The sequence below is a fragment of the Anguilla rostrata genome, chromosome 12 (genome assembly GCF_018555375.3).
Source record: "Anguilla rostrata isolate EN2019 chromosome 12, ASM1855537v3, whole genome shotgun sequence".
In the NCBI taxonomy this organism is placed as follows: domain Eukaryota; kingdom Metazoa; phylum Chordata; class Actinopteri; order Anguilliformes; family Anguillidae; genus Anguilla; species Anguilla rostrata.
The window spans coordinates 41,313,389-41,455,554 of record NC_057944.1 but is presented as its reverse complement, the minus strand read 5'-3'; the positions used below and the strand labels follow the sequence as shown (position 1 = coordinate 41,455,554).

Sequence of the window (142,166 nt, the reverse complement as noted above, 5' to 3'; positions counted from 1 at the left end):
GAGCACACACACTGTCTTTATACCCTGTGCTCAACTGTGATTTACACTGATACATCTGTACTGTAGTGCTGGTGTCTCATCTGTACTGTAGTGCTGGTGTCTCATCTGTACTGTAGTGCTGCTGTTTCAAATAAGCTAGCAATATTATAATATATATATCTCTGTTCTGTCTCACAGTGGTTACTCTGTATGCCACTCTGGGAGGCCCAGCGATTGCTCACGGACTCAACCAGACTGAAGTCACTCACATCGTCACCAGTAGAGACCTGCTGCAGACCAGACTCAAGGTAGGCTGCCCCATACCAAGCCGTGCAGGGCCGTACCAAGTCATGCTGGACCATACCGGGCCACGCTGGACCATACCGAGCCACGCTGGGCCATACTGGACCATACTGGGCTGACTGCACATTATTATGCAGGGTAGGGGGGGGCAGCTCATGTAACCCCTGAAGCAGCATTCCCAGTGAGCGCACACACCCCATCCACGCCCCAGCAGCATTCCCAGTGAGCACACACACCCCATCCACGCCCCAGCAGCATTCCCAGTGAGCGCACACACCCCATCCACGCCCCAGCAGCATTCCCAGTGAGCGCACACACCCCATCCACTGCCCCAGCAGCATTCCCATGAGCGCACACACCCCATCCACGCCCCAGCAGCATTCCCAGTGAGCGCACACACCCCATCCACGCCCAGCAGCATTCCCAGTGAGCGCACACACCCCCATCCACGCCCCAGCAGCATTCCACTGAGCGCACACACCCCATCCCGCCCAGCAGCATTCCCACGGAGCGCACACACCCCATCCACGCCCCAGCAGCATTCCCAGTGAGCGCACACACCCCATCCACGCCCCAGCAGCATTCCCAGTGAGCGCACACACCCCATCCACGCCCCAGCAGCATTCCCAGTGAGCGCCACACCCCATCCACGCCCAGCAGCATTCCAGGACGCAACACCCCATCCACCCCCAGCAGCATTCCCAGTGAGCGCACACACCCCATCCACGCCCCAGCAGCATTCCCAGTGAGCGCACACACCCCATCCACGCCCCAGCAGCATTCCCAGTGAGCGCACACACCCCATCCACGCCCCAGCAGCATTCCCAGTGAGCGCACACACCCCATCCACGCCCCAGCAGCATTCCCAGTGAGCGCACACACCCCATCCACGCCCCAGCAGCATTCCCACGGAGCGCACACACCCCATCCACGCCCCAGCAGCATTCCCACGGAGCGCACACACCCCATCCACGCCCCAGCAGCATTCCCAGTGAGCGCACACACCCCATCCACGCCCCAGCAGCATTCCCAGTGAGCGCACACACCCCATCCACGCCCCAGCAGCATTCCCACGGAGCGCACACACCCCATCCACGCCCCAGCAGCATTCCAGGAGCGCACACACCCCATCCACGCCCCAGCAGCATTCCCACGTGAGCGCACACACACCCATCCACGCCCCAGCAGCATTCCCAGTGAGCGCACACACCCTCCACGCTCACAGATCCCATGAGCGCACACCCATCCAGCCAGCAGCATTCCCAGTGAGCGCAACACCCATCCAGCCCCATTCCACGGAGCGCACCTCACGCCCCAGCAGCATTCCCACGTGAGCGCACACACCCATCCCCCAGCATCCCACGGCACCCCATCACGCCAGCAGCATTCCCAGTGAGCGACACACCAGCCCCCGCCCCGATGCCACCCCACACAGCAGCATTCCCAGTGAGCGCACACACCCCATCCACCCAGCGCATTCCAGTGAGGCACCACCAGCCCACCATTCCCAGTGAGCGCACACACCCCATCCACGCCCCAGCAGCATTCCCAGTGAGCGCAACACCCATCCAGCCCAGCAGCATTCCAGTGAGACCACCCATCCAGCCCCAGCAGCATTCCCAGTGAGCGCACAACCCACACGCACGATCCCAGTGCCACACCCATCAGCCAGGCATTCCCAGTGAGCGCAACACACCCATCACCCCCAGGGCCCACCAAAGCATTCCCAGTGAGCGCACACACATCCCCCCCGACATTCCAGTGCGCACACCCTCCACGCAGCACATTCCCAGTGAGCGCACACACCCCATCCACGCCCCAGCAGCATTCCCAGTGAGCGCACACCACCACGCCCGCATGCCACCACACGCCCCAGCAGCATTCCCACGGAGCGCACACACCCCATCACCCAGCAGCATCCGAGCACATGCACATTCCAGTGAGCGCACACACCCCATCCACGCCCCAGCAGCATTCCCACGGAGCGCACACACCCCATCCACGCCCCAGCAGCATTCCCAGTGAGCGCACACACCCCATCCACGCCCCAGCAGCATTCCCACGGAGCGCACACACCCCATCCACGCCCCAGCAGCATTCCCACGGAGGCACACACCCCATCCAGCCCCAGCAGCATTCCCACGGAGCGCACACACCCCATCCACGCCCCAGCAGCATTCCACGGAGCGCACACCCCATCCACGCCCAGCAGCATTCCAGTGAGCGCACACACCCCATCCACGCCCCAGCAGCATTCCCAGTGAGCGCACACACCCCATCCACGCCCCAGCAGCATTCCCACGGGAGACCCAGGAAGAGGAACGTTCTCTTTCACATGTCCGCTGCTGGAGCAGGACGAGGCCCTAGGCGGGGGTCAGGGGGGGCGGGGGGGTTATGGTGTTCCCTGGAGGAGTGGGAATGACATTCTCCCATTTCCTCAGCTGCTAGGATAAAGCTGCCCCCCCTCGCATAACCTATGGGAAACACACATCAGAAGCGCTGAGGGGGGTGTGGAGAGGACAGCACATATGGATCTGTATTAAGAGGACACTACATATGGATCTGTATTAAGAGGACACTACATATTGATCTGTATTAAGAGGACAGCACATATGGATCTGTATTAAGAGGACACTACATATGGATCTGTATTAAGAGGACACTACATATGGATATGTATTAAGAGGACACTACATATGGATCTGTATTAAGAGGACACTACATATGGATCTGTATTTAGAGGACAGCACATATGGATCTGTATTAAGAGGACACTACATATGGATCTGTATTAAGAGGACAGCACATATGGATCTGTATTAAGAGGACACTACATATGGATCTGTATTAAGAGGACACTACATATTGATCTGTATTAAGAGGACACTACATATTGATCTGTATTAAGAGGACACTACATATGGATCTGTATTAAGAGGACACTACATATGGATCTGTATTAAGAGGACACTACATATTGATCTGTATTAAGAGGACACTACATATGGATCTGTATTAAGAGGACACTACATATGGATCTGTATTAAGAGGACAGCACATATGGATCTGTATTAAGAGGACAGCACATATGGATCTGTATTAAGAGGACAGCACATATGGATCTGTATTAAGAGGACAGCACATATGGATCTGTATTAAGAGGACACTACATATGGATCTGTATTAAGAGGACAGCACATATGGATCTGTATTAAGAGGACAGCACATGTACTGCTCTCTCTCACTCTCTCTACCCCCCTCCCTCTCTTTCTCGCCCTCTCTCTCTCCCTCAGGACATCCTGTTGGAGGTGCCCACACTGCAGCACATCATTGTTGTGGATGGCAAACCCAGCACATGGGAGGGGTTCCCCAGAGGCATCCACATGCACAACATGGCAACCGTACAAGAGCTGGGCACCAAGCCTGAGAACCGTAAGCACACGCCTCACGTTCAGTCTATCAGATCCCCCTTTACGCGGAGTCTGTCTATCGGATCCCCCTTTACGCGGAGTCTGTCTATCAGATCCCCCCTTTACGCGGAGTCTGTCTATCGGATCCCCCTTTACGCGGAGTCTGTCTATCGGATCCCCCTTTACGCGGAGTCTGTCTATCGGATCCCCCTTTACGCGGAGTCTGTCTATCGGATCCCCCTTTACGCGGAGTCTGTCTATCGGATCCCCCTTTACGCGGAGTCTGTCTATCGGATCCCCCTTTACGCGGAGTCTGTCTATCGGATCCCCCTTTACGCGGAGTCTGTCTATCAGATCCCCCTTTTATGCGGAGTCTGTCTATCAGATCCCCTCAGCACAGAGCCCAGTCTGAGTGTGGGGTTGCCATGTTGTTAGACGTGTGAAAGAGGACAGGCAGCTGCCTGGGTTCTGGCGCTCAGCGGAGTCTGTATCTGCATGTTTATGGTGACAGAGATAATGTGGATGAGACAGCCCAGATCTGCACTTGTTTCCTCTCTCTCTCGCTCTCTTCCCCTCTTTCTTTAGCCCCATATCTCTCCATCTCGCTCTACCCCCCCATCTCTCCCCCCCTTTCTCTACCCCTCTGCCTCTTTCTCTAACCCCATATCTCTCTCTCTCTCTCTCCCCCTCTTTATCTTCCCCTCCCCCCTTCCTCAATTTCTCCAGGGCAGGGTGGGGTCATGTGAATGAGGAAATAGTGAGTAGACACATCTGTGGCAGATTAGGGTCTGGGGTGAGAGAGGGAGGGGGGATGAGAGAAGGAGGGGGGTGAGAGAGGGAGGGGAGTTAAGGAACTTTGCTTTCTTTTCCTCCTTTTCTCTCCATCTCTCCGTCCTCACAGCTGCTCCTGAGTGTATTAGTGGAGGGGGGGGGTGGGGCGGTTTGTATACAAACAGTCCTGCAAGTATTCACATGACTTGCCCCCCCCCCCCTCCAGACCCACTCACCCGCTAACCTCCCCCATGCTGTCTTCAGTTTTACAGAAGCGTGAGTCTGTCTGTCTGTCTGTCTGTCTGTCTGCTCATGGTTTCTTTTCTGTTTTTCTTAGCTGTGGCCTGTTCAACATCTCAGTGTTTATTTTACAGCAACAGCTGTAATTCACAAGACATTCACACATTCACAAAATACCTCATTTCCCAGAGAAAATCACGTAGAAGCTCTGTGGTAATGATTACATCACATTACAGGCATTTAGCAGACACTCTCATCCAGAGTGACTTACACAACTTTTACACAGCATTTACACTGCATCCATTTATACAGCTGCATATATACTGAAGCAATGCCGGTTACTGCAGTAATGATGTGGACACTGTGGTAATGATGTGGACACTGTGGTAATGATGTGGATGCTCTGTGTAATGAAGTGGTAATGATGTGGACACTCTGTGGTAATGTTCCATCAGTTGCTTCTTGGTGTTGAGAGCTGGCTGGTATAGATGTGATAGGAGAGATATGGGCAATTGGATAAAAGATTTTAATCTTTGTATCCAGAGAAACCACCATGATGAGCATGCAATCCTAAATGGACAGACATGTCCTTCCTAATGCTTTTGCCTGAAACTAAGAATTTTGTGAGAACACATGGCTCGGGGGAAATTAACTCAATCTGCTCTGCATTATGAAGTTTGCTGAGTACTGTAACCAGGCCTGCCCAGGGACTCACTGCCTCCAGTACATTTTGCTCCTAATCTGCTGAAAGATGCAGCCAAGAGATAAATTGTGTGTTAGAGGCTTTTTAAACATGACTTCCTGTCTCATGTTATTTCCCTGTTACCATCCTACTCTGATCTGATGCTAACCTCTCTTTGCCCCTCCCCCCAGTGACATCGCCCCATTCCCAGCCCCGCCCCTCTGACATCGCTGTCATCATGTACACCAGCGGCTCCACAGGCGTGCCCAAGGGTGTGATGATCTCCCACGGCAACATCATTGCTGGGATCACCGGCATGGCAGAGAGGATCCCTAACCTGGGGTACGAACCCGAGGCCATTACACTGCACACCGCCCACTACACTGCACACCGCCTGTTACACTGCACACCGCACATTACACTGCACACCGCCTGTTACACTGCACACTGCTCTTACACTGCACACCGCCTGTTACACTGCACACTGCTCTTACACTGCACACTGCCCATTACACTGCACACCGCCCATTACACTGCACACCGCCAATTACACTGCACACCGCCTGTTACACTGCACACCGCCCATTACACTGCACACTGCCCTTACACTGCACACCGCCCATTACACTGCACACCGCCCATTACACTGCACACCGCCTGTTACACTGCACACCGCCCATTACACTGCACACTGCCCTTACACTGCACACCGCCCATTACACTGCACACCGCCCACTACACTGCACACTGGTCTTACACTGCACACTGCCCATTACACTGCACACTGCCTTTACACTGCACACCGGCTGTTACACTGCACACTGCTCTTACACTGCACACCGCCTGTTACACTGCACACTGCCCATTACACTGCACACCGCCCATTACACTGCACACCGCCCATTACACTGCACACCGCCCATTACACTGCACACCGCCCACTACACTGCACACCGCCCATTACACTGCACACCGCCCACTACACTGCACACCGCCCATTACACTGCACACTGCTCTTACACTGCACACCGCCTGTTACACTGCACACCGCCCACTACACTGCACACCGCCTGTTACACTGCACACTGCTCTTACACTGCACACAGCTCGTCACTCTGCACACCGCGCATTACACTGCACACTGCCCATTACACTGCACACCGCCCGTTACACTGCACATCGCCCGTTACACTGGACACAGCTCGTCACACTGCACACCGCCCATTACACTGCACACAGCTCGTCACACTGCACACCACGCACTACACTGCACGCCGCCCATTACACTGCCCACTGCTCTTACACTGCACACCACCTGTTACACTGCACACCGCCCATTACACTGCACACCGCCCACTACACTGCACATCGCCCATTACACTGCACACTGCTCTTACACTGCACACTGCTCTTACACTGCACACCGCCCGTTACACTGGACACCGCCTGTTACACTGCACACCGCCCATTACACTGCACACTGCTCTTACACTGCACACCATCTGTTACACTGCACACCGCCCGTTACACTGCACACTGCTCTTACACTGCACACTGCCCATTACACTGCACACTGCCCATTACACTGCACACTGCTCTTACACTGCACACTGCCCATTACACTGCACACTGCTCTTACACTGCACACCGCCCATTACACTGCACACTGCCCATTACACTGCACACTGCTCTTACACTGCACACTGCCCATTACACTGCACACTGCTCTTACACTGCACACCGCCTGTTACACTGCACACTGCTCTTACACTGCACACCGCCTGTTACACTGCACACTGCCCATTACACTGCACACCGCCCATTACACTGCTCACCGCCCATTACACTGCACACTGCTCATTACACTGCACACCGCCCACTACACTGCACACCGCCCATTACACTGCACACCGCCCACTACACTGCACACCGCCCATTACACTGCACACTGCTCTTACACTGCACACCGCCTGTTACACTGCACACCGCCCACTACACTGCACACCGCCTGTTACACTGCACACTGCTCTTACACTGCACACAGCTCGTCACTCTGCACACCGCGCATTACACTGCACACTGCCCATTACACTGCACACCGCCCGTTACACTGCACATCGCCCATTACACTGCACACAGCTCGTCACACTGCACACCACGCACTACACTGCACGCCGCCCATTACACTGCACACTGCTCTTACACTGCACACCACCTGTTACACTGCACGCCGCCCATTACACTGCACACTGCTCTTACACTGCACACCACCTGTTACACTGCACACCGCCCATTACACTGCATACCGCCTGTTACACTGCACACTGCTCTTACACTGCACACCGCCTGTTACACTGCACACCGCCCATTACACTGCACACTGCTCTTACACTGCACACTGCTCTTACATTGCACACTGCTCTTACACTGCACACCGCCTGTTACACTGCACACTGCTCTTACACTGCACACCGCCTGTTACACTGCACACTGCTCTTACACTGCACACTGCTCTTACATTGCACACTGCTCTTACACTGCACACTGCTCTTACACTGCACACCGCCCACAGCACTGCACACTGCTCTTACACTGCACACCGCCCGCCCTTGTGTGTGTGTAATGATGGCTGTTTTCTTGCGGGCAGTGAGAATGACACCTACATCGGGTACCTGCCGCTGGCCCACGTGCTGGAGCTCAGCGCCGAGCTGGTGTGCGTCTCACACGGCTGCCGCATCGGCTACTCCTCCCCGCACACGCTGGCCGACCAGGTGAGCCCAACCGCCAAGCACACTCACCTGCGCCTCAAACACCCAATCACACACTCACCTGTGCCTCAAACACCCAATCACACACTCACCTGCATCTGAACCACACAATCACTCACTTAGCAGTAATTTTTTAAGTAAGTTTTATCTTGGCCAGACGACCAATAAATATTTATGTTTCTCCGTTGAAAACCGCGCTAAACCAAAGACCAGCATCAGCTTGTTCATTTTTCGTTACAGCCAAATGAAATATTTTGTAAAGTTCAAACGTGCTGCTGACGTGGCTTTATCTGGTTGTTCGACAGTCGACTAAGATCAAGAAGGGCAGCCAGGGAGACGCCAGCATTCTGCGGCCCACCCTGATGGCTGCCGTCCCGGTAAGGCCAGTCCTGCCCTGTACCCCGAGCGTGCCAAACCTGTCCCCCTCCAGCGCCCTCCCTCTCCCCTGCCCTGTACCCCGAGCGTGCCAAACCCGTCCCCTTCCAGCGCCCTCCCTCTCCCCTGCCCTGTACCCCCAGCATGCCAAACCCGTCCCCTTCCAGCGCCCTCCCTCTCCCCTGCCCTGTACCCCCAGCATGCCAAACCCGTCCCCTTCCAGCGCCCTCCCTCTCCCCTGCCCTGTACCCCCAGCGTGCCAAACCTGTCCCCTTCCAGCGCCCTCCCTCTCCCCTGCCCTGTACCCCCAGCGTCAGGGGACTCCCTGCTACAGTCTGCCCCCCCCCGCCCTACTGCAGGACGCCTGGCTCCCCCAACCCCCCGGCTCCTGCATCCTGCTCTGTTCTACATTTCTGTGCCTTGCATGCAAACTTTGGCTTAGGAAAGGGATGTGTCCCTGGTTAGGTCCCCATAGGTCTGAAATTCTCCCTCTCAGAAATAAAGCTGATAGACACAGTCCCCACATTCACTGCACAACCATCTTTTACACAAACACAGTCCCCACACGCACTGCACAACCATCTTTTACACAAACACAGTCCCCACACACACTGCACAACCATCTTTTACACAAACACAGTCCCCACATTCACTGCACAACCATCTTTTACACAAACACAGTCCCCACACACACTGCACAACCATCTTTTACACAAACACAGTCCCCACATTCACTGCACAACCATCTTTTACACAAACACAGTGCCCACACATGCTGCACAACCATCTTTTACACAAACACAGTCCCCACACACACTGCACAACCATCTTTCACACAAACACAGTCCCCACACACACTGCACAACCATCTTTTACACAAACACAGTCCCCACATTCACTGCACAACCATCTTTTACACAAACACAGTCCCCACATTCACTGCACAACCATCTTTCACACAAACACAGTCCCCACACACACTGCACAACCATCTTTCACACAAACACAGTCCCCAAACACACTGCACAACCATCTTTCACACAAACACAGTCCCCACACACACTGCACAACCATCTTTCACACAAACACAGTCCCCACACACTGCATTGGGCTGCGCTGGGTTTTGGATGCTGGCTCAGGAATGGGATTGTGGGAATGTGGAGGTCTTTAACGGAAACGGAGTCACTGTTTCCATGCCGACGGTCTCCAGGGGCTTGTGTTTGTGTCCAGCGTAGTTACAGCATCGCGGCTGCATCACATGCACTGCTGGCCTGCAGGGCAGAGGTCCCACACCACTGCACTGCTGGGGCCCCAGTAAGGGCCTCACACACTCACACACACACATACACACGTACATACACACACACACACACACACACATACATACATACACACACACACACACACACACGGTATCCCTTTTTTTCCACAGGACTGTGTGTGTGTGTGTGTGTGTGTGATTCTGCAGGAGATCATGGGGTGGGTGGGTGTGTGTGTGTGTGTGTGTGTGTGTGATTCTGCAGGAGATCATGGGGTGGGTGGGTGGGTGGGTGGGTGTGTGTGTGTGTGTGTGATTCTGCAGGAGATCATGGGGTGGGTGGGTGTGTGTGTGTGTGTGTGTGTGTGTGTGATTCTGCAGTAGATCATGGGGTGTGTGTGTGTTTGTGTAGGAGATGGTGTGTGTGTGTGTGTGATTCTGCAGGAGATCATGTGGTGTGTGTTTGTGTGTGCAGGAGATCATGGACCGTATCTATAAGAATGTGATGCTGAAGGTGGAGGAGATGAGCAGGGTGCAGAGGACCATGTTCACTTTGGCCTACAACTACAAGATGGAGCAGCTCTGCCTGGGCAACAGCACTCCACTGTGTGATGGGTACAAACACACCAGCGCACACACACACACTCACACACACACACCATACACACTCACACTCTCACACACACCATACACGCACACACACACACTATACACACACGCGCACGCGCGCACACACACACACCATACACACTCACACACACCATAAACACTCACACTCTCACACACACCATACACGCACACACACACACACACACACACACTATACACACACGCGCACGCGCGCACACACACCATACACACTCTCACACGCGCGCGCACACACACACACACACACACACACACACACACACACACACACACACACACACACTCACACACACACACACACCATACACACTCACACTCTCACACACACCATACACGCACACACACACACACACTATACACACACGCGCACGCGCTCACACACACACACACCATACACGCACACACACACGCACACACACTATACACACTCTCACACACACCATACACACTCTCACACACACACCAGCACGCACACACTCACACACACCATACACGCACACACACACTATACACACTCTCACACACACCATACACACACACACACACGCACACAGGCTGTACTAAAACTAATGCACACAAACATGCTCATACACAATAATACTACACACTCCTCATTTTCCTCGTCACACAGGTGTGATACCTGCCTGTCCATGTGTGCTGCAGGCTGGTGTTCCGGAAGGTGCGCTCCCTGCTGGGGGGGCAGACGCGGGTGCTCTTGTCGGGTGGGGCACCCCTCTCTGCAGCCACACAGCGCTTCATGAACATCTGCTTCTGCTGCCCCGTGGGCCAGGGGTACGGCCTGACCGAAACCTGCGGAGCGGGGACCATCAGCCAGAGTGAGCGGGGCGGGGTGGGGCGAGGCCGTCAGCCAGAGTGACGGCGGGGGGGACATCACGAGTGAGCGGGCGGGCGGGGCGGGCGGGACCATCAGCCAGAGTGAGCGGGGCGGGGCGGCGGGGCGGGACCATCAGCCAGAGTGAGCGGGGCGGGGCGGGGCGGGACCATCAGCCAGAGTGAGCGGCGGCGGGGCGGGACCATCAGCCAGAGTGAGCGGGGCGGGGGGGACCATCAGCCAGAGTGAGCGGGGCGGGGCGGGCAGGGGGACCATCAGCCAGAGTGAGCAGGGCGGGGTGGGGCGAGGCCGTCAGCCAGAGTGAGCGGGGCGGGCGCCATGCCAGAGTGAGGGCGGGCGGGCGACATCAGCCAGAGTCGGGCGAGGCGGGGCGGGCAGGGCGGGACCATCAGCCAGAGTGAGCGGGGCGGGGTGGGGCGAGGCCGTCAGCCAGAGTGAGCGGGGCGGGGTGGGAACATCATCCAGAGTGAGCTGATTTAATATCTGAGCAGTGCTGATTTAGTCTCTGCGCAGTGCTGATTTAGTCTGTGCGCAGTGCTGATTTAGTCTGTGCACAGTGCTGATTTAGTCTCTGAGTGCATGTGCTGATTTAGTCTGTGCAGCAGTGCTGATTTAGTCTGTTGCGCATGCTGAAGTTGCCGTGCTGATTTAGTCTCTGCGCAGTGCTGATTTAGTCTCTGCGCAGTGCTGATTTAGTCTCTGCGCAGTGCTGATTTAGTCTCTGCGCAGTGCTGATTTAGTCTCTGCGCAGTGCTGATTTAGTCTGTGCGCAGTGCTGATTTAGTCTCTGCGCAGTGCTGATTTAGTCTCTGCGCAGTGCTGATTTAGTCTCTGCACAGCGCAGGCCTTGGCGTGATGCGTTGGGTCCCTCGCGGGGCTTCTGGTCCTGGCGGCTCCAGTACATTTCCACTGCATTTGGCAGAACTGGCCCCAGACCCGGCTTTGCCCCTGGGAGCCCAACCACAAAGCCTTGCGAGCGGAGCTGGGTTACCATGGTGACGCAGTGGCGCAGTGATGTCACACGCTCTGGGTTTGTGTTTCAGTGTGGGACTACAGCACGGGGCGTGTGGGCGCTCCTCTGGTCTGCTCCGAAATCGCCCTGAGGGACTGGGAGGAGGGTGAGTGGCACGCAGCTGTCCTCTGCGCACCATGGCCAAAAGTATGTGGACACCTGACATCCAACATCTCATCCAGAATTACAGGCATTAATATGGAGCTGGCTCTCCCTTTGCTGCTATAACAACCTCCACTCTTCTGGGAAGGCTTTAGACTATATGTTGGAATATTGCTGCAGGGATTTGCTTCCATTCAGCCTGGTAATCCTGCCCTGACACAGTGCAGCTGTGCTCCGGGTAAATATTTAGCAACTCCTGTCAAGTCCCTGCTACACAGACACACACTCTCTCTTATACACACAAACACACACACACAGCCATAGGGCAGGATTAATCCTACTTACCTGCTAATTTATCACACAGATGTATCTCTCCCTTTACAGTGGCTAATTTTAAGAGATAATACACATGCACACGTATACACACGTTCGTAATACCCCCCCCCCCCCCCCACAGGCGGCTATCTCAGCACAGACAGACCGCACCCCCGGGGGGAGATCCTGATTGGAGGACCCAATGTCTCCATGGGCTACTATAAGGACCCGGCCCGGAACCAGCAGGACTTCTTTGTGGACGGGAACGGGCAGCGTTGGTTCTGCACGGGGGACATCGGTGAGGTGCTCCCGGACGGCTGCTTAAAGATCATCGGTGAGAACCAGACCTCGCACTCGCACTTCCTCACCACCTGTCCTGATTCACCAGCCCCAGGCCCAGCGAACCAGGAGGACCTCCTATCCCATAATCCCTTTCTGGCCAAATCCTCACCCTTAGCTTGGCATGTTGTAATGGACACTGCCCTGGTATTGGTGCGTGAGGCCCATCTCCCAGCATGCTGTGCGTCTCCACAGATCGGAAGAAGGACCTGGTGAAGCTGCAGGCGGGGGAGTATGTGTCCCTGGGGAAGGTGGAGGCCGCGCTCAAGAACTGCCCTCTGGTGGACAACATCTGTGCGTACGCCAACAGGTGCGTCACTCTGCTCTGAACTGCACGGGCATGCGTTCTGAACACTCTCCCCCTCCCCTCCCCCTCCCGCCCCCCCCCCCCCCTGCAGACCGGTCCAGCCCCCGCCCCCTTCTCCCTGCAGACCAGTCCAGTAAAGTTACAATTCATCTCGATGAAGCATAAGGATGTATAGTTATATTCTGAGTATTTTTAAGGTTGTGTTGTTCCGCTCTCTGCAGTGACCAGTTGTGTGTGATTAGCTTTCTGCAGTGACCAGTCGGTTGTGATTGGCTCTTTGCAGTGACCAGTCGTGCGCAATTGGCTCTCTGCAATGACCAGTCGTAGGTGATTGGCTCTCTGCAATGACCAGTCGTACGTGATTGGCTCTCTGCAGTGACCAGTTGTGTGTGATTGGCTCTCTGCAGAGACCAGTCGTGTGATTGGCTCTCTGCATTAACCAGTCATGTGTGACTGGCTCTACATTACATTACATTACATTCATTTGGCAGACACTTTTATCCAAAGCGACGTACAAAAAGTGCATTTCATGGTCGTAGACAACTGCTGAACACGGGTTCAGTAAGGTACAATACTTATTTTGTACAGCTATTTCTAGCCGAGAACAATGAACACTATTCTGGTCTAACATCTGCAAAGCCAACTAGGCAGAAGAATAAGCTACAGTATTAGGACAAATACAAATTACCAAGAAGTGCAGGGATGGGGCAACATGTAACAAGTGACAAAAAAAAAAAAACCCTTTTTCCTATTATACAGCGTGGTGGTGGTTAGTCTAGGTATAGTCTGAAGAGATGAGTCTTCAGGCCACGGCGGAAGATGGATAGTGAGGGGGAGGTTCGGAGAGGGACGGGGAGTTCGTTCCACCACTGGGGAGCTAGGGTGGAGAAGCTCTGTGATCCCTTTGGGCGGGTGGGAGGGGTTACAAGGCGCCCTGCTGCCGCAGAGCGGAGTGGTCGAGCAGGCACATAGAATTGAGTCATGTCCTGCAAGTAGATGGGGGCTGTCCTGTTGGCAGCAGTGTAGGCAAGGGTCAGGGCTTTGAACCGGATCCTGGCAGCGACCGGTAGCCAGTGAAGTGATCGCAGCAGAGGAGTGACGTGGGAGAATTTGGGGAGGTTGTAGATGAGTTGGGCAGCGGCATTCTGAATCATCTGTAGTGGCTGTATGGCACAAGCTGGCAGGCTTGCAAGGAGAGAGTTGCAGTAATCAAGGCGAGAGGTCACCGTAGCCTGGACGAGCAGCTGGGTGGAGTGCGTCGTCAGGTATGGTCGAATCCTCCTGATGTTGTACAGGAGGAATCTGCAGGACCGTGATGTTGCCTTGATGTGCTCCTTGAGGTCCAGTTGGTCATCCAGGACCACCCCCAAGCTCTTGGCAGAGTGAGAGGCAGTCACTGTGGTGCCATCAACCGTGATTGAGAGTTCACGAAGCAAGGAGGTCTTGCACGGGAAGAAGAGCAGCTCAGTTTTGTTGAGGTTGAGCTTCAGATGGTGGCTGGCCATCCAGGTGGAGATGTCAGCCAGGCAGGAAGAGATCTTATCATTGACCTGTGTGGCCGAGGGGGGGAAGAAAAGAAGAGTTGTGTGTCATCTGCATAACAATGATAGGAAAAGCCATGTGAATTAATGACTGAACCAAGAGATCTGGTGTATAAGGAGAACAGCAGAGGACCCAGTACAGATCCCTGCGGCACTCCCGTAACAAGTGGATGAGAAGCAGAGGCAGACCCCTTCCAGGTGACCTGGTAGGTCCTATCTGCAAGATAGGAAGCGAACCAAGACAGGGCAGTCCCGGCAATTCCCATCCCAGCCAAGGTGGAGAGGAGTATTTTATGGTTGACCGTGTCAAAAGCTGCAGACAGGTCAAGAAGGATCAGGACAGAGGAGAGGCGTGAGGCTCTTGCAGTGGCAAGTGCCTCCGTCACAGCTAGGAGCGCAGTCTCTGTTGAGTGCCCAGATCGGAAGCCAGACTGGTGAGGGTCTAGCAGGTTGTTCTGATGGAGAAAAGAGGTTAATTGTTTAAGAACTGCTCTTTCAAGGGTTTTGGACAGAAAGGGTAGAAGCGATACGGGTCGATAATTTGTTACATCGGAGGGGTCTAAGGTGGGTTTTTTGAGAAGTGGGGTAACACGAGCCATCTTAAAATCAGAGGGAACATGACCAGAGGAGAGAGAGGAATTAACAATGGAGGACAGATAGGGAAGGAGCTCGCTGGAAATGGATTGGAACAGTGACCAGTCGTACGTGATTGGCTCTCTGCAGTGACCAGTCGTGTGTGATTGGCTCTCTGCAGTGACCAGTCCTATGTAATTGGCTCTCTGCAGTGACCAGTCATACGTGATTGGCTTCGTGGTGCCCAATCAGAAGCAGCTTCTGGCCCTGGCAGAGCAGAGGAGGGTCAGAGGGTCGTGGGAGGAGCTCTGTAGCAGCGCTGAGATGGAGGCAGAGGTGCTGCAGCTCATCACTGAGACGGCCATCGCAGGTACGAGAGCTCAGGACCCAACCCCGCGCCACAGAGCACACCAGAGACCCAGCTGTGTGAGATCCAGCTGTGCTTGAGTGAGACCCAACTGCGTGAGACCCAGCTGTGCTTGAGTGAGACCCAACTGCGTGAGACCCAGCTGTGCTTGAGTGAGACCCAACTGCGTGAGACCCAGCTGTGCTTGAGTGAGACCCAACTGCGTGAGACCCAGCTGTGCTTGAGTGAGACCCAACTGCGTGAGACCCAGCTGTGCTTGAGTGAGACCCAACTGCGTGAGACCCAGCTGTGCTTGAGTGAGACCCAACTGTGTGAGACCCAGCTGTGCTTGAGTGAGACCCAACTGTGTGAGACCCAGCTGTGCTTGAGTGAGACCCAACTGTGTGAGACCCAGCTGTGCTTGAGTGGTGAGCTGTGCCTCTCTGAGATCGAGCTGTGCTTGTCTGGTGGTGAGATGTGGCTTTCTGTCAACACATTGATGAGACATGTTTAGCGCTATTCTGCACGTTACACCATCTAAACCTGCCTGATGCATTTCCTGTCCAGAGAGCGATTCACTTCCTGTAATGCCTGTGATGCATTTCCTGTCTGTGCAGCCAAGCTGGAGCGGTTCGAGATCCCGCGGAAGATCCGTTTGAGTGCCGAGCCCTGGACACCGGAGACCGGCCTGGTAACCGATGCCTTCAAACTGAAACGCAAGGAGCTGAAGACCCACTACCTGCAGGACATAGAGAGACTGTACGGGGGGAAGTAGGCACACCTGCCCCTCCTCCTGCCCCCTCCCGCCCCCGCCTCCACAAGCTCATTAGACTCACCCCACCCCAACACCACAAGCTCATTAAACTCACCCCACCCCAACACCACAAGCTCATTAGACTCACCCCACCCCAACACCACAAGCTCATTAGACTCACCCCACCCCAACACCACAAGCTTATTAGACTCACCCCACCCCAACACCACAAGCTCATTAGACTCACCCCATCCCGTTACTATAAGCTCATTAAACTCACCCCACCCCAACACCACAAGCTCATTAGACACACCCCACCCCAACACCACAAGCTCATTAGACTCACCCCACCCCAACACCACAAGCTCATTAGACTCACCCTGCTCCGCCCCGTCCCGTTACCATAAGCTTGTTAAACGGGGCAGCACTTGAATCTCCACAAAATAAGAGCCAGAATGTGGCACACGATGGCCACCGACAGCTGAATATTTATATACTTTAGGTCTGTATCTTTATGATGTCTTCTCTAAGGCCAGGCAGCAAACCGGCCCTTACCTGGGGGGTCAGGTGAGTCGGGGGGAGGGGCAGGCGAGTCTCGGCCCCCCTGTCCCTCAGGGGAAGCCTTGGGTCTGGCTGAGGTATGAGATGTGAGGTGGACCTGCCCGAGCCCTGGGGTTATTATAAACTCAACTGAGAGGACTTTTCCCTGATTTTTCTGTTGTTCCAATCAATGAATATCTTGTGTCTGAAGATCAAGAAGTCATGAGAGATCAAATGCAAATATTTTATTTTTCATTTAGTTTATTATCATTCTTTGTGATTTAATTTTTTTCTTCTCAGTGTGTTTTTTTTCCTTTACTTATCTGGTGTTTGCTATCTATCATCATGTTCTACGGGTCGTCTCCAGGGGTAATTGTTTACAAATTTGCGAGACAAGTGTGACTCTGTTTTATCAAACAAACGGACTAACACGCCTGCTTTAAACTGAGCATGAAAAACGCAGTTTCAGAAAAACAAAAAGACCTGAATCTGCTTTATGAATTTCTACAACACTTACCTCAAATCACAAGATTTTCAGGGGGTTTCTGTCTCATATTTAAATCCAGGTTTCTCATTGGCTGATTATGATCATCTCATTAGATCCAGGTTTTAAATTGGCTGATTATTATTTATTATCGTTTATCGTTTACTGTCGTTTCTGTGAGCTGCCAGTCAGGAGCCCAGTGGCAGTGGTTTTCTCTCAGATCATTAGATGCGTGTAGAAATGGCCGCTCCCATTAAACAGAGTTATATAACCTGCTTTTAATACAGTTACTCTGCTTACTGTTAGCTTTAGCCATGCTGCTCTTCTAAAAAGCACAGGGTACAGAAGAATGAATGTTACCTCATGTACTGATGTCTGTGTTTCTGATAAAATGAGACTATTTGAAGGCACTGTTTGTGCAGCTAATATTGTGCAATGGTAGGGTGCTGCATTATACTTATCTTGTGGTTACTGTTGTGATTGCTACGGTTGCTGATTATGTCATGTACCTTTTCTGATCCAATAAGGAAAAACTTGAATGTGCAATATACTCAAACTTCCCAACACTAAAATGACCAGGCACAGGCTGCCCCTGTAATGCATGAATAATAATTAACATACAACAAAAATAATACTCACAGGATACGGAACTGTTCCAACTCTTTTTTTGTGATAATACTCTATGTACTGTATATGTACGTGCAAGTATCCATGCATACAGACATGTGTTTGCAGAGGTGTGCAATTTCTTATTCTTATTTTGATAAGGACTCGGACATGTTGGATGACTTAACACAATAAATACATTTGAAATAGTATTCCAATACTCTTCAAATAGAACTCTTATACTCTTCCAACAGAACTCCAATACTCTTCCAATAGCACTCCAATACTCTTCCAACAGAACTCCGATACTCTTCCAATAGAACTCCAATATAGCTCAGGAGGTAAGAGCAGTTGTCTGGCAGTCAGATGGTTGCACTTCCAACAGAACTTCAATACTCTTCCAATAGAACTCTTATACTCTTCCAACAGAACTCTGATAATCTTCCAATAGAACTCTTATACTCTTCCAACAGAACTCTGATAATCTTCCAATAGAACTCTGATACTCTTCCAACAGAACTCTGATAATCTTCCAATAAAACTCTTATACTCTTCCAACAGAACTCTGTTACTCTTCCAGTAGAACTCCAGTACTCTTCCAACAGAACTCCAATACTCTTCCAATAGCACTCCAATACTCTTCCAACAGAACTCTGATACTCTTCCAATAGAACTCTTATACTCTTCAAACAGAACTCTGATACTCTTCCAATTGAACTCTGATACTCTTCCAATAGAACTCCAGTACTCTTCCAACAGAACTCTGATACTCTTCCAATAGAACTCCAGTATTCTTCCAACATAACTCTGATACTCTTCCAGTAGAACTCCAGTACTCTTCCAATAGAACTTCCAATACTCTTCCAGTAGATCTCCCAATACTCTTCCAATAGAACTCCAATTCTTTTCCAACAGAGAATGGTTGTCTGGCAGTCGGAGGGTTGCCAGTTTGATCCCCCGCTCTGGGCGTGTCGAAGTGACCCAGAACAAGACACCCAACCCCTAATTGCTCCCAACGAGCTGATTGGTACCTTGCCTTTCACTGTTGGTGTGTTGTGAGTGTGTTGAATGGGTGAATGAGAGGCATCAATTGTAAAGCACTTTGGATAAAAAAGAACTTACAATACTCCAATAGAATTCCAATAGAACTCCAATATTGTAGGAACTATAGAGAATCTATCATTTGCTTTTACGGCACTTGCTTGATTTGAGCAGTGTACATGTTTCTGCATGTGTGTGAGTGTGTGCGTGTGTGTGTGTATGCGCATATAGCAGGAAAAGCTATGGGAGGGAATGCTATAGGAGGAGGCTCTATAGGTGGGGATGCTATAGGAGACAGTATAGCAGGAGATGCTATAGATGGGGATGCTTTAGGAGGAGGTGCTGAAGGAAGAGATTCTATAGGAGGAGATGCTATAGTGTAATATATAGTAGGAAATGCTATATGAGGAAGCGCTATAGTGGATGCTTTATGGCATGGTATAGGAAATTATATAGGAGGAGATGCTATAGGAGATGCTATGGGATGAAACGCTATAGGAGATGCTATAGGACACGGTATAGGAGGAAACGCTATAGGAGATTATATAGTAGGAGATACTATAGGAGACGGTATAGGAGGAAACTATATATGAGATTATAGGAGCAGTACTCTTCGGGTAAGAATGGTTTTGCTTCTGCACACTTATACTCTCGGGGACAGCTATCAAGATGCAGTACAGATACCAGATGTATGAAATCTATTTTAATTTATATAATCGCTGTTATACCAACCAGACTGAAGTCCATGATTACCGTGGAAATTTCCATGTACCATGGATTACTGTGTGTGTGTCACACTTCTATTTTTTGGTAATTTACCTTGTAAATGATTTCATGGCAGGTAAATAAAAGTTTGTTTGGTCTAAAAGGTTCATTACCATGTGTTTCATTTGGAAAAGTTCTTAAAAAGATTTTTTCAAAGCCACTTTCCTGGATTCACCTACAGTTTTCTTGCATGTGAGCTATCTGGTAGAGAGAGAGACGCTGATATAGCTTATGTGCTACTGTCTGCTAAACACAGAACTCTCACACTGTGCTTATGTGCTACTGTCCCCTAAACACAGAACTCTCACACTGTGCTTGTGCTACTGTCTGCTAAAAACACAGAACTCACACTCTGTGCTTATGTGCTACTGTCTGCTAAACACAGAACTCTCACACTGTGCTTATGTGCGACTGTCTGCTAAACACAGAACTCACACACTGCTTATGTGCTACTGTCCCCTAAACACAGAACTCACACCTGTGCTTATGTGCGACTGTCTGCTAAACACAGAACTCTCACACTGTGCTTATGTGCTACTGGCCCCTAAACAAGAGAACTCACACACTGTATGGATCTGAATGGATTTTCTGAGGATTACATTCTAAGGCAATTAAATGTTATTCCCACATCACACATCAAACGTTCTTACAAGCTACAGAGAACACATCTGCCAATCTGAAGAGACAGTTTTCTGAGAATAGTGTGACTGGACTGAAACAGTGAATTGTTATCAAAGCATGATTATTAAATATAACTCTATTCTTACAGCTGTTCTATAAACATGTGCTGTAAGTGCAATCCATCACGTATTTGCTTGATAAAATGTGGACAAATTCCTTATTTCATAACAGCTGTGTCATGAAGGCCAGCCTGAGGACACATGGGCTTCGCAGATCCAACCCTCTAGGTTGATGTAAGAATTTCTGTCCCTGCTCAGGGTTCAAAATGTCATAATATAACTTTTGGCTATGGAGAGTACTCTTTTCTTTCCAGAGATAGCCTACAAAAGAATACTGTACAGTGCTTGAGTAAATATGAGCAACAGATTTGCAGCTGCAAAAAGGTCGGTGGACATAGTCTGTAAAATGTTTCTTTATGCAGTTTACATGCGTTTGCTGTAATCACAGAGAACAGTTGGGTGGCCGCGTGCGCAGCCCGTGGCCTCAATCCCAGAACATCGATCTTTTGCCATATTCATCATAGAGGTCAGACGTACTGTTGTAAAACTTCACAAAAAAAAGAAAATAAGATGGCTGAAACCTGTATGAACTCGCACTGGGGACACCCTTTATTTGAGAAGTTAGCTGTCACAGATTTCACAGGCGCCATTCTCTCCCTAGATTGGAAATTGGCCAGAAGCACGAGTTTCCAGAATAACCCCCCCGCCCCCCGGTCCGTCACCCTCCGCAGTTCCGGACCTATTTAAGCAGTTTACAGCCGGCAGTTTACGCAGATGTGGGGAAACTTGCACGTACCCAAAGTTCGAAATCAAACTCGGGCAATACCTGATATTTTACAGTTCAGCGCAGATTCAGTGATCTGAAATAACCATCGGTAAGTGGCAATTATCTATAATACATTCTTTATCTTTACTATCCGTAGTAGTAGTAATCTATATTTATAAATGTATTAATTGAAACATCCATATCTCATTTGATAGATTTTTTCTTCATAGTGTTATTTTAACTAATATTTATTTTGCATTGAGCGATACAAATTTAATGTTAAAACATTCCCATAACTCCGTAGTACGAAATAGAACAGAATATTAATGGGTGCGCTCTCCCGTGAACTTATCTTCTTTGAGTTGACAATATTATGAGCACATGTAAATTGAGGATTAAATGTCAAAGCCACTTCCCAGCAAGTTCGGCTGCACGCGGGAAAGCACAGAGACCGTTTCAATATTGGCAAATTTATTCCATTAATGTATTATTTTTAGGAAACCATTGAGACTCGCGTCAGATGACTAGGATGGAGACCGCAAATAACGACACATCGCCAAACCCTCTCCATCTGCAGATGGGTGGCGACTCCGGCGCCCAACCTGGCAGCGGCGATGGCAATGCGTATCTGTACATTTTAATAGTCATGTCTTTTTACGGGGTGTTTCTGTGCGGGATCATGCTGGGTTATATCCGGTCCAAGAGGCGAGAGAAGAAGCCGAACGTGTTCACGCATTTAATCTATGAGGAGGAGAAGCGCGAGTGGGGGGCCGTTCAGAAGAAGCACAGCCTGACCCTTCCCATTAGCGCGGGTCTCAGGTCCGTCCAAGTGTCGCTCCCTTTTGGTGGGACCCTGTACAACGGCAAGCTTCCGGCGCCGCTCTCGTGCGCCCTGTGTTCCGTGGAGCAGAGCAGCGCGAGCTCCCTCTGCTCCTCCGCCGACGTGCACTTCGCCATAGAGGAGGAGTCGGACAGCGGCACTGCCGAGGTTGCGGAGGAGGCACTCAGGGGATGTCCGGACAACTGCGACGATTCCGCGGATGTTCTCAAAGAACGCTGGTGACAGAGGGAATCCTGAAAAAGTGCGGGAGAGGAAGTACGCGTAAACTGCGTCTCTCTCCAAATGAAGGTTTATTTTGGACTATTTATTGGAGGGCATAAGAACTCTGGCCTGTGTATTTTCAGAACTGAAATTCACCTGGGAACCACTTGAAACTTGATATGCTTTTTCGAGATTAAAAAAATAAAATGAGCAATGCTGCGTAGATGTTCATCGCCTTCTTACTATACATTTTATCCCGTTTTCAAATGTATATATTACAAAACCATTTGTATATATTGTTCCCTGATTTCTTCAGTGATTTCATGCAATTATTTAAACTACAACTTAGTCACTTTTCATAGTGAAATAAAGTTTGTTTTTCGTTTACAAAAACGGTTTTAAGTTTTCATTGAACGCAGGCAAGCAGTCCGCTTTGTGCACTTTTCCTCCGGAAGAGGGCGGGTTTGTGCCAGTTTTGCCAACCGAAGCCCGTTGCTCCCGTCACTTTGAGCCTCACCAATGTACGTACTTCGGCTGAAAAAAATAATTTAAAAAGTATAATATCTGAACTTTGAACAATATGTATATATTATTTTTCTATGATTCACTGCATGTATGATTAAAGAGAGAAATGCCCATTATTATCTTGCACGTCTCTGGAGCCAAACATCTATTAATACTAACGTATAGGTTTCCCAAAAAAAGGTCCTATACCATATTCTAACATTAGAATGGCCTTTAAAGTAGAATATATGCTCTGGCTAGAGTGTGACCACAAAGCCAAGAGATTTTAACTGACTGTAATTTTCTGATGCAGCCAGGTGAGGTTGTAATTAAGGGAATCGTGGAATGAAACACTCCACACTGAGAGAAGAACTACACACACTCTGTTTAACCACCAGCCAATCAGCTCAGTCTGTCTGGGCCCTGACAGAGTCCTCCATCTCAAAGTATTATAAATATAAACCTTTATTTGACTGGGAAGTCACATTGAAATCAAAACCTCTCTTACAAGTAAGACCTAGCCATGACAGGGCCAAAGCAGTATAAAACAGCATACAAAACAACAACAAGGACAACAGTAGCACACAGAATAAAACAACCAACATGATAAAATACATAAACTAAAACAGTGTTAAATAAGTTCAGGGTTTAAAACAAGAACAGGTCACAGATAAAATATCAATTATCTCTTTTAAAATCTGGTAACGAGATGAGATAATCAAGTTTGAGTTTAGCCTGCAGCTCGTTCCAGGCCCATGAGCCTTGATAGAGCAAGCTCATCTTGCCCGCCTCAGTTCGGACAGCAGGTACCATACAGTGCAACCACTTTTGAGATCTTAGGTTGTGACTACCTTGCAGGAATAAAGTTTATGTACCTGGGCAGTTTACAAAGGATAGCTTTATAGATAAAAATATACCAGTGCTGCATCCTACGCATTGCAACGGATGGCCAGTCAACTAGGTTGTACAAGATGGGTCCTATAATTAGAATTTGTAATGTATCTCAAGGCTGAATGATACAGGGTGTTACGGCCGGCTCGACTGGCCGCAACAAAGCAAGTCCAGATGCACCAAAAACAGACAGAAACTGATCTAAAAACAAACCCAGACATTTATTAATCTAAATTACAAACTAAGGCACAAACGAAAACACAAAGTTCACAGAACCAAATATCTCCACACAAACTACAAGACCCAATAGAAAAACTCCCCTGCCTCATACTACTGGGCTTATCTTGGGCCACAGGCAGGTGGAGGCAATCAGGCAATTAGGTAATTAAGCAACTACCTCCACCTGCACTACCCAGGCAAGCAGAGGCAGGGGACGTAACACAGGGGGTCGAGCTTAGCCAAAGTAGAGGGACAGGCAAAACAGTATCACCATAATCAAGCTGTGGCAGAAAAAGCCTGGCAACTAAAGTTTTCCTTGAAGACATCGAGAAGCAAGACTTCAACCTGTGCACGAAGCTGAGTGTGAATTTCAGCTTCATAGCTAGACATTCAATGTGATGTTTAAAATTTAGTTTTTTGTCCAACCAGATTCCTAAATATTTATAGCTGTCGACAAATTCAATGGAAATGCCGTTTAGAGTACTAATGGAAAGGATTGGGCCTTTGTGCCTCCAGAGGAGAAGGCCATGTCCTTCGTTTTGTTAGCGTTCAACAATAGTTTGAGGTTTGCTAGTGCATGTTGCAAAGAGTTAAAATGCTGAGTGAACTGTCCTCCAGGTTTGGAAATCATCTGGCCATCGCATTTCTCCACTTCGTTACTGCCACTGACTACTCATGGAGAAATACACAGAGCTAGCGAAGACAGCTTGCACTGAACCGCTGCAGATATACACAGAGCTAGCGCAGACAGCTAGCACTGAACCGTTGCAGATATACACAGAGCTAGCGCAGACACCTAGCACTGAACCGCTGCAGATATACACAGAGCTAGCGCAGACAGCTAGCACTGAACCGTTGCAGATATACACAGAGCTAGCGCAGACAGCTAGCACTGAACCGCTGCAGATATACACAGAGGTAGCGCAGATAGCTAGCACTGAACAGCTGCAGATTTTAACAGAGTTAGCACAGATAGCTAGCACTGAACCGCTGCGGATATACACAGAGGTAGCGCAGATAGCTAGCACTGAACCGCTGCGGATATACACATGGCCGCTCCGTCTGATCCCAGGCTAGCTGGGAGGTGGCCTTTTTTTTTTTTTTTTTTTTAAGAAAAGCCTGCAGTGAACCCGCTGTGGCCCCAGAGAACCTGTATGCTTTCAAGTCTCCTCAAACTGACCCGTTTTTCACTCATCCCAAAAGCATCAGAGCTTATTAGCGGCATTTAACGGCCATTTTAAGGACTGAGCAGCCAGGACTTATTTCCTGTAATTTCCTTCTTTGTTTCTAGTTTGTCCGGATATGTTGATCATGTGCTGCTTTATTAACTCTGCAGTTTTCATTAGGCTATAAGCTGTGCGCTGAGTAAAGTTTTTTAAATAAATTAAAGCACAAAACATCTCTTATTTGTCCCCCTTTCCTCCTTTGACAATGGTAAGGTGCTTAAACCTTTTCTTCAAACCTCAGTAATACTTAATACATTATGAATAATTTTTCCTGTACCAAACAGCTGTACAGCATAATTTATTTGTACAACAATTTGAGAGGAATTTGTGTATTATACAGAAGGAAGTTCAAGATTTTTTGTGCTTTTTTCTCTTTTCTGTTGTCGCAAATGAGCTGTTCCAATAATAATATGCCTCAAGGTGAATTATCAGGGAAGCTGGAGTTTCAGACATAAAGACACCAGAAAGTGAGCACCAAGCACAGAAAGCAGCATTCCACACGTACACAGCCACAGATTTCATTAGCAATCAGCACTGATATACGCATACGCGCACACAGACACACACACACTCGCACGCAGACACACGCACGCACTCAAGCACACACACACGCACTCACTCACACACACACACACACGCACACTCGCACGCACACACAGCACGCACACTTCAGCACCACACACACGCACACGACTCAAGCACACACACACGCACACTCGCACACACACACTCACACACACACACACACACACACCAAGCACACACACACCACACTCGCACCACACGCACTCAAGCACACACACACACACACTTTCACACACACACACACACACGCACTCAAGCACACACACACACGCACACTCAAGCACACACACACGCACACTCGCACGCACACACACACACTCAGGGACACAGTTTATTTGTCAATGCATTGTAGGAGGTACACAATGTTCGTTTCTAAGCAACAGCCATTAGAAGTCCCGTTTATTTCATCCTTTATTTCCTAATGAGTGTTTCTATGGCTACAGAAGCTAAAGGAGCTGAATGTTTCTGTCAGAATCTGAAAGAGTGACAGGAGTCAGGGACATCCCTCAACACACCCCCCCTCCCCAACACACACACACCCTCCCCAAACACACCCCTCCCCTCGCCAACACACACACCCCCTCCCCTCCCCTAACACACCACCCGCCCTCTCAATACACACACACCTCCTCCCCAACACAACCACCCCCCCTCCCCAACACACACACCCTCCCCAAACACACCACCCCCTCCCCCAATACACACACCCCTCCCCAAACACACCACCCGCCCCCAATACACCGACACCCTCCCCAAACACACTCTCTCTCCCCCAAACACACCCCCTCCCCAACACACACACCCTCCCCAAACACACCACCCCCTCCCCCAATACACACAACCCTCCCCAAACACACCACCCGCCCCCAATACACCGACACCCTCCCCAAACACACTCTCTCTCCCCCAAACACACCCCCTCCCCAACACACCCCCTCCCCAAACACACACACACCCTTCCCAAACACACACACAGAAACTGTGCTACAGCAGCTCAAACTGGGCTACAGCAGCGCAAACTGTGCTACAGCAGCTCAAACTGTGTGCTACAGCAGCTCAAACTGTGTGCTACAGCAGCTCAAACTGTGTGCTACAGCAGCTCAAACTGTGCTACAGCAGCTCAAACTGTGTGCTACAGCAGCTCAAACTGTGTGCTACAGCAGCTCAAACTGTGCTACAGCAGCTCAAACACACCACTGAAGCCAGTCATCGGTTTACGAGACGTCAATCAATCGTTCTGCCAGGCTTCCAGCAGTAGGTCAGGTGCGTAACCAGGAAACAGGCCCGCACATATGAGACAAGCGCGTGACCATGCTAACTCAGACCATAACACCACCGAACTCACATACTGGACTGCCCGCAAAGAAGCGAACCACAGATAAGGACTGCGTGCCTTTGCTGAGCAGAGAGCACAGACACGTTAAAGGGCTGCTGTCTGTACTGGAGCGCATCACGGCAGGACGAGTCGGACGCTAACGATCACAGAGGCTGTCACGGATTATGCCAACTTCTGTGAGGCTCTGATCCCCAGGAAACGGTTAGGACTTTCCCAAATAATAAATCATACATCAAGAAGTAAAATAATACACCACGAGAAAGAAACTAGCATTCAAGCTAAAGTATAAACCAGAATTAAGAGCAACACAAGCAGATCTCAAACTGAGAGAAGCAAGGATATGGCATAAGACATGATTGAGGAAAGCACCCAATGACTATGAATTCAAAAAATACATAATGGGACTCTATGGAAACCATGACAAGTATGAACTCTAGTCATAAGCCACTATTTGCCACTAATAAGCTAGACAAAGCAAACAAGCCTAAGATTTTACTGCAGAATCAGCAGGTTTTTCTGCAGGATGTATAAATATTCTGTCTAAGGTCCCTGCTGGTGAGAATGACAGGTTGGATATTACATCAGCAGAAGACGTTAATCTGCCACAGCTTTGTAGCAAGGCTACAGGGCCTGATGGTGCCTCCGCTGTCCTCTTAAGAAGCTTCACAGTTGAATGGACACCAATCCTGTGCCCACTTTTATCAGAAGTCACTCCATAGTTACACTCTACCTCTCCTGTGGGGAAAAAAGCCCAAATCATCCCGGAACCAAAAATCCCATCCCAAAGTCAACAATGACTACCTTCCAGAGGCACTAACATGAGTTGTTTTGAAAGTTCTGGAAAGAATCATCATCAGTAGGGAGGTGAAGGGTTCTCTTGACCCCTGTACCAGTTTGCCCACAGACATGGCAACAGTACCGAGGACACCTGAGTGTGTCCTCACCTTGAGAGCCCAAAAACATAACAGCATATGCTATTCCTGGATTTCAGTTTGACATTCAACACGGTCCAACCGTACGTCCTGTTCGGCAAGCTAAACCAGCTCAGTGTAACCCCATTAATGACTGAGTAGTGCAGCTCATTTCCATCAAAATGTGCCCCGTTCCTGAGATGCAGGTTTTGTTTCCTCCTGTTACCTAGGCAAAATAAGCTGACTGGTTGTACACATCAATACTGGCTCACTCTTAGATTAGACCACATTAAAATTCTTCATATAATGACACAAGAACAGTCTTCAGCTGTCAGTTTTGTGCTCGTCAAAAAATGTAGCTAAAATGTCAGATGGCATAAATGTTAACCTAACATAATGACAAGAACGGGTCATTCAGCCCAATAATGCTCACCATTTTCCTACCACCACACGGTACCTAGTGCTCACCATTTACAGAAAAACTAGATATAATCCAGCACTATATCAAGCCTGGTCTTGAAAATCCCCAGTTTCTGACTCTGCAACTTGACCAGACTAGCTATTCTGCACAATGACTACAATCTCTGTGAAAAAATACTTTCTAACATCTGTGCAGAATTTACCTTTGGATAATTCTTATTTATGCCCCCTACTGACAGAATTCAACCTGAAGAATCTCTTTTAGTTTACCTTGTTAGTCCTTTTTTAAATTTATGTCTGGGATGGTTTTTTTTTTTTTCCAAGAAATAATTCCAATTTGTCTCTAATGAGAGATTTCAGTTAATTACCTGTGATGCCAGTTAAACTGACAGGCCTGTAGTTTCCTGGATCGGTACGGTCCCCTCTCTTGTATATTGGTATTATATTACCTTGCTTCAAGTTTTCTGGTTTTGCTCCTGTTTCTCAAGACTGTCTATACCTGCCTGGTAGATGATCTCATCAGAGCACTCTTGGGTATACTCCACCAGGGCCTGCTGTCTGATCTGTCTTCAGGTTATTAAATTTATATCGTACTTCTTTATCCCCTCTCAGTATCTGTTATGATACTCGGAGTACTGAATACGCCTGTGGGCCAATTAGAAACCTCCTCTCTGGTAAAACTCTCAAAGTGACAAAGAAAATCAGAAACAGATATGCCACTTGATCTGCAACAGCAGTCACCCAAACTGCCACATCATAACATGCTCGGATGACACAGTGAGCACAGGCCTGCCGAATGATAAGCTCTCAAACACCACGTCCTATATTTCAGAGATTTAAACATTTCTTCACTGGTACGACGAACACTATCCGCAACCAAATGTGAAAATCAAGATATCACTCACCTGTCGAAATTCACGACGAGGTCGTTGACATAGTTAAATCCTTTAAGTTCTTGTGAGTTCACATGGACGACAGTTTGGCTTGGCTTTGTTGGAAAGCGTGTGCAAGTCTTCGGCGTGGAAGAACACACTATATTATACTCTGCTGCGCGATGGTATCACGGCGTGTATGGGCTCCTCACTGACCTCAACAATCAAGCGTCTTCTGAAAACCATATGAAAATAACTGCCACATCATTCCAATTTCAACAAATGACATTTTCGAACACACTTTGATCAAACGATTACTACCGACCTTGAGTACTAACTCCGAATTCAGATTAATGAAAGCAGGAAGACGCCACAGACTCCACAAGTGCGAACTTAATTGCTTCGAGCATTCGTTCGTTCATCTGTCTGATAATATGCGAAACTATGGAGTTACATTTGTGTCTTTATTATACAAGCAAACCTTTTCACACTTAATATTGAAAGCAAAATGTATTTTAAACGTTTTGATAGCGGATATGAACTCATGGATAGCAAAAATATTCGCACTGCAAACAAAAATAACTTTTTTTGTTGGCTTGTTGAAATTTTGGTGGCATGATCGACGCGGAACCGTAGGTGATGCGTCTCTATTGGCCAGTCTACTTTGGAGTGACAGTTTGCCTATACCAACTGGTCGTTCCTACTCGGGACTGTAAAAATGAAACGTTCAGTGAAACATGCAAAAATAGTACATATGTGGTTTATCAAGGCACATGAATGATAATCTTCGTTAAAAACGTTGAAGACAATTATGAAAAAAAGGTTTTCGTGGAAAAGCAGCAAAAATACGCGAGATAATATAATAATAATAATACATTTATTTTATATAGCGCTTTTCATGAACTCAAAGACACTTTACAATAAGTGGTACATACATACATATATACATACATAGAAACACAATTCAGAGAAGGGAGAAAAAAAGGGGGGGGAAGACAAACATCAAGGGAAAGCTGGGGAAAAGAGGTGGGTTTTAAGGCGTGATTTGAAGGAGTTGAGTGAGTGAGGTACGGATGTCAGGGGGGAGGGCATTCCAGAGTTTGGGGGCGGCAACTGAGAAGGCGCGGTCGCCAAAAGAACGGCGCTGAGAGGGGATGATGGTGAGGAGGCCGGCAGTGGATGAAGTAGCTGTCTGGGTGGCTGGTAGGGGAGCAGTAGATCAGAGAGGTAAGTGGGTGCGAGGCCATTTAGGGATTTGTAAACTAGGAGGAGGAGTTTGAATGTGATGCGTGATGTGATTGGGAGCCAGTGTAAATCTTTCAAGATAGAGGTGATGTGAGACCGGGAGGATGTGCGGGACAGTATTCTTGCGGCCGAGTTCTGAACCAATTACAATATAACAACAACCACTATGAAATACATGGATGAAACTTCTAAATGTGTAATTTTTCACTCAGATCAATAGGAAATCATCTTTCTTCAAAAGTCAAGGTGAAATAAATTGATAAAAATGTGTCTGAGGACATTTATGATGAAAAAATCTATTATGGAGGAAAAGCAGCAAAATATGTAAAGGCTATACTTTTGTTTCCAAAACTGAGTGAAGAAATGATATCAACTGAAACCACTGCATAGTGATTTGAATCCTTGTTCAAATGGGCTAAAAAATCACTGGAAAAAATCATCCCAGGCAAAACAGACCTTACTGAGCTAAGACATCAGTTTATGAAGGGGTTGTTATAATTTGATTAAATCACATATCCCCTCCCACCCCCATCCCTCCCTCTCCCTCTCTCCCAATCTCTCTCCCTCTCCCTTTTCCTTTTCCTCTCTCTCTCCATCTCCCTCTCTCCTCCACACACGCACGCACACAGTTCTGACCTATGAGTCATTGTTGCAGCTCTGTGTGGCTCGTCTTCAGGATGCTCCAGATTAATGCTTCATAGAGCAGCAGCGCACTCTGCTCAGATTAATGCTTCATAGAGCAGCAGCTCCAGCGCACTCTGCTCAGATTAATGCTTCATAGAGCAGCAGCTCCAGCGCACTCTGCTCAGATTAATGCTTCATAGAGCAGCAGCGCACTCTGCTCAGATTAATGCTTCATAGAGCAGCAGCGCACTCTGCTCAGATTAATGCTTCATAGAGCAACAGCGCACTCTGCTCAGATTAATGCTTCATAGAGCAGCAGCTCCAGCGCACTCTGCTCAGATTAATGCTTCATAGAGCAGCAGCGCACTCTGCTCAGATTAATGCTTCATAGAGCAACAGCGCACTCTGCCCAGATTAATGCTTCATAGAGCAGCAGCACACTCTGCTCAGATTAATGCTTCATAGAGCAGCAGCGCACTCTGCTCAGATTAATGCTTCATAGAGCAGCAGCGCCAGCGCACTCTGCTCAGATTAATTCTTCATAGAGCAGCAGCGCCAGCGCACTCTGCTCAGATTAATTCTTCATAGAGCAGCAGCGCACTCTGCTCAGATTAATGCTTCATAGAGCAGCAGCTCCAGCGCACTCTGCTCAGATTAATGCTTCATAGAGCAGCAGCGCACTCTGCTCAGATTAATGCTTCATAGAGCAGCAGCACACTCTGCTCAGATTAATGCTTCATAGAGCAGCAGCGCACTCTGCTCAGATTAATGCTTCATAGAGCAGCAGCGCACTCTGCTCAGATTAATGCTTCATAGAGCAGCAGCGCCAGCGCACTCTGCTCAGATTAATTCTTCATAGAGCAGCAGCGCCAGCGCACTCTGCTCAGATTAATTCTTCATAGAGCAGCAGCGCACTCTGCTCAGATTAATGCTTCATAGAGCAGCAGCTCCAGCGCACTCTGCTCAGATTAATGCTTCATAGAGCAGCAGCTCCAGCGCACTCTGCTCAGATTAATGCTTCATAGAGCAGCAGCGCACTCTGCTCAGATTAATGCTTCATAGAGCAGCAGCGCACTCTGCTCAGATTAATGCTTCATAGAGCAGCAGCTCCAGCGCACTCTGCTCAGATTAATGCTTCATAGAGCAGCAGCGCACTCTGCTCAGATTAATGCTTCATAGAGCAGCAGCTCCAGCGCACTCTGCCCAGATTAATGCTTCATAGAACAGCAGCACACTCTGCCCAGATTAATGCTTCATAGAGCAGCAGCACACTCTGCTCAGATTAATGCTTCATAGAGCAGCAGCGCACTCTGCCCAGATTAATGCTTCATAGAGCAGCAGCACACTCTGCCCAGATTAATGCTTCATAGAGCAGCAGCACACTCTGCTCAGATTAATGCTTCATAGAGCAGCAGCGCACTCTGCCCAGATTAATGCTTCATAGAGCAGCAGCGCACTCTGCTCAGATTAATGCTTCATAGAGCAGCAGCACACTCTGCTCAGATTAATGCTTCATAGAGCAGCAGCGCACTCTGCTCAGATTAATCCTTCATAGAGCAGCAGCACACTCTGCCCAGATTAATGCTTCATAGAGCAGCAGCGCACTCTGCTCAGATTAATGCTTCATAGAGCAGCAGCACACTCTGCTCAGATTAATGCTTCATAGAGCAGCAGCGCACTCTGCCCAGATTAATGCTTCATAGAGCAGCAGCGCACTCTGCTCAGATTAATGCTTCATAGAGCAGCAGCACACTCTGCTCAGATTAATGCTTCATAGAGCAGCAGCTCCAGGGCACTCTGCTCAGATTAATGCTTCATAGAGCAGCAGCGCACTCTGCTCAGATTAATGCTTCATAGAGCAGCAGCGCACTCTGCTCAGATTAATGCTTCATAGAGCAGCAGCGCACTCTGCTCAGATTAATGCTTCATAGAGCAGCAGCGCACTCTGCTCAGATTAATGCTTCATAGATCAGCCGTTCCAGCGCACTCTGGAGGCCCAAGCTGCTCAGCTGTCTGTATGGGAAATCATCCATCGCATCAGCGCTGCTGCTTCTTCAAGAAGCACGCAAGTGTTCACTGAGCGCAGGAACACCTGAATGGAGCAGTTGCTAAATCTGCACAGGTTTATTAATGCAGCGCAGCAGCACAGAATCTCAGGAGCACAGAGACTCAGAAGCACAGAGTCTCAGCAGCACAGAGTCTCAGGAGCACAGAGACTCAGCAGTACAGAGTCTCAGCAGCACAGAGTCTCAGAAGCACAGAGTCTCAGGAGCAAGGAGACTCAGCAGCACAGAGTCTCAGCAGCACACAGTCTCAGGAGCAGGGAGACTCAGCAGCACAGAGTCTCAGGAGCACAGAGACTCAGCAGCACAGAGACTCAGTAGCACAGAGAGTCACAGCAGAGTCTCAGCAGCACAGAGAGTCACAGCACAGTGTCTCAGCAGCACAGAGTCTCAGCACAGAGAGAGGCACGTGAGCACAGAGAGAGTCTCAGGGACAGCCCCTATAATGAAGCACAGTGAAAGTTCATTTGCTTTACAAGGGTAGATATTCTAAGATATTGGATGACTTACAAAGATTTAAAGTCTATTTACACAAAAACAGAATGAAGCGGTTGTGATTGTCTAACACAGCAGTAATAATTTAAGAGAGTTGCTGTTTTCTGGCAGGCTGTCCAATCGCCTGAAAAATCATAAAACAAGTTCGCCCTTGGCAGCTGCTTATGATTTTTTTCTAGCCATTTTCACGCCTTTCTATGAGGATTCATCAGCAGAACAGACAACAACAGGATCTGCAGGGACACACATTTGTGAAAAAAGCAGGCTGAGAAACAGTCCTGTTGATGCTATCCAACCCTTTCAGTGTAAATTGTTGTGACAGCACAGTGTACACATGGATTCAGCCCTTAAACATAAGATAGCCTACTTTTACAAAACACAAACCATATGCAGCATTGGGTAAATGTTGGCAGACCCACAAACACACACCTGCATTCATACACTCACACACATATACACATACACTCAAACACACACTCACACTCACACACATACACATACGCGCACGCACGCACACACACACACATATACTCATGCACTCGCACACACACAGCTCACGCACACACGCACGCACACACACACACTCATGTGCACACACTCACACACTCATGTGCACGCACACACACACACACATGCACACACATGCACACACACACACACTCAAGTGCACGCACACACACACGCACACACACACACTCACACACTCAAGTGCACGCACACACACACACACACTCAAGTGCACGCACACACACACACACACTCATGTACACGCACACACACACACACACACGCACACACACACACACACTCAAGTGCACGCACACACACACACACACACACACGCACACACACACACACACAACCCACACACACTCAGTGCACACACGCACACGCACACACGCATGCACACACACACACACACTCATGTGCACGCACACACACACACACGCACACGCACACACGCATGCACACACACACACACACACTCAAGTGTACGCACACACACACACACACACACACATGACTTAAGCCGCGTTTCCACCAAAATTACCCGGAACTTTCAGTCCCAGGAACTACTTTACCAGGAACTAAAAGGTTCCTTCAGCCAATGGTTGTCTGCGTTTCCACCGGGGTCTAAAGTACCGCGAAGATTAGGCAAATTAGCCCACTGACGTTGTCGTCGGTCCATCTGTCATATTTCTTCTGTAACCCCATACTACCACCGAAGTAGCCTACATTATTTTATAATAACCGGGACAGCCCGGAGGGGTTTATTCCACTTATGGGTTACCAACAATGACTATATATGGTTACTTTTGTATTTATTGATTTTCATATATCCTCTCAAACACATTCATTAACAGCAGAAAACATGCACACGTAAACAATTTGCTGTTTTATTACTTTCTCGTCGTCAATTCCATATAGGCTAATCGCAAAATGACAAGAATAGAACGAAAACTCGGACTTGCGTGAAAATGTAAATTAGTAGTGGTACAGCCACCGTTTGCTTTCCTTCGAAGTTACTGCTAGCCGAGCAGCGAAGTGTGCCCTCCAGATGCGAACCATGCACCATAAATGAGTCCATAGTCTTCCTGGTCTTTTCGTGGAATTTAAAAATGGCTGTAAAATTGAGTAAAATTACGGCAGTCTGAAAAAGCTAAAGGGAAGATTACTAGAATTAACCTGTTATTTTACCCGGATAAAAAGTGCGGAAGGTGATTTCCAGTTTGCTTGTACTGTATCACCAATGTTAATTATGCAGAACTACCGCATACCTCACATAACTGTATCAAACGTTTTGAGTCAATTACAACGGGCTAACAAAGAAAATCCGGAAGAAAATATTCAGCAACCGAATTAATCCGTTTGAATGTTTTGGTAGCCTACGTAATATGCTGTCCCAGCACGAATGCTTAGCATTTTATAAAACGAATACTAAAGCAAGAAAAGAACAGAAGAGCACACGTTATAATTCCAAGACGTTGACAGGCTATAACCAAAAGTAGGCTACTGCGCCGCATAACATACAAGTTTGATTTGAAGTTATTATGAAAATAAATTGGTTTGCCGCTGCATATTTTCAAACATGGCGGGCAATGGCGGAAAATAAATACAACACAAATGCTACGAGTACTCGGCCAATCAGAAATGTTCAGCGCTGCAAGCTCCACCCAAAAGGTTCCTGTACTTTCGGAAAGTACTACCCCCCGAGCAGGAACGTTTTGGGGGGTAAAACAAAGCCCCCAGAACTAAATTTAGACCCTAGTTCCTGCGGTGGAAACGCACTGAGTTCCTCAAAAGGTTCCTAGTTCCGGGGTATAGTTCCTGCGGTGGAAACGCGGCTTTATACATCACGCTCCTCCTCACACAGCCCGTTCTGATTCTCGCTAGCAGGATGAATCCGAAAGCACATTCTGTACTTACAGAGGTTTGTTCCATCAGTCACAGCCTGATGTCATATCAGTTAAACAAAGTGTGACCTTTACCTGCCCTTCTGCTTTTCTGAATCAGTGTGTTCTGCGGGGAGCAGCTTTGTTTATTTAGAAAGAGCCAGCATATCTCATTCAATAGGCTACTCCTTACCTACAAGAGCACATTTTTATGAATGGACCCAATGAAGTCAGGTTATGGATTATCTGTTTTTTTTTTGTCACGCACACACATACACACTCACCCACACACACATACTCACACACACATGCATACACACTCACATACACTCACACACATACACATACGCGCACGCACGCACACACACACACATACACTCATGCACACACACACGCACTCGCACACGCACAGCTCACGGACGCACGCACACACACACACTCATGTGCACACACTCACACACTCACGTGCACGCACACACACACACACACACTCATGTGCACGCACACACACACATGCACACGCACACACGCATGCACACACACACACACACACACACTCACGTGCACGCACACACACACACACTCACACACTCACGTGCACGCACACACACACACACACTCATGTGCACACACTCACCCACACACACATACTCACACACACATGCATACACACTCACATACACATACACTCACACACACGCATACACACTCACATACACTTACACTCACACACACACAGAAATACACACGCATACACACTCACCTACACATACACTCACACACACATAGTCACACACACATACACTCACACACATATACACATACACTCACACACACACACACACTCACACACACATACACTCACACACACGCATACACACTCACATACACATACTCACACACACACACAGAAATACACACGCATACACACTCACATACACATACACTCACACACATATGCACACACACACTCACACTCACACACACATACACTCACACACACACTCACACACACACAAATACACATGCATACACACTCACATACACATACTCACACACACACACATACACTCACACACACTCACACACATACACATGCACTCACACACACGCACACATACACTCACATACACACACACACACTCACACATGCACACACACACTCACACACACACATAAACTCACTCACACACACACACACACATACACTCACACACACACTCACTCACACACACACGCACACACACTCACTCACACACACTCACACACACACTGACACACATACACATGCACACACACACACACACACACTCACACACATACACATGCACTCACACACACACACTCACACACATAAACTCACTCACACACACACACACACATACACTCACACACACACACTCTCACACACACACTGACACACATACACATGCACACACTCACACACACACACATATACACACACACCAAAACCAGGAGCGTGGCACATCAGAGGGACCCACAATCCAAACCTAACCATCATACACTGACTCATTGAGCTTGTTCCCCCCACACAGCAGGAATATCAGAAGGCTTATTTTATTCACAAACAAATGTATACTAAAAGTGTGATGAATCATTGATGGATCAGTCCAGATGAAAATGAGTGCTGGCTCTCATTGCAAAGATGGACCTCCCACTGAGCCCTTCAACCCAATCACATTCACACTTTTACATTTCTCTAATGCCGATTCCAACCAATCACCTTCAAGCACACATGACAATTAGCCTATTATCTTGTGAGTGATACAGAACATGGATAAGTATTACATGTGTGTTTAAAGTTCAGACAGTTAGCCAACTTAATCGGACTGCTAGTGAGAAATCTTTGTTTAGACAGCTTATATTACCTTATTAACTTATATTACCTTTACATCACATTACAGGCATTTAGCAGACGCTCTTATCCAGAGCGACTTACACAACTTTTCACACAGAATTTTACACTGCATCCATTTATACAGCTGGACATATACTGAAGCAATGCAGGTTAAGTATCTTGCTCAAGAGTACAACAGCAGTGTCCTACCTGTGACCTTTAGGCTAGAAGACCAGCTCCTTACCCATGATACTACACTGGCGCCTTTTACACATTCATGCATATTCAAACATGTCCATCCCACAGACAGCCGCTAAACGATACATCTCCATGCTGGTCTGCAGCACGGCCAATAAATCCAACAAATAAATCTGCAATAGCAACATATTATTACTATCATTAAAATGTGTACCTTGCCCAGGTGAATTCTTACAGGGAAAACAACAACAGGCTCCATAGTGATATTAATAACCTTCAAAACCCATCTGCTTTTCTTGCAATGTCCTCACAATGACAGCACACTATCATGCGGCAGTAGCGCGATTAGAATTGTGCATGACGGTGTTATTTATAGCAATGCACACCAGAAAGGCCACAGGCGAGCAAAACAAACACTCCACGCGCATGAGAGCATGCCATCTCCATCAGGCTCCGAGACTGGGTGGCTTTTGGATATGTGGGGCGTGCTTATCAGTACAGCTTTGGATAAAAGCGTCTGCCAAATGAATGTAATGTAATACAGATTTGGGCTGTAATTGTGTATGCTTGATAAACTACACGTTGAAACTATATGCTTCTAACTACAGCTTCGCTTTGGTTAGACTTGAATGAACTATTTCCGCAAATAACTGGCAACAAACCAAGATACCTGGGCAAGTGACAGCAGCACTGGTAATTGCTAAGCATTGCACTGAGAAACGAGCCCTTTGAAGAAGAAGCGCTTTTCTGAGGCTTCCGCACGGTGTGCGCGTGGGGGTGCTGAGGCCTGTGGTAAAAGGCCAGCCGCGCGGGAATGGCGGAGTAATTGGCTTTTGTTTACGGCGGATAAGCAAAAGAAACTGGCCACGTGCGTCAGCTCAGATGCGTTTACCGCTGGCTCGCGCTTTGTACGCGCGCGATCGCAGTCCAGGGTTCGTTAATGAACAGGACTGCAACATTTTAAAGTGGAGCTGCTGCCGTTTGTGTTGAAGCAAAGAAGCATAAGATCAACTAAAATATTCTGTGCCTGTATTCACATACATTATATTCCTGGCACTCCTATCCAGAGCTACTTACAATATAAAATAAAGCACATCCATCTCCATTATCTCAGCAATACTCCCAGACCAGAGGGTACGAAAGCACAAAATGAAGTTAACTTTTGCCAACCTAGAATAGTACAATACGATTTTTTTTGGTCAAACCATAAAGCATGCTACAGCAATCCTTTAGACGATATATATGAAGAGAGCGCTAAGCGGTGGGAACAGGAAGATGCGAGATGAATTCCAAGATGTAGGCTTTTTGCGATTGTCCTGATAAGCCAGAATCGTTCTAATGAACCTTATGTGAAATAAAATGTCCATTGAGCTATCGATATTCATATTAATTGTAAATTTGTTCTATGCATACCGTTTTAATTTAAAATTATATGGTTTAATAATACTGAGACTGTCAAGGTCCCGAAAGCAGACGTGTATGTTGGCGAGTTAAGAGAGGGAGAGAAACGGCATTCGGGTTTATAATTAGCCTCGGTATTAGACTGGGTAGCCGGTGTGCTTTACGCCTGCCACGTCCTGACGCGCATTCTGCTGAATATGCCCGCATCTTATTCCACCAAGAGCGGGAGGGTCTCCAGTCCAGTCTGTCCCCCGTTGGTGATTCGCGTCACTCTGCAGTGGAGACCGGCGGCAGACAACCATCCACCCTGCCGGCGCGGATTTGGCGCGTGAGTCATCGCCGTATTTAAGCCCCCCCCCCACCCCCCACCCCCCGTGCGTGCATGTTGGGGGGAGTGACCTCTAAAGTAGCAGCAGCAGAGAAAATCTCTAAAAACAAGTGTGTGCTGGAGAGCATATGTAATCATAAATACATGTGGTTTGAAATAATTGTTAATAAATCGATCAAAATGGCCATGCAGCACTTAGGCTATGTGAAGCACTCGCAATTACAGACTTTCAGGATAGCGGATCTTTAACCCCTTCCGCTGGCGCTCTGCTCCGCCGCCCACGTCAGGTACCCCAGAGCAAGGGATCGCGCGACCAATGTAATTAATTGGGCTACCTTAAGTTGCGCCTTATCCTGATTTCAAATGTCATATGAAAATACAAAAAAAACTACTGCACTATAACTAAGTAATAAACACTAAATGGAAATAAGTTTAGCTGAAAATTTACTCTTTTGTTGCCTGCCCCTCCCGAAAAAAAGATTGTAAATTTAAGGCATTATAAGGAAATTCGAAACAGAATACCCCAAACTAAATGAGAAAGTATACTACGTTTGTGTTTTTCAATTAATGGAAAAATATTAATTGTAATGTAATAAACTTAGTTAAGCTACATATATGCGCACGCACTCTCTCTTTCTCACACACACGCACGCACGGACACACACACACACGCACGCACGCACGCACGCACGGACACACACACACACACACACACACGTTTAAGTGACGCATGAGTCAGGTGGCGCTTCATATAACCGAAGGGATGTGGTCGGATGCTGAGGAGAGGAGAGCAAGCTGCGTGTGCGCTGCGACAGCACGAGAGATGCGATACACCCACAATTATCATCTCAACTAGTTAGCCTACAGAGGTAAGATTTCTCAATGGCGAATAATCTCTTAAAATCACTTTTATCAGTAAATATGTAAATATTATATTTTAATGAATACATTTGTCTGCTCAGTTTTTTTTCCAAATTCGTTGCCAACCTGATGCATGCACCTTCTTTTGCTAGTCTCTCTTTCTCTCGCACTGATATTGAAATGGATAAAATGTGTTTTACCGTTCTAAATGATTTACATTGCTTTAAGCCGTTGGCTGATACTAAGACATCAGTTTATTTTCTGTATTATTATTATTATTATTTTAAATTAGGTGTAGTTACCGCCAGGTCCTCTTATTCGGCGTAAAAGCGCGCATGGCCGGCAAGCTCCAGACTTTTAGATTTTCTGTTTTTGTCTTCCAATAACAGCGATATATTGCGATTTGCGTAGCAAGCGCCGGTGTTGCAACAACAGCGAAGAGCGCATGGTTACCTTGACAACCAAGAGTGACTCATTCAACGGACCCGCAATTTCAAAACTAACAGGATTTTAACGTTTACCTGTATATTTTCATACGCCAACGGCTCCACATATTGTTTTACGTTGAACAATAAATGTATTCTAGATTTGGGGAAATACAGGAAATACCACACAACCCAATGCAAAATTAAACGAATACGGACACATGCTGGTCACTTGTATGTTAAAGGTCAAATTGAATCATTTACGAGTAAAAGTAACAATACGCTATTAATATAGCCTATTTGTCAACTTCAGGGGTGTCCAAACGTGAAAAGAGCTGATGTGATCGTCTTAGTGGGCTAAAACAAAAACCTGCAACTGAAAAGGCAGAAAATATTGGCCACCCCTGATCCAGTGTGTGTGGTAGAGAAATAAAAACAGCTATTCATAAAATCATAAAGCAGACAGTTCCAGGCCCAACTGAGCTTGGATGTCCATCCTGTTGGGAGAATTGGGAGGAGGATGGGGGGGGGGGGGGTATCAGAAATTAATCCTTTTTGATTCAAATTGTTTTCAGTTGGCAGTTGTTTTTCTCAGAGGGCAGAAATAGTGCATGCCAGCTGACGAGGCAGCGGTCTGTATGTGATCTTGATGTAGGCGCTGTTCTGCATGCAGGATGCAGTCCCATCTGAAGCCCTGCGCTGCTGCAGCGCTGGTGCTGCTCGCATGCCTGCTGCACAGGTGCAGGGTTCAGGCCGCTGTCCTGCGACAGCACCAGCCCTGGGGGGGCGATTCGGACAGGAGGCCAGCCCACACCCCCCTCCTGCCCAGCGCGGAAATGGCCAAGGCTCTGGAGTACATCGAGAGCCTGCAGGAACGAGACCGGCCGGACTACGATGACAACGGGGAGCGTTTCCGCCCGCGGTGGGGGCAGGAGGCTGAGGGACAGGGCGGGGCCGCCCCCCGGGAGGACCACGTGTCCCAGCAGCTGCTGAAGACCCTGCTGAGCACCCTGCAGGGGGCCAGCGAGGACCCCCATCCCGCTGCCGCCACCAAAAACGGGGACGACATCCGCAAGAACACTGAAGCAGGGGATTATGGGGGATATCCTTTTCCTAAGCACAGCAAGCAGCACAAGAAGTATCCACTGATGTTTGAGGAAGAAGACTCGAGGGAGAGCCCCTACAAGCGCACCAATGAGAACGTGGAGCCACAGTACACTCCTCAGAGCCTGGCCACCCTGCAGTCCGTCTTCCAGGACCTGGGGAAACTGTCCACCCCCCAGGAGTACAAACGGCGCCAAGCCCAAGAGCTGTACCGGGGTGACCGCGACCTTTTCCCCTTCAGCGACCTGGCGTACGCGGACGTGCTGGGGGGAGGGGACTGGACCCCCATGGAGGAGAAGGTGGAGACAGAGGAAGAGATCAAAGACAGCCGAGAGGAATTCGACAAGGGTTTGGACAGCAGTGAGGACGATGATGACGATGATGATGATGATGATGGTGATGATGATGGCGATGACGAAAATGATGTGAAGCGATCCAGCCAGCCACCCAAGTACAGGGGAAAGGATGACCCAGAAGATTTCACCAAGCTGGTGGATTACTACCTCCTGAAAGTCCTGGAGAAGACTGAAGAATCGGAGCAGAAGAGGGAGGAAGAGGATGCTGAGAGGCGCTCAGTCCAGCCCTCGTATGACGTGGACCCCCAGGCTGTGTACCAGCTGATCAAGATCTCACAGAAGCTGCAGATCCCCCCCGAGGACCTGGTGGAGATGCTACAGAGCAGAGAGATGAGAAAGCAGAAGAAGCTGAGGGTGCCAGAGGAGGAGACGGATGACCTGGAGCGAGTGGAGGAGAAGCTCATGCACATCTCAACGTACAGCAAAGACCACGGCCCCATCACCAAGTACTACAGCCGAAGGCTGCCCGAGGCACTCGCTAACAACTTAAAGATTCTGCACATTCTGGGGATGGAAACCAGGGGCAGCCAGAGAGGAAAAGCTCTTCAGCAGCAAAGGAACCCCAAGAGCACGCACACGAGGTACTACGCTCACAGCGGGAGGCACGGGAACCACGTCCTTCCTGCTCCGAGTATTTCTGATCACAGAGAAGGCGATTACGATGATGCAGTTGATGAGGATAAGCTAGCCACTTACCTAGCAGCCAAGATGCTAGCTCAGTACCCCAAAGCAATGAGCAAAGTGGAGCTGAAACGTGCCCCCCAGCCCCCACCCCAGGACGAGGCCTTCGGGCCCTTTGAGCAGGCAGTGCTGGATTACTTTGAGCAGTTAGCCAGTGAGAAGGGCTCCCGACCCAAAAGGATCCCCGAACCCGAGGGCACGGGCGACTCGCCCCAAACACAGCGCCTGGATGACGAAACGCTGATGAGAATGCTGGAGTACCTGAACCCAGAGACCAGTGAGAGCGAGGAGAGAGACCTTTACGGACAAAACACTGGCGGAATGTAGTGGGCGGGGCTGGTGACGTATATCATTTTGATGAATAAACAAAAAAAACCTTAAAAAAAATGTTGCAGAACAAAAGGAATGCAACCTTCCTTTTAGCTACAGTAAAAATCTGAGTGTAATTTTGTGTTCTGGGGAGTTTATTTGTTGTGGTTTCTGATTTGTGGAATAGTAGGTGTTTAATAGTTACAGCTGTAGGTGTCTAAAGAACACCTTTAACTCAGCATATGAGAAGATCCTCACCTGTGATAAACCTTAATACCACAGCCAAATCAGTGTTGGATATTGTGTTTTTCTTCAGATGATACTTGGTGAGTGTATTGCATAATGTGTAAAGTATATGAGATTAATAAAGCATCAACTGGTACTTTCTTCTTACTGGCCAGTATTATATTGTCTGACAGGAAAATGATCAGAAACTAGACGTCTTTCCATCTATCCTCATCACCTTGTGAATGACAGCCAATCAGAGGCTCTGTCCTTAGGTTTGTAGTCTGGCATTCTACAATGAACTACAAATCCCTGCTACACTAAAGGGAAGCAGGATGTAAAGAACATTTATAACCGCTTCCTACTTAAATTCACACGAGTGATGAGGCACATTTTCAGGGGAATTGGAAATGGATTACTGCTGGCACAGAGACAGTAAACCTGCGTGGGAAGAAAGCTCCACCTACTTCAGTGCACAACAGGCTCCGCCCACTTCAGAGCCACAACAGGCTCCGCCCACTTCAGAGCCACAACAGGCTCCGCCCACTTCAGAGCCACAACAGCTGCTCTTGCCACTCAAACGGCATTAAGCTTCAGGGACATGGATCTACATCACGTAAATGTGGAAAACCACCGTAGTACATCATTTATGATTATCATGAAAAAAATTCTCTTTAATTATACAAGTGTCTACTATCTATGGCAGGTCTGATATTTAAACTGACCTGCAGTTGGGGACATGGAGCTCTGGTCCAGCTGTGACCCCGCTGGACATTTCATTGCACTAACCCTGCCATGAGCTGCACTATTTATACAAGAAAATCCCAGAGACCTTTTTCATATAAAAATATTTATTTTAAATTTATTACAACTGAAAATAAACAAAAGCTTTAAAATAAAAGACCTTCATTTTCTCTGTGGAGAAGAGCTCTCCTATGGGACTGCAGTAATGACAGGGTCACAGGGAGGCCTGCTGAGAGGGACACAGGCCTTTCCCAGGAAAATGCTTTGCATGAAAGAAGGGGGTTCATAAGGAAAAGGTAAGGAAATGTAATGTAATGTAATGAAAGGGGGGTGATCATGGTTGTAAGGAGCACAAATATCTGTTGAAATAATAGTGATTAGTGAAGATTAACAGTGAAGAATTCATTAGTAACCATAATTACAATTGAACTCGGAACATTGAGTCTAATAACCCATTAACGGTATGTAAATAGCTCAACAGCAGACAGCTCTCAGTTTCATACATTATCCATGTACCAGACCAGTACATGGATAATACATACAAAACATTATTAACCTACTGGCTGAAATATTTCATCTGGAGGGAGTGTAATGCTATTTGAACAATTAAACTTATTTCAAATAATTATTTGCCCCAGTGATTATATTCCCAAAGCTCATTTCAAATGACAAAAAATAACCTTTAAATGACTTTAACACAAATACTAATAAATTCATGTTAATAAGATTTTCTCACACTTACAAAATAATTAGAAACCAGCTGGTTTACGGCCTGAAGTTTTGGAAGTTGGCTTCAAGGTGTGCAAAAGAATATGCACAAATACATATCCTGTGGATCAAAATGGTTTCCATTACCCAGAATTCAGTAGGTTCACCGACATACAACTGCAGTGCATCGTCTTCCCCATTTCAGAAGGTGGGTTTGTTCACGTACTCCTCCATTGTCTGAAAACCCAACACACAGGCGTCAGTTTCCCCCAGCCCACCTGCTGACCCTGCTCACCGTGTGACTTACCAAAGGAAACTAAACATTTAACCTTTGTTTCTTGCACTGGATTGCACATCATGCTGAATTTCAGCATGGTCCCCTTAAAATGGAGGCTTCCGGAATGTATAGAGCGAAAGAGACAGGAGACAGAACTCCTCCTGACAGTGTTGGGTTGTTTCTCTGGTGAACTAGATTTCAAAAGGGCCTCTAAGCATGTAGGGAAGAGACTACATCTATATAAGGCAAGCAGGCGTGTGTGTGCGTGTGTGGGTGTGTGTGCATGTATGCGTGCTTGTGTGTGCGAGCGTGTGTGCATCTGTATGTGTGTGAGTGTGTGTGTGTGTGCGTGTATATGAGTTCAGTGATTCACTGGCCTCCTGCAGCAGGTCAGACTCCTCCATAGACTGGGCCACGGTCAGTTTGGAGGTCTCCTGCACCTCCCCCCCCATCAGGAACTCGTCCAGGATGAAGTAGGCTTTCTCAAAATTAAAGATAATATCCAGCTCACACACCTGCAGGAGGGAAACAGAATGTTAGAGAATGCAAAACAAACCTTCAAAGAGCTCCGTACCAACTCCAGACGAGCTGAAATCAAACATTTTATTGGACAAAGTCGTTTTAATTAGTTAACGAGTGAAACTAACTATAGCCCTGGCATGAGCTGAAAAGCAGGCGATTGGTGAGATGTTTGGTTGCCATGACGCTGTTGAGAGAGGTGTAATTCTTACATTCCCAAAGTATTTGTCCAGCAGCTCCACATAACGGTGCAGCACCTCCAAACCCAGCAGCTCATTATCCTGATCGTCCAGCCCACAGCAGAAATACAGGCTGGCATACCTGCCAGGAGGAGAGGGGGTCAGATCCCTGAGCATTATACAGGAGGAGAGGGGGTCAGAGCCCTGAGTATTATACAGGAGGAGAGGGGTCAGAGCCCTGAGTATTATACAGGAGGAGAGGGGGGTCAGAGCCCTGAGTATTATACAGGAGGAGAGGGGGGTCAGAGCCCTGAGTATTATACAGGAGGAGAGGGGGGTCAGAGCCCTGAGTATTATACAGCAGGAGAGGGGTCAGAGCCCTGAGTATTATACAGGAGGAGAGGGGGGTCACAGCCCTGAGTATTATACAGGAGGAGAGGGGGGTCAGAGACCTGAGTATTATACAGCAGGAGAGGGGTCAGAGCCTGAGTATTATGGAGAGGGCGAGGGCAGAGGGGGATCAGAGCCTGAGTATTATACAGGAGGAGAGGGGGGATCAGAGCCCTGAGTATTATACAGGAGGAGAGGGGGTCAGAGCCCTGAGTATTATACAGGAAGAGGGGGGTCAGAGCCCTGAGTATTATACAGGAGGAGAGGGGGTCAGAGCCCTGAGTATTATACAGGAGAGAGGGGGTCAGAGCCCTGAGTATTATACAGGAGGAGAGGGGGGTCAGAGACCTGAGTATTATACAGCAGGAGAGGGGTCAGAGCCTGAGTATTATACAGGAGGAGAGGGGGTCAGAGCCCTGAGTATTATACAGGAGGAGAGGGGTCAGAGCCCTGAGTATTATACAGGAGGAGAGGGGGTCAGAGCCCTGAGTATTATACAGGAGGAGAGGGGGGTCACAGCCCTGAGTATTATACAGCAGGAGAGGGGTCAGAGCCCTGAGTATTATACAGGAGGAGAGGGGGGTCAGAGCCCTGAGTATTACACAGGAGCAGAGGGGGTCAGAGCCCTGAGTATTATACAGGAGGAGAGGGGGGTCAGAGACCTGAGTATTATACAGGAAGAGAGGGGGGGGTCAGAGCCCTGAGTATTATACAGGAGGAGAGGGGATCAGAGCCTTGAGTATTATACAGGAGCAGAGGGGGTCAGAGCCCTGAGTACTACGTTCTGGTGAGGCAGTAGGGCGGTATTATTTTCTGGTGAGACTCGGTGGGGCATTACTATGTGCTGGTGAGACGGTGTGGCTGTACTATGTTCCGGTGAGAGACGGTGTGGCTGTACTATGTTCCGGTGAGAGACGGTGTGGCTGTACTATGTTCCGGTGTGAGACAGTGGGGCTGTACTATGTTCCAGTGAGAGACAGTGGAGCTGTACTATGTTCCGGTGAGAGACGGTGTGGCTGTACTATGTTCCGGTGAGAGACAGTGGGGCCGTACAATGTTCCGGTGAGACAGAGGGGGTGTACTATGTTCCGGTGAGAGACAGTGGAGCTGTACTATGTTCCGGTGAGAGACGGTGTGGCTGTACAATGTTCCGGTGTGAGACAGTGGGGCCGTACAATGTTCCGGTGAGACAGAGGGGGTGTACTATGTTCTGGTGAGACAATGAGGCTGTACTATGTTCCAGTGGGAGACAGTGGAGCTGTACTATGTTCCAGTGAGAGACAGTGGAGCTGTACTATGTTCCGTTGAGACAGTGTGGCTGTACTATCTTCTGGTGAGACAGTGTGGCTGTACTATGTTTCGGTGAGAGAGTGTGGCTGTACTATGTTCCAGTGAGACTCAGTACTGCTGTACTATGTTCCAGTGAGATGCAGTTTGGCTGTACTATGTTTTGGTAAGACAGTGGGGCTGTACTATGTTCCAGTGAGATGCAGTTTAGCTGTACTATATTCCGGTGAGACAGTGGGGCTGTACTAACCTCTTGTAAACAATCTTCATATCTCTCCAGTGCAAGAAGTTGCAGGAGCGGGGCACTCTGGGTATGACCATCGTGATCATGTCGCGGATGATCTTTTTCTTCTCGCGGTCAGTGAGGGGCGTGAACCACTTCTGCAGCCGGAGCTTCCCCTGCCGACTGAACAGCAGCAGGAAACGCATCTGCAGCCAAACGTACACACACACGCACATATACACGCACACACGCGCGCACACGCACGGAGAGACGGAGAGAGAGAGAGAGAGCAAGAGAGCGAGAGAGAGAGGACGGAAACTTTTAAAACAGGCCTCAGTTTGTCATTTGATGATTCCCTAAAGCCCATTCATGATCCAGACGTAGCATACACGGACCGGACTCCACTGGAGTCCGCGCGGTCAAAATGACAAAATAGCGGACCTCAGCATACGTCCGCCTTGGCATGTCCACGCAAAGCTCAATTTTTGTGACCGTGCATACCTAGCGTACGCGTACCTGTGTCACACAAATCATGGCTCGGTATGAAACTGTTTCACATCGACATGCATTTCATGTGGCACCGGAAACACACGGTGATGCGGAATACACAAAATAGACATGGAGTGGGCATTTGAAGAGAGACTGGCTGAAGAGGTGAGAAGGTACAGGCACTTATGCCATTCATACCAACGGGATTATAAAGATTTTCAGAAGAACAACAATTCATGGAGAGAAATAAGCACAAGGCTGGGCAAGGACGAGGCCATGTTGTTTACAGTTTTACTTCTGGCAGAAAAGGAAAACGGCGCGCAAAGATAGTGGGGAATGTAGGGCTTGGGTATGTGGTGGTACGACTGGAGTATGAAAGGGGCGAAAGACTGCGGACTGTCCGTCCGGACAGCGTATGCGCCCTGTACTTACAGAATATGTAAAAGCCTTAATACAGGAGTCCAACAGAGACCGCGCGCTCTCTAGCACGTGCAGCTTTTTGATGAAAGCAACGTATCTAGAAATGATATAACGTGCACCAGAGAGGATGAAGGGTGGTAGGGTAGATACGAAGTGCTTTGCAAACAGTGCACCTTGCCCCCCATGCAGCCTGACAGGTGTGCACCAATCCGGGGTCCGAATGGCTGTGATGGGCGGGGCGATCCAATGGTCAAATGCCTAGGGGGGAGGAGTTTAGCAACTTTCTGTTTGTAGAATTCCTGGAAGGGGAACTATAGCCGCGTTTCCACCAAAATTACCCGGAACTTTCAGTCCCAGGAACTACTTTACCAGGAACTAAAAGGTTCCTTCAGCCAATGGTTGTCTGTGCGTTTCCACCGGGGTCTAAAGTACCGCGAAGATTAGGCAAATTAGCCCACTGACGTTGTCGTCGGTCCATCTGTCATATGATTTCTTCTGTAACCCCATACCACCGAAGTAGCCTACATTATTTTCTAATAACCGGGACCGTCCGGAGGGGTTTATTCCACTTATATACAACGGGTTACCAACAATGACTATATATGGTTACTTTTGTATTTATTGATTTTCATATATCCTCTCAAACACATTCATTAACAGCAGAAAACATGCACACGTTGTAAACAATTTGCTGTTTTATTACTTTCTCGTCCTCAATTCCATATAGGCTAATCGCAAAATGACAAGAATAGAACGAAAACTCGGACTTGCGTGAAAATGTAAATTAGTAGTGGTACAGCCACCGTTTGCTTTCCTTCGAAGTTACTGCTAGCCGAGCAGCGAAGTGTGCCCTCCAGATGCGAACCATGCACCATAAATGAGTCCATAGTCTTCCTGGTCTTTTCGTGGAATTGAAAAATGGCAGTAAAATTGAGTAAAATTACGGCAACTGAAAAAGCTAAAGGGAAGATTACTAGAATTAACCTGATATTTTACCCGGATAAAAAGTGCGGAAGGTGATTTCCAGTTTGCTTGTACTGTATCACCAATGTTAATTATGCAGAACTACCGCATACCTCACATAACTGTATCAAACGTTTTGAGTCAATTACAACGGGCTAACAACGAAAATCCGGAAGAAAATATTCAGCAACCGAATTAATCCGTTTGAATGTTTTGGTAGCCTACGTAATATGCTGTCCCAGCACGAATGGTTAGCATTTTATAAAACGAATACTAAAGCAAGAAAAGAACAGAAGAGCACACGTTATAATTCCAAGACGTTATAACCAAGAAGTAGGCTACTGCGCCGCATAACATACAAGTTTGATTTGAAGTTATTATGAAAATAAACTGGTTTGCCGCTGCATATTTTCAAACATGGCGGGTAATGGCGGAAAATAAATACAACACAAATGCTACGAGTACTCGACCAATCAGAAATGTTCAGCGCTGCAAGCTCCACCCAAAAGGTTCCTGTACTTTCGAAAAGTACTACCCCCCGAGCAGGAACGTTTTGGGGGGTAAAACAAAGCCCCCAGAACTAAATTTAGACCCTAGTTCCTGCGGTGGAAACGCGCCGAGTTCCTCAAAAGGTTCCTAGTTCCGGGGTATAGTTCCTGCGGTGGAAACGCGGCTTATGCTGCCTTATCGGCAGCCACAGGCTCCACTAGGGGCAGTGTTTCTTCTCTGTTCCGCAAACGCACTGAATACTTCTAATTGAGTTTCACTTTTGCTGGAGACAGGGAAGTACCAGGTTTGAATGTGAATCCAAATGGGGCAATTAGGAAAAACTTTCGTCTGGTAATTTTCTCAACGGAGAAAATGTCACGTTCGGGCACAGGCTGCATTGACAGCGGACTGGTGATATAAAATGTAAAGTTGAGACAGCTGGTGGGGCAGCGGCTGCACTCTGGGGCGTTGTGTACGTCCAGGTCTGGGTAAGCTGCCCTTGTCTTTTCAGTGCTCATGGTGTACTAACGCTGTGCGATAGCATTCTCCGCCTTCAGTAAATGTCTGACTCTTTGGCCCTTTCAGTAATTATACATATCTGCGTGCCAAAGGCATTTTTCATTTCATCAAACCCCGCCTAGGATTCAGGAGGTTACGCCGCGCTACTGATCCCCATTAAAGAGTAACGAAGCTGATGGAGGCCGCAGGGACAGGAAGGAGCAGTAAAACCTATCGATCGCGCGCAGTAATAATTAACGTTTCTGTCTGGAATAATTCACAGCCAAGACACTAAATGGGAGGAAAACAACCCTGAGGAATCATTTCAGCCAAAAAAAGGGTTCCCGGGCCTTAATACATGTTCACTTATAAACTCGTCTCACAACTATACCTCGTCATGTTTTAGACCTCTCTTAACAGTATTTTACCTGTTTTTTAACATTAGTATATTAAAGTATTATTTAACAGTCCTCTATTTTGACAACAAATTAAGTAAACTGCAGCGGGGCAATCGCCAGATCGACAAATCAACGACCAAAGAAAGCGCCTGTTGAAAAACTGCAATATGGAGATAACTGATAACAAAATGTTCTCAACTTCCCGAAACGCTGTTGTGTTGGTATTGAAAACGAACTGACATGGATATAAACCTCGGGTGTTCAAATTTTACCCAAAAAGAACGTGGGTGCAGGTTTTTGTTTAGACTTAACAAGGTCTTGATTGAAGACCATGATTCGTTAATTAGTTGAATCAGGTGTCGTAGTGCTGGGCTAAACAAAAGGCTGCACCCGCACCGACCCTTTACGGGTCAGACTGGACACCACATGATTTAAATCTTTTCGGCCTGTTACCAACTCCTGGGGCTGCATTCAGACACTGAACTGTAGTAAAAGCTACAGACGTCCTCCTGGATTATGTGGGGCTACGGTCGTAGCTGAACTATGTGCACCTTAACGTCAATACCCTTCTGGTTATTATATTTCATAATATAAGATTGCACTGTGGATCGTAGCGACACATCAGAGTTGGTCTTCCAGTTAAAAATTTCTTACACGATCATTTTAATACATAATGCATATTCCTTCCCCTTTCCCTGGATATGCTACGTAAGAAAATAGTTTAGCTGTGCAAAGTTCTTCGCAAGAAATCGCGATAAAATTGAGTACGATATGATATTGCAGAACAAGGTCAGTCATCATCGTGTAGCCCACAGGAGAGGACATGGGACAAACCGAACGCCTACGCAGCATCGCGTTCGAGCGCGAAAGAGCACCTTTCTACCTGTTAAAATTACAATATCCAGAAATATAAATCTAATATTAGAAGCCTGTCAAATTTTTAATACAGTATTAACCTGTGCACATTCCTGTGGGATGAACATTCATGTAGTTTATTTCTTAGTGTAGACATTATAAACACTCAGATGAAAAGGACAGGTGCATTCACCTGCGGAAGGCGCAGCTTGTGTGGCTGAACCTGCACTCACAACTGAAACGTAAACACGTGTTCCTGCTGAAAAGACATAAAGGCGCCTTACCATTTTTTAATCCAGTGGAGGTCCTTCTGATTTTAACACGCGTTACTGAGCACTTTATGCTTCTCGTCGATCCGATAAGGCAGCATAGTTCCCCTTCCAGGAATTCTACAAACAGAAAGTTGCTAAACTCCTCCCCCCTAGGCATTTGACCATTGCATCGCCCCGCCCATCACAGCCATTCGGACCCCGGATTGGTGCACACCTGTCAGGCTGCATGGGGGGCAAGGTGCACTGTTTGCAAAGCACTTCGTATCTACCCTACCACCCTTCATCCTCTCTGGTGCACGTTATATCATTTCTAGATACGTTGCTTTCATCAAATCGACGTGTAAAGCTCCCCAATACAAATGTTATACCAATGATACAAAAAATAAATAAAAAAAGAACTGCCACACACAGTAAGGACCGAATTTTCACAATCTCTGAATGCCGGGACAAAGGTCATCGGATGTTTCACTAGAAAGTGTTGACCTCGATTGAGAAAATGTTTGAGCTAGGTGCGGTCCATAGACGGAGCTTTTACACTGGTCCGACCGCACGGTCCTATGACCTTATCCGCACACTTTTAGAACGTTCCTTTGCAAACTGACAAACGAAGTAAACCAACCCCTGAGCAAGCTCTCCCCCCACACTAAACACGCCTCTGATCAAACTATTCATTTTCTCCGAGAACACCGTTGATGAAACTATTCAACCACATATTCATTTAAGTTCGATATTTTTTTTTTCAATACACATACAGACTGAACTTCACAGTTGTTGTCAAAGTCCTTATACACGGTAAAGATACTGAAGGCAGCGCGAGCGGTTAGGACAAGCTTTTGCACAGCTGTCACGTTGTGCAGCCCCGTTGTTCTGAGGGCAGCCACTGGATGGCCAGTACTGTCACAAACCTGAACTGTGACCCACGTGACTGATGCGTCTGCGCTTAAAACAAAGCGAGGGTGTGAAGCAAACTGGTGTCGGAACTCAGGATGTCTCTATATCGGAATAGCATCTGGTTTTTAAAGGGAATCCATGAATACACAAGGTATGGTAAAGTTTCTGCTAGACGTTGTCCCTGTTGGGTTTACTTGGTTCTTTTAGCGTTTATAGCTCTCTTTGAACACGAACTGAGACCGATGCCCAGATCGCCACCGACAGCCACAAAGATGCAGCTCTGTAATTAACACGGGAGGCTCTCCTCAACTGGCTTAAAATCTAAATGCAACATCATTGACATTGTAATTTACATTGGCTATTTAGCTTGTTCAACAAAGACTAATTATCAAACCATGCAAAGTATTTATGTTATTAATGTAGATTTGCGGATCTCAGACTCATTCATTACATTACATTACATTACATTACAGGCATTTGGCAGACGCTCCTATCCAGAGCGACGTACAACAAAGTGTATAACCATAACCAGAAACAAGTATGAAAACCCTAGAGAGAAGTACCGGTCCAAGTGCAGGGAACAACCGCATAGTTCAACTTGGACCCTGAAGGTTAAACTGATTAACACTAACACAACGAGAACGGCAACAACGCAGTCTATGGGAAAAAAATACAAGCAGTAGTTAAGACAGTTAATGCAAGGATATTAGAGGATATTAGGGTTTCAGGAGGGCATTCAGGATATTAGATTATATGTTTTCCGTGGTGTGTACGGTAATTGTACTGTGAACGCGCGGGACTATTGCTCGCATAGTTTAGGTGAATGCGCTCGTGTTCTCGTGCATTAGAATTCGCGCTTGTTGGTTAAGAGCGTCTGAACGCAATGCGAAGGGCGACAGAAGATTACAGGCGCAACTGAAGCAGCGGTGGCGCTAGAAGGAAAATTTACTGACTCCGCGGTGCAGTGGTGCTGGAAAGAAATTTTAAACTTAAACTGATGCAGCTGTGCTGGAAATAAATTTTAGATGTCAACTGATGCAGCTGTGCTGGAATTAAATTTTAAATTTCAACTGATGCAGTGGTGCTGGAAAAAAAAAATGTAGATGTAACTTCCTGGAACACGAATGGTTTACTTTGTTTCGACAACCCTTGCAGTAAACCAATGAAATAACCGACCACTTGCAGCTATAATGGTCACATTGTAACACTTTGGGTCCGTTATTATTGCTGTTGGTCATTGATCATAACATTCAACTTAAATGGATAAATGGTAAATGGACTGCATTTATATAGCGCTTTTATCCAAACTTGCATGTTTATGTGAATATGCGGGAGCTTTACCGCATTTCACACTGCACAAAATCATCAGGATCTTTTCCCAAGATATTATCTACCGAACCGCAGTGTGATCTTTTAATAAAAGCAACCAGTGGCCCGCTTTACCCCTGCTTGTCCAGAGAATACAATGACACTACAGAGTCTGGGATCAAGGCCAGCTTCACAAGCCTGTCATTAGCTTCCACTGATGTCGCTCAAATGATAATGCAAGCCTTTTATAAGACTGAGAGTTTGTTCTAGGCCAGCTAGCTGTTGTAATTGTTTGCGTTCTTTGTTGAGGTCATGGTTAAATCAAAGCTCTCATCATATACTGCATCCATTTTGTCTGCTGTCCTTGAGATGACCTTGGATTGTTGGCTAATTGGACTTTTTTTTATTAGCCAACACTGTATGCAATGGGCAGCATTCAAATACAAGGCCTGGTCCATGCGATGAAACCTAAATAAATCACAATCGCAGTCTGAGAAGGGCAGACCCTGGGCTGAGACAACAAAAGTGTGCTGTGTCTGCAGGAAGTGTGCTGTTCTCTGGTGCATTGTGGGTGTCTGCAGGAAGTGTGCTGTTCTCTGGTGCATTGTGTGTGTCTGCAGGAAGTGTGCTGTTCTCTGGTGCATTGTGGGTGTCTGCAGGAAGTGTGCTGTTCTCTGGTGCATTGTGGGTGTCTGCAGGAAGTGTGCTGTTCTCTGGTGCATTGTGTGTGTCTGCAGGAAGTGTGCTGTTCTCTGGTGCACTGTGGGTGTCTGCAGGAAGTGTGCTGTTCTCTGGTGCATTGTGGGTGTCTGCAGGAAGTGTGCTGTTCTCTGGTGCATTGTGGGTGTCTGCAGGAAGTGTGCTGTTCTCTGGTGCATTGTGGGTGTCTGCAGGAAGTGTGCTGTTCTCTGGGGCACTGTGTGTGTGTCTGCAGGAAGTGTGCTGTTCTCTGGTGCACTGTGGGTGTCTGCAGGAAGTGTGCTGTTCTCTGGTGCATTGTGGGTGTCTGCAGGAAGTGTGCTGTTCTCTGTTGCATTGTGGGTGTCTGCAGGAAGTGTGCTGTTCTCTGGGGCAGTGTGTGTGTGTCTGCAGGAAGTGTGCTGTTCTCTGGTGCACTGTGTGTGTCTGCAGGAAGTGTGCTGTTCTCTGGTGCACTGTGGGTGTCTGCAGGAAGTGTGCTGTTCTCTGGTGCATTGTGGGTGTCTGCAGGAAGTGTGCTGTTCTCTGGTGCATTGTGTGTGTCTGCAGGAAGGGATTCGAGAGTGCCGCTAAGCGGTTTGTGGAGAAGGACCTGGATGTGTCCGTGGCAGGCCGGTCCTTCATGATAACTGGCGCTAGCAGTGGAATCGGGAAAGCCGCTGCCATCGCCATCGCTAAGAGAGGTAGTCCGCGGGGTTGGGGCGGGGGCTTTGGGGAGGTGGGGTGAGGAGCTGGAGCAGGGATTGGGGGTTGGGAGTCTCTAGCATTCATAGATTAATCATAACTCAATATGAGCTGTAAATTAGAAGGGCATCACTGGGGTAATACAGTAGGTTTATTAGCCTCTCAACTGTGAGTGGTCCAGAGCCACCTGTTTATATTAGTGCTGGATGTGGTCTGCATCGAGCTGCTGAATGGTGCGTCTCTCTGAGCCCATAAGAGTTGCTCGGTTGCTTGGTGATGCATTTTTCTGGACACAAGGCCAAACCAGTGTGGAAATGCCGCAATAGTCAAAACCCCACACAGCTGGGCAGTTTCTAACACGAAGGTAAAACCTGTGGTGCAGTTATTTTAGGGTTAAACCTGTGGTGCGGGTATTCCAGGGTTAAACCTGTGGTGCGGTTATTCCAGGGTTGTGTTTGTGATTACTATATGCCCCCCAGGCAGTGTGAGATTATTTCAGGGGTTTGTCTGTATGCCCCCAGGCGGTGTGAGGTTATTTCAGGGGTTTGTCTGTATGCCCCCAGGTGGTGTGAGGTTATTTCAGGGGTTTGTCTGTACGCCCCCCAGGCGCTGTGAGGTTGTTTCAGGGGTTTGTCTGTATGCCCCCAGGTGGTGTGAGGTTATTTCAGGGGTTTGTCTGTACGCCCCCCAGGCGGTGTGAGGTTATTTCAGGGGTTTGTCTGTATGCCCCCAGGCGGAGTGAGGTTATTTCAGGGATTTCTCTGTACACCCCCTGGAGGTGTGTGGTTATTTCAGGGTTTGTCTGTATGCCCCAGGCGCTGTGAGGTTATTTCAGGGTTTGTCTGTACGCCCCCTGGAGGTGTGTGGTTATTTCAGGGGTTTGTCTGTACGCCCCCCAGGCGGTGTGAGGTTATTTCAGGGGTTTGTCTGTATGCCCCCAGGCGGAGTGAGGTTATTTCAGGGATTTCTCTGTACACCCCCTGGAGGTGTGTGGTTATTTCAGGGGTTTGTCTGTATGCCCCCAGGCGCTGTGAGGTTATTTCAGGGGTTTGTCTGTACGCCCCCTGGAGGTGTGTGGTTATTTCAGGGGTTTGTCTGTATGCCCCCAGGCAGAGTGAGGTTATTTCAGGGGTTTCTCTGTATGCCCCCTGGAGGTGTGTGGTTATTTCAGGGGTTTGTCTGTATGCCCCCAGGCAGAGTGAGGTTATTTCAGGGGTTTCTCTGTACATCCCCTGGAGGTGTGTGGTTATTTCAGGGTTTTGTCTGTACGCCCCCAGGCGGAGTGATCCATATGGTCTGCAGGAATAAGGACAAAGCTGAGGAAGCCAGAGGTGACATCATCAGGGAGACGGCCAATAAGGTCAGCTGCTCAACTCACCTTTTCCATTTCAGCATCACACTGAAATGCCACCTTTGCAAGGGCGTAATTTATATTTCTAATTTTTGATTGTTACACGTATGCCATTATATATCATTTGGCTACTAAACTGTGAAGTTAAGACTTCAATATGTGTCTCTAGGAGATTCATGTCCATATCCTGGACCTGTCAGAGCCTCGAAAAGTTTGGGAATTTGCTGAAGCCTTTAAGAAGAAATACAAATCTCTGAACGTGCTGGTGAGATTACTGTGGGCTTTTCTAATGATAGACTAACAATTATTCAGTGTGATCAGATTTTTATACATCCATCACCTTTACTTCATCCCCCCTCTCTCTCCCTCCCCCCCTCTCCCTCACCCCCTCTCTCACTCTCACCTCTCTCTCCCCCTCTCTCTCACTCTCTCCTCTCTTTCCCTCCCCCCTGTCTCCCTCCTCTCTCCCCCTCTCTCTCTCCATCTCTCCCCTCTCTGCCCTCTCTCTCCCTCTCTCCCCTCTGTCTCTCCCCCTCTCTCCCTCCCCCCTCCTTCTCTCTGGACAGATTAATAATGCAGGCAGCATGATGAATGAGAGAGAGGTGAACACTGATGGGCTGGAGAAGAGCTTTGCCACCAACACTCTGGGTAAGAGAGTCTGTACTGCACCCAGGGGCATTCTGGGTAAGAAAGTCTGTACCACACCCAGGGGCATTCTGGGGAAGGCACTCTGTACCACACCCAGGGGTATTCTGGGTAAGAGAGTCTGTACCACACCCAGGGGCATTCTGGGGAAGACAGTCTGTACCACACCCAGTGGCATTCTGGGTACGAGAGTCTGTACCACACCCAATGGCATTCCGGGTAAAAGATTCTGTACCACACCCAGGGGCATTCTGGGTAAGAAAGTCTGTACTACACCCAGGGGTATTCTGGGGAAGAGAGTCTGTCCCACACCCTGGGGCATTCGGGGTAAGAGAGTCTGTACTACACCCAGGGGTATTCTGGGGAAGAGAGTCTGTACCATACCCGGGGCATTCTGGGTACCTTCTGCTGTGAGGCAGAAACTGGTTTGTGTGGGTTTGATTGTACCTTCCCTTTCTCCCTCTAGGGGTGTACATTCTGACCAAGAGCCTGATCCCTCTTCTGGAGAAGAGCAGTGACCCCCGGGTGGTGAGCGCACCCCAAATTAGTGTCTAACACCCCCCACCTGCTTCTATCTGTCTATCACCCACCCAACACCCCCTGCCTCTAACACCCACCCAACACCCCCACCTGCCTTTGTCTAACACCCACCCAACACCCCCACCTGCCTCTAACACCCACCCAACACCCCCACCTGCCTCTATCACCCACCCAACACCCCCACCTGCCTCTAACACCCACCCAACACCCCCACCTGCCTCTATCACCCACCCAACACCCCCTGCCTCTAACACCCACCCAACACCTCCACCTGCCTCTGTCTAACACCCACCCAACACCCCACGTGCCTCTAACACCCACCCCTGCCTGCACCACATGCACCTCTACACCCTCAGAAGCCAGGCCTCTGTACCAATAAATCCCACCCACTCTGGAGGAGTTCTTTATCAGCCACGGGTTTCATGATCTCAGACTCCCTCTTCATGAAGCACAGATGTTCTGAACCCCCCCCCCATCCTAGACTCCCTCTTGATGAATCACAGATGTTCTGAACCCCTCCCCCATCCTAGACTCCCTCTTGATGAATCACAGATGTTCTGACTCCCCCCCCCCCCCCCCCAGATCACGGTGTCCTCAGGCGGAATGCTGGTTCAGAAACTCCGCACGGGAAACCTGCAGTCTGAGCGCGGCCCATTTGATGGCACCAAAGTCTACGCCCAGAACAAGGCAAGCAGGCAAAGCAGGGCGTGGTGGGGCCAGGCCGGGCCGGGCCGGGCCGGGCTGGGCGTGGTGGGGCCGGGCAGGGCCGGGCGGGGCTGGGCTGGGCGGGAGAGGCGGGGCTGGGCGGGGGAGGCGGGGCTGGGCAGGGCTGGTGCAAACTCTGGTGCCACTCTGGCAGGGGGGGCTCTTCCTACGTTCAGGAGGTTTATTTTTTCGGGGCAGAGTGCTGTAGTTCTCATGGCTCCTGGAGCCTGATCGCTGACTCACTCTTCTGTGTTTGCAGAGGCAGCAGGTGGTGATGACAGAGCAGTGGGCCAAAACACACGACTCCATCCACTTCTCCGTCATGCACCCTGGCTGGGCCGACACCCCAGGTACCGTCTGCGCTGGCGGAGGGGTGAGGGAAGGGGGCCGGGACAGTATTTGGGATTTGAACATTTTGACGTTAAAACATCAGATAATTTTAGTCCCAAATGAAAGGATAAGGTGAGATGAAAGATGGAGGGACTCACGCTTGATGCAGTAAGTTGATTGGCTGAATGGCCAGCAGTGCCCAATCCTTTGTCTGTCTTGCCCCCAGCCGTGGCAGCAGCGAGGCCAGACTTCTACCGGTCGATGCAGCACAAGCTGCGCAGTCCTGAGCAGGGTGCGGACACCGTGGTGTGGCTGGCCGTGTCTGAAGCTGCCACCGCCAAACCCAGCGGACGCTTCTTCCAAGGTATGGCACAGCCGCCCGGCTAAGGCAGTGCACACAGATAGCCCTGTCACACCCAGGACCCGACTCACACCCAGGACCCGACTCACACCCGGGCTCCGACTCACACCCAGGACCCGACTCACACCCAGGACCCGACTCACACCCAGGACCCGACTCACACCCAGGACCCGACTCACACCCAGGACCCGACTCACACCCAAGACCCGACTCACACCCAGGACCCGACTCACACCCAGGACCCGACTCACACCCGGGACCCGACTCACACCCAAGACCCGACACACACAGGACCCGACTCACACCCGGGCTCCGACTCACACCCAGGACCCGACTCACACCCAAGACCCGACTCACACCCGGGCTCCGACTCACACCCAGGACCCGACTCACACCCAAGACCCGACTCACACCCGGCCCGACTCACACCCAGGACCCGACTCACACCCAAGACCCGACTCACACCCAGGACCCGACTCACACCCAAGACCCGACTCACACCCAGGACCCGACTCACACCCAGGACCCGACTCACACCCGGACCCGACTCACACCCGGACCCGACTCACACCCAGGACCCGACTCACACCCAGGACCCGACTCACACCCAGGACCCGACTCACACCCGGGACCCGACTCACACCCAAGACCCGACTCACACCCAGGACCCGACTCACACCTGGGCCCCGACTCACACCCAGTTCCTGAATCAAACACAGGTCTCGACTCAAACCAAGGTCCCGAGTCAAACACAGGTTTCGACTCAGATGAAGGTCCTGACTGACATAGTGTAAAGTGGTCCATTATTATTATTGTTAGGAGGAGCATTAGGTTTTAGGGGAAGCATAAAAAGGTTTTCTGTCAGGTGACGCAGGAGGTTTACCTTGCATTTGGACTGTACCATTGTGTCAGATAATAAAGTTTTGAGGGGGTGGATATGGTGAGTCATGTCGCACAGAAGGTGCATCAATGTAGGGACTCGTTCCAGGAGCTTATTTTACCTCCTTGCACTCTTTCCTTATGTCCATTCCTCACTTTCTTAGCTCCACCCAATGGAGGATGCAATGCAAGCATGCAAGGATAGAGGAAACGTGTAGTATGCAAATAGAACATCCCTGTTCAGTCAAATATCAGTTTGAAGCCACATCGATTACAGACACGGCAGATGGGGAGAGGTGGATCCATGGATCGATTATTTATACGTCTCGTTTCCTAAAAAAATACTTCCGCAAACAGATGCACTTGTGTCTCCTTGCTCAAGTATTCCTCGAGAGTCTCCTAGCTCCTCACTCCTTTAAGGAGCCTTTAATGGGTTGGAATGTCCTTAAGGAAGGCAGGCCTTGGTAGATTTCCGGGTCAGGCGGGGACGGAGGAGACAAGCACGGCAAGCGATTGAATTTAGCCCCAGGTGATGCAGAGGGATTCTAAAGCATGAGACCAGGGCTGTGTCTCCTACCCAAACAGATCCTGAAAGGGTCAACCGATCAGTGCACCTAAGCATCTAGACTGCAGACAGAATGAATGGAGTTAAAGGTCGAAGGTCACCGTGCCAGTCACTCATTAGTTTGATTTAGCTATGTGTTATTGGTTGTGCAACACAGCTTCAGGGTTCCACTGAAGGTGCAGTCAGACCCCCATCAGGGCCTCTGTGGTGCACTCCGCCCATGGAGCGTGGAACAGACAGCCCCTGTCTGCGAGCATGAGGAGGCACTGGGCCTGCAGGCAGCTGAATGTGGGTCTGTGCGCTTCTGACGGAGCGGGAGGAGGAGGAGGAGGAGGAGGAGGGGCTGGCTGCGCTCCAGTGCAGCTGCTGGGCGATGTGCTCGGTGACAGACACGGCCAGAGAGGACCAGGCCCCGCCCCCAGGGTGACCTCATGCTCCCCTCCCAAACCCCCGCAGCACCAGATCCTAAAACACAGACTGCATTACAGTCCCGCAGTGCTGAGGCTGGGCGCTGGGTGCAGAAAAACACTCTCGTCTTTGTGTGACTGGAACAAGTCAAAAAACATCTGTGCTGCCTCCATTCAGCCAGAAAGGGCATCTCAGGACTTGGTCCTTGTTCACTGTGAGGACCCAGGAAACCATGGAGATCTAGAACTGCAGCAAAGTGAAATATAGGCTACATATACTGCATGGCCAAATGTATGTGGACACCTGACATCCAACATCTCATCCAGAATTATGAGCACTAATATGGAGTCAGTCCACTCTTTGCCACTATAACAACCTCCACTTTTCTGGAAAGGCTGTCAGAGCATTGTTCAAGTTCAGGTTCAAGTTTATTATTACCTACATGGCAGAGGTACACTGAACTGCATGGGCATTACAATAATAAAAAGAAAACAAGCAACGAAAGTGATTTGCTTCCATTCAGCCAGAAGAGTGAGGACGGCCCTGATTGAGTGATAAGTTGACTTTTCAATTGATCCCAAAGATGTTGGATGGAGTTGAAGTCAGGGCTCTGTGCAGGCCAGTCAAGTTCTTCCAAACCGTTCTTTATAAAACCATTTCTTCTCGTGCTGAAACAGAAAAGGGCCTTCCCATACTGTTGGGGAAGCACACCATCGTCTCGAATGTGATTGTATGCTGTAGCAAGGGCGATTCCAGGGTCAGACCTTTAGAGGGGCTCAGCCCCTAATGAGAATGTGACATGCATACATTGCCTTGCAAAAGTGTTTAACCCCTTTGCTAAATCACTCGTTTCATTGGATAACAATACATTTATATTTTTCTATATGTTATTTTAATTTACAATACTTTCAATGAATTACTCATAAGTAACATGAGTTTTACACCACAAAATATTTTTTAGAAAATGAAAAATGGAATAAAAATGATGTCTGCAAAAGTATTCAGCCCCTTTCACTTTGGCAAACCTCACTTCAATTAGTTGGGTGGTCTATTGTAGTAATGGTTCAGAATAAACAATCACAGATTTCAATATAATACACCTGTTTTAGAGAGGGCCCACAGTCAGTTAATGAAACCTGAGGCAAAGACTCAATCATAATGACCATAACTTTCCAAAGTAAATAAAAGACTACTTTAGCTAAAATAATAAAGTGCATCAGTTAGCTCGTTAGCTAGCAAGTGTGCAATGCAAGCAGACTAGCTCAGAGAGCTAATCTCTGAGCTAGGTGGCTAGCTAGCTAGCGAACAACGTCAGCTAACGTTCTTTGACACTATTCACACCATGGAACTACAACCAGAGACTTTCTAAGTCTTAAATCGACTTTGCACTAACTCTATGACTCACACAAACAACGTTAACTAACTTTAACAGTACCCACACAAAAAATAATGACATTCACGCACTGCCATGTTTAAAATCTGAAATTAGCAAATTTACAAGCAAGCTAGGTCAGAGATGATCTAACGTTAGCCGTTAGCTAGCTAGCTAGCTTGTGAGCTCGCTAAAATTACGTTGATACATCGCCAAACACATCGAAACAGCTGCACAGTAATATTGATTTGGCCCAACGTTCTCGGTCAGAAGACTCAGCAATTTTATTTGCTAACGTTTCAATTTATTTGTGTTTTTCTGCGCCATGAAATCCTAAATTCACTACCTAGCTACATCTCGTGAGCTCAGTTTGAAACTAGGGGTGGGGTGGATAGGAAGTGTAGAACGCTGCTGATTTTCAATTTACCAGCCCTCAGACAAGTTTGCAAAATCTAACATTAGAGAGGGCTAAAAATGATTTCAGAAAATAATAATAATAATAATTATTATTTTATTTTTTTAGGGGTGCTGAGATGAAATTTAGGTGTGCTTGAGCACCCCTAAAAAGAGTCTAAAATCGCCGATGTGCTGTAGCATTAAGATTTTCCTTCACTGGAACTAACCCAAACCATGAAAAACAGCCCCAGACCAAGGGATGTACAGATACTTTTGGTCATATAGTGTACAATATTAGCAACTATACCACATCTGGGCAGTGTGACATCAAGGAATTTGAGGAAATCTGAATGTTTAGTTACTAAAGGGACTACTGCAATGACAAGTATGTGTGTGTGCGTGCGTGTGTGTGCGTCGTGTGTGCGCGTGCGTGAACACGTGTGTTTCAGATCGCAGGATGGTCTCTGCTCACCTGCCATTGGCCTGGACTCGCAGCCCCCAGGACCGGGAGCAGAAGTTCATGGTGCTGCTGGAGGAGATAGGCAAAACCTTCCAGCCGCACTGAGCCCGAGTGGCTCCACCATGAGTGGTCATGGTCTGGCGGCGCCACCATTCAGGCCACGCCTGTCTCACCACTTACCGCTACAATGCCCGATTTACCAAAATAACGCTTTAACTGCTGTGAAGCTTTAACTCACTTCTAAGCAGGTCCATGTTTGGTAGTTTTAACAGGTGGAGGAGAGAGGTGTGTTCCTGCAGCTTAAAGGGCACACGTGCTGCATGCTGCACTGCTGTACAGCAGCAGGAGTGACTCATTACTCCTATTAGGGGGGGGGGGGGCTGTTGTGTGCATGGGTAATGATAACAGCTTAGGACTGTGTGACACAGGAGGGTCCCACAGGGTTTCCTCATCTCCTCTCTAAAATGCAGGGGCTGGCAGGACAGGGCACTTGGAGGTGGGAGGGGCTCCAGAAGTGGGCAGGCCTACTTCTGGGGCACCGTGGGAGAAAATGCCAAATCTGCAGGTCCCACCTAGCTAGCTATAGCCTGTGATGGAAAGGGCTGTTTCAGGAGGGCACTGAAGGGTTAAGTTTATGGAGCCAAAGGCAGGACAGTGTTTAGCAACACTACCTGGACAGAACATTGCATGAGGTCTTACCTGTGGAACCCAGCCCAGAAGGACTCTCTCCTCTCTGCACTTCGCTCTGAAAACACAGACTTTATTAACATTTAAACACTCGAGCAGTTTGGCTTCTGTTGTGTCCTAACCTTTGGCTGACCTGATGTTTTTACTGACAGCATCACTGGATGTGTGCCTGACTGATGTGTGATAATTTGAATGATGTGTAATTTCAGTATTTAACCACCGTCGTCTGAGCAGTTTTGAAATTCTACTGGTTATGAGAGTACTGAAGCCGTTTGTTTCTCTGGGTCAGTATGTCTCATCTTCAGATCACAGGGACTGAGGATCCCTGAGTGTATGAATAGGATGCCAAAAAATGGAAACTTAAAAATGCAGGACTCGCTTCCTCCCTCCCTATGTATGTCTGAATCTGGTACTGTGGATCTCTCTTTCCATGTGCGGTTCTGTTAACTTGTCTGTCCTTCTATGTTGGGTTCTGTTAACTTGTCTCTCCCTCTATGTTGGGTTCTGTTAACTTGTCTCTCCCTCTATGTTGGGTTCTGTTGACTTGTCTCTCCCTCTATGTTGGGTTCTGTTGACTTGTCTCTCCCTCTATGTTGGGTTCTGTTGACTTGTCTCTCCCTCTATGTTGGGTTCTGTTGACTTGTCTCTCCCTCTATGGAGGGTTCTGCTGACTTGTCTGTCCTTCTATGTTGGGTTCTGTTGACTTGTCTGTCCCTCTTTGTTGGGTTCTGTTGACTTGTCTCCATTGTATCTGGCTGGATCACTCCTCTCGTGTCTGGTTTAGTGCACCCCCTGCTTCAAACTCCCTGGCTCTGTCTTTCAGATAGTTTGGTTTGCATTTTATGGCAGATGTTTGGACTTAAATGATTGGAACATGTTTTGAACCACATGGAAAATCACATATCTTATGTACCTTCAACCGAATGGCCAAATCCTTATGTGCTGACTGTAGAATATGAGAATAATCACATGTACTCTTCTCTCTCTTCATATGTACTCTATCTGCTCTAAATAACTCTAATGTACTGCCCCCTTAGTAATGAGAATAAAAACATTTGGCTCTGAAATCTCCAGTGTACCACTGTTTTTGAGGCTGTGTGTTAAACTCAGAATAAAATACTTTTAGTTATAATGCAGTGAGCTGGTTTGGACAGGATGAGCATGTGATCCATCTTTGGGAACCCCTTCCCAGGGCAATAGGGGACAGGATTAAGGTAGAACAGGTGACCTGTCGATGGTAACCCAGGGGACAGTGTTGGGGTTTAACAGGTGATCTGTCGATGGTAACCCAGGGGACAGTGTTGGGGTTTAACAGGTGTTTAACAGGTGATCTGTCGTTGGTAAGTAAGGGGACAGGATTAGGGTTGAAATCCAGGGGACAGCAGAAGGGTTGTTTCTCTGAGGGACTGCATGTCCATCTCTGGTGTCCAGAGTGGCACATTATTGCAGTCCTGTCAATGTTTGGCTCGGCTTAGGGGCAAGGGACAAAGGTCAACCATCGACAAGGTCCCTACCTAACTGTAGGTGTTCAAGAGGTTTTGCGTAAGGAGCAGGAACTGAAGATTAAAAACTGTTTTATTTTCCTGCAAAGCAAGGAGCTCTGTTTAAAAAATGCACATGGCAAACATGCTATAGGTTAGAGTGTATAGTTTTATTAAGCTTCTTTAAACTTCAATATTCATGATGCCCGTAGCCTGAAACACCATCAGGCAGAAGCATTATCAACAGGAGTTATCTTTAAAAAATACCCTGTTCCACAAGTACAACAGTGTGGTTGCAGGATCCTGCGCAAAATTACAAGGGCTACACAATGGCATAAAAACAAAGCAGGTGTTAGGGCGTGTCTGTGGAAATCTCACTTTTCTGGAAATGCAAACGCTTGCTACAGCTGAAGGGCTCTTAGGCCTGGGCCAGCTGGCCTCCAGCCGACTGCCGCCATGTGTGGAACACGAGACGGTCTTTTCCCAAAAACAGCTACTCCTGCGCTACTGTGGAATGGGTAACTAATGTCTGTTTGTCTCAGGACGATTTCAGATTCAACAGAGCTAAGATTACATCTTTACTAATCGCCATGGTGATGGGGGACTGTGGATCAGCAGCTCGACAGGGCGGAGCTACGGCACACACTCTCAGTGTAAAATAACTGATCCAGCACAGCCAGTGCTCCACGACTCAACAGCACTGCTACTGGTGAACCCCAGTACTAGACAACTTTCACCAAGCCCACACCAAATGAGAAAGGACAGCTAGCTTTTCAATTAAAATGTGCCTGCAGACCAGCTAGAGAAAGTGATGAAATTCCTTCATTATTTTTACAGAGTACCAAAGGCTAACTTTTTGTGGAAACAAAGAAATGAGGACTTGAATCCTGACTGCACTGTAGCAATGGGTCTCCCGACAGTCGAATTCCCAGAAACATTCCCAGTTACATACTCTGTAACATTCCCAGCCACAGCCCTCCAGACCAGCCTTCCCGTGTGTACCGTTAATCGGACCCACCCTCCACTTCGCCGACGCCATTACTTCATCTAATGAACACACTACTGGCAGAATCAGCTAGTGACCATAAACACAGGCTACATGTATAAATACACAGTAAGTAAACATGTTACTGGGGTTCAGCATACATCGAGGCAAGCCATGTCTTACCAGCCACAGAATGAGCCCATTTTACTGCACAGCATTTATACATCTGGAGGCAACGCAACAGAAACATAAAAGCGTGTCCAAAAAAAAGAAATAAACATTTTTCAAAACCAGTTTTCAAACAGATGTCAAAAACCTGAAGAGTGATTTAGTGCAGAAAGGTTGGGACGAGCCCAGTGGCTCCAGGAGTCTGGGAAGGGGGGATGAAAGAAGGAATACTGCCTCAGCAGGTAAACGGACGGTCTGCATGTAGGCCCAGATGACAGTCCACCCCCTGAAAAGGCTCTGTGCTTTGCTGCTTAAGGCTTTGCAAGGCTGGCCTGCTGTCACCACACCTACTACGCCTGTCTACAGAAACAGCCCATCAGTCTCACCCAGACTAAACTACATTTACAGGGACAAATCCCTCCCAGCCGTCTGGTCCCACTACGTATTTACAAAAGGCAAGCCTCCGATACCTCGTAAATCAGTGCTGTTTAAAAGTGTTACCGAACCCCAACCCTGACAGCCATCAATCACACTGGACAAAGCTGGGACCAGCCAATTGCAGCCTCCAGACACTGGCCTCTTATTTGAGTCACGCCCATTTCCCCTGAGGCTAACAGCATCACAGAGTGAATGTTAAGGCCAACGAGCGAAGGAATTCCAACAGGTAATCTGGTTACAGTGAGACAGGGCTCACAGAGACAGGTGTGAACAGGTAATCTGGTTACAGTGAGACAGGGCTCACAGACACAGGTGTGAACAGGTAATCTGGTTACAGTGCGACAGGGCTCACAGAGACAGGTGTGAACAGGTAATCTGGTTACATTGAGACAGGGCTCACAGAGACAGGTGTGAACAGGTAATCTGGTTAGGATTGAGAGGCACGATCAGCTCTATCAACCTTCAGCATCTTTGCCTCAAGGACCAAAAACATGAGACAGCTCTGAGCAGCCAGGACTTCTGGGAAATCTGTGGAATTCCAATCCCATGAAGCAACACAGGAAAACCTCATCAGCTGGCCTGTGCAGTGGCCCCACAGCACTGTCTGTACCCACATCAAACACAGCTTCTCTAAGGAAGACCGTTCAGCGATCAGACCTGGAGTTCTACTGATCTGTCACATGACCGTTTACACCAAGGACCAGAAGAGCAGGCATGGACAGAGGATCCCTGCTCACAACACACATGCTGTGTGTGTGTGTGTGTGTGTGTGAGAATGAGTGTGCCTGTGTGTGTGTATGCGTATGTTTCTGTCCACTGGTCTATAGGGATGAGAGATTGAGTAGAGGGGGTGGAGGAGGGCGGAGCTTCCTTGAGTGCAGCAGGGCTGGGCAGCCATCAGGGGAGGGGCTTGGGAGGCTCAGGGGGCGTGGCCAGGGGGTGCTCAGCGGGGAGAGAAACCGGTTGCTATGCTGCACCCGACAACCTGCGTCATGTCCCAGATCTACAGAGAGAGGACAGAGAGATACTCACACACTGACCTGTTCACCTGTACGAGACACACACACACACATGCACACACACACGCGCACGCACACACACATGCATGCATGCATGAACGCGCACGCACACACATGCATGCATGAATGCACACACACAGACACACGCATGCAGACACACAGCCCTGTTCACATGGATCACACGTGTGACTAACGGTTGAGAAGCAGCAGAAGCAGGTAAAGGGATCTGACCTTGACCACACGGTCGCTGCCGCAGGTCACCATCAGTCCCCGGCTCGGGTCCATGTCCATGTGAGCGATGTTGTGCTTTCCCTCGTGGAAGGTGGCCAGTGGCGTCCGGCTAGAACACACACGCACACACACACATACGCACACACACACACACACACACACGCACGCGCACGCACACGCACGCACGCACACGCACACGCACACAGACACGCACGCACACGCACACACGCGCACACACGCACACACACGCACACACACGCACACAGACACCACGCACACACACGCACACGCACGCACACGCAACACACACACACACGCACACAGCACACAGCCACACACACAACACGCACAGACACGCACAACGCGACACACACACACACAGACACGCACACACACGCACACACCACAGACACGCACACAGACCGCACACAGACATCACCCACGCACGACAGCACACCACACACAAGCACACTGCACAATAGCACAGAGCCACAGACGCACAAAGACACGCACACAGACGCACGCACAGGCACAGACACGCACACAGACACGCACAGACGCGCACACAGACACGCACAGACGCGCACACAGACACGCACACACAGGCACAGACGCGCACAGACATGCACAGACATGCACAGACATGACTTTTCCATGCGTTTGCAGGAAGCAATTATTTTCTCATACTTTAAAATAATTTTTGAGGATGAGGAGAGACCAGGGCAGAGCAGGGGAGTGGTGGGGAGGGGCAGGGCAGAGCAGGAGAGGGCTGGGGCAGGGCAGGGCAGGCAGGGCAGGGGAGGGGTGGGGCAGGGCAGGGCAGCAGGGCAGGGGAGGGGTGGGGCAGGCAGGCAGGGCAGGGAGGGGGGGGGGCAGGGGAGGGGTGGGGCAGGGCAGAGGCGGAGGGCAGGTGAGGGGGAGGGAGGGCCAGGGCAGGGAGGGGGGGGCAGGCAGGGGCGGCAGGGCAGGCGAAGGGGTGGGGTAGGGGCGGGGCAGGGGAGGGGCAGGGCAGGCAGGGGAGGGGTGGGCAGAGCAGGCAGGGCAGGGGAGGGGTGGGCAGAGCAGGGGAGGGTGGGGCAGGGCAGGGCAGTAGGCCAGGGCGGCAGGGCAGGCGAGGGGTGGGGTAGGGCAGGCGAGGGGTGGGGTAGGGCAGGAGGCAGGCAGAGAGGGGTGGGGCAGAGCAGGGGGGAGGGGTGGGGCAGGGCAGGGGAGGGCGGGGAGGGGGGGCAGGGCAGGGCGGCAGGGCAGGGCGAGGGGTGGGGTAGGGCAGGCGAGGGGTGGAGTAGGGCAGGCGAGGGGTGGGGCAGGGCAGGCGAGGGGTGGGGCAGGGCAGAGCAGGGGAGGGGTGGGGCAGGGGAGGGGAGGGTAGGAGGGCCAGGGCAGGGGAGGGGCGGGGCAGGACAGGGGAGGGGAGGGGCAGGACAGGGAAGGGGGTAGGAGGGCCAGGGCAGGGCAGGGGAGGGGAGGTGCGTGGGAGGGGCACTGGCTGTCACTCACTCCTCGTCCTTGATGGTCAGGTAGCAGTCGTCACACACTCGGACCTGGAACTCGAAGCCCATGACCGGGTAGGCCGAGCGCTTGGAGCTACACTTCCCACAGACCGCCTTCCCACACTTCCTGCAGTGGTGCTGACAACAGGAAGTGCATGCGCATCACTCAGGGGTGAAGCGTAACAAAGCCTCTCCCTGTCCAATCACAAATCATCACAATCTGGCCACGCTCAGAACTCACAATGCTTTACCACTCAGCACTCCTGTCATTCAGACCCCTTCAGACGCGCTAATGCCACAGCATGCTAACCTGGGACCATCCCACGACTGTGTGTGTGTGTGTGAGAGAGAGTGTGTGTGTGTGTGTATGTGTGTGTGTGTGTCTGTGTGAGAGAGAAAGAGTGTGTGTGTGTGCATGCATGTGTGTGTATGTGTGTGTGTGAGAGAGAGAGTGTGTGTGTGTGTGTGCATGCATGTGTGTGTGTGAGACAGAGAGTGTGTGTGTGTGTACCCGTGGGTACCCGTGTGTGTCTAGTACTGATTCAGATCAAACTGCTGTTAAATTTGGCCGTATGCAAATGGTCTTTGAGTTGCTTTAGCCAACATGTACCATATCATACACCATTCACACCCAGGGAGTCAGTCCATTTTAGTCACAAAACACTTACGTCTCAGGGAGGAACTAAGCTTAACGGAAAACTCCCATTGGTCAGCCTGCTTAACACAGCACTCTCATTGGTCAGCCTGCTCAAAGGAGTGCTCCCATTGGCCGGCCAGCCTGCTTAACGGAGTGCTCCCATTGGCCAGCATGCTTAATGGAGCGCTCCCATTAGCCAGCCCGCTTAACGAAGCGCTCCGATTGGCTAAACCGCACTCACCTGCCGCAGCCCCAGGGTCTTAGAGTCCCACATCTGCTTCAGATTCCAAAAGAAGGGCTGCTCACAATTCTGACATGAGTCACTGTCCAACCACTGAGGAGCCTGAGAGAGGGAGGGGGAAGAGACGGGGGAGGGAGATAGGGAGGGGGAGGGGAGAAGGGGAGGAGGACAGAAGAGAGGGGGAGAGCGAGGATGAGGGAATGGAGAGAGGGACAGAATGAAGAGGAAAATCAGCAGGGGTGAACAAATCACACTTGTGATCATAGTCTAATAAAGAACCACAGTAATCCTGCAAATAAACCAAATAAACACTGCCCTTTAAACACACAGTGTGGTAACAGCAGTAATTGCACATAATTTTTGCATTGACATGGCTGCATCCATTTAAACACCAAGGGGTGATGAGCTCAAGGAAACTTTACATGGAGTATGGACAGAACAAGCAGAGGAAGTGTGACTCAAAATTCACCAGGAAGGACAGAACAAGAGAGCAGTGTGATCACACCAGTAAAGAGAACGGGCCGTGAGAGCAGCTCCCTGCTGGGATCAGCAGCAGTGAGAGCAGCTCCCTGCTGGGATCAGCAGCAGTGAGAGCAGCTCCCTGCTGGGATCAGCAGCAGTGAGAGCAGCTCCCTGCTGGGATCAGCAGCAGTGAGAGCAGCTCCTTGCTGGGATCAGCAGCAGTGAGAGCAGCTCCCTGCTGGGATCAAATGGTAATGGTAAATGGACTGCATTTATATAGCGCTTTTATCCAAAGCGCTTTACAATTGATGCCTCTCATTTGCCAGAGCAGTTAGGGGTTAGGTGTCTTGCTCAAGGACACTTCGACACGCCCAGGGCTGGGTTTGAACCGGCAACCCTCCGATTGCCAGACAATCGGTTATACCTCCTGAGCTATGTCGCCCCAGCAGTGAGAGCAGCTCACACATAAACACCAGAGGGCAGAGATGAGCTCAAAGAAACGTTACCATGGAGATGGACAGAACAAGCAGGAGGAAGTGTGACTCACATCCACCCAGACAAAAGAAGAACAGGACCGTGAGAGCAGCTCCCTGCTGGGATCAGCAGCAGTGAGAGCAGCTCCCTGCTGGGATCAGCAGCAGTGAGAGCAGCTCCCTGCTGGGATCAGCAGCAGTGAGAGCAGCTCCCTGCTGGGATCAGCAGCAGTGAGAGCAGCTCCCTGCTGGGATCAGCAGCAATGAGAACATGTCTGTATGTGTTTGTATGAAGAGTTTGTAGCATGTCTGTATGATGTGTTTTTATGTAGTATGTCTGTATGATGTTTGTATGAAGAGTTTGTAGCATGTCTGTATGATGTGTTTTTATGTAGTATGTTTGTATGACGTGTTTGTAGCATGTATGTATGATGTGTTTGTATGTAGTATGTTTGTATGATTTGTTTGTATGTAGTATTTCTGTATGTTTGTATGATGAGTTTGTAGCATGTCTGTATGATGTTTGTATGCAGTATGTTTGTATGATTTGTTTGTATGTAGTATGTCTGTATGACCTGTTTGTATGACGTGTTTGTATGTAGCATGTTTATGTTGTGCATACTTCTTCTCTGGGCGTGTCCATGTTCCACACGGTGATCCCTCCATCTGAAGAGCAGGAGACCAGCTGCCTCGTCAACTGCAGATACCGCACAGCCTGGACACGCTCACTGAAGACAGGAACAGACAGGCTTACATACACTTACACAGGCTTAAACACGCTTACACACGCTTAGACACGCTTAGACAGGCTTACACACGCTTAGACAGGCTTACACACGCTTAGACAGGCTTAAACACGCTTAGACAGGCTTAAACACGCTTACACACGCTTAGACACGCTTAGACAGGCTTACACACGCTTAGACAGGCTTAAACACGCTTAGACAGGCTTACACACGCTTAGACAGGCTTAGACACGCTTAGACAGGCTTACACACGCTTAGACAGGCTTACACACGCTTAGACAGGCTTACACACGCTTAGACAGGCTTACACACGCTTAGACAGGCTTACACACGCTTAGACAGGCTTAAACACGCTTAGACAGGCTTACACACGCTTAGACAGGCTTACACACGCTTAGACAGGCTTACACACACTTAGACAGGCTTACACACGCTTAGACAGGCTTAAACACGCTTAGACAGGCTTAAACACGCTTACACACACTTAGTATTAAACACGCTTACACACACTTAGACAGGCTTAAACACGCTTACACACGCTTAGACAGGCTTAGACAGGCTTACACACGCTTAGACAGGCTTACACACGCTTAGACATGCTTACACACACTTAGACAGGCTTAAACACGCTTACACACGCTTACACACGCTTAGACAGGCTTAGACAGGCTTAAACACGCTTAGACAGGCTTAAACACGCTTACACACACCTAGACAGGCTTAAACACGCTTACACACACTTATACAGGCTTAAACACGCTTACACACACTTATACAGGCTTAAACATGCTTACACACACTTAGACAGGCTTAAACACGCTTACACACACTTATACAGGCTTAAACACGCTTACACACACCTAGACAGGCTTAAACACGCTTACACACACTTAGACAGGCTTAAACATGCTTACACACACTTAGTATTAAACACGCTTACACACACTTAGACAGGCTTAAACACGCTTACACACACTTATACAGGCTTAAACACGCTTACACACACTTATACAGGCTTAAACATGCTTACACACACTTAGTATTAAACACGCTTACACACACTTATACAGGCTTAAACATGCTTACACACACTTAGACAGGCTTAAACACGCTTACACACACTTATACAGGCTTAAACACGCTTACACACACTTAGACAGGCTTAAACACGCTTACACACACTTAGACAGGCTTAAACACGCTTACACACACTTAGTATTAAACACGCTTACACACACTTAGACAGGCTTAAACACGCTTACACACACTTAGACAGGCTTAAACACGCTTACACACACTTATACAGGCTTAAACACGCTTACACACACTTAGACAGGCTTAAACATGCTTACACACACTTATACAGGCTTAAACACGCTTACACACACTTAGACAGGCTTAAACACGCTTACACACACTTAGACAGGCTTAAACACGCTTACACACACTTATACAGGCTTAAACACGCTTACACACACTTAGTATTAAACACGCTTACACACACTTAGACAGGCTTAAACATACTTACACACACTTATACAGGCTTAAACACGCTTACACACACATACCCCGCCCATGCATGCACCCAGCCATATCTACACTTATACATAACCCCATCCATGCTCATTTGTAGCTCCATCCACATTAATGAACAGCTCCACCCACATTAATGAGCAGCCCCACCCATGCTCATATGTAGCTCCACCCACATTAATGAATAGCCCTGCCCATGCTCATATGTAGCTCCACCCACATTAATGAATAGCCCCGCCCATGATCATATGTAGCTCCACCCACATTAATGAATAGCCCCGCCCATGCTTACTGGTGTCCCTGGAGCAGGAGGGTGCGGCCCTTCCGACCCCCGATGTCCCACATGATCACACTGTGGTCCGACGCCCCTGAAAACAGCAGCCGCTGCACAGGGTCCCAGCACAGAGCCCCGATGCTACCTGGGGGGGGACACAGAAATTTGAGCGGCACTCAGGGGGGGCAGGGAAGCAGACAGCACAGTCGTTCTCAAACTGCTTAATCTGAACTTACACAGTACCATCATACGGTGCACACACAACACACAAACACGCTCAGCACACCAAATGCACACAGGACACATGAAGCACCAGCAGGTAAACCTTCTTCTGCAACTGCAAAATTGCCCTCATAATGTTTAGGACAAAGACAAATTGCCTTCTTGATTTTGCTCCCGACTCCAAAGGCAATCAAAAGCCTGGAATCATGACTAGATACTGAAAGCGCTCTTATACCTGCACTAAGAGCGCAACTAAACACACCTAACTAATCAGAAACACCTGTGAAGCTATTTGTGCCAAACATCACAGTGCCCTGAATTGGGGGGCTATGTACAAACAGTGGTGTCATTTCTACATCTTGAAACCAAAATGTATTTTTTTTTAAATACGCTTCAAAAAAGGAGAAACTGCATTTTAAGCACATATGAACAGTTTGATTACGAATCTAATATTGTGGAGTACAGAGCTACGTCAAGAAAAAAAAAACTTTCATTGGAAGTATAATATCATTTACAGCCTGTACGAAAGAGGAAGGAAGAGGTAGCCATGGTGACTGCGGTGTGTCATGTGACCCATTACGGGTGATGACCTCACTGCAGCGAGGCTGAGAATCTATGAAAATCACGATGGAGAACTGTGCAGGAACCACAGCAGTGAACAAGCTCAATCACAGAGACCGCACTGTTACACTGTTGATACCACAGGGCAGCCAATCAGCTACAGGCTACACCGCCGCCTCAAATATAATGATTTCATATGATGTCACATTCTTTAAAAATAACATCTCACTGACCAATCATGGTCTGTAGAAGAGTGCAGTATCCTCACCGTCAGAATACCAGCCCTATATTACCATAGAAACACTTAACTAAACTCCACCCACCCATCAATTCACAGCTCCCTGTCAAAGACAGTAGACCACACCAAGATGGGCAAATCTGCCCACACAGTGAAACTCCATTACAAGAACCAGGAATGTATGCGGTCTCTGTGGTGATGAGCGATCTCCAGCCCAGCAGAAGCCTGCTCTGTCTCAGACTGCCATGGTGAGGGGGTGCGGTTTGGTTCATCAGAGACCAATAAGCAGAGACTATGCTTCTTCTCTTTTCCTTTACGGACGGGCTGGGCACGCTCAGGTAAGTGCGTGTATCTGAGTGTGTGTGTAATTATGTATGTCTCTCACTCTCCAGGCCTTTCAAAGTGGTGACGGTAGAGTAGGTTTGAGTGCGTAAGTGTGTATGTATGAGTGTGTAAGTATGTATGTCTCACCTTCGTGGCCTTTCAGAGTAGTGATGGTAGAGTAGGTTTGTCTCTCCAGTTTCAGCAGGGTGATCTGACCGGCATAATCCCCCACAAACGCATGCTGTGTGTCTTTATCATACCTGTGCACAGGGTTAAGGAGCACAGCATCACCTGTACTAACACAGCACTAACACAAGTACAGTGTTAACACCAAAACACAGAGCGAACACAGGACCACAGAGCGAACACTGAGCGAACACAGGAACACCCAGCGAACACAGGAACACAGAGCTAACACAAGAACACCGAGCGAACACAGGAACACAGAGCTAACACTGAAACACAGAGCGAACACAGGAACACCGAGCGAACACAGGAACACCGAGCGAACACAGAGCGAACACATAGCTAACACAAGAACACCGAGCGAACACAGGAACACAGACCTAACACCGAAACACAGAGCGAACACAGGAACACAGAGCGAACACAGGAACACAGAGCAAACAAAGGAACACAGAGCAAACACAGGAACACAGAGCAAACACAGAGCTAACACAGGAACATAGAGCGAACACAGAGCAAACACAGAGCTAACACAGGAACATAGAGCGAACACAGGAACACCAAGCGAACACAGGAACACAAACCTAACACAGGAACAAAGAGGTGTGTGAGGTATGCTAACTGTGCAAAAGAGTTAGTGGTCAGGAGCAAAGTGTGTTAGGGTAGAGTGTGTCAGGTGCATTAGTGTAGGTATGTTAAGTAGACATAGGTCTGAGGGTGTGAGGTTATGTGTCAGGGTGTGTTAGGTGTGCTAGTGAGGTATGCTGTATGTTGGTGGTGAGTAGCTGTGTATGTTAGGTGTGTAAGGTGCATTGGTTGTGTGAGGTATACTAAGTGTGTGAAGTGTGTTAGGGTGTGAGGTATGTTATGTGTGTTAGGGGTGTTAGGGTGTGTTAGGTGTGTGAGGTATGCTGTGTATGTTGGGTGTGTAGGTGTGTGAGGTATGCTGTGTATGTTAGGTGTGTAAGGTGCATTGGTTGTGTGAGGTATACTAAGTGTGTGAAGTGTGTTAGGGTGTGAGGTATGTAAAGTGTGTTAGGGTGTGTGAGGGTGTGAGGTATGTTATGTGCGTTAGGTATGTTAGGGTGTGTTAGGTGTGTGAGGTATGCTGTGTATGTTCGGTGTGTAAGGTGCATTGGGTGTGTGAGGTATACTAAGTGTGTGAAGTGTGTGAGGTATGTTATGTGTGTTAGGTGTGTTAGTGTGTGAGGTATGTTAAGTGTGTTAGGGTGTGTGAGGCAGAGTTGAAGGATACTGCAGGCAGGAGGCCCAGGAGGTGAAGTAATGGCGTCCCAGCATGGCCCCACTGTGTGTGCACATCCAGCTCACACACTTATCATGGCCTGTGCTCACCACCCACTCGCTCTCAGGGCAGAAGATGATGTCCGACACGCGGTTCTGATGGGCTGAAACCACAAAAATGCACAGACACACACGCACATGCGCACACGCTCTTAGTCTCAAGACTTATACATTCACTTTGAGTCTTACTTTCAGATTCAGTTCCCCCTTCTCACCTGGATATGTTTTCACATGGTTCATTTTGTTGAAATCTTCAGAAATGTGGAATTCCTGTAAAGAGAGAAAGAGCACAATGTTGTGAGAGATGGCACATTTCCCTATTCAAAGCGAGGCCCCAGGTGTTTCTCATTAAGAGACCGATCCAGCCAGTCTGCAGCCGTAAACAGCACAGCAATGGGCTGCCCCTCACACTGCCTGTTTCACCGCACGCTGTACCCGTGCTCTACGGGGCAGTGCAGAACAGAACACAGGCCAATGGGGCGGCCACAACTGACCCAAAAGTTTAGGCCCCAGGAGAACAGGAGGAGGGATGATATTAAAACATTTGTACAGATCTGACCAGCTGATTTACAGACAATGCAAAAAGCCAACAGCCAGCATTACTCCAGAGAGACCCTACAGGCCACACACAGTACTACAGGAGAACCACTGACTATTTTACACCCTACAAGCCACACACAGTACTACATGAGAGCCACTGACTATTTTACACCCTACAGGCCACACACAGTACTACAGGAGAGCCACTGACTATTTTACACCCTACAGGCCACACAGTACTACAGGAGAGCCTGTGGGTATTTCACACCCTACAGGCCAACATACTGAGAACCTGACATTCCCAAGGCACCCCGTACATGGAGCATCATTTTACACCCTACAGGCCACACAGTACTACAGGAGAGCCTGTGGGTATTTCACACCCTACAGGCCATACACAAACTCTGCCATGCCCAGGCTGGCTTACATTGGAGCATCATTATTTTCAAACACTACATTCAGCCTTTGTAAAGCTTCAGCTGCTGGAGCAGGCCTGGTATAACACATCTGAACACGGCAGAACACACCCAAGCCCTGAACGCCGGGCTCTATGCACTGTAAATCAAGTGCATGTGGGGAACACAAGCCATGTTACTCCAGACCAAAGTTACCTTGCACAAGAAAAAGGACAGAAGCACTAAGGCCCCAACCCCCATAACTCACCACAACAGCACCGTTGTCCTGGCCCACGAAGACGCGCTTACTCTCATGGTGATAGGACAGGCAGGAGCACGGCGCTTAAAATACACAACAAACTGTTAAATAAACATATTCATACCGAAGCAGTGATACACATAAAGTCAGCGTTAAAGTATCACGCACACATGCCGTCATAAAAACGTAACATCTAACGTGGACAAACACTGCGGAATGAGTCTGAAAATGAGACCCATCCCAAGTAAAGCACGTTAAAACCGCCACATGAACCCTACCAATACTACGGCCCATCACAGAGGACAAGATGCGCAGAGCAAACAAGAGGAAAGACTAGTGTGGAAACCCAGATCTAGGCCATACTTACAGGACACGGTGTGATAGATGCTGGGCCAATACTGCCCGCTGTCTCGCTTCAGCCATACTCGGATTGTTCTGCGTTACACGGGAGATGTTAGAGTCACACACATTAAAGCTTAAAGCGGTACACCATCCTTCAACCTACAGGCAGCGAAAGTTAACTAAACAGTTAAAAGAAAACTCAAAAACATCTCAAATTCCATTTTTTTAAACAAACTGATTCCAACAAAGCACTTACTTCAACACATATATTGTCGGCGAGCGTTACCTAACGTGTTATCCTCAGAATTAACTGTAGTTGTCAAAATGCTTCTAGTTATGATAGCTAACGAATGAACTCTACAGTCTAACGAAAACATGACGAATGTCCAGCGAATGATAACTTTAGTCATCTGATGTAGAAGTAGCTTTCTGACCTAAAGCTAGCTATACAATCAAATACTACCTATTCTCCCAGCTTTGAGCAAACTAGCTATCGACCAAAACAATATCGCATATTAGCACAACATCGCTAGCTAGCCAGATAGACAAGCTACTTAGTCTACACCCCAAGCTGTCACCCTTACATTAGCTAGAAGCTACCAAACAGTAGCTAGACATCTAGCTTGCTAAGCTTAGATCTAGCTGTCAAGAGCCAATACTAGCGAGCTAATACTTGGTATAACTAACTGTAATGTTCACATAGACTGCTTGTAGGTTAGTTTCTGACTGGTCTGTTTCTTTGCGTTAGCCGCAGCTAGCTGCTAGTTGTATCCGTGTGTATGTACGGTAAATTACCGTATGAAATCCTGGACTAGCGCCCGACACCTTAGTGAGAGCAGATTAGCACACTACAAACGCAACTACACACATCGGAACTTGCTATTGTTTTGCCAGTGTTAGGTTGCTAACGTTAGCCATCTAGCCAGCCCGTTAGACTACCCAACGCTGCCGAAATTTCGAACGGATATTATTATAATTTTAATAACGGTTATGGAGCTGGAAATGAAATGAAAGCAGTTAGCGAATTAATTTCTCTCGTCACAGAGTAAGAGAGAAATATCCACGGGTCGTCTGCGTCAGTGAGATAGAGTCGAGAGGCTAACCTGTCCTCACTGACTGTGATAACACCGTCCTCCTTAGGAATCAGAATCGCGGCATTGACTGCATCCTGGTGCCCTTCGATCTTGTTTAAAAGGACCGGTCTAGAGCTCTGTGGCCTCGAGTGGATCTCCGCCGCCATGGCGCTCCGTTTTCCCCTCCGTAGAGCAAACAAGTCAGCTGACGGTTTGGGAAGCACCAGGGAAGTGCAATAATAATGTGACTGTAGCTACCGTAGTGTATGCTAAAGATCCGCCTTTACATTTCAGCCAAAGTCACCTAACTTTATTGCGCGAGATGTTTTAATCCCGTTTAAAACAGAATTCTTTCAGTAAATTGCTAATCGTGCAAATCGCAATTTTAGCAACACGGAGTGGAAGAGAAACACTGGTCTCTAGTGGTGAATTGTTGTTTCTGTTGGCCGTCCAATTCGTAATTTAACATTTCGCATTGTAGTCATTCTTTTGAATATCATAGACAGGCATTATCACCTTGGTCATTAATATATAAAAATCATTTTCACCCGCACAAATATTTCATGTGGATTAACAGAAAAAGTCTGTGCAAAAACACTATTCTTATATTATAGGTTTTAAAAGCACATTTTACTAGTGAGTCAACTCTTCAACAGATGGCAATTTACTTGTGAGGTGGCCCAATTTACTTTCCGGGTTTGCATAATTTCTTTTGCTAGGCTATTTAAAAACACACGCAAACTTTATGTGCATAATGTACCTTCTCTTCCATCTTTAGAAACAAGACCAGGTCAAAACCTAGTATATGACTGGACCTAACACGTGATCCGGCCGACCAATAGTGTAACTTCATCACTCACTCAGTCACTCAGTCACAGACACTCGCGTTTGTAGGGCTGGCCCCGCTGTTGCGGTCCAGCCAAAAACATGTTTCTCTAACCTTCCTGCACAAAACAACATTAATTTAAAAAAGACCAGGTCAAAACCATGGCTGGATCTCTTCGGCCGACCAATGGTGTAACTTCATAACTCGGCCGACTAATGTTGTAACTTCATCACTCAGTGACTCAGTCACATACATTCGCGTTTGTAGGGCTGGCCCTGCTGTTGTGGTCCAGCCAAAAAGAAATGTTCTCTTCCACACGTTGTGTGTTATAATCAGACTGGAGAATTTTTGCTGGTTGATAAGAAAAGTCATAAGATAATTCATAAATTCTACCCAGTTAGTTGACCTGAATGTTAATAGCTTTTTCTGTGACACTTATTTTGGAACTTCCCCTATTCAATAATACTACTGAAAGATTATTGTCGTTTCATTGTTGACCATATTCACTATCATTTTGCTCTTTCGTAGGAACATATTGTTTTTGGTGTCCATAAATACAATACAGATTTGAAGAAAAAAAAATAGATTGAACTTTATAATACTATGACTAAGTTTTATATTCATAAATTTAAATTTCCAAACAAGAAACCTATATTTTCAATACAAAGCTGAAACATATGGATGATATTATGAACTCAAAAAAAAGACCGATATATGTTGTTCTCTTAAGGTTTTTATAATTTATTTTCTGTGTGTACAACCCTAGTTTCTTTTTTCTGTCTCTTCTTTTTCTCATTATTCTTTATGTCTCTATTAATCACTTTTTTTTCCATTGCTTTGTATGCTTATTTTTGTTTAAAAGTTGGAATTATTCTCAAGTCTGAAATTGCCTAATTCCATAGCATAGTTAATATTCCAATATATTATTATAATATATTTTTTTATTTTTTTATTTTTTATATTAAGTGTAATGGTTGATCATTTCCTATAGGGATCTGTAAATCTTCTATGCTGCTTTTACAATTTTAGCATTTGATGGATGCTGAAACAACTTATGCCATATTTATCATGAGACAAATTCCCAATCAAATCAGTCCTGACATTGAGGTACATAACACAATTTCTGCAAAACAGATGGAGAGAAAAGTGTTTTCCCCCACTGAGGTGTGGACTGAAAAGGTGGCTTTTGTGAATGTAGAAGGTTGTTTGTCCCTTGGGGGACAAGGACAGAAGAGTGGAGCCCCAGAGGGTGCCGGGAGCCCAGAGATTGGCCAATCAGCAGGCCCCGGCAGGCGGAACGGAGAGGTCTGATTGCAGTGCACAGTTATCACTATCTTAAGATGGGAAAGGGCCGTACCATGCAGTGTGACTGAAGGATTACACATCTCTCACTCTAACCCCAATTACTCACCATGTGAAATGAAGGATTACACATCTCTCACTCTAACCCCAATTACTCACCATGTGAAATGAAGGATTACACATCTCATTCTAACACCAATTCTCACCATGTGGAATGAAGGATTACACATCTCTAACGCCAATTACTCACCACTTCCACAAGTTCGGTGAAACTTGTGCGATTCACCTGGTGAATAGGAAGACAGGAAGTGGCCTGACATGTGAGTTTAGGTACGCTGAAGACCGGATGGGCAGGAAAAAAAAAAAAAAAAGAAGAATTTTAAACTTCAATTTACTAATTACTTTATTAAACATTGTGTACACTAGAACAACGAGGGAAACTGAGGTAAAATCTCCAGCCCTGACATACAATTTTGCCTCAATAAAGTCCCCCTAGAGCAGGACGGCTGTGCACGCTCAACACTGAAAAAGGGGCGTGTTTATGTCCCAAGACGGATGAAGACAAATGTCAACAGCATTTAGTACACAAGAACAGAAGGCCCTTCTGCATCAGTACAAGACAGACGGCAGTGTTCAGACTGCATACAAAGGGCAGTGTTCAGACTGCAGACTGAGCGCAGTGTTCAGACTGCAGACTGTATGAACGCATGAATGGACTCAGGCACGTGCGTACTGCGTATGAACACATGAACGGACTCAGGCACGTGCGTACTGCGTATGAACACATGAACGGACTCAGATACTCCAGAGCATCACACAGCTGGAGGAATTATGTTTGATTCCATGACTGTAAATAACTCCAGCCCCAGCGAACGAGAGACCTGCTGACCCCATGCAGGCAGTAAAGCACAGCACAGGCTTCTTTCTGGAAATTTCAGAAATGTTCCCACCAACACCCTGCAATGGAACTCACTTCTCCACTGAAGAGACTTTGGAATGGAGTCCTTGTGCTAAAGAATTCAGCTGGCCTAACGGCAGCAGCATCATCGGATCACATTCTCCAGGCATCACTATGACATCACAATAACATCACCAAGTGTTTAAGAACTTAAAAACTTTTAATGCCTTGGACAAACATTCTACACAAATGTTTAAAATATCTCAAGACATTTCACAATAACGCAAAGGCTACCTCGACCAACAGAAAACATAATTTCCGCCTTAAAACAATTCAGCATTAGAAAAATTGAAAGAAAATGTACGTGTTAAAATCAGAGCATCACGTGCATTTTAAAAATCAGAGCATCACACGAAGTCCATGTCCCTCGATACGGAGAGAAATGCACAGTCCTGCTTCCTGCTTGTGATCTGAGGCTCAGGGCTTGTTGATTTGACCCATGAAGAGGACGGTACCTGAAGAACCAGGTAAAGGAAGAGTTACCCAGCAGACAAGGAAATGTGCCACATTCTCACATCTGAGCCTGGAGTCAAATCCACAAACTCAATTGGAGAACTAAACAAAACGAAACAAAAACAGGTCAAATACATTTTAAATTAATAAATGGAATTTCAGTTAATTTTCCACACTGAACTGACCAACCCTGAAAACACACACACACACACAGTTCAGTACCTGTGAGGTTGTGTCTGATGAGAAAGATGAAGGGCCGGTCTACGATGACCCAGGGAGGGGATGACCTCGCCAGCAGAATTGCAGCTGGGGGAAGGGGGGAGGAGAGAGAGTAAGAGAGAGAGACAGACAAAGAGAGACTCCCTTTACTTGCTTCAGGTCTGCAATCAGTAACGCGTATTGCACACATGCAGCGCAGTGCCCGGCGTTGCACACATGCAGCGCAGTGCCCGGCGTTGCACACATGCAGCGCAGTGCCCGGCGTTGCACACATGCAGCGCAGTGCCCGGCGTTGCACACATGCAATGCAGTACCCCAGGGAGTAAAAGCCAGTTTAAATCAGCCCATTAACTGCACCCGCTATCCACCGTCAAGCTCCAGTGCATCATGTGACCCACCCTCCCCCATGAGTCGTCAGGGTTTTGAAATGTTCCACCCCACACATCCAGGAATTTCTTACTTGTTGCGGCCGAGGCTTTTGTTCCGTCTTCATTCACCTGGATTTTTGCTTTCTGCAGCGCTTTGGACACGTACAGCGGCTCTGAACCTGGAACCCAGACAGGCGATCCTTATTACAGCCACCTCCCAACAGGCCAACAGGCATGATGACATTTACACTGCATCACATTACAAACGCAGTACACTGCAGTGCAATTTCTAGGGGGCTGTCTCGAGTCATTTGAAATGTTTTCGCAAGCAAGTTTGTTTAAATCACACCCAGGAAGAGAACTCAGATGATTCACCCTTCACACCAATCAGCAAAGCCTGAGTCATAGACTTTCATTCTGAATTGCAGTAAACAGACCGTTCCGTTTGGACCCTGGAGAGACTCCTGTGAGATTTATTGAAGCTGTGGTGGAGTTTAAATGGCAAACGTCCATGAGGAAAGTCACTCACTGAGGTATCTGAAGTTGGCTTTGCTCTGGCTGAACATGTCGGTAACTCCCAGCGCGGTCAGGGGGGTCTGCAGATCCACCTCCGCCTCGGCAGAGAACCTGGGGAGGAGAGTCTGCAGCTCAGAAACCAGATCCCTGCAGGAGGAGGATCTCAGAGGGGAGGTCAGACACAGCCGACAGCTTCCCAGAAACTACTTCAACAAGACGTTCAAGGACAGAAATCAAATCCGCTTTTAAGAATGAGAGCCCAACTCAGATACAGCTGTAATTAGACATGGGGGAGGAACACAAGCTGGCACACACACAGCCCAGCTCGGATTTCAGTGCTTTCACAATGCCCAGCAACACAAGCACACCAGCGGGGGAGGGATCACCAACCGAACAACCTTTTCAAGCGCCGCAGCTTCTCAAGACTGCAGCATGACGAGGAGCGACCACACCACAGACAGAACACAGAAACCAACACACAACCATACAGGCCTTCAAGACCAAGGATACTCCTTAGCTGCATGATGCCCACCTTTCTACAGCTCAATGGAACACAAGTCTATGCACAAGGGAGAGGGGCTAGAGAGAAAGAGAGAGCGAGAGGGAGAGAGAAAGAGAGGCAGGCTAGAGGCTAGAGAGAGAGAGAGAGAGAGAGAGAGAGAGAGAGTGAGTGAGCGAACGTCTTACTTGGGCATGAGCAGGCGCACTTTCCTCTGGGTCAGCAGTTTGGTCCAGCTCTGCACAGTGGAAGTGTTGATGTGGGGGAGGAGGGAGGACACGGCAGTGTTGTCCTCAGACGGCAGGGCGATCAGCATGCTGATGCTGTTGCCATGATACGGCAGCTCAATGACCTTGTACTTCAGCCCCTGCGGGGTGCTGGCGTGGCCTGAGAGAGAAATGCCATCGGGTCAAAGGGCAAAGGTTAAACTCAGACACGTGGAGTACCTGCTCCCAAAACATCCTAACTGCAGTAAACCTGCGCGCACACACACACACACTCCTCACTTTCTTTAATCCGTAACAAACCGCATGAAGCAGCCCAGTACGGTCACTCACCGATGTTGAAGACAGACAGTTGTGACATCATAGGGACCTTGTAAACGACTCCATCGGCTGCGTTGAAGTTCCTCATCTTGGTATTTTCGGGCAGGAAGCGGGACTGCCACTGGCCCTTGAAGAAGATGGTGTTGACGGCGACCAATCGGGTGAAGACTGGGTCCAGCATGTCCGGCTGAACCACACTGGGGATCATCCCTGTAGAGCCACAGGGCAAGGGACTCAACACTGCACCCAAACACCAAGACTGCACCCCAACATCGACACTGCACCCAAACACTGCACCCTAACACCGACACTGCACCCCAACACTACACCCAAACACCGACACTGCATCCCAACATTGCACCCAAACAATGACACTGCACCCCAACACCGACACTGCACCCAAACACTGTGCCCCAACATCGACACTGCTCCCAAACACCGACACTGCACCCCGACACAGACTCTCTGCAGCAGGACAGGGGGGCTCACCGTTGGTCCGGTTCTTGACCCAGTCGTTAATGGCGGCTGCAGCTGCGGCTGTGTGGGAGAAGTCCAGCTCCCTGCTGTCACACTGGAAGTTGGCTCTATTAGAGGACAGGAAGGCCTCCTCCAGTGGCGCCCTCTGCTGGGTGAACAGGCCGTTGGCGATGGTCAGCATGTCCTGGTTGGACTTGGTGGTGAGGGTCTTATGCAGTCTCTTCAGCATTTTATAAGGACCTGTAAACAGAAACATGAGGCGGTAAGGCTCACCATGCAGCAGGAAGCTCACCGCAAATCTCATCTCAACTGAAAACATTTGGACACAGGACACCAAACTCACTACAAACCACACATCGGCCAGTTTAGGATTTCAGTGAAACCAGATGAAACACTGGGAGGCAAGACAAGTTGTGGGAGTGGATCAGTGGTGTGGGCAGCTGGATTAAGGCAGAATGTGGTCACGGAGTGTTAGTGGGCACTAAGGAAAGTGGGAAAGGCACAAGACTGATCCCCCCCCCCCGCAGGTTACCGTTCTTCTTGTAGCGGAGCGCGGTGAGGATCTGCTGCCGCGTGTCTCCATCGGCCCCGGGGAGCAGCATGCCGAGGATGCTGGCCACGCCATGGGGAGAGAGCACCACGTTCTCCTGCGGCCGCACCCGCGCCACCTCCCCAAACACCTGCATGCCCAGGTCCGAGCCCCGCTCCCCGTAGGTCGGAGCCAGGGACAGCGCCCCCCGCAGGAACAGGGCCAGCACCACACTCAAACAGAGCAGGGAAGGGCAGCCCATTGTGACACCTGTACACCTGCAGGAGATGAGCACAAACCCAGCACTGTTACAAATACACACCCAGCACAATCACACACCCAGCACAAACCCAGCCATTACAAATAAACACCCAGCTGGGGATGAAGCAGAACCAGGGGGCTGTTCTGTCCCCTCATCCTATTGTAGCCTAAACACGCAAACATCATAACAGCTCACATTCAGACATCCATATATTCAGACTAGTGGTAACCAACCCTATTCCTGGAGATCTACCAGTAGGTTTTCACTCCAACTCTAACAAAGCACACTTCACTGCATACCGAGAGCTCTCATTGAGATGCTAATTCGTAGAATCAGGTGTGCCAAATTGCGGTTGATATGAAACCCTAAAGGATGGTAGATCTCCGGGAGCAGGGTTGGTTACCACGGATTCAGACAGCAGGAAGACTGTGGAGAAGAGGAGTCTCCTCGAAGCAGCACTGATATTCTGCACTGCTATTCTTCGCTGTGTGTTAGAGCCTCTGCCAAGAGAGTAGCGTAATGTAAACAATGACTACAGTCACAACACAGATCGCATAACCGCACTCCAAAGAGCGGCGGCGCTCGAGCCGCTCCCCGGCTTCACCTCGCGTTCCGGATCATTGTTGAGTGCGCGAGACATTCCTCCCGAGGACGCCGTCCCCAAAGACGGGAACGCGTTTGGAAACAAAGCTCGCAAGTAAATGTAATTAAGCTCCTAATTAAAACACTACGCTGCCACGGGAAGCGCTCCAGATGCAAACTGTTCTTAGCTTCACATACAGCAGACCAGCATGCAGAGTGTATGAGCAGCACTTTACTTCACCAAATTAAAATGTAATCAATAAAAAAGACATCTACTTTACATGGTGTTATCAGTAGAAGACACACTTAGTCCAATACAGGCGATCTACAGACACTTAAGGTACAGGCTTATCCGTTACAACTTCCAGGGTTTCCATGGTTGCATTTTGAATACCATCCAGAAACGCACTTCACTTCCCGTGAAGTGAGCTGCGGTAATGGGCTGATCTTTAATGTGAGCAGTGTTTTACAAGCTATCCTCCCAACCCACAGCGAGTCTTTACTACTCCGAGGGCGCCTCATCAGCGCGCAGTGGCCTGGGGCTGATACAGCCACTGTCTGCTTTCCTCTAACGGAAACGCGTGTTGCACAGTACCATTACTGTAAGGCCGCGCATAGAGTTATATTTAGATTGCTAGCTTTCTGTCCGGCGCCCCACAACCACACCAGAATGACCGTCTAAAATGCTGACCACAAATGCGACGTTCCAGAAACTCAGGGCAACAACATCATGATTCACCGTTTGGTTGTCCCACCCTTCAAGACAGAGTTCGCCAAAATTGGGCTTCCAGAGCCGTAAATTAGGGTAGTTAGGCAAGCGAGGAGAAAATTTTCAGCAGTGACTAATACAGAGACTGCCGTGCTGAAAAGTCGGGTATTCAGAACTGCAGGACCAAGTTCATGGTGTACACATTTCAGTTGCACTACTATTGTAAAATGATCTTGCTTGGCGAAATGTTCGTTTTAACACAACCAAAAATCAGCCTTATAGCCAGCGGAAGTTTCATTTTAAAGACAAAACACATATAGGTAGTAAATTATATTTAATGTAGTCAACGAGAAACTAAGGCTACTTGAACCCGCAGTCACCAAAGTCAGCAAGCTGGGAAAAATCTTAATGCTGTGTAACAAATTACAACTTTACAAAACCCGCTTGGATATACAAATATTCAAGTAAGCGTAATAACTGCAAATGCGTTGCTTGCGTAAGATTATAAGGTACGCATATATTTCTAACAGGTTATTGTAGCGAATCAGATATTGCTAAAACAAGACAAACAGCCTGTTACAACTGGTAAACACGTTTATCTCCGGAAAAGGGGAGATACTCAGCCTGGACACTGTTTCCTTCACAGAAAGATTAGTGCATACACACGAGTGCGATCCGAAGCTATCAGTGAGGGGAGGACTTACCTTACAAATTCAGAGGTAATGTTTTACTCTCCAAAGCCACCTCCTTTAATCGTAAGCAGGAGCCGCGTCTTACCGCCGCCTTCCAAAAAACTGCGTTTCTCGAAGCCGCTTTCCGAGCGTGCCGTAGCGCCCTTTATACCGCCAGCGCGTATGTATGGGAGGGGCTCTGCGGAACTCCGCCCTCTCATATCGAAGTTGTCACTGAGCTCAAGGTGGAACTGGCCGCAACAAGCTGTAATTTCCCACAGTAAACAGGAAATGACACCTCCGCAATACGATGGTCACCATGGTGAAATACGAGACAGGACACTCAGTTTTGTTTTTCTTAGTTCTTTTGCAATTTTTATAGAACTACTGTGACAAAAACACAATATCCAACCAGAAACTCCCACAAGTTACTGAGTTATGTATTTGTCCTCGAGTACACTTCCACTGCAGCTCTGTAATGTAAACCATTACTACTTCTAAGTAGTAAATATCCATAATGTCAGCCTGGCTTTTCCTTCTGCGTCTGGAGCAATCAGCAGTTAAACAGGTTCCTCCAATAACAGCCCTGCTAGTGCACACTCAGAGCCCGGCTAGTGCACACTCAGAGCCCTGCTAGTGCACACTCAATCAGAGCACTGCTAGTGCACACTCGATCAGAGCCCTGCTAGTGCACACTCATAATCAGAGCCTGGCTAGTGCGCACTCCGAGCACTGCTAGTGCACACTCGATCAGAGCACTGCTAGTGCGCACTCGATCAGAGCCCTGCTAGTGCGCACTCAGAGCCCTGCTAGTGCACACTCGATCAGAGCCCTGCTAGTGGGCACTCGATCAGAGCCCTGCTAGTGCGCACTCAGAGCCCTGCTAGTGCACACTCGATCAGAGCCCTGCTAGTGGGCACTCGATCAGAGTCCTGCTAGTGGGCACTCAGAGCCCTGGTAGTGGGCACTCGATCAGAGCCCTGCTAGTGGGCACTCGATCAGAGCCCTGCTAGTGCGCACTCGATCAGAGCCCTGCTAGTGGGCACTCGATCAGAGCCCTGCTAGTGGGCACTCGATCAGAGCCCTGCTAGTGCGCACTCGATCAGAGCCCTGCTAGTGCGCACTCGATCAGAGCCCTGCTAGTGCGCACTCGATCAGAGCCCTGCTAGTGGGCACTCGATCAGAGCCCTGCTAGTGCGCACTCGATCAGAGCCCTGCTAGTGCGCACTCCATCAGAGCCCTGCTAGTGCGCACTCCATCAGAGCCCTGCTAGTGCGCACTCCATCAGAGCCCTGCTAGTGCGCACTCCATCAGAGCCCTGCTAGTGCGCACTCCATCAGAGCCCTGCTAGTGCGCACTCAATCAGAGCCTGCTAGTGCGTACTCGATCAGAGCCCTGCTAGTGCACACTCGATCAGAGCCCTGCTAGTGCACACTCGATCAGAGCCCTGCTAGTGCGCACTCAATCAGAGCCCTGCTAGTGCGCACTCGATCAGAGCCCTGCTAGTGCACACTCGATCAGAGCCCTGCTAGTGCACACTCGATCAGAGCCCTGCTAGTGCACACTCGATCAGAGCCCTGCTAGTGCACACTCGATCAGAGCCCTGCTAGTGCACACTCGATCAGAGCCCTGCTAGTGCACACTCGATCAGAGCCCTGCTAGTGCACACGTCGTCAGTAGCCCTGCTAGTGGGCACTCGATCAGAGCCCTGCTAGTGCACACTCAATCAGAGCCCTGCTAGTGCACACTCAATCAGAGCCCTGCTAGTGCACACTCAATCAGAGCCCTGCTAGTGCACACTCAATCAGAGCCCTGCTAGTGCACACTCAATCAGAGCCCTGCTAGTGCACACTCAATCAGAGCCCTGCTAGTGCACACTCAATCAGAGCCCTGCTAGTGCGCACTCAATCAGAGCCCTGCTAGTGCGCACTCAATCAGAGCCCTGCTAGTGCGCACTCAATCAGAGCCCTGCTAGTGCACACTCAATCAGAGCCCTGCTAGTGGGCACTCGATCAGAGCCCTGCTAGTGCGCACTCAAATCAGAGCCCTGCTAGTGCACACTCAATCAGAGCCCTGCTAGTGCGCACTCAATCAGAGCCCTGCTAGTGCGCACTCGATCAGAGCCCTGCTAGTGCACACTCGATCAGAGCCCTGCTAGTGGGCACTTGATCAGAGCCCTGCTAGTGCGCACTCGATCAGAGCCCTGCTAGTGTACACTCGATCAGAGCCCATTTGTAAATGGACACTTGCGTGCAGTTCCCTATTCGGAAACCTTTCAGTGAATTACAGACACTTTTGCTCAAACCATCTGTTGCAGAATCAGACAAATAAAACAAAGCCTTTTCAGCAGAAGGAGGCAGTGCTGGCATAACACAAACTCACAGAGAGAAAATATCGTACCTCAATACATTTATTTAGAGATTTACAAAACGAGCATTGCAGCGAGAGACATTAAAGTGCTTTAGGCCACAGGAACTTAAAGGCCATAGTGATCTGGGCTCGGGCTGTGGGGGGGGGGGGGGGGGGGGGCTTTAGGAAGAGGTCACTGCTTCAGCCACTTCTGCAGTAGCAGGTACACGTGGTCCCGGGCCAGGCTGAGCTGGGGGAGATCCTGCCCCCGCGCCGGGTACATGTTTGCACAGTGGGCGGTGCCTGAGAGAGAGAGAGAACAGGTGTGCACCGATCAATCAATCAGCTCTCTTTCTCTAAACCAGCCACGAGTTACACAAGAGCCGTCACACACCTTCACAATGCACACCTTCAGTCCTTTCAGGCCAGAGTTCAAAAGCAACAGCTCAGGTAGGGTTTAGCTTGGACTCTGAGGACATTGAGCAAGAGGCTAACGAGGAGACTTGAGTCTGGACTTGAAGACTCAAACAGTTTGAACCTCCGTGTGATCTGGGGAAGGTCACTGCAAAACTCAGGGGCCCAAGGATTCAAGCTGTGCCTGGACTAATCTGGGACTGAAACAAGGCTCACTACAGGCTTCAGTGGAAAACTCCTTCTCACCAAGGCGTGTGACCCTCTAAACTGAATCTAACCCAGGTACAACCCTCTAAACTCCCTCTAACCCAGGTACATGACCCTCTAAACTCCCTCTAACCCATGTATGTGACCCTCAAAACTCCCTCTAACCCAGGTACATGACCCTCTAAACTCCCTCTAACCCATGTATGTGACCCTCAAAACTCCCTCTAACCCAGGTACATGACCCTCAACACTCCCTCTAACCCAGGTACGTGACCCTCAACACTCCCTCTAACCCAGGTACGTGACCCTCAAAACTCCCTCTAACCCAGGTACATGACCCTCTAAACTCCCTCTAACCCATGTATGTGACCCTCAAAACTCCCTCTAACCCAGGTACATGACCCTCAACACTCCCTCTAACCCAGGTACGTGACCCTCAAAACTCCCTCTAACCCAGATACGTGACCCTCTAAACTCCCTCTATCCCAGGTATGTGACATGAGGCGTGACCCTCTATACCCAACCACAGCAAGAACAACAGTGTAAACCTGCAGCAGAAATGGTGAGGACTCGTGGGAGGAGTCAGGGTGAAGGAGATGAGAACCGTGTACAGAGCGCACAGGTACCGCAGGGGAGAGGAAGACTATGCCCTCACCCTGGATGAAGACGGCGGGCAGGTCATCGCTGATGTCCCTGGTGACGCTCAGGGCATGCCAGGGGTCGATGGAGCCATTGGGGAAGACGATTCGGCTGGTGTGGATGTCGTAGCCGCCGTACTGCTCATTGGTCTCCTGAACGGCGCTGGCGATGGCGTCCGCGGTCAGGGAGGGGTCGAACACATCCCCACACTGCTTCACATGGTACCTGGAGGGGGGTAAGGTACCGTGTGAAGCCCCACAAGGCCAAGCAACTCAAGAACCACACAAGATCAACACTCTTCCTGTCAACATTACTTTTTTTTGGCTGGACTTACAGCAGTTTTCATAAAAAAAGAGCAATAAGCTACCACACCTATCATAAACCAGTTGGCACCCATCACCTTGGGAACAGGCGTCCTCTAGGGCTGAACACAAATGTCAGAGAAACCTAGACAGTTCAGACAGGAAGTGGCACGGGTGACCAAGTGCGCAGACAGGAAGTGAAAGGTGAGTGCAGTACGGGCTGCTTACGGCAGGGGGAAGCCGCTGAAAGGCTGGTTGGGCGAGTCGGTGCTCTGGTAGAACCCAAACTCCGTGCAGGTCTGATAAACCCACTGCCGTCCTGCAGGAACAGGGACACAGAGCAGAGCAGTCAGCAGGAGGCGCTAGGCTCCAGGCCTCGGGACCAGCCTCCTGTCATCAGCGTTTTATATGAAGGGCCAACAGGGCCTGGGCTGTAAGATCCGGGGATAAAAACAGGACAGGTCTGGGTCAAATGATCACAGCATTTATACTTTAGTTGGCAGTAATCTGCAGGAATATTACAACTAACTTAAAAACAGCATCTATTTTCACAAATATTTATGGGCAGAAACCTTTTTCATAAGATTGTACATATTGGTACAATTGTACATACTGTTTTCTTGACAAGTCTCAGGAACCTGAAGGAGTTTCTAAAGTTTGCGAGCACCTGAAAGTGTTTCAGATGCACAGTTCCCAAAAACGGATTTAAGGAGTCAAATTCCATTAGACAAATTTTCGCGCCCATTAAAACCCTTTTGAGACAAGCCGATAAAACCCCCTTCAAAGTCAAAGCCATCCCCATTCCAGGTGCATGCTGGGATAGCCAGACCCCCAGGCCCACCACTTCCTGTGATCCAAGCAGGAGGAGAGAGAGGCCACTGCAGTAACCGCAGGAGGGCGAGCAAATGGAATGAGGCTTTTTCACCCACAAAGCGGCCAAAGGAAGATAAACAAGCAGCACACAGCAGGGCTTTCCGCCCACGTGCTGGGAAAGGGGGCGGAGCCAGGCGTGGGCGGGGTGCGGCCTCACCCCCCCGGCAGGGTTCGCGGCGAAACCAACAGCATTCTGCTCACAAAAACAAGCATTTTAGGAACAAACCCACGGTGAAGTCAGTGACAGTATGGGCAATCCAAGCCCCTGCCCACATCCCTGCCCACCGCCCCACTCACCTCCTGAGGCAGGACTGCTCCAGGACGCATTCCTCATGTCCCGCACGTAGTTGGTGTAGCTGGCATCCAGGCACTTTTGGGAGAAGGTCTGGAGCATGAGGCGGGCGACGGCTGCATACCTGTCGTACGGCTCCCCCAGAGACGCGTCCAGCATCAGCCCACACAACACCTGGATGGTGATGTTCGTCCCAACTACACCCTGAGAGCAACCACGAGAACACATTACTACACCCGTGAGCTACAGGAACACATTACTACACCCTGAGAGCAACCACGAGAACACATTACTACACCCACGAGCTACAGGAACACATTACTACACCTGCAAACTACAGGAACACATTACTACACCCGCAAACTACAGGAACACATTACTACACCTGCGAGCTACAGGAACACATTACTACACCCTGAGAGCAACCACGAGAACACATTACTACACCCGCGAGCTACAGGAACACATTACTACACCCTGAGAGCAACCACGAGAACACATTACTACACCCGCGAGCTACAGGAACACATTACTACACCCTGAGAGCAACCACGAGAACACATTACTACACCCGCGAGCAACAGGAACACATTACTACACCCGCAAACTACAGGAACACATTACTACACCCTGAGAGCAACCACGAGAACACATTACTACACCCGCGAGCAACAGGAACACATTACTACACCCGCAAACTACAGGAACACATTACTACACCCGCAAACTACAGGAACACATTACTACACCTGCGGGCAACAGGAACATATTACTACACCCTGAGAGCAACCACGAGAACACATTACTACACCCTGAGAGCAACCACAAGAACACATTACTACACCCACGAGCAACAGGAACACATTACTACACCCTGAGAGCAACCACGAGAACACATTACTACACCCGCGAGCAACAGGAACACATTACTACACCCTGAGAGCAACCACGAGAACACATTACTACACCCGCGAGCAACAGGAACACATTACTACACCTGCGAGCTACAGGAACACATTACTACACCCTGAGAGCAACCACGAGAACACATTACTACACCCGTGAGCAACAGGAACACATTACTACACCCACGAGCAACAGGAACACATTACTACACCCGCAAACTACAGGAACACATTACTACACCTGCGAGCAACAGGAACACATTACTACACCCGAGAGCAACCACGAGAACACATTACTACACCCGTGAGCAACAGGAACACATTACTACACCCACGAGCAACAGGAACACATTACTACACCCGCAAACTACAGGAACACAGTACTACACCTGCGAGCAACAGGAACACATTACTACACCCTGAGAGCAACCACGAGAACACATTACTACACCCGCGAGCAACCACGAGAACACATTACTACACCTGCGAGCTACAGGAACACATTACTACACCCGCAAACTACAGGAACACATTACTACACCTGCGAGCAACAGGAACACTTTACTACACCTGAAAACTACAGGAACACATTACTACACCCGCGAGCTACAGGAACACATTACTACACCCACGAGCAACAGGAACATATTACTACACCCGCAAACTACAGGAACACATTACTACACCCTGAGAGCAACCACAAGAATGTGTTCCTGCGAGCTGCAGGAACACATTACAACATCCGCAAACTACAGGAACACATTACTACACCCTGAGAGCAACAGGAACACATTACTACACCCTGAGAGCAACCACGAGAACAAATTACTACACCCATGAGCTACAGGAACACATTACTACACCTGCGAGCTGCAGGAACACATTACTACACCCGCGAGCAACAGGAACACATTACTACACCCATGAGCTACTACACCCATGAGCAACAGGAACACATTACTACACCCACGAGCAACAGGAACATATTACTACACCCTGAGAGCAACCACGAGAACACATTAATACACCCGCGAGCTACAGGAACACATTACTACACCCGCGAGCTACAGGAACATATTACTACACCTGCGAGCAACAGGAACACATTACTACACCCTGCGAGCAACAGGAACACATTACTACACCCTGAGAGCAACCACGAGAACACATTACTACACCCTGAGAGCAACCACGAGAACACATTACTACACCCACGAGCTACAGGAACATATGTACTACACCCGCAAACTACAGGAACACATTACTACACTCGCAAGCTACAGGAACACATTACTACACCTGCGAGCTGCAGGAACACATTACTACACCCTGAGAGCAACCACGAGAACACATTACTACACCCATGAGCTACAGCAACATATGTACTACACCTGCGAGCAACAGGAACATATTACTACACCCGCAAACTACAGGAACACATTACTACACCCACAAGCTTCAGGCACACAATACTACAGCGTGAACTATAGGAACAAATTACTACACCCGCTAACTACAGGAACACATTACTACACCCGCGAGCTACAGGAACACATTTACTACACCCGCAAACTACAGGAACACATTACTACACCCGCGAGCTACAGGAACACATTTACTACACCCGCAAACTACAGGAACACATTACTACACCCGCGAGCAACAGGAACACATTACTACACCTGTGAGCAACAGGAACATATTTACTCAAAAAAAAAAATATATATACACAGTACTGTGCAAAAGTCTTAGGCACCTGTAAAAAAAAAATGCTGTACAGCTAAGATGCTTTCAAAAATAATGAAATGAAAGGTTATATATATAGAAAAAATAATATAAAGAGCAGTAAATAATTAAAAACGAAATAACATCAATGTTTGGTGTGACCACCCTTCGCCTTTAAAACTACATCAATTCTCTTAGGTACACTGTCGTGCAGTTTTATAAGAAAATTGGCTGGTAGGTTGTTCCAAGCATTTTGGAGAACTTCTGCAGATTTTGGGTGTTTCGCTCGCTTCTGGCTCTCCAGGTAATCCCAGAGACCCTTGATCAAGTTTTTATCTGAAAAGTAGTCTATTACTTAAAATTACTATTACTACAAAATACAAAAATATATCTGTGAAATTTTATTTTTTGGAAAATTCATGTTTGGAAATCTCAGATTAGCTCTTTTCTACTGACAGACTAAGGCAGAAAACAAAAAATAAACATCCCAGACCAAATATATATTATATATTATATTTAAAATCTAGGGGGCCTAAAACTTTTGCACAGTACTGTATATACACACAGACACACACGTATATAGACATATACAGTACATACATGCATATATAAAAAACTCCATTAAGTGTAAATTCCAGTTAACTTGAAGGAAAGTTGAGTCTTTATAGCCACATATGTTAGCAACAAATGCATTTGGCTAACATTTCACACTCTATACCAGGGCTGATTTAGGAACACTAATGATTGTAATGACTAGGGAATAAGAACATGATCTGTTCTCAACTCCTCTGAAACTTTTGAGGAAAGGTCAAACCAGCTCCCCTTTAAAACTGCTGTTTTCTTGAAGCTTGACCAGAAGATAAGTTCAGGATTTCTTCTCCAGTGTGAAATAACTCATTTCTAAATTCATAAATAAAACCTTGGCCTTCATTAAAGCTGTTTTTCTCCTCCATTAGAGAGCTGTGCTGGGAGCTCAGGAACGGGAGAGGTGCTCCCAAGCCAAAGCTCCTTTTGTCCTTCCCCGGAGATTACCACAGCAACCGCAGGGAGTGTCACCATGACGATAAGCAGCAAGAACACACTTCTGGGAAACATGTCGCCAGCAGCACTTTGAGCTGCGATTCCAGAGAAAGTCCTCCCTCTTTGTGTCTCTCTCTCTCTCTCTCCCCCCCCCCCTCTCCCTCTCCCTCTCCCACTGACAGTCCGGACACAGCTAGTCTGGACCGCAGACACGATCACGCCAGATGATTTGACTGAAATATTCCATTATAACAGGCCTCTGCAGCCCAGACACTCATCAGGTCAGAAGACCATATTCACTTGGAGTAGCACCAATTCATGATCACTGCTCTCTCCTGAACACACACACTATGCCACCCAGTACCCCAGAACACACGCACACACAGGCACGCGTGCGCGCACACACACACACACACACACCTCAAATGCCCGGTTGTCCTGGTTGTACTGGACCACATCCATGAAGTTCCCAGCCAGCGACTCCAGGAGGTACGCAGAGTCCATATCAGTCTGGATCTGCAGCTTCTCACACAGCCTGCAGAGAGATGGAGGATAAAAGAATATCACACTCAAACACTCACACTCACACACACACCCCCTTATCCACACACACACTCACACACATGCGCACACGCACTCGCGCACGCGCACACACACTCACGCGCACACGCACATTCACATGCGCACTCACACACGCGAATAATCAGCTACTGACCAGCAGTCCTCCCTGTGTGGGTTTGGCTCATTGGTGGTTTGTTTTGTCAGTTTGCCTCACAGTCTAATGGACATTTTTAAACCTGACCTCTCCAGCCTGGGCTGAGGTCTGTGATCTCATTCTGAGGCAGACTCAGCTCTCTGTCCACAAACATTTACTGACTAAATCCACAGCAGCCATTTTGTTTTCACACTTATTTCAGCCCTCAGACCTGTGACAGACAGACAGAAACCTGTCTGTGCATCTCAGCTCTTTGAGAAAAGTAGCGCTGAAGGGCATGGAGGAGGCGCCTGTTCCTCCTGTGTGTGGGGGAGCAGGAGGGGCAAGGGGAGTGTGTGAGGTCTTTGTTCGGCCACCAGGGACCCGCTGGAGTCGGAAGCGCCTGCATTCCATGGAACCTGGAGCGTGTCCGACGCTCCGATATCACGGGACCCAGAACAAGCGTCTGTCCTGCAGGACCGCCCCCGCCCCCGCCCCGACTGTCACACAGGACCACCCCCCACCCCCGCCCCAACCCGACCGTCCCGCAGGACCACCCCCGCCCTCGCCCCGACTGTCACACAGGACCACCCCCGCCCCCACCCGCCACACAGGACCGCCCCCACCCCCGCCCCAACCCAACTGTCACACAGGACCACCCCCGCCCCGCCCCAACCTGACCATCACACAGGACCACCCCGCTCCGCCCCGCCCCCAACCCGACCGTCACAAACCCTAAGGCCAGGCTGGCTGACAGCGTCTGGGTGGGGGGGGTCAGTGGGGCCCCAGTCCTCTGAAATCACACACACGACGCACGCACACACGACGACGCCGCACCATGGCAACGCGTACGCATCCATCCGGATCGACACGTGCCGCAGGCGCCCGCCCGCCCGCATGCACACACGCGACCACGCCGCAGCACCCACGCGCCACACAGACGCGCACGCGCACGCCGCCGCAACTGCAACTACACAGACCCTGAAAGTGAGCCAATGAGGCTTGGGCCAGGCCCGGCCCAGGCCCAGCCCAGGCACCAGGCCAGCCCCGCTCCCCACCCCCACAATCCGCCCCCCCGCCCCACCCCGTCCACAGGCCCCATTCCCCCCACCACAGCCAACGTGACCATGAGAGAGGAACACACATTGCTGACTCACACACACACAGCACAGGCTCAGCTTAAACCCCTCCCACCTCAGGTAATCATGTGCAGTCCAGTGAGGTTGCGCCAAGTTCCGATGAGAGAGTCGCTGTTCACATCCATAATAACCTGGCTAAGGCGGATTCTTTTGGATTCATCCAACCAAAGTCCAGAAAATTTTAAATAAATGTTTTTTCTTTTTCTTCCCCCAAGCATGAAGAAACAGTCATTCTGACTGAGCAATCTCTGGCTGTGAAGCGCTGTAGGTGCCCCCCTGCTGGTGAGCACATGTAATGACCGATTCAGTGAGTGCACAAGCCTCAACAACAAAGTATCCGGTGGCGGTGACACGGGCGACACACCCTGCGCTGGCAGCCAAAACAGCCCTTTTACCAGCCAGCGGGCACCGCGGCATTATGGGTAACAGAGGGGCCTTTCCAAGCTCCCAAACAGCAGCCTGTACCCACAGCGATGAGCCAGGGATCAAGCCTGGAATTACACACCCGAGGCAGCCTGTTCAGCCACCTGTGTGTGTGTGCATGCATGTGTGTGTGTGTGTGTGTGTGTATGAGAGAGAAAGAGTGAGTGTGTGTGTGCATGCGTGCGTGAGTGTGAGTGAGAGAGCGAGTGAGCATGTGCGCGTGTTTGCATCTGTGAGTGTGTGTGTGTGTGAGAGTGAGTGTGTGTGCATGCGTGCGTGCGTGCGGGTGAGTGAGAGAGCGAGTGAGCATGTGCGCGTGTTTGCATCTGTGAGTGTGTGTGAGTGAGAGTGAGTGTGTGTGTGTGTGCACGTGTTTGCGTCTGTGAGTCTGTTTGAATGTTTGCATGTGCACGCGTGTTTGCATCTGTGCGTGTGAGCGTACGTGCATGTGCGCGTGTGTGTGAAGCAGGACAGGGTTATACTTGAAGTCCTCAGTGATGTTGTTGTAGGCCTTCGGGTCTTTCAGACGCTCCAGCAGGGTGTCGGATGCCTTTTGCACCAGCAGAGGGCAGTCTAGGTTCTCAGCAGCAAGGGACCGCCGAACCACTTCAAGGTACTCTGCCAAAAAAACAGTTGAGCTTCACCATCTCTTTACATGGCTGTTCAGGGCATCACACAGTGACATCACTCCCAGAGGCACCACAAAGACAGCCCATGTGTCAGTAAAACTACGACCTGTACCCTGGACCGGCTGGACCAGGTACAAAGTTCTGTCCCGACCAAAACCCTGAACCCGCGGGACAAAAACTAACTCCATGAGCGAAGCTACACACATGCAACATGAACACAATCACACACGCTACACACATGCAACATGAACACAATCACACACGCTACACACATGCAACATGAACACAATCACACACGCTACACACATGCAACATGAACACAATCACACCGCATACACACAGCAACATGAACACAATCACACACGCTCACACATGCAACATGAACACAATCACATGCAACATGAACACAATCACCACGTACACATGCAACATGAACACAATCACACACGCTACACACATGCAACATGAACACATCACATGCAACATGAACACAATCACACACGCTACACACATGCAACATGAACACAATCACATGCAACATGAACACAATCACCATGCAACATGAACACAATCACTGCAACATGAACAAATCACACACGCTACACACATGCAACATGAACACAATCACACACGCTACACACATGCAACATGAACACAATCACACCGTCACACATGCACATGAACACAATCACACACGCTACACACATGCAACATGAACACAATCACATGCAACATGAACACAATCACATGCAACATGAACACAATCACATGCAACATGAACACAATCACACACGCTACACACATGCAACATGAACACAATCACACACGCTACACACATGCAACATGAACACAATCACATGCAACATGAACACAATCACACACGCTACACACATGCAACATGAACACAATCACATGCAACATGAACACAATCACATGCAACATGAACACAATCACATGCAACATGAACACAATCACATGCAACATGAACACAATCACACACGCTACACACATGCAACATGAACACAATCACACACGCTACACACATGCAACATGAACACAATCACACACGCTACACACATGCAACATGAACACAATCACACACGCTACACACATGCAACATGAACACAATCACATGCAACATGAACCGAATCACGCATGCTGCACACATGCAACATGAACAGAATCACATGCAACATGAACAGAATCACACACGCTACACACATGCAAAATGAACAGAAGCACGCGTGCTACACACATGCAACATGAACAGAAGCATGCGCGTTGCACACATGCAGTGCACAGGCATGCGTGTTAGGAACCGAAGCATGCGTGTTAGGGACAGAAGCATGCGTGTTAGGGACAGAAGCATGCGTGTTAGGGACAGAAGCATGCGTGTTAGGAACTGAAGCATGCGTGTTAGGAACTTGGGAGCTCCTCTGACTGAATGTGCATCAAGACTGAACTGAACACTAATGATGCCAGTGCTACACCTGACCTCACATCCTCACTCCCGTAAGCACTTAAAGCGCTGCGTGCGTCTATTAAAACCCCTGATGTCCCGCGTAGGTTTCTGACTCGCACCAGCGGAAACAGGGACTGAGATCACCACCAGCTCGGGCCAGAGTCTGTGTGCAAGCCTTTACATCACACTTCTGCAAGTCACCCTGGATGAGCTCCATGTGAACCATGATGCGTTTAAGCGAAACATCCCCAACAGAGAGAAGTGTGGGGCTGGTGATGTAAGAGAAGTAGGAGATTCACACATTGGTAAAAATGATAAAGAGCTAAGTGGAGGAAAGAAACCAGCCATGTCCCTGTGGCCAGGTGTGCTTTACCTGGGAAGTTGAGCACAGCATGCACAGGTGCGCTGGTTGCCACGGCAGCGTGGATGAGGTGTGGGTATTTCAGCCGGAACCAGGCCGCCAGGGAGCCGGGGTACGAGCCACCGAACGCCACCCACTTCCTGTTCGCCAGCCCGCGGGCCTCCGCCATGGCGGTGCGGAAGTGCGCGAGGTCGGCCAGCGCCTGGCGGCTGCTCAGGTAGCGCAGGTTCTCCAAGCTCATATCCCTGATGAGACAAAGCAAGGCCCACCATCCTGTCTTTCCAGTCCAGTAAAACACGGAATGTGTGCATGCTTTAGGAAATGTAGACCCGCAGCACTTCATTCAACTCAACCTTCATTTGCTCTCCAGAAACCGTTGGGGAAGGAGCCTAATTTAAAAGAGTTTAACGGGTTGGATGGCCTCAAAGATGGTGCACTTTCAATAAAATAAGCAATTGGAATGCACCCATGTTGATTCCAGACCTCAGTTTCACGTTTATTAATTTTTTTACTCGTTTGGCTTCCATATTAGGAAAGGAAGCAAGGAAAGTGAGAAAGGAGGTTTAAAAAAGCAGTTGGAAGGCAGCATTGGTAGTAACTGAAGCCAATTTTTCCCGATTCACATGAAGAATTAACTCCATCTAGCGGTCAAAGCCATGCAACGCAAGATGAAGGGAAAACGTTTCTAATACGGGTCACATGATTTTAACAAAAGAAACATTACTGTTAGTTCATACAATTTCGGATTGCAGTTGAAACTAAATGCTTGTCTATGATTAAACAATTTAATACAAGGAACGCGCAAATTTGTAAAACGGAATCTTTTCCATGAAAGAGAAATGGAAAGGAAACTTTAATCCGTGCAGCCAGACCGTAACGGCTGCCTTACTCAGTCGGGCGGCTCTTCCCATAGAAGCGGTGCTCCAGCATCAAACAGAGCGCTCCGAGCTTCTGAGCATACGTCAGCCAGGTCCCGAACTGCATCCACGCGGGATTCGCTGGACCTTCCCCACCGATCATCAAGAAAACCGGACCGCCACTTCTGAAGAAACTGTCGTTCACAAAGTACCTCTGTAAACAAAACATGTGTCACTCAATCATCATAACGGAGTTCATTTGGAATTAGAAACCACACTAACAGGTATATGCTACCAAAAATACTGCACACATTAAGTATTAAACCGTACCCGTAATGTCTTACCTGTTTCCAAACTCGTCTGTCGGCGCCGTTAAAATGATCCAGTCTTTGAGTGAACCACAGCTCTTCTGCGGTGCCATTTCCGAGTGTATGCTCAACATCAAACAGCGTCCCAAAATGTAAGTTTCTCAAACGAGCATCGCACGGGACGAACGACGCACTGACAAAAAAGAAAACTCCTAACAGAATCCGCGCGTGGAAGCCGCTTTGCAAAGCCATTTTGGTTGACTGGAAACTGCAGAAAGGCATGTGACACACTTCTCCCTTCTGCAAATCACGTGACCGATCAGCTGCTTCTTGCAGACTCTGGCCCATGGTCCCTCCTAAACACTCCCCCTCCGTTTCGAGTTACGCTTAATTATAAGTTTCAACGTAAGGGCCACTCACGAGCGAGGGCTGGCATGGGGAGCATAAAACGGCATGGGGGACACGCTTTCGGCCAGCTCCGATGAGAATTCCGGTCGGAATTTACAGACCGGAATTAGCAAGAAATGTATTATTATTACTATTATCATCATCAATTCATTATTATGAATAATTAATCAACACCACTTAAAATAATATCAGATAACACTTGAGCAGTGAGGGACTTTGAACATCATTATAAATAATTATTACCACAATTTAGATTGGTGTTATCAGTACAGTTCAATTGACAAAATCTTGATTAAAATTTAATTACATTTGACAAGTCTCAGCAATAGGCAAGTTTTAAGTTACATTAAAGGCTTTAATGCCGACAACGGTCATAAAAATAATTTAACAGGCAGATTACAATAAGATCCCATCAGGTATTAATACCTCTATAGTAATTACAACAAAGAATATAAAATGCATCGAGTGATTCCAATACTGACTCAGTATTCCAATGCTAATGTCTACACATAGTGCTAAAACATTTATTTTCATGTGTATCCTCATATTGGATGCTATAGGGTTTCTGGTTTCATGAACAGCCTAACTGAGCCTACACACATTGGACCAGATGCACATTTCATGGTTCCTGCAGAATTTCCATTAAACTCTGTAATCATGGTTATACATCATCTATCACCGCTAAGTCACTGGCAGATTTCTAGTGGTACTGACTCGGTTATATATATATATATATATATATATATATATATATATATATATATATTAACACATCTCAGGGGAGCTGAAGCTCTGGGAAGCTGAAGCTCAGGGGAGCTGAAGCTCTGGGGAGCTGAAGCTCTGGGAAGCTGAAGCTCAGGGAAGCTGAAGCTCAGGGGAGCTGAAGCTCTGGGAAGCTGAAGCTCAGGGGAGCTGAAGCTCTGGGAAGCTGAAGCTCAGGGAAGCTGAAGCTCAGGGAAGCTGAAGCTCAGGGGAGCTGAAGCTCAGGGAGGCTGAAGCTCAGGGGAGCTGAAGCTCTGGGAAGCTGAAGCTCAGGGGAGCTGAAGCTCTGGGAAGCTGAAGCTCAGGGAAGCTGAAGCTCAGGGGAGCTGAAGCTCAGGGGAGCTGAAGCTCAGGGAAGCTGAAGCTCTGGAGAACTGAAACTCATCCCAGCAGAAATCACTAAACTGCAGAAGCTTTGCAGGGATGTGTGAACCACAGGTGCTCAGGTAAGGCAGGTAGGCCAACATGAGGACACAGACCCCTGGGGAAAGGCCTCTGAAAGGTCGATAAACATGAAAAAGTGTGGCACTATGGAAAAAGGTCGATGCACTGTCTCTGGGTGAAAAAACAGATTAAAAGCCTGTTTTGAATTAGCTAGAACAAGGCAAAATGACCAGTGCATATCAACACTGAGTGTTCATCAGTGTCCTGTGAGCAGACTGGGTGAAAGGCAGGAATATACCCAGGAGGTCAGGGAACAGACCAGATTTGTGAGCCACAGGAAACAGAGCAGATTTGTGAGCGACGAAACAAGCAGGTTTGTGTGCCACAGGATAACAGAGCAGGTTTGCGTGCCACAGGAAACAGAGCAGGTTTGTGAGCGATAGGAAACAGAGCAGGTTTGTGAGCCACAGGAAACAGAGCAGGTTTGTGAGCCACAGGAAACAGAGCAGGTTTGCGTGCCACAGGAAACAGAGCAGGTTTGTGAGCCACAGGAAACAGAGCAGGTTTGTGAGCCACAGGAAATAGAGCAGGTTTGTGAGCCACAGGAAACAGAGCAGGTTTGTGAGCCACAGGAAACAGAGCAGGTTTGTGTCTCTCAGGAAACAGAGAGGTAAAGCAATGCTGCTGATGATGATTCTGTGAGCAGGAAGACTTCAGCCAATCACGTGCGATACTGTGTACTGGCAGAAGAAACTGATTCATCCCTCTCTCTCTGTAAAGATCACTAAGATACACTACAAAAAATACTGTTGTTCATTAACAAACATTATTCGTTATTCATTATTATTATTGTGATCAGTAATAATAACATTATCCTACTTTATATCATTATACTTTATTGCCTGGTCAGTGGATGATGGGCTCACCCTCTATAGCAGGGTTCCTCTTGAGATTTCTTCCCATTGGGGAGTTTTTTCTCGCCACTGTTTGAGGGTTTTCTCCTCGCTGGAAGTTTTTTACCTTATGTACTTGTGGGTTCAGGCATGGTGTTTGCTCTGCTTGCTCTCTTGCCTTGCTTCTCTCTAAAGTGTCTTTGTGACAGTTCTCTGTAATAAGCTATATACAAATAAAATTGAATAGAATTATCAAATTACTCCTATAGACCAGCTAAAACGCGTCAACAGTAAGCTATGGGCATATAGTGTGTTCAGTTGAATGAGGTGTAGGTGTTTCCTAAGGTGTGTTCAGTAAGGACAGGTGTGGGTGTTCAGTAAGGTGTGTTCAGTAGGGGCGAGGTGTGGGTGTTCAGTAAGGTGTGTTCAGTAGGGGCGAGGTGTAGGTGTTCAGTAAGGTGTATTCGTTAGGGAGAGCTGCGGGTGTTCAGAAAGGCTTGTTCAGTAGTGGCGAGGTGTGGGTGTTAAGTAAGGTGTGTTCAGTAGGGGCGAGGTGTGGGTGTTAAGTAAGGTGTGTTCAGTAGGGGCGAGGTGTGGGTGTTCAGTAAAGTGTGTTCAGTAGGGGCCAGGTATGGATGTTCAGTAAGGTGTGTTCAGTAGGGGAGAGGTGCAGGTGTTCAGTAAGGCGTGTTCAGTAGGGGCGAGGTGTAGGTGTTCAGAAAGGTGTGTTCAGTAGGGCGAGGTGCAGGTGTTCAGAAAGGCATGTTCAGTAGGGGAGAGGTGCAGGTGTTCAGAAAGGCATGTTCAGTAGGGGAGAGGTGCAGGTGTTCAGAAAGGTGTGTTCAGTAGGGCGAGGTGCAGGTGTTCAGAAAGGCATGTTCAGTAGGGAGAGCTGCGGGTGTTCAGAAAGGCTTGTTCAGTAGGGCGAGGTGCAGGTGTTCAGAAAGGCATGTTCAGTAGGGGAGAGGTGCAGGTGTTCAGAAAGGCTTGTTCAGTAGGGGAGAGGTGCAGGTGTTCAGAAAGGTGTGTTCAGTAGGGCGAGGTGCAGGTGTTCAGTAAGGCATGTTCAGTAGGGTGAGGTGTAGGTGTTCAGTAAGGCATGTTCAGTAGGGCGAGGTGCAGGTGTTCAGTAAGGCGTGTTCAGTAGGGGAGAGGTGCAGGTGTTCAGTAAGGCATGTTCAGTAGGGGAGAGGTGCAGGTGTTCAGAAAGGCGTGTTCAGTAGGGGAGAGGTGCAGGTGTTCAGTAAGGCTTGTTCAGTAGGGCTCAGATGAAGAACTCATCCGGCTCGTGTGAGGGAGGCTGATCCCCCCCGGCCTGCCTCTGCTGGGCTCCGCCCCGATTCTGGCCCAGAGCCCCGCCTGTCCTGGGATGCATGTTGCTACCACAGGGTGATGACGTCACAGTCCCATCTACCCCTGTCACGTCTCCCCTGGCTGTGTCTGGCAACCACTGGCACAGGTCCTTAGCAACTGTCTCCAGGGAAGAGGCGCCCACTGTGACAGGCCTCTCCTGCCGGGACTCCACAGCGAATCCAGTGTCCACGTCCATCTCCGGCTCCTCCCCCAGCACACTGGACAGGGTGGGGTCCAGCAGGGGAGGGGGCGGAGCACAGAAGAGGGCGGGGTCTGGCAGGGGAAGAGGCGGGGCACAGGAGAGGGTTGGATCTGGCAGAGAATGAGGGAAGAGGGAGGGGGCGGGGCTGCTGCACTGGGAGGAGTAGCAGGAGCTGCTGGGGGGGGTACTGCAACAGCTATCTGACCCCACACTGTCCTCCCTGGGCGCTCCCCAAATCTTCAACTCTGCAGGGTACCCCTCCCAGGAGCCTAGGCCTCCCACGTCTGGGTCCAGAGTCCGGGGCCTACGATGGCAAGGGGGCCCACACTGTGTCAGGCAGGAGCCCCCACATGTGTGAGTACCTCTGGAGGGGGGGGCTGAGTTCAGAGAGAAGGCAGAAGTGGGAAACCTTGGCTGGGGCTGTTCTTTTACCTACAAGAGAAGAACAGCACCACCTCAGACACATGACTCCACTCAGAACAGCACCGCCCCAGTCACATGACTCTGCTCAGAACAGCGCCGCCCCAGTCACATGACTCTGCTCAGAACAGCACTACCTCAGTCACATGACACTGCCCAGAACAGCACCACCTCGGGGCGACATAGCTCAGGAGGTAAGACCGATTGTCTGGCAGTCGGAAGGTTGCCGGTTCAAACCCCGCCCTGGGCGTGTCGAAGTGTCCTTGAGCAAGACACCTAACCCCTAACCCCTAACTGCTCTGGCGAATGAGAGGCATCAATTGTAAAGCGCTTTGGATAAAAGCGCTATATAAATGCAGTCCATTTACCATTACCTCAGTCAGCAGCTACACTGGAAACAGACACAGCAGCTACACTGGAAACAGACACAGCAGCTACACTAGAAACAGACACAGCAGCTACACTAGAAACAGACACAGCAGCTACACTGGAAACAGACACAGCAGCTACACTGGAAACAGAGAAAAGCACATTCCACACGCCTGCACTGGCAGCTCAAACCCCACCTCTCTGCTAATCAGAACCATAATGAATGGCTCAGCCACAGAAAAGTATGACGTATCCTCAGTGAGGTTTATCTGCAGATGAATTCACGCTCAGCACAACGCAGTGTGTGACTAACTCAAGGCTCAAGACCCACTTAATTTCATACAGGCAGGCAGCACGCACTGGCACTTTAAATGAGCAACCGATCTTTAGAGTCTTACCAAAAGCAATGATGGCTGGTTTGTGATAAATTAATGTGCAACATATCAGTTGACTACTAACAGCACAGAAATGTATAGCTGAATATCAAGGCCAATCAGATTTCCCTGGTACACAGTAAAAGTGCCAATCATATTTCCCTAGTACAAAATAAAATAGCCAATTAGATTTCCCTAGTACACAGTAAAATAGCCAATTAGATTTCACTGGTACACAGTGAAGATAGCTTCACATTATATGGGCCTGTCTACCAGCCAAGTAGATGAATTGTGAGGAACATCCATGAGAAAAGGCAATACAACAACAACAGCCCCTGGGGCATTACTACAGCCCCAGGTCTGCCCTGAGTTACGGCCTAGAGGGAAACTGGTTGGCGGATGAATCCCTAAACTTTCCCCTTCCAAACACATTCAGCACTGAAGTAAATGTTGCTAATAGACAAACTGGAGATTAGCCAATCAGCACAGAGGTCAGAGGTCAGAAACGCAAAATAATAATTATGGAGCAGCTCCTGCACAGAGCTCCATCAAAGAGGATCACTTCTGCAGGTCCCCTGGGTCAGGAACCACGAGCCAGATGGCACAAATCTGAAGCAAACGACCCGGTAAGGCACACTGCTTCCACATCACGCCGATCTGTACACCGACAATAACAACGCTACGCGCACAGTTAGGGAGCTGCACAGTAACCCTGAAGGCTATGCACACAGTTAGAGCTGCACAGTAAACCTGGAGGCTATGCACACAGTTAGAGCTGCACAGTAACCCTGAAGGCTATGCACACAGTTAGAGCTGCACAGTAAACCTGGAGGCTATGCACACAGTTAGAGCTGCACAGTAACCCTGAAGGCTATGCACACAGTTAGAGCTGCACAGTAACCCTGGAGGCTATGCACACAGTTAGAGCTGCACAGTAACCCTGAAGGCTATGCACACAGTTAGAGCTGCACAGTAAACCTGGAGGCTATGCACACAGTTAGAGCTGCACAGTAAACCTGGAGGCTATGCACACAGTTAGAGCTGCACAGTAAACCTGGAGGCTATGCACACAGTTAGAGCTGCACAGTAAACCTGGAGGCTATGCACACAGTTAGAGCTGCACAGTAAACCTGGAGGCTATGCACACAATATTGAGCTGGTCCAGTAACTCGTGGAGGCTATGCACACGGTGGTGCACAGTAACCTGGAGGCTATGCACACAGTTAGAGCTGCACAGTAAACCTGGAGGCTATGCACACAGTTAGAGCTGCACAGTAAACCTGAAGGCTATGCACACAGTTAGAGCTGCACAGTAAACCCCAGAGCCTGTGTGCGGCACAGCAGGGCACCTGGAAGAGTATCTTGTTGGCGTCGAGGTCCTCCGTCTGCCAGCGGGTGGCGCTGATGGGGGTGCAGGGGTGGGGTAGCAGCGGGACGAGCTGGCCAATCTCGCCAGCGCGGAACTGCAGCACGGCGGACTGGCAGGGCTGCACGGCGACGCCGGGCGCCAGCTGCTTCAGTGCCAGCTGCAGACGCAGGCCGGACCGTGCGCGCAGCGTGAACCAGCACAGCCCCGCCCGCTGCGTCTCCGCCCGCCGCCGCAGCACCAGCTGGTACAGCCGCACGGCGTCGTCGTAGTTACGGTGCGCGGTGTGCAGCGTGACGCGCAGAGCCTCGGGTCCGCAGTGCACAGGCCGCACCGCCCACAACGGCATGCCCGCGCCCAGGCTGTGCAGCTCGCAGCTGGGCAGCAGGTACGGCCGCAGCCGGGCCCCCCCGCCCTCTGTGTGGTGGTACTGCCAGGGGGGACGCTGCAGGAAGTCCAGTGCCTGCAGGATGCGCTCCTCCCCGTACGACTCGTGCAGGAAGAGCGTCACCGCCAGCGAGGGATAGCCCGCCCCCGGGCGCGGGTGCGAGTGGGAGGGGTCCCGCAGCGCACACGCCCGCTCTGAAACGTGGAAGAGGCGCAGGCCCGGCCACAGCCACTGGAGCAGCCGGTCCAGCGTGTGCTGCAGCAGGAGAGAGTCCCCCGGATTGGCCAACAGGTGCACAGTCATCAGCGGCTCTATGGGCGGGGCTGCCAGCAGGTCACCTGATCACAACACAAGCAGAAGGAGACAGAGCAGGTCACCTGATCACAACACAAGCAGAGCGACACAGAGCAGGTCACCTGATCACAACACAAGCAGAGGGAGACAGAGCAGGTCACCTGGTCACAACACAAGCAGAGGGAGACAGAGCAGGTCACCTGATCACAACACAAGCAGAGGGAGACAGAGCAGGTCACCTGATCACAACACAAGCAGAGGGAGACAGACCAGGTCACCTGATCACAACACAAGCAGAGGGAGACAGAGCAGGTCACCTGATCACAACACAAGCAGAGGGAGACAGGGTAGACCTGCAGGATAGGGTCAGCCAGCACTGCGGACCATGAGTACCTTTAACAACTCACAACGCTACTTATAAACTGCCACACAAATATCTTTAATTCAGCAATACTTCCACTTCTACAAACTAATTTTATTAATTTTTTATGGTTTTATTCAGGGTGACTTTCATGGCGGACATTCAAACATTATCCACTTTAACCACTAGATCTGTAGAGAAGACAGTCAATATAAGGCCTGTTCTTCAAAGGTACAGTGTTGGTCCACCTGAGTCTGAATATGGACCCTTTTCGCTAAAGGCTTCTGTAAATAACAGGAATGTTATAATTAAAGAGACACTTACTGCCCAGTGAAGACATTTTGCTGCAGTCAGATCTATAAAAGAGGAAAGGATGTCAATATTTTTCTATGAACATTTAACTGCAGCAATGACCGATGAAGTAGAGCAGGTAACTCTGGAGAAAATTACTTATGCAATTGAATCATTTCTTTTGTTGTGTCTTTGATGCTTCTAAACAATTATATACCACTGATCTGTAAATCATATCATAGAAAAACAAACTTTATTTTCTAAAACATTAGTTCAAGGTGCATGTAAATGGACAGACATTGCAAACTGGAATGTTGCTCAGTTTTATGTCCACCAGTATTCACACCATAACTGAAATGAAATATAATGAAAATATATAGAAATATTGTAATGCATGTTAAATATAAAAGCCCTAACATTACAACAGACAGCCTGCACTCTAACCTCATATTCATTGTTTCATTTAAAATCCAATGTGGTGGAGTAGACTACAGAGCCAAAACCACTAAAATTGTGTCACTGTGCAAATCCTTATGGATTGCACTCCACATTGCAAGTTTATTTTCCATTTATTACTTCAAAATAGAGACATTTTACAATTGCACACATATACAATTTGAAAAGTAGTAGTTTATTTTATTTTTTAAATTCCAAGTCAGTGTTCTAGAACTCCATTGCTTTCAATCACCAGCAGTGACTGTTACATCAACACTTGAGTTTCCAGTGAAGAACATTCTAACCACACAGTGTGATCTGAAAGGATAGCGAAAGAATTAATTAATTTAGAGAGCAACACAGAAGGGAGCGGTCTATGACTTTCCCTCTATGACAGGTAGCCATCATGGTTGCCAAGACAACTATTTCACACATCAACAAATTAGGGCGAACCAGAGTTCGTTGGCTCCAAAAAGCCACATTTTATTGGCAATTACAAGTCTCCAAAAGTGCAATGTAACCCCATAGTTTTATTATACAATTTGAATAATAACTCAAACGAACGTTTTAGTAAACAAAAACGCTTAGCCTGGACATATCCATGTCACACTAACTATAAGCCTTATAAAATGCAATGTGGCTTTAACGACAATCTACCGAGGAAAACTCTCAAGGGAGCAATCTGGTTAGCAAATGCAATTGCTGATGTTAACGTTAATATGTCATCAAAATCTACACGCCAAGATACGCTTATCGGACAAGTATTATTTTCTCTAGTAACATATCCAACTGGTTAGCCTGATAGCTCTATCTGGAGCTAACTCGTAGCTATAGTTTTTTGTAATTTCGTTTGTTCGCAAAACAAAAATAAGTTTTTTTGAGATGGGTTATACAATGTGTAGTTAGAAAATCTAAGCAATTAGATATAATTACGCCGGACAAGAAGATCTGAAGCAACTTCCTAGCCTAGTTTTATCATTGCCTATATACATCATAGTTCAGATATATGCAAATAACTAACGGCAAATCAGAAGCTAACGTTAGCTCCGTAAATGAATAAATGATGTTAGCAACATTACTGGGCTATATCGCTTTTCGTTTACTTGGGAAATGAAAACACGAAGGATTCAATGAACAATGGATAAAGGAAGTCCAAAACAGCCACCTAGATACCACAAACAAAAAACACTGGCTAGCAACCCCCCGCCACACACGCACAGCTCGCTAGCACGTTAACTCACCCGGCTGTCTCCGCTCCCGAATCCGCATTATCATCGTCTTTTACACTCTTTAACAAAATCGCTCTACGTAACATTTTCCAGAAAAGCCCACACTTTGCCCCATAAAATTAAAAAAACAACTTTCCGGAATATTACATGTGCGGGACAGGCTGGTGAAAGGGAAAGACTCTTGCGGGGCAGTTTGAAGAAAAGGGGAAGAAACGCACCCTACTTCTGCGGGAGTGGGACAGCGAGCAGAAGCGCACAGCCCTCGGCAAGGCGACTTGGCATCGCAGGGCAGTGACGTCACGAGTCCAGCAGAAATGCACAGCGTTCAGAGTTTCCGTTCGCTTTGCGGTTAGTGATCCGCGCGGCTTATAGAGCCCCGCGTTCCACCGATGCGCTGGTACTAAAACTTTGCATAGCAAACCAGAAGGCACGATTCTCCCAATACTGAGTGTGCGGATGCCATTGAGTCAGGGAATTACAGAATCTGCTTGCGATTCACTGGCGGCAGATGGCAGCCGTCTCGTGCTGGAGCAGACAAAGGACAGGGCCCAGACGGGTTAAATGGATTCTGCAAGAGCAAGAAGAGAGAACCGTATCTGCATGAGAAGTTGGGGGGGACGGTCTGTCAGCAACACTTTAAGATAAACAAGGTCAATAAACAAGAATTGCATGTGGTACGCCATAACGCCAAAACATTTTCTGTGGAATATTTTACATAATCGGTACACTCAGTGTCTGCCTGACACTACAGACCATGTTCACAAATGCAAAAGGGATAGCTGTAATTTCCACACAGCTACATTTAAAAGGCTATAATCTCGACCGGTCGCAAACAGAGAACACATCACTGAGCAGTCATTATGTATTCAGATCAAGCAGCACGTCTCCAGCTATCCAGACAGGGAAGGAAAGCACACCAGAAGGTGTAAAACAGCAGCAGTACATCTGCAGTGAAGAGATGAGGATGAGAATGCAGTGGGGAGACCAGGAGCAACACACACCACAGAGACTCTGACCACTAGAATCAGACGAAAATCACAGGAGCTGCAGATGTAGTACCCCTCCAGACTGGTATGGCAGTAGAGATGCAGTACTCCTCCATCTTTCACAGAAGTGGAGATGCAGTACCACTCCAGACTGGTATGGCTGTAGAGATGCAGTACCACTCCAGACTGGTATGGCAGTACAGATGCAGTACCCATTCCAGACTGGTATGGCAGTAAAGATGCAGTACCCACTCCAGACTGGTACGGCAGTACAGATGCAGTACCCACTCCAGACTGGTGAAGCAGTAGAGATGCAGTACCCACTCCAGACTGGTATGGCAGTAGAGATGCAGTACCCACTCCAGACTGGCATGGCAGTAGAGATGCAGTACCCACTCCAGACTGGTGCAGCAGTAGAGATGCAGTACCCACTCCAGACTGGTATGGCAGTACAGATGCAGTACCCATTCCAGACTGGTATGGCAGTAAAGATGCAGTACCCACTCCAGACTGGTACGGCAGTACAGATGCAGTACCCACTCCAGACTGGTGAAGCAGTAGAGATGCAGTACCCACTCCAGACTGGTATGGCAGTAAAGATGCAGTACCCACTCCAGACTGGCATGGCAGTAGAGATGCAGTACCCACTCCAGACTATTGCAGCAGTAGAAATGCAGTACCCACTCCAGACTGGCATGGCAGTAGAGATGCAGTACCCACTCCAGACTGGCATGGCAGTAAAGATGCAGTACCCACTCCAGACTGGTGCAGCAGTAGAGATGCAGTACCCACTCCAGACTGGCATGGCAGTAGAGATGCAGTATCCACTCCAGACTGGCATGGCAGTAGAGATGCAGTACCCACTCCAGACTGGTGCACCAGTAGAGATGCAGTACCCACTCCAGACTGGTATGGCAGTAAATATGCAGTACCCTTCCATCTTTCACAGTAGTAGAGATGCAGTACCCTTCCATCTTTCACAGAAGTAGAGATGCAGTACCCGTCCAGACTGGTATGACAGGAGAGATGCAGTATCCACTCCAGACTGGTATGGCAGTAAAGATGCAGTACCCACTCCAGACTGGTATGGCAGTAGAGATGCAGTACCCACTCCAGACTGGTATGGCAGTAGAGATGCAGTACCCACTCCAGACTGGTATGGCAGTAGAGATGCAGTACCCACTCCAGACTGGTATGGCAGTAAAGATGCAGTACCCACTCCAGACTGGTATGGCAGTAGAGATGCAGTACCCACTCCAGACTGGTATGGCAGTAGAGATGCAGTACCCACTCCAGACTGGTATGGCAGTAGAGATGCAGTACCCACTCCAGACTGGTATGGCAGTAGAGATGCAGTACCCACTCCAGACTGGTATGGCAGTAGAGATGCAGTACCCACCCAGACTGGTATGGCAGTAGAGATGCAGTACCCACTCCAGACTGGTGCAGCAGTAGAGATGCAGTACCCACTCCAGACTGGTATGGCAGTAGAGATGCAGTACCCACTCCAGACTGGTATGGCAGTAGAGATGCAGTACCCACTCCAGACTGGTATGGCAGTAAAGATGCAGTACCCACTCCAGACTGGTATGGCAGTAAAGATGCAGTACCCACTCCAGACTGGTATGGCAGTTAAGATGCAGTACCCACTCCAGACTGGTATGGCAGTAGAGATGCAGTACCCACTCCAGACTGGTATGGCAGTAAAGATGCAGTACCCCTCCAGACTGGTATGGCAGTGACTTTCCACCATCAGCAGTTCAACTGGTATTGAATCTTTAAGGAAATGTGTTTCATGATTTCAGGAATCAGTCAGTACAAACTCAAGAAACCAACGCTCAGCGAGCACTTGCTGTGTTTTACACGTCATCACGCTCTACCGTGGTGGAGAGAAGTATCTCAGCGAACACATCACTGACTGTGCTTCCTCTGATAGGCTGAGGTTCAGAGACAAACGGTAAAATAAAACAGTAACAGCATTTATTTTTTATTTTCTTTTTCTACATTTAATATGATGAAAACAAGGCCCTGTACAGTCTGCACAGTGAGAACAGTAATTATTATTTTACACTTTATACACATTAAAACATGTTCATTTGGTTCCTTCTAAAATGCCAGGAGAACCCTAACCCCAGTGTGAACTCTAATTGGAAGGACCTAATATTAAAAAAATATTTATCGGGATGATCATTTTACAATAGTACCCACACCCTCAAAAAAAAAAAACAAAAAAAAAAAACTTAGAGCTTGTGTGAATTGCTCCATTCTAGAAAATATAGCATGCTCTCAAGCCACTGCCATCACTCTGCAAACCAGCAATAAAAATATATTTATATTTTAAACTTGGGATTAACCCTCAAAGCAGAATTAAAGACCAATTGTGTCAGACAACCTGTACAACCAGCATGGCGCCACAAAACACTAACATAACACGTACAGCAACATTAAAAACTGGGGACAGAGGAACTTTCTATGTGCAACCCGCCTGAGCTGATGTTTTATTTCTTTTCCTTTCTGAACAGGTTTGCAAACGATTATGTGCCACGGTCACCTTTCTGCGCGGCGTGTTGAGAGGCGGTGTGTGCAGGAGCAGAACAGCGGGATCCATCCGCACTGGAACTCTCACACGGAGAAGAGGCCCATTTTAAACACTGTCAACATTTAATGGATTTTTTTGTGTTATTTTCTATTTCGTTATGGAGGTAAAAATCAGTTTCCCAGTATTCATAGTTAAAAGGAACTTCCAAGTTCATGCGCATAACATAGTCCAGAAGTGTGTTCTTCCCACGGCACTCGTTTACGCCACATAAGTGTACACTTTGCGATCCTCGGGTGTTCGTGCCAAATATTCCCTCTCAATCAGTCCTTCGATGCGCTTCTTAATCACCACCGGGCTGGGCAGGAACCTCGCCCGCAGCTGCTGGGTCACCTGGGAGACAAGAGAGTGCGTTCAGACAGCAGGCCTACAGGCACCGCTACACGAGAGACCCAGCCGGCCTACTGTGCTGCACGAGAGACCCAGCCGGCCTACTGTGCTGCACGAGAGACCCAGCCGGCCTACTGTGCTGCACGAGAGACCCAGCCGGCCTACTGCGCTGCACGAGAGCCGGCTACTGAGCTGCACAACCAGCCGGCCTACTGTGCTGCACGAGAGACCCAGCCGGCCTACTGTGCTGCACGAGAGACCCAGCCGGCCTACTGTGCTGCACGAGAGACCCAGCCGGCCTACTGTGCTGCACGAGAGACCCAGCCGGCCTACTGTGCTGCACGAGAGACCCAGCCGGCCTACTGCTCCGTTTCTCATACCTCTGCCACCAGCACATTGTGCTGCATCTTCTTCCTGGACTTCATGATGCGGACGATGGCCGCCTCGATCTCGTGCTTCCTGTCGTCATCCACCTTCTGCCGCGTCTCCTTCCGCTCGGGGTCCGATTCCCCCTGTTTGGCAGCGACTAGGAGGACAGCACAGGACCAGATTAGGCGCTCACATAACCCCCACACAGCACACACGTGAGCGGCCGCAGCAGGCAGCGCCGGGCTCAGAGGGGGCGTCGGACGCACCGGTCTGGATCTTGACTCGGTGCAGTTTGGAGGTGAACTGGTCGTTGACGGTGAAGACGTGGCCGTTCTCGATCTCCTTGGACTTGGGCTCCTTGGTGAGGACGCGCTGGGTGGTTTTGCCACAGGCCAGCGACTGCAGCGCCCGCACCAGCTCCCGCTCGGGGATGTCCGTCTCCTGCTGGATCTCCTGCAGAACAGCATCAGGACAGCACCGTCCGAGACAGAGTCAGAGTCACAGACACAGAGGGACAGACACACAGTCACAGACACCGAGTCAAGAGACACAGAGGCACAGACACAGAGTCACACACACAGAGTGAGACAGAGTAACAGAGAGTTAGAACCATTCAGAGACACACAGATTCAGAGACACAGAATCAGAGAGTTGGAGACAGACCAGAGACACACAGAAATCCAGAGAGTCAGAGTTAGACTCGAGGCTGTAACAGACTAGCTGATCCAGGCTCGTTGTGAGCGCTGTACCTCGAAGGTGGACTTTTCTCTGTTGTTGAAGAGCATGAGTATGGTCATCTGGAAGGTGGACACCTGCAGTATGTGCTTCCTGGTGTTGGAGCCTGTTACCTGGGCCCCGCCCACTCCCACCTCTGAGCCGTCCTCCTGCAGGAAGACAGCAGAGACCACACCCACCTGTCAGTGACCGTCGGCCAGCTACCCTTCCCCGTCTCTGACTGCCACCCCACCCAGAGTGCTGCAGGACAGGAGTAGACTGTCCAGTCTGAATTTTACACAGAACAGTTAAATGCTGTATGTGTGGAGTTTTAAACCAATCCAACCCTGCGCCTACCTTTTTAATGGGGCCCAACATGCAGTAATGGGCCCCACTGCGCAGCTATGCCTACCTTTCTAATGGGCCCCACCACGCAGTAATGGGCCCCACCGCGTCGCTGCATCTGCCTTTTTAATGGGCCCCACCGCGTAGTAATGGGCCCCACCACGCAGTAATGGACCCCACCATGGAGTAATGGGACCCACCGCGTGGCTGTGCTTACCTTTTTAATGGGCACCACCACGCAGTAATGGGTCCCACTGCGCAGCTGTGCCTACCTTTTTAATGGGCCCCAGCACGCAGTAATGGACCTCCCCAAGCAATAATGGGCCCCACCACGCAGTAATGGGCCCCACCACGTGGCTGTGCCTACTTTTCTAATGGGCCCCACCACGCAGTAATGGGCCCCACCACGCGGCTGTGCCTACCTTTCTAATGGGCCCCACCACGCAGTAATGGGCCCCACCACACGGCTGTGCCTACCTTTTTAATGGGCCCGTAGAAAGTGGCGTTCAGGTCTGCGGAGCCCATGTGGTGTTGCAGGGTCAGCTGCCTTCCGCTGTGCTTCGCCAAGTAAAACCTGCAGCCAATCAACAGAGCATTTACCCAACACACACGACCCAACACTGAACAATGTAACCCAGCACACCACAACACAGAATAAAGGAACCCAGGACACACGACCCCACACTGAACACTGTAACCCAGCACACACCCACAACAGAGTACAGAGTAACTCTGAACACACCTGCAACACAAAATAAAGGAACCCAGCAAACACGCAACACTGAACAGAGTAACCCTGCATACATGACCCAGCACCCACCGGCAGCATAGAAGACAGCAACGTACACACACAACCCAAAATACACCTACAAAACATAACTGAGTAACCCAGCACACATGACCCAGAGTCAAACAGCAGAAGCTGAAGACAGTGGTAACAGCTGCCACAGCAGAGTGTAGAAGTTGAACTCCTTAGACAGATTAGAAAAGCAGTCACACCAGACTCTATGACAGCTTAAATCAGTCATCCGTGTTAATATTGTGACTAATGATGGCTGCAGATCATGGAGCAAATAAAGACAGCAGCTTTTTCATAAATAAGGGACTCCCTGAGTATGCGATGGATCTGACCCCAACACGTGCTGCAGACACCAAACCATCTTTTCCCATTTCAGAGAAATTAGATGAGCACAGAGATAGAGATGGCCAGAGAGACAGAGACGGGCACAGAGATGGGCAGAGAGACAGAGACGGGCACAGAGACAGAGATATGGAGACGGGCACAGAGATAGAAATGAGCACAGAGACGGGCACAGAGACAGAAACGGGCACAGAGACAGAGACGGCCGTGGTCATCGTGTGCAGTGCGTACCTCCTGAAGACCTCGAAGGCGTGGCGGGGAGAGGGGGGGATGTTACACTTGGGCGTGGCTGACTGAGTGGGCCAGTAACCTGTGGTGAGCACTCTTACTGTCAGGTCTACTCCTCCCAAAGACAGCTGCGGAAGCACATCAGATATCACACACCACACCTGGCTGATCACACACCATACCTGGCTGATCATACAGGACACCTGGCTGATCAAACCACACCAGGCTGACTACACATCACACCTGGCTGATCACACATCGCACCTGGCTGATCACACATCGCACCTGGCTGATCACACACAGCACCTGGCTGATCACACAATATCATACCTGGCTGATCACACAATATCACACCTGGCTGATCACACACCACACTTGGCTGATCACACAATATCATACCTGGCTGATCACACAATATCATACCTGGCTGATCACACAATATCACACCTGGCTGATCACACAATATCACACTTGGCTGATCACATATCATCACACCTGGCTGATCACACAATATCATACCTGGGTGATCACACATCATACCTGGCTGATCACACAATATCACACCTGACTGATCACACACCACACTTGGCTGATCACACAATATTGCACCTGGCTGATCACACAATATCACACCTGGCTGATCACACATCATACCTGGCTGATCACACAATATCACACCTGGCTGATCACACACCACACTTGGCTGATCACACAATATCACACCTGACGATCCAAAACTTGGCTGATCACACAATATTGCACCTGGCTGATCACACAATATCACACCTGACTGATCACACGCAACACTTGGCTAATCACACAATATCACACCTGGCTGATCACACACCACACCTGGCTGATCACACATCACAGCTGGCTGATCATACTACCACACCTGGCTGACCTCACATGTCCTGTTTGGGAGTCTTACCCCAGTGGACTGTAGGTGCTGGCGGAACTCATCCATGGTTGTGTTTGAGATGCTCATGTCCCGGAACATTCCTTCCAGTTTAGAGGTGAACTGACAGCCACACTCCGTCTGTTCAGAGCAAAAACAGGCAAACGTGAGGTCAGCGACACCAGACCTGAGCGTACCCTCCAAATCCCATACACCCCACAAACTCCATCAAATCACACAGCTGTGTGCGTCCGAGCATAACGTAACTACAGCTGCTTCAGAATGAATCAGGTCACAGCAGGAGGACCCCCTCCTCCCACCTTCAGTTTGGAGATCATGTTCTTCTCCGAGTCGTCCGACACGCTCTTGTTGGTGAGCAACCGTCGAGCGAGATGCTGCTTGTAGTAGCGCTCAAACACGTCTTTCTCCTGCATGAAGCGGAACAGCACCATGGCCTTGTCCAGAATCGACTCCACCTCCTGCTCCGTCAGCTACACACAGGGGACAGGAGAATGTTAATCTCAAACACCAACTACACCCTCTCAAACACCAACTCTACACCCTCAAACACCAACTCTACCCTCTCAAACACCAACTCTACCCTCTCAAACACCAACTCTACCCTCTCAAACACCAACTCTACCCCATCAAACACCAACTACACCCTCTCAAACACCAACACTACCCTTTCAAACACCAACTACACCCTCTCAAACACCAACTCTACCCCCTCAAACACCAACTCTACCCTCTCAACACCAACTCTACCCTCTCAAACACCAACTACACCCTCTCAAACACCAATTCTACCCCATCAAACACCAACTCTACCCTCTCAAACACCAACTACACCCTCTCAAACACCAACTCTACCCCCTCAAACACCAACTCTACCCCCTCAAACACCAACTCTACCCTCTCAAACACCAACTACACCTCCTCAAACACCAACTACACCCTGTCAAACACCAAATCTAACCCCTCAAACACCAACTGTACCCTCTCATACACCAAATACACCTCCTCAAACAGCAACTACACCCCTCAAACACCAACTACACCTCCTCAAACAGAAACTACACCCCCTCAAACACCAACTCCACCCTCTCTCATACACTAACTACACCTCCTCAAACAGCAAATACACCCCCTCAAACACCAAATCCACCCTCTCATACACCAACTCCCTTCCCCCCATACCCAAGTCCCACCCCTCATACACCAACTCCACCCCCCATAGCCAAACTCCACCTCCACATATGCAAACTACACACCCCTATAAACTAACACCATCCTCCATATGCCCAGGTCACCCAATAAAACACCAATACAGCCGCTCCATTACTTAAAGGATTTTTTTCTGGAAATCTGTAAATACATCCAAAACAAAAATGGATTTGCTGACTGACTGACAGAGTGACTGACATACTGAGTGATTGACAGATTGAGCGACTGAAAGATAGACTGACTGACAGATAGTGACTGACATATTGAGTGACTGACAGATAGTGACTGGCATACTGAGTGACTGACAGATAGTGACTGGCATACTGAGTGACTGACAGATAGTGACTGGCATACTGAGTGACTGACAGATAGAATGACTGACAGAGTGATTGACACAGAGTAACTGAAATACTGAGTGACTGACAGAGAGAGTGACTGACACAGAGTGACTGACAGGCTCAGGGCCTCACACTGACAGGACTGGTCACTCACCCCTTTGACTCCCTTCTTCAGCTTGTCATCGATGAAGAGCGAGAGGTACTCAGGCGAGCGTGAGTTCAGGTTGAGGAAGTACTCAAAGTCCCCGGCGATGGTCTGCTTGAACAGCCGATCATTGTTGAAGGACTCCTGCAGGAAGCGGTCGAAACGGCTCTTCAGGTCCAGCAGCCCCTGCGAGGGACAGAGAGAGACCGTGAGAGGGACGAACGCACATCCCCACCCCTTCCCGTTCACAAGAGAATACTACAGGAAAGTACTTTAGTATAATCTAATCAAATCTATTTCATTTGTACAGCGTTTTTTACAGAGAACGGTCACAAAGACGCTTTAGTGTAGCAGAAAGAGAGCAAGAACCAGCGCATAAACTGAGTATGAGGTGTACATACAGCATGTTTCAAGAGCAGCTGTAAGGCAGAAATTATCTTAATAATGAGAAACATGACAGTTTTAAAAAACTAGTATTACCAGATCAATATGGCGTAAGCCAGTATTAGTCAGAAAGTATTAATTCAGCTCAATTCTTAATTGGATTGACCCCACTCAACCGTACACACTGTGATGTCACTTCCTGAGAGACTGACCTGGATGTAATCCACAGGGTTCTTGCCCTCGCCCTCCTCGGACACTAGGGCCTTGCCCTGCTCCCGCAGGTACGAGCTCATGCACTCACACATGGTCTTCAGGCCATTGGGCACGCGGCTGAACAGCTTGTACATACAGGCCAGATCTGCAACACACGGCACAAGGGCGAAAGGTCAACACAACCGTTTGAGAAAGCAAAAGTGAAATGAAACTAATGAATGCTGAGAGTGGAATACCTTCAGTCTTTCCGTTCTTCAGCATGTGCACGAGGCCGGAGTTCTCCATCTCCACTATGGTCTTCATGTGTTTGGAGATGAGCTCCCGCTCCACCACCTTCACGATGGGCTCCTCCGTCGACTTGTCCAGGCAGTGCATCACGCGCTCCATCTCTTCATTAATCCTGGCCTCCACCTTCTTAATGTAAACACTGGCGCTGTTTTCTGCCAAAAACTTCTGACTTTCCATCTGAAAGCAGACGCGAGATTGTGCCCGTTTGTGTCGTCGAGTAGAGTAGAGCAGTCACAAGTCGATGAGATGCATTTATGATCGATGACTATGAGACGGGGGGGAAGCACAAACCTGGAAAAATTCAGCAGACATTTCTAAAAACGGGGCCTCAAAATCCTCTTCATACACTGACCGGCCCTCGAGCCCCAGAATCATGAGCATCTGGCAGGCGTTCCGAATGGCTCCCCTAAATCCAGCACAACGCAGGGGAAAGAGCAGATTACTTTCCTAAATCCTCATTACTACACATTCATGGATCACTCCTACAGACATCTGGCCAAAGCAGAACCAGGCCAAGTTCATTTTCCAGAGTAATGTATCTCTAATGTAATGTAATATCTAATGTATTTTATGTTTCCCACTTGCTGCCATGCAGTGCCATTCCCTGTTTCAAGCCATGCAGGGAAGTTTCCTGTTCCCTGCACACAGGGAAATTTCCTGTTTCCTGCACACATGACAGTTTCCCGTTTCCTACACACAGGGCAGTTTCCTGTTTCATATACACAGGGCAATTTCCTGTTTCCTGCACACAGGACATCTTCCTGTTTCCAGTTACAGGGCAGTTTCCTGTTTCCTGTTAGAGGGCCGTACCTGTCCACCACCTCTCCCTTCCTCTCGCGGGCGATCATGTCGAGCAGGGTGAGCCGCAGGTGGTCTCTTATGCAGCCATAACGCACCACCTGGTCTCTGAAGATGATGAGGCCCAGATTGTACACGTTCTCCACGTTATTCTGCTGCACGTAAACCCGGTCCTGAGAGGCCCAACAGACGATCAGAACCAGCCAGCGCCACCGGACACCACCACTACACACAGCTCACACTCAGAACCAGCCACCGGACACTACACACAGCTCACACTCAGAACCAGCCACCGGACACTACACACAGCTCACACTCAGAACCAGCCACCGGACACTACACACAGCTCACACTCAGAACCAGCCACCGGACACCACCACTACACACAGCTCACACTCAGAACCAGCCACCGGACACTACACACAGCTCACACTCAGAACCAGCCACCGGACACTACACACAGCTCACACTCAGAACCAGCCACCGGACACCACCACTACACACAGATCACACTCAGAACCAGCCAGCGCCACCGGACACTACACACAGCTCACACTCAGAACCAGCCACCGGACACCACCACTACACACAGATCACACTCAGAACAGCCAGCCACGACACTCACCAGCCACTCAGACCACACTACACACAGTCTCACGACTCACAGCTCACACCAGATCCACCGGCCCACCACTACACACAGCTCACACTCAGAACCAGCCACCGGACACTACACACAGCTCACACTCAGAACCAGCCACCGGACACCACCACTACACACAGCTCACACTCAGAACCAGCCACCGGACACCACCACTACACACAGCTCACACTCAGAACCAGCCAACGGACACCACCACTACACACAGCTCACACTCAGAACCAGCCACCGACACTCACACAGCTACACTCAACCACCACGGACACACACAAGCTCACACTCAGAACCAGCCACCGGACACCACCACTACACACAGCTCACACTCAGAACCAGCCACCGGACACCACCACTACACACAGCTCACACAAACGTGCGCAGACACATGCACACACAGGTACTGAAGATGGAGACTGAGACTTGAACACTACTAGCTCACCATGTACATCAGAATGTCTCTGATCATGACCATGGCAGTCTGGTGGTCATTCCACGCTTGGTTCAACGTTTGCAAAAAATTATTATTTAAAGAATTAAGTACGTCTTCTCGTACCTATGGAGAAAAGCACAGAATGTTTAAAAAACTTGTGAAACTCTAACAAGTCATGATTATCAGCATCCACAGAACTGAGCCCGGTTAAGCTCTACAGCAGAAGTGAGTCTGGTTCTGGTTCAGCTCTACAGCAGAAGTGAGTCTGGTTCTGGTTCAGCTCTCCAGCAGAACTGAGTCTGGTTCTGGTTCAGCTCTACAGCAGAACTGAGTCTGGTTCTGGTTCAGCTCTATAGCAGAACTGAGTCTGGTTCTGGTTCAGCTCTACAGCAGAACTGAGTCTGGTTCTGGTTCAGCTCACTAGCAGAACTGCAGCTGTGCACTGGTCTTTCTAATATAAATGTCTAAGTTACTGGGGAAGTGTTTGGAAATATAAAGAAGGCATGAGGGAGTCTATTATACTCATTCTGAGCACCCCCAATACCAAAGAGTCTCGCCAAACACGCATGACCGCTAACAAAAATACATTATTCTTTATATCTGGAATCACAAGAAAAAATATTAGACAAAATAAACTATAAATATTAGTAAAATAAAAACTGTAAGCAATAGGTGCATTTCTAAATTTAGTATTTAGACAGACGCTTTACAAACTTTCAGGGACTACTGCTCACAAGCACTCAATGTTAATTTTCCACACAACTTTAAGGAGGGAGATGGGACCATAAAGTGAAATGGTTCCATGTTTTAGAATATTCTGAATTATGTGATCTAAATCTGTGTGTGTGTGTGTGTGTGTGTGTGTGTGTGCATCTGCATGTGTTTGTGTGTGTGCATCTGAGTGTGTTTGTGTCTGTGTGCGTGTGTGTTTGTGTGTGTGCATGCACGTGTGTGTGAGTGTAAAGCGGTCCTACTTTGTTGATTAGGTGCTCTGTAACCACTTCTCTCAGGCCTGTGTAGAGTTTCTCGCCGTGCTTGTGCAGAACCATGGTGTAGGCGTTCCTGTACAGCTCCTCAAAGCTCAGCCCGCTGTTGTTCTTGCGCTGGATCTCCTGGATGGCGTTCTTCAGAAGGTCCCAGATGTTGTTCACATACTTCTCATCCATGGTCATCTGCAGTGAACACAAGCCAGAGAGTGTCACAGACCAGGGAAACGATCACAGACCGGGGAAACGATCACAGACTGAGGAAACGATCACAGAACGAGGAAACGATCACAGACCGAGGAAATGATCACAGACTGAGGAAACGATCACAGGCCGGGGAAACGATCACAGACTGAGGAAACGATCACAGGCCGGGGAAACGATCACAGACTGAGGAAACGATCACAGGCCGGGGAAACGATCACAGGCCGGGGAAACGATCACAGGCCGGGGAAACGATCACAGACTGAGGAAACGATCACAGACCAGGGAAACGATCACAGAACGAGGAAACGATCACAGAACGAGGAAACGATCACAGGCCGGGGAAACGATCACAGACTGAGGAAACGATCACAGACCAGGGAAACGATCACAGACCGGGGAAACGATCACAGACTGAGGAAACGATCACAGGCCGGGGAAACGATCACAGACTGAGGAAACGATCACAGACTGAGGAAACGATCACAGGCCGGGGAAACGATCACAGACTGAGGAAATGATCACAGACCAGGGAAACGATCACAGACTGAGGAAACGATCACAGGCCGGGGAAACGATCACAGAACGAGGAAACGATCACAGACCGAGGAAACGATCACAGGCCGGGGAAACGATCACAGACCGAGGAAACGATCACAGACCGAGGAAACGATCACAGACCGAGGAAACGATCACAGACCGAAGAAACGATCACAGAACGAGGAAACGATCACAGACCGGGGAAACGATCACAGGCCGGGGAAACGATCACAGACTGAGGAAACAATCACAGACTGAGGAAAAGAGGCACAGATCAGACTGACTCTAGGCCAGGTACAGATCAGACAGACCACAGGCTGACCTCAGGCCCAGGTCACACTGTGATTTATCTACACATCGCTGCTGAACTGTAAAGACAGGGAACCAGCAGAGAGCAGGAGGCTCATGCGACAAACGAGCTGAACACCTCAACACGCTGCATGATTCATTCCTGAGAGCCAGCTCTGCCTGACCCCACTCAGTCACAGGGAAGCAGCACCCCGTTCAGAAAAAAACTGCAGCAAGCGCCCGACACCATTTCCCTGCTGAATGGCTCCATTTCCAGCTGAAAGGGATTCGACAGCCCGCAAAAACCTGATCTGAGTCAAAACAAAAAAACCTGGAATAATAAAAAATTCATTCACATCTTCCACCCCCCCAGCCCGACCCCAGCCAGCCCATTCTGAAGCCACAGGCCAGAATACAAACTAGGCATGAGAGCAGCTCAAACCCCACTTTACATTATAAGATGCACAAAAACACCCAGTACAGCAAGAGCAGAGAGGTGACTGAGAGAACCTTTCCACCTAAGGACAGTCACATGACCTCTCCACCTACGGACAGTCACATGACCTCTACCTCTCCTAAAGACAGTCACATGACCTCTCCACCTCTCCTCCTAAGGACAGTCACATGACCTCTCCTCCTAAGGACAGTCACATGACCTCTCCACCTGTCTTCCTACGGACAGTCACATGACCTCTACCTCTCCTAAAGACAGTCACATGACCTCTCCACCTCTCCTCCTAAGGACAATGACATGACCTTTCCACCTCTCCTCCTAAGGACAGTCACATGACCTCTCCACCTCTCCCTAAGCACACGGTCACATGACCTCCCCACTTTGCCCTAAGGACAGTCACATGACCTCACCACCTCTCCTTCCTAAAGACAGTCACATGAAACTGAACAGAGAACAGAAGCAGCTTGCTCGCCCACTCACTCACACACTCACTCACACACACACACAAAGTCTAGGGGCCCCCAGGACCTGATAGTGCCCGGGAAACCTTTCCCTGTTACACGCCCATAGCTCCATCCCAGCTCAGACAGACAGACGGACTCCCATTCAGAGTCACCAGTAAGTAGAAACAAAGGCAATATAACTATTGGAGAACTTAGACATTTATTTACTGTCATTCTTCTGTTTATTATACATGTATTTTGTAATCAGCCTTTCCCCAGTTAACTGGTGCCAGCCAGAGGCAGATGGGCCCCCCACTGAGTCAGGTTCAGCTTGGGGTTTCTTCCTGTTACCAGAGTTTTCTCTGCCCTGTCACCCCAGGCCTGCTCTGGGGGGGTTCAGGCCCTGAGCTCTGTAGAGCCTCTCTGTGACAATACCCTTTGAAAAAGTCCCATGCAAATAAAACTGAAAGGAACTGAACTGAGTTTGACTGATTTAGGCAGCTATTCTCCAGGCGTGTTGTAAGAGGGCCCAAGCCAGCACCCATCCCATCATGCACCCTGCTCCCGCTGATGCAAAGCATCCCACCATGCACTCTGCTCCTGCTGAATGGCTGAAGCTAAGCATCCCACCATTCACCCCGCTCCTGCTGACGCTAAGCGTGCCACCATGCACCCTGCTCCTGCTGAAGCTAAGCATCCCACCATGCACCCTGCTCCTGCTGACGCTAAGCATCCCACCATGCACCCTGCTCCTGCTGAAGCAAAGCATCCCACCATGCATCTTGCTCCTGCTGAATGGCTGAAGCAAAGCATCCCACCATGCACCCTGCTCCTGCTGAATGGCTGAAGCTAAGCATCCCACCATGCACCCTGCTCCTGCTGAAGCTAAGCATCCCACCAAGAGCTCAGTTCCCTTTGGCAGTGATAACGCTGAGATTCAAAGTGGGTGGGGAATGCAAGGGAATGAGCAGCCAATCAGATGTAGGGCATGACTAGATGGACAGATGCACAAAGCTGGCCTACGTGGGAATTTAGCCAGGACACTGGGGTCAGCACCCCTAGTATCAAAAGGAAGATTCCCAAGGCGCTTCAGGCCAGCTAAATAAGAGGACTAAATAGGTGCTCAGCCTTGAGGGCAGTCAGACTATAGAGAAAGGCTCCTTACCCGGACAACTTCACAGGGACTGGTCCAAAATAAGCAACGCTGGAGCACTGAGCTCAGTGCAAAACACACTGTTTAATGAACCAGGGGAGACTGACATTTCAACCTCCACAACGTCTTCCTCCAGTCAAAAAAACCCCAGTCCTCCAAAAGAGCCACGACTCCAATGACCACAGGGAGCTAGGAGCTCGCTTTAACGCATCACCTTCTACAGCACAGGGTCCCCCTCACAGACACCTCTCATTACTGAAACGTCCTGACAGCAGTGTCGAAAATGACACACAAACCCATCCCTGATAGGCCAGAACACCGAGCGAGTTTTCCACTGTATATTTCTCTTTAAATGCCACAAACTATCCAATGTTTTAGAGGCTGAATGACAGGCCACTGGTGAAAGTTCAGGCCATCCACAGGAACATACCGTACGCAAACCATCACTTCTCTGATGAAACAAGGCAAGTGTGTCATTAGGGCTGGTGAAGGGGAAAGGGAACCAGTGTGCAATGCGCAGCAATGGCCCAGACTGATCTTAGTAGCATGGAAATAGTTGCCATTAATGATACAAGCATAGGAATGTACAATGTGCTCATATTAGCGCTCAAGTTGCAGCATGTAATTAAGCAGCAGCTGAAGGATTGTGAAATAATCTGTATTAAATAAGAGGGTGGAGGAGTCAGCCTTTCAGCCATAAACCCTGGGCCTCCAACAGCCAGTCTAATGTGGCAGGAAGACTACAGCCTCACACACACACTGCTGCTACAGCCTCACACACTGCTGCTACAGCCACACACACACTGTGCTGCTACAGCCTCTCACACACCACGCTACAGCCTCACACACACACTGCTGCTACAGCCTCACACACTGCTGCTACAGCCACACACACACTGTGCTGCTACAGCCTCTCACACACCACGCTACAGCCTCACACACACTGTGCTGCTACAGCCTCACACACACTGTGCTACAGCCTCACACACATTGTGCTGCTACAGCCTCACACACACTGCTGCTACAGCCTCACACACTGCTGCTACAGCCTCACACACATTGTGCTGCTACAGCCTCACACACACACTGCTGCTACAGCCTCACACACACACTTCTACAGCCACACACACACTGTGCTGCTACAGCCTCACACACTGCTGCTACAGCCTCACACACATTGTGCTGCTACAGCCTCACACACACACTGCTGCTACAGCCTCACACACACCGCACTACAGCCTCACACACACACTGGTACAGCCACACACACAGTGCTGCTACAGCCTCTCACACACCGCGCTACAGCCTCACACACACTGTGCTGCTACGGCCTCTCACACACCACGCCACAGCCTCACACACACTGTGCAGCTACAGCCTCACACACACTGTGCTGCTACAGCTTCACACACACACACTGTGCTGCTACAGCCTCACACACACTGTGCTGCTACAGCCTCACACACACTGCTGCTACAGGAGTCAAATCCAAACCGAATCCATGTAGGGGCGACATCCTGCAGACTCTAAAATGGGGATCTTGAGTGTGTTACTCACTGTACTAACTGCCCTGTAATTTTACAAACCGACATGGCAATAAACAATACACACAGACAAACACGGACCTACCCACCAGGCAAAAAACAAACAGGAACTCATTTCAACAGAACAGCACAAAACAAACAAATTACATGTGGCCATTTTAACAACTCAGACTGCTTTTAAAAGCATATTGTCTCTGGAAGTGCGAGTTTAGATTCAAATGACAAATGAAGAGGGTAGAGAGACTAAAATTTTAATGAAGGCTGGCAAATTTCATGATCAATTTATCTTTGTTCCAAAGTTAATATATCAAGGGCACCTGACTGTAATATCATGCTGACACATAAATGTCAAAATGTAAAGAAAAACATGTAAGGATCCAATTTTAAATTAAGGCCAGTCAAGCCTAATTAAAGTAGCTAATATGTACACTTTTTAAGTGTCCTAAATTACTGAATATGTCTGTACCACACATTGACTTACACAGGTCACCTTCTGCAAGATGCTACAATGTGTGTTAACACCTCAGAGGTTCTGGCTGGAGAGCGTAATAGCGTGTAAAAGGACACAAAGCTACATGTCTGGCAATTAAAATATTATATATATTATAAATATTAAATATTAAGTAAATGGTAAATGGACTGCATTTATATAGCGCTTTTATCCAAAGCGCTTTACAATTGATGCCTCTCATTCGCCAGAGCAGTTAGGGGTTAGGTGTCTTGCTCAAGGACACTTCGACATGCCCAGGGCGGGGTTTGAACCGGCAACCCAGCGACTGCCAGACAATCGGTCTTACCTCCTGAGCTATGTCGCCCCTAAGTAATAAATCTGGCTTAATGGTGCAGTGTATGTCTGTTAAGTAGCTGGTAATGATAAAGTTACGTTAAATACTGTATGGACGTAGTTATACACATTAGTAAAAATGTAACTCCAAAGAGTCAGTAATAAAGATGAAAAATGTCTATCTGACAAATTGCTTAAGTACACACAAGTAGCCTAACTTACTGCTCCAGTAAATTCGTTTTAATTTTGAATCGTTGTCACACACTGAACTGACAATGCTGGACAAAGCAATAAAATATCACCCGAAACGTATCGCCGGGCTCTTTCATCTGGAGTTACATTTTACTCCCAAGACAGCAGTTTAACCGGCTAGCCCGGTTCCATCAAACTAACGTTACAGCCGTTTAGTTAGCGCAGATGGATAAGTCACACATCCGCGCCAGTATTAACGCCTGTACAGTTAACTTTACCTGCTTAGTTATACATCAGCACTTGCCCAAGTTCTAACTATAAAAATCTGTTATCTCATGAGAGTTTAGTTACCTAGCTAGCGCTAACTAACCAAGCTAGCTAGTTTTGGAGTGAGGTAGATAATGTTATCTTAACGTTGCTTTAACGTGTAAAATGCATTTTGTGATGCAGCGATGGCCAGTGCTATATAAGTTGGGTTCATCGCTAAGTAACGTTATATTCGCCCATAATTCGCGGCGATGTGGCACGCTATTCGCAGTAATTGTCAGCTGCTAAGCACCCCAACCATATTTTTGTTTAAAATAAAGTCTAACCAATTGTCTGTAGTGCTATTTACAACATAAGACGACAATATTATTGTCAACACCATTGTGTTACGTTGTTATTGAGACGTATCTTGGCATACTTGGCTAACATTAATTTAGCACTGGTCGAATGGGAATCAGCTAGCTTACATTAGCTAAGCTATAATGCTGCCACGGTTGTAGCTAAAGTCATTGTAGCATGTAGCTAGCGTAGCTAATTAGCCATACTGACATATTTGAAACACTGAAAAGCTCAGGATCGCCTATCCATCCGCTGATCGACCAAACAAACTCAGCACAGGTTTCTGACCACAAGCAAACAGGTGTCAATAGAGGGCCAGCAATGCTAGCTACAAAAATAACACTGTCAACTGGCAATTGGTTCGCAAAAGTAAGCTAGCTAAGCTAATTAGCCAGTTGAGTGGCAAGCCGAGTAAGTTAGCTACGCTAACCGCTAACGAGCCAAACAACACTGTGTTTACCTGCTAAGGTTTTACAGGCTTCTAGTTTTTGTAAAAATGCACGTGACAAATAAAAATAAATTCAAGTATATTTCCAATTACAATGCGTATTCATATTTTACAGATTGTTTACAGTATTACAGGCCTATTATACGGGGTGTTCTGATCAAATCCTCGGTACTAGAATGGCCTCGGTTGCCGAAACAAGCGTCCTGTCTGCGGCCGGAACTCACAGGAAAAGCCCGTATCCTCATTTTGGTGTCCTTCTTGGTGCCCCCTTTGCTGAGGTTAGACATGTTTAGTTAGTCTGTCGTCTCTATATTAACATGAAATAATATTTTAAGGAAGCGTGGAGGTGGGAGAACCACTCCGTGGGTCTACGTCCCTCTCCGGGCTGTTATCGTCTCCACTCGCAGCTCTGCCCCGCTGGTTCTGCTCGGTGATGGCGGACTGCGAGCGCACTGCGCAGGCCAGCGGAGCTCAAACCACGCGAGAAAAAGAGGAGAATTTGCATAAAACATATTTTTAAACAAGTCAGCACCACCGCTGTACTCAGAGAAATGACTGCAGACTTCACTGCAGTTTTCTCTTGCGGTATTACCCGATATCACCTTACGGGAGTCACTTATATAAAAAATCTTGCTTTTGTAAATAGTCAAATGTTAACCCGAAACTGATTATCCTGGCCGGCAATGCGAACATATCTGGTTTAATGCCATTGCCATTCTCTGTGTAACATGTAAAACAAAATTTATTTGAAGGGGGGTTTTTAGGCAGTAGCCTACGTAAAAATTGATTTGTGTGTGGTCTACCATGGGTCTGATCTTAAATGGAAATAAATGTTGGGTAAAATTCCCTTTCTACATTGTTATTGTCATTCATTCCACATTTGCAATACCTCTACGTTACTTTACTGGAATTTAACAGATTCTTTCACCCAGAGGGACTCAAAATGCGAAAACAAGTGCAAAGATCAGGAACTGAATGCAGTAACTCCCGAGAGGGGGACAAGCATAATCCCAAGACAGATGGCAAGAGCAAGAAGTGCAGACTCAGCTGATAACTAATTAACTACCACATTTAACTTTATTAAACTAAATTACATAAACAAATACAAAACAACACCAGTGAGCATTAAACTATGTAAATTGAACAACAGCAAAGAACCACAGGCTCTTAAAGAAATAAGTTTCCCCTAATCAGATGTTGGGGTTGATAAAAATGCCAGAGAGGGTCAGCGTGGCCAAGCTGAGGGGCTGTCTAAAGAGGTGGGTCTACAGTCTGCGTCAGAAGATGGCCAACATCTCTGCCGTTCTGACTGCTGTGGGAAGCTCATGCACGCCCAGCTATTAAAAATAAAAATATTAAATATTAAGTGATACATCTTGCTTAAATGGTGCAGTGTATATCTGTTAAGCAGCTGGTAATGATTCATCTCTCCCATTCATCTGTCCTGATCCTCCTAGACCTTTCTGCTGCCTTTGACACCGTCAACCATCCCATCCTCCTGTCCTCCCTGGCAGCTATGGGGATCTGTGGCACAGCACTAGACTGGATTGAGTCCTACCTCTCCGGTCGCTCCTTCCAAGTCGCCTGGGCTGGTGCAGTATCAGCACCTCGCCCCCTTGCCACAGGAGTTAAATGGACTGCATTTATATAGCGCTTTTATCCAAAGCGCTTTACAATTGATGCCTCTCATTTGCCAGAGCAGTTAGGGGTTAGGTGTCTTGCTCAAGGACACTTCGACATGCCCAGAGTGGGGTTTGAACCGGCAACCCTCCGACTGCCAGACAATCAGTCTTACCTCTTGAGCTATGTCGCCCTGTGTTCCCCAGGGCTCTGTCCTTGGTCCCCTCCTATTCTCCCTGTACACCCAATCTCTTGGTCCTGTAATCTCTGCCCATGGGTTGTCCTATCATTGTTATGCCGATGACACCCAACTCTTTCTCTCCTTCCCGTCCTCTGACACTCAGGTCTCTGCTCGCATCTCTGCTTGCCTGAGGGACATCCAGAGCTGGATGGATAACCACCATCTTAAACTGAACCCAGGCAAGACGGAGATGATCTTCATCCCTGCTCCATCCTCTAACCTTCTCGACTTTTCCATTTCCCTGGGGGACACTGTGGTGTCATCATCACCCACCGCAAAAAACCTTGGAGTGGTGATGGACAACAGACTGTCCCTCTCCCAGAACATCACGGCGGTGAGTCGAACGTGCAGGTTCTTCCTGTACAACATCCGGAGAATCCGCCCCTTCCTCACCACCTACGCAACCCAGCTCCTGGTTCAAGCGATGGTCCTGTCCCGCTTGGACTACTGCAACTCGCTACTGGCTGGTCTGCCAGCATCCGCCATCAGACCCCTGCAGCTCATCCAGAATGCTGCAGTGCGTCTGGTCTACAACCTCCCCAGACATTCCCATGTCACCCCCCTGCTCACTGACCTCCACTGGCTGCCTGTTATGGCTCGCATCAAATTTAAGACCTTGGTGCTTGCATACCAGGCAGCTAAGGGGTCAGCACCAGGGTACATTCAGAGGATCATCAGACCCTACACACCAGCCAGACCTCTCCGTTCTGCCTCCTCTGGACGCTTGGCACCTCCCGCTCCCGTCTGCTGTCTGTCCTGGCCCCTCGCTGGTGGAATGACCTCCCCGTGACGGTCAGAACAGCAGAGAATCTCACCACTTTCAAACGCAGACTGAAGACTCATCTCTTCAGGCTGCACCTCTCCCCACCCCTCCCTAGCCTATAGTTCAGCTCACTGTACCTAGCTAGGATAATTTGATTATGTTAGTGTATCTGGCAGGATTGTTTTTGTATGATTAGGTGTGATTCCAGTGCTAGTTTGTACTTGGTAGGATTCTTGCTTGCTGAACAAGCTTACTCTACAGGGTTGGAGTCCTGATCGATGTGGTCACTTCTGGCACTACGATCCTTACTTCACTCTAGTGTTTCTTTTGCGCCTCTACATCATGAAACCTATGCACTTGTTGTACGTCGCTCTGGATAAGAGCGTCTGCTAAATGCCTATAATGTAATGTAATGTAATGTAATGATAAAAGTACACTAAATACAGTATGTATGTAGCTATCCATATTAGCAAATATGTTACATTACATTACATTACATTACGTTACACAAATATGTAACTCAAAAGAGTCAGTAATAAAGATGAAAAATGTCTATCTGACAAAATTCTGAAGTTACCTACTACAGGAAGTATTACAGACAAGTCGCCTAACTTACTGAATTCAACACCAAGGGGCCAGAACAGACAGACTGGGAAGTACAGGCTCAGAAAGAGGGAGGAGCCAGATGTCCTAAAGTTGCAGAACAAAAGGGGTCTGGCTAGTGTTTATAGACATGATTTTTTTCTGAGATTTTCCATCTAACTGATGACGTCATTCAGGCAGACTGAGGTGCGTATGGAGACCTGCAGGTCAGGTGGTGGGAAGGAAGAAGAGTTGAGCGTCGTCCACACTGCACCAACATAACAAGCGATGTGCAGAAAGGAGATAAATTTGGTGGAGAGAGAGAAGAGGAGGGCACAGGCCACAGAGGGGGCACTGCAGAAGGGGAAGACAGGACTATGCAGCGGTCAACAGGGTCAAATGGGTTGGAAAGAATCACCCTAAATCTGATTGGCTACGCAAACCCTTGCACTAAATCAGATTGGCTGCACAATCTCTTGAATTCCCTACCCACTTTGTCACTCCAAGAGAGAACTGAGTTCTAAGTTGAGCTGTCTGGTTAAATAAAAATAAAATAAAAGAAAAAAAGAAAAAATACGAGCAGATGTAAGATCCGAGCCCTGCGATGGATTGGCGGCCGGTCCAGGGTGTATTCCTACCTCCCGCCCAATGCATGCTGGAATAGGCTCCAGTCCGCCGGCGATCCTGACCAGGAATAAGCGAGTTAGATAATGGATGAATGGATGGATGGATAGATGAAGGATTAGACACATTTAACTTTCTTATCCAGTTCCGCAGTGTAACAGCAAATACAACTCTGTCTGGATTAAGAATAATGTAGTTCTCGAAACTGTACGTAAGTATCGTGGAAAAATTATTTATTTATGTATTTATTTACTTACCACATTCATGGTAAGTAAATAAACTTTGATTTACGCACAGAAATGTGCACTATTGAGCGTCACATACAGAACCATTCAAAATGTGTAATCCCCGGGGATTATTTTACATTTCTTTCAGGGTCAGCGTCAATGACGATTTGCAAGTTTTCAGTGAATCTGGTGAATAGTGATGTTCCACAGGGAAGCCGTTTCGTATCATTAATTAATAAAACAAATAAACATTTTATGATTTAAGGCTAAATGTTGTTCAGTAAGGTATACGTACATACGAAGAAATAAAAAAAATCTGGATTTTAGCAGACAACACGCAGCAAGACTTCCTCATCCTGTTTCACGCTTCCGAAATTGTTTCAGCACTTCAGACGCCTGGACAGCGGAACGGACAGAGGAGTGATATTCTGCAGCATCGCTACAAATCAGCAGGCATTATTTCAAACCGATGTTGATAGATGTTTTTCTCATTTGCCAAAAAGAGTAAGCTTATGATTTCACTGCTGTTGAAATAAGATGGGTTATGGCAGTACATCCATTGTGTTTTTGCTTTCAACAGCGAGTGGTGTGAGACATGCATTAGTGTTCATAAGCCCCGCGGAGTGGTGCATGTTGTTTTCTAAAGTCTTACTTTAGTATAAAAAATAAAAAATAAAAAATAAGAAGCAAAGATTTGCTGTCCACCCACCGGATTACCTCATGTAACAGGTGGGGATACACGAGTCCAAATGGTAAGTCTATGTTGAAATGTATACTATAATTTAGCCCAAAATTTGTTCAGGACCTTCTTTTTCTTGCATTTACAATGTTTTTAAACTACGTATTTGTTCAAGGTAATCACAAATTTAGTAAACGTAGGTACCAATGTTTTTAAAATACTTAGAAATGAAGGTATAGTCGTGTAGTACTGGATCTGTCAAAATGGGAGAAAAATATTTTGTTAAAATATACTTCTACTAAAATTTTTTATTGCTACTACTAGCAGTGGTAGTCGTAATGAATAATAATAATAATAAGAAGAAGAAGAAGAAGAAGAAGAAGAAGGATGACATAATGAACAATTAAAAAAAAATTAAAACAGCATTCAATGTAAACGATGATGTAATTTCTGTATTTTTCTGTAGTACGGATTTATTAACACGTGCTTGAAGTCTATGGTTATTGAAAAATTCGGAGAGGAGACGTGGGAAAAACTCAGGTAATGTTATTCACATCACCCGGTTGTCGCCTATAAATTAATCTGAGCAATAATCCTCCCACATCTCTCAGCCCATATGCACCCTACATATACATTTAGTTTTATACAACAGGCGTGTAATTACCTCGCCATGTAAGAGATTACTGTGTGGTCTAAGTGGTGTCTAATGCAGCAGCCTGTCTATGATAGATAAAATAAAACTTTCAATGGCCCTTTCATCTGCTGACATAGCAAAATGTACCATCGTTTTGTAAAACGTGTGCAAGCCTACCAAATTGTATGTCAAATTCCACAAACATCCACAAATGTCTGCAGGTAAACGTTTATTTACCTGCAGAACAGAGGCAGGGGTTCAGGACACCTTCATGACATTTGAGGTCTACGGAGATGACATCACCATGCGACTGGTGGCAGAGGCTTGCAAGCTGCTGGGTAGGCTGGTCAGCACGTGCAGCCAATATTATCTATCGGAAAAGTTTGAATGCCTTAAGAATCAAGAAAGGCTTTCAATCATTACAAATAATGTGACAAAGCAATCTATTGAATCTATAGAATCTATCTATCTATCTATCTATCTATCTGTCTGTCTGTCTGTCTGTCTGTCTGTCTATCTATCTATCTATCTATCTATCTACCTACCTACCTACCTACACTGTACTCTATCACACTTTGCCATGTTAAACTACTCTATTGCTATGTGAAGATGTCGAGCCAGAAGTGGTGCTAAGACAGTTTGGGGAATACTTCTTTGAGTTCTGCAAACAATCCGGGTACGACCACATGCTGAGGACGCTGGGAGGGAACCTGTATGAGTTTATAGAGAACCTGGACGCATTACACAGCTACCTCTCCCTGTCCTACAAGGTACGCCTCTGGAGTCCCCATCTGTACAAAAAAACTTTCAGAGTTAAATCAACACTTACAGTGTACTTACAGTATGTACTGGACTCATGTTAGAGTTTAATTAACACTGGATGTTTCACTGTGTGCTTACGTTTCAATGAGAATTGAAGGTTTCAATGAAATCTTGTGAGAATTTAAATGATTCAGTTTTCCTCCAACTGGCAGGGGAAATCATGTAATAGAGGTTCTGTGCTTATACGTGTTTGGTCGCATGCATATATACTTCCTACATTGTATTTGTGTACTTTAAGCTGAAATGAGAAGCTAATCTGAATGGCTTCGTTGCAGGAGATGAACGCACCTTCGTTCCGTGTGGAGAAGAGCAGCGATGGCAGCATGGTCCTGCACTACTACTCTATTCGACGCGGCCTCTGCCACATCGTCCCCGGTGAGAACGTCCCCCTGTGGGTTGACATCAGTGAGAGCCACCGCATCAAATCTGAATTATGGACTTAAAATTCATCAAATATGACGATGCATGTGGACTGCCATGTTCTGTGGAATCGCTATATTAGTGTAAATCAGATAAACGTTATCTTGTGAGTGTGTTGTGTCTGCCCATTCTGATTTCTGCAGGTATTATTGGGGCTGTTGCAAAAGACTTCTTCAGAATCCAGATAAAAATGGAAATTGTTAACCAAATGGAAGAAGCAGGCTGGACAGGGAAGAAGGAACATATAGTGTTCCTCGTGACTCAGGAGCCAGTCTTTTCAAACAAGGCGCGCAGCAATAGCAAAAACTCACAGACAAAGCCACGCATGTCCAGTACTCCAGTCAAGGCAAAGCTCACAAACAAACAGGTGACCACTTCCTTTAAAAAAGTGCTATGATATGCTGAACAAATTTTAACCCCAAACCACTCACATTCTTACAGAGATGTTGTATAATTGCTACATGATTGCTAGATAATGGTAAATAATGTTTCTTTGCCAATTTTCTGTCTGCAATGCTATTTCTGCAAATAATAAATAAAGAGCAGGCAGTTGTGCATCACAGTCTCTGTGGGACAGACAGAATGGCATACACTAGCATGCCCTTTGACCCTGTGGTGTTCCCCGTCTCCCTAACCAGGCAGGAGCAGAGTGTGCGGAGGGGAACGGGCTGACTGCAAGGTGTCCCGCACACAGGTGGCCCACGCGGAGCAGCCCCTGGGAGATGGTGCGGGGATTGGTCCATCTGGGAAAGGGTATGAAGACCAGAGACCCACACACATTGATGGCTGGGATTAGCAGCGATGCCTGGGATTAGCTGCTGCCCTGTACAGTGATTGCTGGGATTAGATGGCTGGGATTAGCAGCTGTCCTGTACAGAGATGGCTGGGATTAGCAGCTGCCCTGTACAGCGATGGTTGGGATTAGCTGCTGCCCTGTACAGCGATGGTTGGGATTAGCTGCTGCCCTGTACAGATGGGATTAGTGTCTGCCCTGTACAGAGATGGCTGGGATTAGTGTCTGCCCTGTACAGCGATGGCTGGGATTAGTGGCTGCCCTGTACAGCGATGACTGGGATTAGCAGCTGCCCTGTACAGCGATGGCTGGGATTAGTGACTGCCCTGTATAGCGATGGCCACTTTTAGCTGTGATCTAAACCAGTAGTTTCCAAACCTTCTGGCTCATGACAAATATTTTATGAGTCACTTAATTCTTTGTCTCCCCACATCTTAAACTTTAATTATGTTCAATTGTCATGTTCAAATACAGAATTATAAGGTCTTAACTATAAGGTTTTAACAACGGTAAAACCAACAGCATGTACAATGTAACTGATACAATGGATCTTATACGTATGATGTGTAATCTGCCCTTAATTATTGCAGTGTATGTTGTGCAGATGATGTTTAATAAGACTGACCCACCTCAGCAGCTCCATGGCCCACTGGGTCTTGTCTCTTGGGCCCCAGGGATCTAAAACTTCTACCCTACCTGCAGCTGGCTTCTCACACTGGTGGCACTAGTCTGTTTCCAAGACACCTGCAAACCAGTGATGCCCTACATTGCCCAACCTTTGAACTTTGAGCTTCTGCAGAAGGACACATCAGGGGAAGATGTGTGAAGAATAAACGCTCCATCGCTGCCCTGTAACGCATGTGCGTATGAGCTGCTGCTGGGATTAACCTCTTTTCTCTTCTCAGGGAAACTCCTGAGGGGCTTTGAGCCTGTTTACCCAGAAGCCCTGTGCATCGATCTGAAGACATTCTGCAACTCCTTCCCCTTCCACGTCGTCTTCGATCAGGAAGTTAGCCCGTCTTCCTCTTCTGAACACTAAAGATGAAACATCCATTCAGATTAAACTTCACTAGTGTCTCACTAAAGATGGAACATCCATTCAGATTAAACTTCACTAGTGTCTCACTAAAGATGGAACATCCATTCAGATTAAATTTCACTAGTGTCTCACTAAAGATGAAACATCCATTCAGATTAAATTTCATAGTCTCTCACTGAAGATGAAACATCCATTCAGATTAAACTTCACTAGTGTCTCACTAAAGATGGAACATCCATTCAGATTAAATTTCATAGTCTCTCACTGAAGATGAAACATCCATTCAGATTAAACTTCACTAGTGTC

At 48.5% G+C, this 142,166-nt stretch overlaps 11 protein-coding genes across 24 annotated transcripts in view; 5 read left to right on the top strand and 6 right to left on the bottom strand.

Annotated features, from left to right (window-relative positions):
• acsl3a (acyl-CoA synthetase long chain family member 3a) overlaps nt 1-20,119 on the top strand; it is a 30,153-nt gene extending 10,034 nt beyond the window's left edge. For 3 of the 4 annotated variants that reach the window (XM_064303355.1, XM_064303357.1, XM_064303356.1), the window contains 12 exons: nt 178-287; nt 3,576-3,714; nt 5,577-5,727; nt 8,033-8,156; nt 8,459-8,530; nt 10,262-10,401; nt 11,098-11,270; nt 12,331-12,405; nt 12,859-13,050; nt 13,251-13,365; nt 15,689-15,846; nt 16,440-20,119. In XM_064303355.1, the coding sequence (XP_064159425.1) occupies nt 178-287; nt 3,576-3,714; nt 5,577-5,727; nt 8,033-8,156; nt 8,459-8,530; nt 10,262-10,401; nt 11,098-11,270; nt 12,331-12,405; nt 12,859-13,050; nt 13,251-13,365; nt 15,689-15,846; nt 16,440-16,597 (1,607 nt within the window). In that variant the 3' untranslated portion in view covers nt 16,598-20,119. The remainder of the gene's footprint in view (nt 1-177; nt 288-3,575; nt 3,715-5,576; nt 5,728-8,032; nt 8,157-8,458; nt 8,531-10,261; nt 10,402-11,097; nt 11,271-12,330; nt 12,406-12,858; nt 13,051-13,250; nt 13,366-15,688; nt 15,847-16,439) is intronic. The other variant, XR_010324677.1, reaches the window with a different exon arrangement.
• A 1,299-nt stretch (nt 20,120-21,418) lies between these two features.
• On the top strand, nt 21,419-22,893 carry kcne4 (potassium voltage-gated channel, Isk-related family, member 4). Its single transcript, XM_064303354.1, has 2 exons — nt 21,419-21,567; nt 21,956-22,893. The coding sequence occupies exon 2, from the start codon at nt 21,979-21,981 to the stop codon at nt 22,519-22,521; it is 543 nt and encodes a 180-aa protein (XP_064159424.1). The 5' UTR covers nt 21,419-21,567; nt 21,956-21,978; the 3' UTR covers nt 22,522-22,893.
• Nucleotides 22,894-30,631: 7,738 nt separating this feature from the next.
• scg2a (secretogranin II a) lies at nt 30,632-44,187 on the top strand. 4 transcript variants are annotated; one of them, XM_064303342.1, is made up of 2 exons: nt 30,632-30,691; nt 42,029-44,187. In XM_064303342.1, exon 2 carries the CDS (start codon nt 42,030-42,032, stop codon nt 43,821-43,823), a length of 1,794 nt encoding a protein of 597 aa, XP_064159412.1. In that variant the 5' UTR covers nt 30,632-30,691; nt 42,029; the 3' UTR covers nt 43,824-44,187. The 4 variants fall into 4 exon arrangements, with proteins under 4 accessions (XP_064159412.1, XP_064159409.1, XP_064159410.1 ...); XM_064303339.1 differs by lacking the exon at nt 30,632-30,691 and adding an exon at nt 39,913-40,069; XM_064303340.1 differs by lacking the exon at nt 30,632-30,691 and adding an exon at nt 40,819-40,938.
• Nucleotides 44,188-44,863: 676 nt separating this feature from the next.
• ap1s3a (adaptor related protein complex 1 subunit sigma 3a) lies at nt 44,864-52,903 on the bottom strand. 5 transcript variants are annotated; one of them, XR_010324675.1, is made up of 7 exons: nt 52,754-52,903; nt 48,385-48,563; nt 46,491-46,599; nt 46,137-46,274; nt 45,630-45,719; nt 45,100-45,133; nt 44,864-45,068 (listed from the first exon to the last, which is right to left on the bottom strand). XR_010324675.1 is itself a non-coding variant. In XM_064303350.1 (5 exons), the coding sequence occupies exons 1-5, from the start codon at nt 52,754-52,756 to the stop codon at nt 45,684-45,686; spliced, it is 465 nt and encodes a 154-aa protein (XP_064159420.1). In that variant the 5' UTR covers nt 52,757-52,903; the 3' UTR covers nt 45,076-45,683. The 5 variants fall into 5 exon arrangements, 2 of the variants coding, with proteins under 2 accessions (XP_064159420.1, XP_064159421.1); XR_010324676.1 differs by lacking the exon at nt 45,630-45,719 and adding an exon at nt 45,517-45,603; XR_010324674.1 differs by lacking the exon at nt 44,864-45,068 and having other exon boundaries at nt 45,092-45,133; nt 45,517-45,719.
• Nucleotides 52,904-53,632: 729 nt separating this feature from the next.
• Nucleotides 53,633-66,089, top strand: dhrs12la (dehydrogenase/reductase 12-like a). Its single transcript, XM_064303349.1, has 10 exons — nt 53,633-53,783; nt 56,189-56,322; nt 57,601-57,683; nt 57,844-57,939; nt 58,241-58,322; nt 58,786-58,847; nt 59,442-59,546; nt 59,824-59,914; nt 60,121-60,258; nt 64,325-66,089. The coding sequence occupies exons 1-10, from the start codon at nt 53,728-53,730 to the stop codon at nt 64,438-64,440; spliced, it is 963 nt and encodes a 320-aa protein (XP_064159419.1). The 5' UTR covers nt 53,633-53,727; the 3' UTR covers nt 64,441-66,089.
• A 565-nt stretch (nt 66,090-66,654) lies between these two features.
• On the bottom strand, nt 66,655-80,938 carry wdfy1 (WD repeat and FYVE domain containing 1). The gene is made up of 12 exons (XM_064303347.1): nt 80,673-80,938; nt 79,595-79,662; nt 79,237-79,310; nt 78,249-78,303; nt 77,987-78,137; nt 76,693-76,805; nt 75,219-75,345; nt 73,270-73,375; nt 71,713-71,814; nt 70,842-70,972; nt 69,345-69,453; nt 66,655-69,097 (listed from the first exon to the last, which is right to left on the bottom strand). The coding sequence occupies exons 1-12, from the start codon at nt 80,807-80,809 to the stop codon at nt 69,038-69,040; spliced, it is 1,233 nt and encodes a 410-aa protein (XP_064159417.1). The 5' UTR covers nt 80,810-80,938; the 3' UTR covers nt 66,655-69,037.
• Nucleotides 80,939-83,869: 2,931 nt separating this feature from the next.
• serpine2 (serpin peptidase inhibitor, clade E (nexin, plasminogen activator inhibitor type 1), member 2) lies at nt 83,870-89,748 on the bottom strand. The gene is made up of 9 exons (XM_064303348.1): nt 89,592-89,748; nt 87,338-87,612; nt 86,818-87,045; nt 86,341-86,538; nt 85,972-86,170; nt 85,298-85,395; nt 84,861-84,947; nt 84,404-84,487; nt 83,870-84,183 (listed from the first exon to the last, which is right to left on the bottom strand). The coding sequence occupies exons 2-9, from the start codon at nt 87,594-87,596 to the stop codon at nt 84,146-84,148; spliced, it is 1,191 nt and encodes a 396-aa protein (XP_064159418.1). The 5' UTR covers nt 87,597-87,612; nt 89,592-89,748; the 3' UTR covers nt 83,870-84,145.
• A 2,202-nt stretch (nt 89,749-91,950) lies between these two features.
• On the bottom strand, nt 91,951-104,508 carry prss59 (serine protease 59, putative). Of its 3 annotated transcripts, XR_010324672.1 has the most exons (10): nt 104,194-104,507; nt 103,882-104,063; nt 103,005-103,237; nt 101,023-101,158; nt 98,705-98,819; nt 94,640-94,838; nt 93,698-93,788; nt 93,184-93,392; nt 92,302-92,376; nt 91,951-92,210 (listed from the first exon to the last, which is right to left on the bottom strand). XR_010324672.1 is itself a non-coding variant. In XM_064303343.1 (9 exons), the coding sequence occupies exons 1-9, from the start codon at nt 104,503-104,505 to the stop codon at nt 92,101-92,103; spliced, it is 1,587 nt and encodes a 528-aa protein (XP_064159413.1). In that variant the 5' UTR covers nt 104,506; the 3' UTR covers nt 91,951-92,100. The 3 variants fall into 3 exon arrangements, 1 of the variants encoding a protein (XP_064159413.1); XM_064303343.1 differs by lacking the exon at nt 92,302-92,376 and having other exon boundaries at nt 104,194-104,506; XR_010324673.1 differs by lacking the exons at nt 91,951-92,210; nt 92,302-92,376 and adding an exon at nt 93,540-93,614 and having other exon boundaries at nt 93,256-93,392; nt 104,194-104,508.
• Nucleotides 104,509-104,851: 343 nt separating this feature from the next.
• On the bottom strand, nt 104,852-114,082 carry LOC135236813 (protein FAM124B). 2 transcript variants are annotated; one of them, XM_064303344.1, is made up of 4 exons: nt 113,699-114,082; nt 112,056-112,087; nt 110,672-111,414; nt 104,852-108,591 (listed from the first exon to the last, which is right to left on the bottom strand). In XM_064303344.1, exons 1-4 carry the CDS (start codon nt 113,770-113,772, stop codon nt 107,869-107,871), a joined length of 1,572 nt encoding a protein of 523 aa, XP_064159414.1. In that variant the 5' UTR covers nt 113,773-114,082; the 3' UTR covers nt 104,852-107,868. The 2 variants fall into 2 exon arrangements, with proteins under 2 accessions (XP_064159414.1, XP_064159416.1); XM_064303346.1 differs by having other exon boundaries at nt 113,905-114,082.
• Nucleotides 114,083-116,635: 2,553 nt separating this feature from the next.
• Nucleotides 116,636-133,873, bottom strand: cul3b (cullin 3b). Its single transcript, XM_064303338.1, has 16 exons — nt 133,641-133,873; nt 126,749-126,946; nt 125,784-125,897; nt 124,699-124,859; nt 124,180-124,294; nt 123,837-124,065; nt 123,600-123,745; nt 123,013-123,189; nt 121,614-121,784; nt 121,327-121,434; nt 120,399-120,523; nt 119,504-119,600; nt 118,717-118,851; nt 118,234-118,420; nt 117,979-118,124; nt 116,636-117,601 (listed from the first exon to the last, which is right to left on the bottom strand). The coding sequence occupies exons 1-16, from the start codon at nt 133,701-133,703 to the stop codon at nt 117,470-117,472; spliced, it is 2,304 nt and encodes a 767-aa protein (XP_064159408.1). The 5' UTR covers nt 133,704-133,873; the 3' UTR covers nt 116,636-117,469.
• Nucleotides 133,874-137,207: 3,334 nt separating this feature from the next.
• LOC135236808 (guanylate cyclase soluble subunit beta-2-like) overlaps nt 137,208-142,166 on the top strand; it is a 12,239-nt gene continuing 7,280 nt past the window's right edge. Inside the window, exons 1-8 of the mRNA XM_064303337.1 lie at nt 137,208-138,225; nt 138,619-138,692; nt 139,030-139,124; nt 139,396-139,556; nt 139,884-139,983; nt 140,172-140,395; nt 140,667-140,781; nt 141,727-141,830. Coding sequence (XP_064159407.1) covers nt 138,223-138,225; nt 138,619-138,692; nt 139,030-139,124; nt 139,396-139,556; nt 139,884-139,983; nt 140,172-140,395; nt 140,667-140,781; nt 141,727-141,830 — 876 coding nt within the window. The 5' untranslated portion in view covers nt 137,208-138,222. The remainder of the gene's footprint in view (nt 138,226-138,618; nt 138,693-139,029; nt 139,125-139,395; nt 139,557-139,883; nt 139,984-140,171; nt 140,396-140,666; nt 140,782-141,726; nt 141,831-142,166) is intronic.

What these genes read in the sequence shown, in the direction of transcription:
- kcne4 (XM_064303354.1), top strand. Translation starts at nt 21,979, where the DNA reads ATGACTAGGATGGAGACCGCAAATAACGACACATCGCCAAACCCTCTC.
- ap1s3a (XM_064303350.1), bottom strand. An exon ending in TGGACAAATACTTTGGGAAT is followed by an intron (nt 46,275 to 46,490) that starts GTAAGAATTACA and finishes TCCCTCCTGCAG; the next exon opens with GTGTGTGAGCTGGATATTAT. An exon ending in AGTCTGACCTGCTGCAGGAG is followed by an intron (nt 45,720 to 46,136) that starts GCCAGTGAATCA and finishes TTGGGTTTTCAG; the next exon opens with ACAATGGAGGAGTACGTGAA.
- wdfy1 (XM_064303347.1), bottom strand. Translation starts at nt 80,809, where the DNA reads ATGGCGGCGGAGATCCACTCGAGGCCACAGAGCTCTAGACCGGTCCTT. An exon ending in AGGACAACGGTGCTGTTGTG is followed by an intron (nt 78,304 to 79,236) that starts GTGAGTTATGGG and finishes CTCTCTTTACAG; the next exon opens with GAATTCCACATTTCTGAAGA. An exon ending in CTCCTGCTCCAGGGACACCA is followed by an intron (nt 73,376 to 75,218) that starts GTAAGCATGGGC and finishes TCCTGTCTTCAG; the next exon opens with TGAGCGTGTCCAGGCTGTGC.
- prss59 (XM_064303343.1), bottom strand. Translation starts at nt 104,505, where the DNA reads ATGGGCCAGAGTCTGCAAGAAGCAGCTGATCGGTCACGTGATTTGCAG. An exon ending in TGCTGTGCTCAACTTCCCAG is followed by an intron (nt 101,159 to 103,004) that starts GTAAAGCACACC and finishes TTTTTTTGGCAG; the next exon opens with AGTACCTTGAAGTGGTTCGG. An exon ending in TTCAGCGGCTTCCCCCTGCC is followed by an intron (nt 93,393 to 93,697) that starts GTAAGCAGCCCG and finishes ACCCCCCTCCAG; the next exon opens with GTACCATGTGAAGCAGTGTG.
- cul3b (XM_064303338.1), bottom strand. Translation starts at nt 133,703, where the DNA reads ATGTCTAACCTCAGCAAAGGGGGCACCAAGAAGGACACCAAAATGAGG. An exon ending in GAGACATTCTGATGTACATG is followed by an intron (nt 124,860 to 125,783) that starts GTGAGCTAGTAG and finishes TGGGCCTCTCAG; the next exon opens with GACCGGGTTTACGTGCAGCA. An exon ending in TGAAGAAGGGAGTCAAAGGG is followed by an intron (nt 121,785 to 123,012) that starts GTGAGTGACCAG and finishes CCCTGTGTGTAG; the next exon opens with CTGACGGAGCAGGAGGTGGA.
- scg2a (XM_064303339.1), top strand. Translation starts at nt 39,939, where the DNA reads ATGCCCGCATCTTATTCCACCAAGAGCGGGAGGGTCTCCAGTCCAGTC. An exon ending in TGCCGGCGCGGATTTGGCGC is followed by an intron (nt 40,070 to 42,028) that starts GTGAGTCATCGC and finishes TTCTGCATGCAG; the next exon opens with GATGCAGTCCCATCTGAAGC.
- serpine2 (XM_064303348.1), bottom strand. Translation starts at nt 87,596, where the DNA reads ATGGGCTGCCCTTCCCTGCTCTGTTTGAGTGTGGTGCTGGCCCTGTTC. An exon ending in GTGCGCCTGCTCATGCCCAA is followed by an intron (nt 85,396 to 85,971) that starts GTAAGACGTTCG and finishes TCTCCTCCCCAG; the next exon opens with GTTCTCTGCCGAGGCGGAGG. An exon ending in AAAAGCCTCGGCCGCAACAA is followed by an intron (nt 84,488 to 84,860) that starts GTAAGAAATTCC and finishes CCCTTCCCCCAG; the next exon opens with CTGCAATTCTGCTGGCGAGG.
- dhrs12la (XM_064303349.1), top strand. Translation starts at nt 53,728, where the DNA reads ATGTCTCTATATCGGAATAGCATCTGGTTTTTAAAGGGAATCCATGAA. An exon ending in GGAATCCATGAATACACAAG is followed by an intron (nt 53,784 to 56,188) that starts GTATGGTAAAGT and finishes GTGTGTCTGCAG; the next exon opens with GAAGGGATTCGAGAGTGCCG. An exon ending in TGGCTGGGCCGACACCCCAG is followed by an intron (nt 59,915 to 60,120) that starts GTACCGTCTGCG and finishes TCTTGCCCCCAG; the next exon opens with CCGTGGCAGCAGCGAGGCCA.
- LOC135236813 (XM_064303344.1), bottom strand. Translation starts at nt 113,772, where the DNA reads ATGTTACGTAGAGCGATTTTGTTAAAGAGTGTAAAAGACGATGATAAT. An exon ending in TCGGGAGCGGAGACAGCCGG is followed by an intron (nt 112,088 to 113,698) that starts GTGAGTTAACGT and finishes CCTCTTTTATAG; the next exon opens with ATCTGACTGCAGCAAAATGT. An exon ending in CAAAATGTCTTCACTGGGCA is followed by an intron (nt 111,415 to 112,055) that starts GTAAGTGTCTCT and finishes TGTTGTGATCAG; the next exon opens with GTGACCTGCTGGCAGCCCCG.